General features: G+C 44.9%; 1 protein-coding gene across 1 annotated transcript; it reads right to left on the bottom strand.

Moving 5' to 3' along the window:
* Positions 1–65155: 65155 nt before the first annotated feature.
* Positions 65156–143474, bottom strand: PLPP3 (phospholipid phosphatase 3). Its single transcript, XM_081086668.1, has 6 exons — positions 142593–143474; positions 100228–100385; positions 86229–86509; positions 85769–85826; positions 78273–78449; positions 65156–65669 (listed from the first exon to the last, which is right to left on the bottom strand). Exons 1-6 carry the CDS (start codon positions 142729–142731, stop codon positions 65547–65549), a joined length of 936 nt encoding a protein of 311 aa, XP_080942794.1. The 5' UTR covers positions 142732–143474; the 3' UTR covers positions 65156–65546.
* Between the last annotated feature and the right edge of the window lie 705 nt (positions 143475–144179).

The raw sequence follows: 144179 nt of genomic DNA, 5'->3' as shown, positions 1-144179 counted from the left end.
GAGAGAGGACCTCTGGAACAGACTGGAATTTGTTCGTGTAAACAAGTAAATGGGGTGGGGACTCAGCCACTGTGATCTGGGCCCGGATGAACATGCCGAGGGGGGCAGGGAGAAGTCAGGTGTGGGTCAGAGGAACGTTTTATTCCTTTTGTTCATCTGACCAGCAAGCCCCTTCCTGTCTCAGGCCCTCTACCTACCTACACTGCTGTTTCCTCTGCCTGGCCAACCAGTTACTCTACTTTGTGACCAACCTTTGTCTTAATCCTCTGCAGAGTGTTTATCAATAACTGATTTGATTTACTTGTGTGTTTATTTTTCTGTTTCCTCCTCCAATATGTAAGTTCCAAGAGAGCAGAGACCTTGGCCATCTGGCTCACCAGTACATCTCTCATATCCAGAATCCCGCCCCGCGCCCCACCCCCCGCCCCCCATAAACACACATGAAATCAGTAAACAGTGGCCTTGCTCCCTCAGGGACCCACCCCCTTAAAGAGCTGGCTCGGTCCCATCTTCGAGGTGTCATTCACCTGTGACCCCATCGTGGAGAGTAAATCTCCTGCCCAACCACTTTTTTTTTGTTGTTAAATATATTTTATTGATTTTTTACAGCGAGGAAGGGAGAGAGATAGTCAGAAACATCGATGAGAGAGAAACATCGATCAGCTGCCTCCTGCACATCTCCTACTAGGGACGTGCCCGCAACCCAGGTACACGCCCCTGACCCGAATCGAACCTGGGGACTTTCAGTCCGCAGGCCGACACTCTATCCACTGAGCCAAACCGGTTTCGGCAACCAACCACTTTCTTAAAAGTCTCTCTGCATCTTTGTGCTACAGCCAGGCCTCTGGCTTATGCTTTTTTCCTCTGCAGCCCTGATCACAATATAAAACGAGCTCATGTAATGTGTGTCGGCTTGCTGGTTATCTGTTTTCTCAAAGGAAGATAAACCCTCTGTCATTCCCTGTGGAGCCTCCAAAGAAGAGATCCCTTCTGGACATTAAGCAGGTGCTCCTTAAGCCTTTATGGGAGGACTGAAGGAACGAGGGAGGGGCTGAGAAGGGAATCTCCAGGGCTCTGGAACCAGTGACCACGAGGAGATAAAAGCGGGCGGAATCAAGGTTGATGTCAGCGTCGCTTTGTGAGGTGAACAGGGTGGGTTCTGCTACATGAGAAGATGAGGTCAGCCGTGCTGTAAGTTTCTCAAAGCGGCCTGGCCTGCCTGCTGAAGCTGAAACTCTAACCCAGGTCTCTCTGATTCATTTTCCAGTTTCCTCGCTACTGAATCACAGAGGTTTCCTGTTGAAAATCCATCACATATACGCTTCAAGGATCCACACTTTCCCCTGTCCCCATCAGTCCAGATTCTCATGCGGTGGAAACTGGCTGTTTGAGAAACCATAACTAAACCTCTTGGTTTGTTTGTCTTCGCAATGCTTCCATTAAACCACCTTAATGAGGCCCCAGTAGGCAATACCAGCCTGATATTTTAAAAGTCTCTCCGCGTCTTTGTGCCACAGCCAGGCTTCTGGCTTCTCTCTCTCTCAATTATTACCTTAACCGTGCCCCGGAGACCTCGGGAGCCAGTTTATTTTGACTGGGAGACTGTTAAACGGCAGGAGGCAAACCTGAGACACTGCCAGGCTGTGATTGCCACTGCTCCACATGGCCCAGGGCGCTGAGAATAGCCCGGCCGCTTCCTGCTGGAGGAGGAAATGGCGGTTTCCTCAGCTCCCGGAAACATTACTTCCTCTCCAGTGCCTAGCTCCGTGTCAACCAATTAGACCGCCTCTTCCCACCTCGAGCCCCCAGAGACCTGGCTCAGCCTGGAGAAGACATCCTGTTTCCCCTGCAGAAGTGGCCGGCTTGAAGGAACCTAGGGTATTGGAGTGAGGGTGAGTAGGTGGCAGGGCAGGAAGGGATGATCAGCAGGAATGATAATAGTGTTGTCCAGCGTCAGCTAAGTACTGTGCCCCCACCCGCACCCCCTTGTCCGGACACTCAGAGGCCTAAGTAAACTTGACCTCAACGCTTAATGGCCTTTGATAGCCCAGAGTCACCCAAGACAGAAAAGTCAGCTCTTTTCTTGTTTCTACAAAAAATACGCACACACCACACATTCCAGGAGCTTAGAAACATTGCAGAGGATGTGAGTGGTCACAGAGCACCGGCATAGTTCCTGGAAAGTAGCCTCCTGGAGATGGCTCTGGGGCCTAGCTTCCTGGGTTCAAGTCCTCCCTGTCCCCTGTCATTGCGCAGGTCAAGTTCTCAGGCCTCCATTGTCCCTCTCTTTCCCTCTCTCTAGGGCAGTGGTTCTCAACCTTGGCTGCACATTAGAATCACCTGGGAATCTTTTTAAAATCCTGATTTCTGGGCCTCATCCTCCGGAAATTCTGTTTCTTTGTTACTAATATTGTGGCCCCACCCCATAACAAAGAAACAGAATTTCCGGAGGATGAGGCCCAGAAATCAGGATTTTAAAAAGATTCCCAGCCCTAACCTGTTTGGCTCAGTGGCTAGAGCATCAGCCTGCGGACTGAAGGGTCCTAGGTTCGATTCCGGTCAAGGACATGTGCCTTGGTTGCGGGCACATACCCAGTAGGGAGTGTGCAGGAGGCAGCTGATGGATGTTTTTCTCATCGATGTTTCTAACTCTCTATCCCTCTCCTTTCCTCTCTGTAAGAAATCAATAAAATATATATTTTTTAAAAAAAGATTCCCAGGTGATTCTAATGTGAAGCCAAGGTTGAGAACCACTGCTCTAGGGCAGTGGTCGGCAAACTCACTATTCACCAGAGCCAAATATCAACAGTACAACAATTGAAATTTCTTTTGAGAGCCAAATTTTTTAAACTTAAACTAGATAGGTAGGTGCATTGTTATTAACTTATTTAGGGTACTCATAAGGCTTAGGAAGAGCCACACTCAAGGGGCCAAAGAGCTGCATGTGGCTCTCAAGCCGCAGTTTGCCGACCACGGCTCTAGGGGAACGGTGGTACCTACCTCATCAAGATTCAATGAGATTCAGCACTTAGAACAGATAGAGAGGTCAGCAAATAGTTCAGTACTCAATAAATGTCCATTATTGTTTTATTCTGCTTCTTCCTCCTGCACAGAAAGAAAAAGAAAACGTGTCTTATCTCATGAAGAATAACGATACCGCCCCTATGAAACCCTGGCACCTGCCAGCACCCATGGCCTTGGAATTCCCACATCGACAGGAACAGGCCTTCTCGGGGCATTACTCTGAGTCCTTGTCTCCTTGTAAACCATTTGAGTGAATAAACTTTCTCAAACTCATTATCATTTATTACCATTTAATAGCAACCACTCACCAAATGATTTTTTACATTATTCCATTTTAAAAAAACTTCATATTCCAGAATAGTTCTAGCTTTACAGAAACATTGCAAAGAGAGTACAGAGTTCCCACGCATATCATACTCAGATCACCAATTATTTACCTTGTACATGAATGTGATACATGTGTTCTAATTAATGAGGCAACGTGGACACACTATTGTAAGTTGAAGTCCACATTTATTTAGGTATCTTGAATTTTTACCTAATATCCTCTTTCTGTTCCAGAACCCCACCAAGATAACACATTTACTTGTAGTGTCTCCTCAACTCCTCTTGGCTGTGACAGTTTCTCAGATATTCTTTATTTTTGACGACCTTGACAGTTTTAAGGAGTACTGATCAGGTATCTTGTAGACTGTCCTTCAATTAGGCTTTGTCTGATGTTTTTTCTCATGAGTATATAGACCAGGGGTTGGGAAGGAAGACCACAGAGCCAAAGGGCCATTTCGATCACATCAGGTCAAAGATACAGATCACCAACCTGACTTATCATTGTTGGTGCTGACCTTGATCACCTGGCTGACGCAGTGTTTGTTCAATTTTTCCACCGTGAAGTTACTTATTTTTATCTTTTCCATTCAGCACTCTTGGGAAGGAAATCCCTGTGTGGGGAGATATGCTTTACCTCCCTAAAGGCAGACCATCTACATAAAATATCTGGAATTCTGCTATATAGAAAATGTGTATATTCTCCCCCTTGATTTATTTATTTAATCATATGTTTATATCAGTGTAGACTCATGGATATTTATTTTTACATTTTGTATTATCCAGTATTAGCTTATTTATTTTGTTGCTCAAACTGTTCCAGCTTTGGCCATAGGGAGCGCCTTTGATGGGTTCCTGCATCCCTTTGGCATTCCCCACATTGTCTTGTTTGTTGAGCAGTTCCTTACTTTCTGGTACTATGAGATGCTCTCGGCTCATCTCACAGACTTCCTGCCCAGTCTCAGATCCTCTAAGGAGAACTGGTTCCTTCTATTGTTGAATGGTCCTGGGTGTGCTCCTTGTGACTGGAGTATCATTGCTTTAGGCTCTCTTAGCTGACAGAACAAGGTTATATATGTGTGTGTATACTCGAGGGTAATCTATGTATTTTTACATATATAAATATTTCTATATATAACCATCTGTATCTATATTAAGCTAAACATGTTTCCTACTGATGTCTCCAACTCTAATGCATTCCCACCTGGATCATTCTACCTTCCTCCTCTGGCTCAACTCTGCATTTTCACTCCAGTATTAAGAAAGCTGGCTCCCACCATCCATGTATGTATTGTTCCATTCCAGTGTCCTTCTATAGCAGTACCAGAATAGTTAACCATAGCCCCATGGGAAACAATTTTTCAACTAGAGTACAGTGCTGTATACAATTTCTTTTGCCTTTAGTTTCATGAATTCCACTCATTTCCAAAATTACTTAGGTCAGCGCCTTTTTTCCTCCAGCTCCATCACCGAAGTTGTCCCATACATTTGTAATACAATTAGATTGTTTTGTCACATTCTGCATCCCGTCCTGGAATTCCTGACCTCGTAAATGATTTTTCAATTGCATACATGGCAGTTCACTCTGCTGTAAAGTCCTATGTGTTTTGATAAATGCATAATGTCATGTAGCCATACTTACAGTATTATGCAGAATAGCTTTACCACCACCACCACCCCCCCCCAAAAAAAATCCTCTACACTTCACCAGTTCCACACTCTCCCCAATCCCCTGGCAACTACAGATCTTTTCATCCCCACTGTAGTTTACCTTTTCTAGGATGGCACATAATTGGAATCATGGAATATGCAGAGTTTTCAGACAACCTCCCTTCACTTAGCAATAGGCATTTAAGACGCGTGCATATCTTTTCATGGCTTAATAGCTCTTTATTTTTCTGCTGTGAAATAATATGACACAGTGTATCCACCTATTGAGGAACATCTTGGGTGTGTGGGGAGAGGGGTCCAATTTAAGGCAATTATGAATAAAGTTTCTATAAACACTAGGTTTTTGTTTGGACATTAGATTTCAAATCAGTTGGAGAAATAGCTAGGACTACAATTGCTGGATGATGCTGAGGCTATTTTTAGATTTCTAAGAAACTGCCAAACTGTCTTCTACAGTGGCTGTGCCATTTGCATTCCCACCAGCAATGAGAGTCCTCTTGCTCCCCATCCTCGCCAGCATCTGGTGTTGTCAGTGCTTTGAATTTGGGTCATTTTAATAGGTGTGTAGTGACACCTCGTTGTTGCTTTCACTTGCAGTTCCCTAATAGCAAATGATCATTTTTTTTTTCATGTGATTTTTTACCTTCTTTGTATGTCCTTTGGTGAGGTGCCTGTTTAGAACTTTTCTCCATTTTCTTATTGTTAAGTTTTAAATATTCTTGTATGTTTTGAAAACAAGTCCTTTATCAGACACGTTTCTGCAAATATTTTCTCCCATTCTGTGGCTTCTCTTTGGACTATCTTAATAGTGTTCTTCACAGAGCGGTAGTTTTTAATTTTAATAAAGTCTAAGTTACCAGCCTTTTCTTTCATGTGTTGTGCCTTCAGTGTGATATCAAAAAACTCATCAGAAATCCTCAAATGATTTTAAATGTGTTCTCTTATGTGACCGTGACACCACGGCTCTTTAGCAAGGGTGTTACATCCATTTTATAGGAGAAATGGCTTCCTATCAATTTGTCTCTGAAGTATCTTTAAACAGGCAAAAAACAAGAAAAGGAGAAAATGTGTAAGCACTAAGAGAGAATGCGTAGACAAAACAGGCCGAGACAAATATTAAACATCTTCAAAGTTCCCTGTGCAGCCTTCAGTCATGAACATAAGACTATCTCCTTCACTACCTAGCTAATCCTATATAATAAAGAGGTAATATGCAAATTAACCCTCACGCCCTCACAAGATGGCTGCTTATGACCAGGCTGGCAGGGGGGTTAGTGAGGGACGACCAAACGACTAAACAGCAGGCTGCATGAGGAGACCAGGCCAGCAGGGGGGTGACCAGGCCATCAGGGGGGGCAGTTGGGGGCAACCAAGCTGATGGGGGGGTGCAGTTGGGGGCAATTAGGTTAGCAGGGGGGCAGTGAGGGCTGACTAGGCCAGTGGGGGGGGGGGCAGTTAGGGGCAACCAGGCCAGCAGGGGGTGCAGTAAGGGGTGACCAGGCCAGCAGAGAGAGAGGGGGCAGTTAGGAGCGGCCAGGCCAGCAGGAAGTGGGCAGTTGGGGGCAACCAGGCCAGCAGGGGGGGGCAGTTAGAGGTGATCAGGCCAGCACACAGAGGCAGTGAGGGGCGATCAGGTCAGCAGGGGGAGGGCAGTTAGGGGGCAATCAGGCAGGCAGGCAGGTGAGCAATTAGGAGCAATTTGGATCGGGCCTAAACCGACAGTCGGGCATCCCCCAAGGGGTCCCAGATTGGAGAGGGTGCAGGCTGGTCTGAGGGGAACCCCCCCCCCCCGCACAAATGTCGTGCACCAGGCCCCTAGTATTTAATAGAAATATTATATTCTTGTTGCTGGATTGTCCACACACATGTGCACACATACACATATGCATACATGCACACACATGCACATACTGCCAGTGTTTTGATAACAGCAGGTGCCTTGTTAGGCAATTACTTGCTTACAAACTGGGTGGCTTTGCATCCCCAGCATAGTGACACTATCCTTCTAGGAAGTTTGCACCTCCGTTTGGGGAGCAAACTGGACTAAAGGAAGGAGCAAAGCTAGGTAATTTGTCCCATATCACACAGATAGCAAGGGACAGGTCCAGGATTTGAGTTCTGAACAAGCAGACCCCTAAGCTGATGCTCCTGGGACCTGCAGGGTACCACACATGTGTGCCAGGGTCCTCAGCCACAGATGCCTTGTCTCAAGTTGCTATGTCATCTCTATGTCAAGGAGGCACCCTCCTCCCTTCCCTGTTGACCTGGTCTTTCCTGGCCTCCACAGCCTCTAGAATCAACCAATATCACTTCAGCTTCCCTGACCTCCAAAACATAAACTAGACAGAGGGAGAAAGCAGCCCCAGAATGCGCTTACCACTGATGCACGTGAGCATGGGGGAGAACCAATTATCAGGGAATGGTTCAAAATTTTGTTAAATTACCATTTTTTGTCAATAATAAAAAACTTTCTAGACCCAAACATTTTTTGCTGAAACAACAATGCACATAATAAAACGTGCTGAGGAATCATATAATTATGCCAAATTAAACTGCATGGCAGCATCTCTCTGGCCGTGAGAACCATTTATTTGTTGGTGCAGCTGCACTCCACGGCTGGGGCTGGGGTAGGCACAGTTCTGAAAGGGGCAGCTTCATGAGAGAAAGAGGTCATTCTCTCAGCAAGATGGCCTTTGCCCTCCAGAGCTGACTGGCTCCTCTGGAAAGAGTAGGAGCTGCTGGCATCTCTCTGTGAGGCCCTGTTTCCAGAGCCAGCACCGGGCACGGGACCCTCTTCCCTCCCCTCCCCTCTCATCTGGATTTTAGTCACCCAGCAAACATGACTATGCATATAGGCACAGCCCCCAACTCCAAGCTCCTCCTCAGGATTCGGTGGCCCGAGAACTTCCCTAGAAGTGTCCCCCTTTCCCCACAGGCTGTCCTGGAGTCAGCGACATGTTGGTCCTCAGCCAGAGATGCCTTGGCTCGACCTGAATTTAAGTCTCTGCTGCACCAACGACCAACTCTGTGACCCCGCTTGACCTCTCAGCGCCACTTTTCTCTCGTCTGCGAAGCAGGAGTAATGGGGCTCAGGGTGGGACTGGGCGGGATATGCGTGTGGTTTGGAGGAGACAGCCGATTCTAGCAGAACACCTGACGAGGAGGTGACCATAGCGTCGAGACTCGCCTGAAAGCTGGCTGCAAAACCTTAAACCCTGTTGGTAACATGTGCTTCCTCTCAGACGTATGTAAAGCATTCAGCAAAGTGTGCTAACTCAGCCAGCCTCGGCGTCCTTTCCTTCCCTTTTCTTGCAGCACTTCAAAGAGCACCCACCCACTTCTACACGCCTCACTGCCTGGGACAAGGCAGCTCTGCCTCACACCCCTGCACTGCAATGACCTTCAAGGAAAACTTCAGGGCCAACACTGCCATTCAGGTTTCATATGGGGCTCCAAGCCCCATCCCCAACAGCGTGACTGAGAGATGGAGCTGGAACAGGGCTTGGGGAAGATTAGCCAGCTCTCCCTCTGAGAGGCCAGGCAACCTGTGTTACCAAATCCTCCTACTGGATTAAGCCTGAGCCTGCAGATCACCCACAACCTTGAACAGATGTGACACGATGGGACACTTTCTGGGCCTGGGTCCAATGAAGGAGCTAAGAGTGGACGGCCCATGGCACATGGCACTTGTCACTCTCTCCCCGGTGTTTGTAGAGGCAGCAAGGTGTCTTGAAAAGAACATGAGCCCAAAGTGCTGGGTTTGCCTTCAGCTGTACCCCTCGCCAGTGGTGGGGTCTTAGTGGGTGACTTCACTTCTCTGGGTCTCAGGTCCTTCCATAGATAAGCGGAGCTAGTTGTATGGATTTCACAGAGTCTCTGAAGGATTCTGAGATAACACATCAAAAATGCATTTCCTCAGAGAGCATGGGCAGGACCCCTGAATGTGACTGCCCCTGGCTGGGAGGCAGGCCAGGCTCTGATATCCTCTCACCTCTGTGGCTCTTCCCCCCCTCCCCTCCCCGCCCCCGCCTGCGCCCTTTCCTCATGCATTGTGATTCTAGAACAGGCTTCCATCTTAACTGGGGCTTCTCAGAAACAGAGGTTCTGGGATATTTATCTCTGATTTTCCACACCTGGACACACCTGGATCCCTAGACATGCATGTCAAACCAAAAACACTTTGTAATTGATGCCCCCTCTGGAATCATGAAGTAGGATATCCATCAATATGTCCTCTCCCCTCCTAGACTATGGATGCTCTGAGGGGAATGACCAGATCTGATTCAACCATGTATCCACCATGACACCAAACTGGACACTGGTCATGGGGAGACCTAAGGGGTTTCAGGGAACCAAGAAGAAGAGACAGTCATAGGCAAATTGCCTAAGGAAGGCAAGAGTGTTGATTGGGTTTTAAAGAGCTAACTGGGACAGGAAAAGAATCAGGTGAAAGGGAAACCACGAGGTCTGCGGTGGAGTGGACGGCATTGTCCACCCCTCGTAAAGCAGCTGCAAAGAGCTCTTAAAGCAGGGGAGAGGTCAACTCCTCGCAAGAGAACAAACACCAAACCTGTGGCCCCTTGACCTCCTTCCTGAACTCCCATCACTGCCTGTGCTGGTTTCCTCCCCTGGAAAATGGGAAGGTGATCTCCGCCCTGCCAGGCTGCCTGGGCTGTGTGCAGGAGCTCGCAGGGGTTTTGCAGACTGAACTACAGGCAACCCTGATGAGGAAGGTCGTTTCTGTCTCCTTACCTCTGCCAGACAGGCCTCCCCACCCCCACGCTGCACGTCCGGCACTGCCTTTGTGCCTTCCTTCAGGTTCCCCTCACCTAAAGCGCTCCCTTCTTCCTTCCACTTTCCAATCCTCCTCATTCTTGACAACCGTATTTCCAGGAAGCCCCTTCTGATATTCTCAACAGGTCTTCAAACTGAACCACACCATGAGAGTCAATCTCTTTCTTCCATTCTTTTCTATTTTGCTGTATTCGCGCCTCATCAGACAAAGGCCATCTGATATCCCACTTCTCCTACATCGTCACTCTCAGAGGGCCCTCCCTCTGCATTCCTCTGCCCATTCCAAGCCTAGCCTCGCCTCGCCTTCATTCCCCGGCCAAAGCCACTTATCTGTGCTGTGTGCCATGACGATTTCCATTCCCTGGATGTGCCATGCCCTGCTCAGCTTCCCCACCTTTATCCTTCAGGCGTCGGTTTAGATGTCACCCCCTTTGGAAGCCTTCTTTTGATGCTTGCCTCCAACCCCACGCAAATGAGGTATGAGTCCCTTTTGCATCCTGGTTCCCCCATTACTCCTCTTACCAGGGCTGAAATGAACTAGAGTGTGCCTTTCCCCCTCTGACAATAAACTATGAGAGCCAGAGCTATGTCTCCCGTTCTTCAGAGTTACAGTCTCAGCACCTAGCATAGTATCTACCCAGGGCAGGTGCATGAATGACCTACTATGAATTACCTTACTCTCCACTGATTGCACTGAACTCATACAGATGCATACCCAACGTCATCATTGATCCATTCAGCCCACAAACATTTATCCAGTGCCTACTCTGTGCCAGGCACTGGACTAGGTCCCAGAATAGAATGATAAATAAGACCGTCCTTGCTCTCAAGAAGATCCAGACTAGAGGAAGCAAGGGATCACTGCAGTGTAAGAGGATGAAGCCATGGGTAGAGATGCAACCCCATTTTTGCAGAAGTACAGGGAAGAAAGTCAAAACTTCATTAGGGAGAGTCAGGGAAGGCTTCTCAGAGGAGGTGGCAGTTGAAGAGGTGAGTGGAGGCAACTAAGCTTGAGATGAAGGCAGAGCCCAACTGGGAAGGGCCTTGTATGCAATACAATTGAGCCCTGATCCTGCAGGCAGTGGGAAGCCATGGAGACAGTTGAGCATGTTAATCATGTGTCCAAGTCTGAGTTTTAGGAAGATGACTATGAGCACAGCATAGTCACATTCCCTACCCTCCCTTCTCCCAAACTCTCACTCACCCATCCATCCTTCTTTCCTTCTTTCCATAATTCTCAAAGAGTGGCCCTAAACCAGTAGTATCATGTCAACTGGAAACTTGTTCAAAATGAAAATTCTGTGTACCCACCAGTCACCCATGGAATCAGAAGCAATGGGGGTGGGGCAGCAACCTGTGCTTTAACAAGCCCCCCAGGTGACTCTATAGCACACTCAAGTTCAAGGGCCCATGCTCCAGACAATCTTCTAAGAGGGGAAAGGGTGAAATAGCGATAATCTTCCTTTAGCTTCAGAGTTCCCCAGGGACCTACCAACGTGAAGGTCCCCATCACAGTGTACTTATTCTTTCCTCCAACAAACATCTCAGCACACCTAAGTGCATCTGGGGAGGGAAGGCAGGAGGGTTCATCCCTTGTTCGTTCTAATTGATCTCACAGATACAGATTGAGCACGTGCTATGTATGTTTCCAGCTTGAACTCAGACATATCTGAGTGTGAGTCCCAGCTCCACCGTTCATTGTCAGGAGTGGAACATGATGGGGCAGGGACTCCAGTGAGCGCAGGGAGCTCAGGGAGCTCAGGACCTGACTGCCTGCAGGAGGGGGCAGTTCTAAGGCTCTATGCCCCCATCCCTTGTGCAGGGTCCTGCAGAAGGGGCTCCCAGCTGTGCAGGGAAGGGCACGGGTGGGGCACTCTAGCAAACACCAATGACACATGTTTCATATTATGTGCAACATTCTTTGTGGGAGCCCCAGTGAAAAACACACGTAGTCAACCATCCCTTTCTCAGAAGGAGGGGCCCAGGAAAGGGGGTTTTGGCTGCTGGCTTTATCAAGAGTTAGAAACAAAGTGAAGGCTCTGAGCTTGTTAGGAAAACAAACTGTTTGTGCTTGGGCTTTTCATGTGAAGGATCAGGAGATGGGTCTGGATATCTGTGGAGATGTGAGGAGCCCACCTGGGTCTCTAGACAATGGTGCTAAGTACATGGGATTTGGCATCTACCCTGCCCCCCCCCCGCCCCCCCCCCCCCCCCACACACACACACACACACTTCCTTGCTGTGTGGCACTGCCTGGTGGGGATCCGCTGCCTGGCTGAGCTTCTATTTCCTCATCTCCAATATGAGACTAATAACCCTTCACCTCAAAGGGGAGCCACTATGAAGACCCATGACTTGGCATTTGCAAGAGTGCTTTGTAAAACATGTTACATAAAAGGGAATCTTTCTATCACTATTATAGAAATAGAAATTTTTTCAGGCAAAAATATTGTCCAAAAGTTTAACTGGCAGCACTACAGAGTGAACGAAATGTAGATTTAAAGACACACAGAACTGCATATAAATCTCACCTTTATCACTTACTGGCTGTGTAGCCTCAGGCAAGTTACTTCACATCTCTGACCCTCAGCTTTCTCCTGTGTAAAATAGCAGAAGTACTCCCCACCAGTAGGGTTGCTGCAAGGACTAACTCATACTTTCTGAGTGTCCCTGGACTATAAAGATGCCCCATACAGGTGAGTACAGCAGCCCAAGGATGCCCAAAGCAGCACTGCCCACTACCCGTGACTCCCAAGAGGCAGCTGTGCTCTGCCAGCCCCTCACTTGAGGGATGGAGGCTGCCTCCTCCCCCTGACACTCCTCAGAAAAGCTATTCTTTACCCTCACAGCTCTGGCAGCCTCTCCTCCAGCCTGGATCAAGTTACAGGCCCAGCTGTTTTCCCTTACAAAGCGCTGCAGTCTGCGAGCTCCTCCCCCTTCTCCTGCCTGGTGAGCTGGGCCAAGAGTTCAGCTCGAGGAGCAAAGCCCCAGCACTTCTATGAAGCACACAGAAAATGTCACAGCTGGCCCCGTGTTCATTCCCTTGTCTGTGTCTTCATCAATTTCCTGGCTTCTGGAAGCAGTTCCCAGCGTCCACTCCTTTTCAGCTGAACTCCCTGATGGGAAGGGGGAGTTTGGTAAACCAACTCAAACCCAGCAGGTGTTGGTGAAGGGTCCGATCCAAAGCAGAGGGGTCGGGAACTAACGCTGGCCCACCATCTCCTGGTCCCAGGCTCTTTTGATGAATGTCAAATTTCAACAAAAGCATCACTTTTCTGTGGGTCTCTCTCCTAATCCCCCTTATACCCCCAAAACTCGGTGAAGTTCTTTAGCAATGTGCATTTCTTCTTGCAGGATTCAGTATGTGTTACATGTCTTTCTTCCCTGGTAAGCTTCAACCTGAGCAAGATCAAGTCTATCTCATTCTCCAGTGTTTTTTTAGCATCTACCATAGTGCCTGGCACACAGTGGGTGTTCAACAGATATCTCTTCAGTGAATGAATAAAACCTCATGGCAATGCTGTAGGGTAAATAGTATCATTTTCCTGATTTTGCCAAGAGGCAACTGAGACTCAGGGAGGTGAAATGTCTTACCCAGGCTGACACAGGCAGTGAATGTCTGAGCTAAGATTCAAAACCAGCTTTTCTCCAGGCATCGTACATTTGATTTATATTTAAAGATCAGGCTAAAAATGTTAACAAAGGCAATTTTTTTTAAATAAAGAAGCTGAAACTATTTGCCCAGAATTTCCTCTCCACCCCCAACACAGCATGATTTGTAGCGAGGGCGAGGATGCTGAGAGCTTTGTGCAACCCACGCAAGGCGCAAGGCAGAGGACAGCAGACAGGGGCGGCCCTTGTCCCTCAGCCGCCAGGGACTGGGTCCTCCCAGGGAGCCCCTCCCAGCTTGTCCCCACCAGGGCAGGACTGGGATAGAAAGTGTCAGGAGAACAAAGCCCACATTTTCCCCTGTGAAGCAGAGAGGCCAGTGCTGGGGAAACAATGGCCTCGCTGGGATCAAAGAGAGCTGGGCCCAAATTGGGGACAAAAGCTGAATCCCAGCTGGACAGCTCTCCTCCTCCTTTTACAAAGGTCTCCAGAGAGCATGCATGCAGGGCCCTTAGAGGCCCACCCCACCTTCCCACCTGACCCCACTAGCAACTCCTCTCCCCTCCCTCAACACAGCCCCTGAACGCAGCCTAATGGCTCCTCTCCAGGGCAGCCATGTTCTCTTACAGTCCAGGCCAGCGGTTCTCAACCTGTGGGTCGCGACCCCATTGGCGGTCGAATGACCCTTTCACAGGGGTCGCCTAAAACCATCCTGCATATCAGATATTTACATGACGATTCATAACAGTAGCAACATTACAGTTATGAAGTAGCAACGAAAATAATTTTATAGTTGGGTCACAACATGAGGAACTGTATTTAAAAGGCCAGAAGGTTGAGAACCACTGGTATAGGCCTTTGCTAAGAACATGCCCCTTCCCTCTGTTCCTCTTACGTGCACCAAGGCTTCAGCATTTCAGCTCAAAGTCTGCTTCCTCTCTGCCCTCCCTGACCCTTTGATTCCTGTGTCAACTGCACCCCGCTGTGGGCTTGCCCAGAACCCAGGTCCTGCCTCCAGTTATAGTGCCAATCACATGGAATCATCACCCCCAATGTCAGTGCCTGCCTCCCCCTCCAGACTGTGACCACACGGAAGCTGAGACAATTTCTTAACAATTTGCCTAGCACAGGAGGGGATGGATGGGTAAGCGTTTGTTGAATGAATACGAAAGCAATGCATGGTGTAGAGTGAGCCCCTCTAAGATCTGGAAATTCTCATGGATACCATGTCTTTTGGATAAATTCAGTATCTCTGACTTCTTAATCTTTTTAATTTAATTTTATTCAACTAATATTCTTTTTTTTTTTTTTAAAGATCCTCCTCTCTTTGAGGTGCTGCAGGATGCTGAGAATGGAATGGTCAGCAAAATGAAGTCCCCACCCTCACGGAGTTGTAGTGCAGTGGCCAGGGAGGGGGAGACAGGCAGTCAGTTGCATAATTTACAATGATGACAAATGCTGTGAAGGGAAAGCACAGGATGGGGCAATAAAATAGACTATTAATTTGTGCATCCATATTTGTTGAGAGCCCACCATAAGCGAGGCAGAAACACCTCAGGGAATTGTGCATCTGTTTTGGAGCTAACCTAGCTTATAAAAGGGGAAACTGGTCCAGGCTGGGAAGGCTTCCCTGAGGAAGTGACAGCAAAACCAAGATCTAAGGAAGAGATGAGCAAGCATTAGGAGGCAAAAGGCAGACGGCGAAAAGACTAAAAGTTTGCTATGATTGCCAATGGGATTTGGTTGCTTACAGGGAAATATAAGTGCCTACGTGCTAAAATATCTACAAAGAATTTGGCAGCGGATGTTGGCAGAGCAACCCAGAATGTGTGAAGGTCAGACTCAAATGCCAAGACCGGCTTTGGGCTTCATCCAAGGTCACCCCATGCCTTTGGCAGATGGACAGAAATGGAGCCCATGAAACCTGGTTCCAAGTCTACTGCCTCACGGTGCTCTGTGACCGTGAGACAGACTGGGAAGACCCCTCTCCAAGCCCAAAGATGGGCCTCTGGGATTGAATAACCAAAGCATCCCCAGGATATGCCCCTCTGGAAGGCCAAGCTCAACCTGGATTTGCCTCTAAGGAGACTGCCACTTACCATAGCAGAGATATGAAGGGATGCCTTAGGACGCTGGGCTCATTCAACAGCCACTTGCAGTTTGCAACGCACTTTCACATGACTGGTCCCACTTTTGTTAAGACCTATGGTCAAGCCTTAGGTTGCACTGACACTGCCTCCTAATCAAGTCTTCTTATTGACTGTGATTTTGGACAAGTCATTTCACCACTCTGAGCCTGCATTTCCTCATTTGTCACTTGGGACCAATGCTCCCTAGTGGCAGGGCTATATTTCAGATGGTGTATTATCAGTCTGCTTGGGCTGCCATAACAAAGCACCACAGACTGGGTGGCTTAAAGAACAGAAACTTATTTTCTCACAGTTCTGAAGCCTAGAAGTCCAAGATCAAAGTATCAGCAGGGTTGGTTTCTCCTGAGGCCTCTTTCCTGGGCTTGCAGTTTACTGTCCTCTCCCTTCCGTGTTTTCCCTCTGTGTCCTGATTTCTTCTTCTCATAAGGATGTCAGTCCCATGGGATCAGAGCCCACCCTAATGACATCACTTTAATTTAATTACCCATTGAAAGGTGGTGTCTCCAGGCATAGTCACATTCTGAAGTGCTGGGGGTTAGGATTTCAATATATGAATTTGGGGGAAACACAATTCAGCCCATAACAAATGGAATGATGTTTCTAAATTTCTGCAAGATACCTGGCACACATCTGTGGCATCGGTGTCATGGAGAGGAAAGATGGGGTTAACGACACCAGTTCTCCCGTATGTGCTATAATGGACAAATGAGGGCTGTGAGGTGCCCTGGGTTCTAATCCTCCCTTGCTGCCTGGATGACCTTGGCCAGACCTTGGCGCCTTCCCCTCCATAACAACAAAGGGGATACACCCGCTAAGGTCTACATTTCTCTCCTTCTCACATAGTTCCATTGTATAAATGAAGAAAAATAAAATCCTCAGCACCAGCCACTCCAATAGCAGGACAGGAAGGAGGCTAAGCTTCTGCCATTTTCGGAAATAAACACCCCAACGCTCACAGAGGGCTCAGCTTCCTGCTGCTGCTCTGAACATGTAGTTGAAACAACTCCAGAGACACTTTCTTCCTTACCTTTCCCCTCATGCCCTCTGGAAAGGGGGAGATCACAGTTTTTTCTAGAGGCCATTAGTTACAATATTATCAGGCACAGAAGACATAACTTAGGAAGCTGTCCCGCTACAACTCAGCTGTCCCCAGGTCACCAGCTGGTATCTTGGACCAAATTCATTCACCCAGTAACCTGCCCTACCCTCTCCTGCCCTGGCATGCCCGGGACAGCTAACCCTCCAGGAGCAGGTGGCAGGGCCAAAATATCACCTTTCAGGTAACTTTCCCATCGAGGCTGTTTGTTTTGTGAGATGCTAAAGAGGTTGTTGACTTTTGGGTTGTTTTTTTAAGACTATATCAGCACATCCTATTTGCAACAGGAGCCTGGGCAGTTCCTAAAGACTGGCTTTAGCCTATTGTGTTTGCTTCCTCTTTGAACCCAGAAGATCAAGATAGTGGTGCCAAGAGAGATGAGTGAGCAGAGGAGAGATGCTGAACTGGCACTTTGACACAACAGGGGGTAAAAAGGGGTTTTGAAAAGGCGTTAATTGATCTTTTGGCCAGTGAGGCCCTATTTGGGGATAGTTCTTTGTGCTCCATTCTGAGCTCCATCTTTTGTATTGATTTTCAAAATGAACTGTGATCATTGGAGAAAATTTGGAAAACAGAAAAAATGTAAAGAAACACACACACACACACACACACAATTCATAAGTCTTAAGATTATAGTTGGGATAATTGCTATTAGTGTTTGGGATGTATTTTATTCCATTCTTATTTCTTGTGGAGTTGATATCATGCTAGAGATAAAATTTTATATCTTGCTTGTGTGTGTGTGTGTGTGTGTGTAGCTTTATTAAGGTATAATGGACATATCTTGCCTGTTTTAATTAGCATTTGATCATAGGCAAATTTTGAAGAAAAACTTTAATGTTTAAATAATATTCTAATAAATTGATGTTCCACTAAAACTTAGCCATTCTCCTCTTGTAAATGTGTAAGTTAATACTGGTTTTTATTATGGATGGCTTTACTTTCTTAATAAATTTTATTTTTTATAAAGAAAAAATGTGGGCCGAAACCAGTTTGGCTCAGTGGATAGAGCGTCGGCCTGCGGACTGACGGGTCCCAGGTTCAATTCCGGTCAGGGGCATGTGCCTGGGTTGCGGGGGGCATCCCCAGTGGGGGATGTGCAGGAGGCAGCTGATCGATGTTTCTCTCTCATTGATGTTTCTGGCTCTCTGTCTCTCTCCCTTCCTCTCTGTGGAGAATCAATAAAATATATTTAAAAAAAAAAAAAAGGAACAAATGTGGGGGGGTTTTTTTAGTTTTAGGGAGAGAGATAAACATTGATCGGCTGCCTCCTGTACTTGCCCCAACTGGGGATTGAACTCACAACCTGGGTATATACCCTGACCTGGGATCTAACCCACAACCTTCATCCTTGGTATATCAGGACTGGCCACACCAACCAACTGAGCCACACCAGCCAAGGCCGGATGGCTTTACTTTTATCGGTTGGGCTGTTATAAATAATGCTATCTTGGACATCCATTTACTTTTACCCCCTTTTTCTGAGGAAATATCACATCCTTAATTTCATATTCTGTATTTTTGAAACAACCCTCAGAATTAAATAGTTTTCGCGTGGAATAGATGAGGGACCCCAGAACCCAAATAATGAAACACAGCTGAATCCAGAAACTGGAGATGATTCCTGTTCAGTCTAAGGAGAAAGTGTGGTACTGTGGGATGAACTTGAGTTTGAATTCCTGCTTCATCACTTACTGGTTGTGTGACCTTGGGCAAGTCATGTGTGGTCTACGAATCTCAGTTCCCACAAATTTAAACCAGGTAGGATCGATCTGAGGATCAGAGGTCATGTGCATTTAGTATACGATTTGGTGCATACCGGGGGCTCAAAAAAGGGTCACTACTATTTTTAAACCTGGATGATGGTTGTCTTGCCCTGGAATCCTCCACGGTGGATGTTCAACCAGAGTTGGGACACGCATCTGTCCAATATGTGGCGGAGGCAGCCAGAGGTTGAACCTGGCCATCTCTAAGTCACTTTGTAGGAAAAATGTGAGCCAGAGTTAGCCCTGGACACAGACCTGGCTCCATTACTTAACAGCTGAGGCATAAGGACAAATGACTTATCCTTTCTGGGCCTCAGTCACCTTGTTTGGAAAAGTGGGGATGATAACAATGCCCTCCTCACTGGGAGAGGAAAAGAGACTATGGTAGTGCAAGCACTCAGTATAACTCCAAAACTTCCCCCCAAGTCCATGAATTTTATGATTGTCATTCCAACTCGACGATGCAATGACTCTCTGGGGTTGCATGGAGAAAATAAACTATGGTTGTTGTTGTTGTTTTAAATTGCTGCCTTTCACCCTCCACCACCCTTCACAGCAATCACTATATTTTATAACATTGCTTAAAGAGAGAGCCAGCCAGGATGACCAGCGCACGCCTGGAGTTCAGAGGGGCTTAGGTGCTGCCTGTGAAACTGTCTTTCATCTCCCGGGAATGTCTTTGGTATTTATAGGGCCGGGGTCAGAGACTGTGAGGACACTTCCCCAGGCCCCTCACCTCTGGGTGTGGGGCACTCACAGGTTTTAGACAGCTGACCCTTTGGTCTGGAATGCAGTGAGCTTGGCCTGACACATCTTCCATCAATTTCCTTGGGAAAGAAATATCCCAGAGGCAGCCTGCATTCATTCATCTGATCTCAGCCATCCCAGTTCGGTGTCTTGGGATTTTATCTCTTCATTGATCATAGCAACCAACTGGTGCCCTTCACTCAAATGCCCCTTAATGAGGCCAGACATTCCTGGTCCAAACGTCAGTTAGGAATGGACAGGAATTGCACTCAGAGGAAGAGATGGTCATAGCAGCTTCTTCCCATAAATTCTGATAAGGTGTTTTCATAACCAACATAACCTTTCCTCTATTGCAGACCAGAGATTTATATCAATCCTCCAGTCTGCTTAAAGCAGAGTTTGTCCATTGAAATCTTTGAAGACAGGTATATCTGTTGATAAATACCAGTTCTGGCATTTACTTGAGGCATAAGGCAAGCTGTTATGTAGATTAAATGCATTAGTGCAGGGGTCCTCAAACTATGGCCCGCGGGCCACATGCAAATACAAATATTGTATTTGTTCCCGTTTTGGTTTTTTACTTCAAAATAAGATATGTGCAGTGTGCATAGGAATTTGTTCATAGTTCTTTTTTAAACTATAGTCCAGCCCTCCAACGGTCTGAAGCACAGTGAACTGGCCCCCTGTTTAAAAAGTTTGAGGACCCCTGCATTAGTGTATGTTAAACTCTAGCCTGGGCCTTAGTGAAAACTCTAAAAGTTGGTTGTTACTTAGCTGTTGTACTGGCTGCATAATTTTGGGCCATACACGCAGCATTTTCTGAGCTTCATTTTCCTCATCCAGAAAAATAGATTATCTGGAAAAGGTGTTAAGAAGGAAGCAATAGATTTCACACTGAGCAGGCTAGTTCATTACCTACTTCTTTCGCTTTGTAAACTGTTTCATTGTCATGTTGTTTAAAGGAACCTCTAAACTTCAGGTGCCTTTTCTATAAAGTACAGAAAATGATACTCATTTGTAAGGGTTGCTGGGAGAATTAGAGATTTCTGAAGAGTTTTGGGCATGAAGAGCGACTATGATACAATTTCTGATGGGTGATTCGCGGGATGATTGCCACTTTAATTTTGAATGGCAGCCATTTAAATTTGGTGTTTGAAGCCATTGCCTTCTTCAAAGGGTGGAACAGTGTGATCACCAGCCCACATCGCAGCCATGGGACACTGAGGTAGATGCTGTGGGTGCAGCTGATGGGCCACAGAAATTAAATGAGAACTAGGCTCAAATTATACAGGCAGCCACTAAGGGCCTGCCATCTGTCCATCCCAACCTCCTCTGCTCTGATTCTAGAATGGAGTGTTCCCCTGGACCTGAATTCATGAAATAGCCAAAATGATATAGACTCCTGGCCTCTGGACTTCATCCCATCTCCAACCCCCACAGTTACCCTAGTCATCCATCACCTGAAAGCAGCTTTATCACATGACTCCCAGCACAAAGACCTTTAGTGTATCCTTAATATCTCCCAAACGAAGTTCAAATTTAAAGCATAAAATTCAGGTCTTCTAGAACTTTCCAACCCTTATCCTGAGGAGACCTCATTGTGTGGTAGATATGTGTGTGTATGGGCCGGGGGCGGGGGGGGGGGGGGGTGTTCCTTGCCATGTAGTGCCTAAGCTATGTGGAGCATAGTTCCTGGGAGACATGAATGAATATTATTCCTCACATACTACAGAATAAAAGCTGGTGCTAGGCACTTCCATGTGTTATATCAGTCAATTCTCACAATAACCACTGTGAGGTAAAGATAATTAATTGTCTCCATTTCACAGATGTAGGAACAGAGCCCAGGACCAAGCAACACAGGCAGAGTCTCTGAGCTCACTTCCTTGTGTTAAAATGGGACCCTAGGAATGCCTCCCCATGGGAAGTATGAGGACCCCTCAAATACAGTGAGGTGCAGAGCTTTTGCTAACATCATTTCAGCTTGAGCATTGGTACTATTTTTGGCTTTATGACCCTTTCTTCTAGATCTAGATCTAAGGTATAGAGACCAGCATGGTGTCTGTAACTAGTATGGATTTAATCAAAATCTGCAAATATTTTTTGGAGCCTGGACTCATTACCAGGTTCTCATCATAAAGTAAGAAACAGACAACTCCCACCAGCTCGACTAGAGCAGGCCTGTCTGTTATGCATTCTCAAAGTTCCACTGCATGTACCTTATAGCTCTTATAACTATACTCACTGGGAACAGGGAGACTGCAGAGTTCATGACGGTAAGAATTATGTCTAATGTGCTCATCGCCATATCCTCAGTGTAGCTGATTTATGCATATGAATGACTAGGTAAATGAATAGAACTGTTTTTCCTGGCACCACTGTGTGTGCAGTATGAACTGTAACAGGAAGGAGCAGTTGATAAAAGTTCTGTAGGTTCACACTGATGCAACCCAGAAACTGCTGGCCATGGTTGGTTAAGTCCTAACAGTGATAAAGAGACAAAGGTGCCCTAACCGGTTTGGCTCAGTGGATAGAGCGTCAGCCTGCAGACTCAAGGGTCCCAGGTTCGATTCCGATCAAGGGCATGTACCTTGGTTGCGGGCACATCCCCAGTAGGGAGTGTGCAGGAGGCAGCTGATCGATGCTTCTCTCTCATCGATATTTCTAACTCTCTATCCCTCTCCCTTCCTCTCTGTAAAAAATCGATAAAATATATAGAAAAAAACCCTGAAATTCTTAAAAAGAGAGAGAGAGAGAGAGAGAGAGAGAGAGAGAGAGAGAGAGAGAGAGAGAGAAAGGTAAAGGTTAGTTATAACCTATAACAAGACAAAGGGTTGAGGGGAAAAATTGTCATTGATTCTACTCACTCCCTCCCCTCCAAGAGAGGAAAGGTTTAGCCTCAAGGACTTGAGCTCAAGTTCCACCTCTGCCTGAACTCACATCGCATGACCTTGGGAGGTACCTGGTCCTTCCTGGATGGTGTCTTCCTCACCTGAGAAGTGAGATGGGATCAGGAGAGCTCACCAAATGCCTCCAAGTCTGATAGCCGCATTTTTCCACTGGCTAATTCCTCTTGCTCCAGCTTTTATGGACATTTTGAAAATAGCTAAAATTGTGCTCTGAATATCAGGATATTAGAAGAAGCTACCGAATATTAAACACATGCTGACCAAACTCTCACCTCAGAACTGTGCCAAGATTTAGGATATAGATCATTCAAAAGGAAAGAAAATGCCCAAAGCCTAGTGAAACCAGAAGGAATTCTTAAGCCTCTCCCAGTCTCTCTCTCATTTTCTGTCTCTCTTTCTTTCTATCTATACTAGAGGCCCAGTGCATGAAATTCATGCATGGGAGGGGGGGGCCCTCAGCCTAGCCTGCACCCTCTCCAATCTGGGACCCCTCAGGGGATGTCTGACTGCTGGTTTAGGCTTGGCCCCACAGGGACACCCCTCTCACAATCTGGGACCACTGGCTCTTAACTGCTCACCTGCCTGCCTGCCTGATGGCCCCTAACCACTCTGCATGCCTGTCTGATCACCTCTAACCACCTCTGCCTGCCTGCATGATCACCCCTAACCACCTCTGCCTGCCTGCCTGATGCACCTAACCACTTTCCCCTGCTGGCCTGATCACCCCTATCCCCTCTGCCTCAGCCCCCACTACCATGGCTTTGTCTGGAAGGACATCCAGGACAGTCTATCTGTTCTAATTAGCATATTACCCTTTTATTAGTATAGATTTCTATCTATCTATCTGTCTCTACTGTCTTACACACACATACACACACACACAGACAAAGAGTTGGGAGAAGGAATAGCCACTTATTCTGCTCACTCCCGCCTCTCCAGGATTTCCTTTGTGCAAAGCTTAGTGCAATGGAGCCCTGAGCACCACCTCACCAAAATCACCCGGAGTGGGGATTGCAAGTCTGTTCACATGCAGATTTCCAGGCCCCACAAAGACCTCCGAATCAGATCTTTTTCACATACTCCTCACTCCCCCGCTTCTTACGCTTACTAAGTGTTGAGGCTCACCGTGTAAATGTTTAGCCCAATTTGAGGACTATTCGGATGTGCCAGGCACTTTACACAGTAGCTTGAAGCAAAAAATTGCCAATGTTTTACCATCTGTGACCTCGAAAAGGGACAATGTCATGTGGTTTAACCGAAGCCCTTGGTGTATTTGCTTTAAACCTCTGCACACCTTCAGGTGGGCGTCGTTGTTCCTATTTGACAACAAAGAACATGGGGGTGTTCTTTGGGGGGGAGGGCGAGGTTGCATGTCCTGCTGAAGGACACACCTTTGGCAGAAGCAAGAGGCGGGACTCCCGCGCGGGTCTGTCTGCCTCCACAGCCCTCTGTTCCTGCACTTCCCACCACCGCTTCTCGGGACAACTGAGGAGCCGTGGACGTAGGAGAAGGGGAAACTGAGACACCAGACAGATGTGCAGTGTCTCGGTCAGTGTCCTAGGCTGGCGCCACCTCTGGTGCAGAACAGGGCCGTGAGCCTGTCCCTCGAGACCTGGGGCTACGAGCGCAAGTTTTCAGAAAGCTTTGTTTCTTGTCAAAAATTAAACTGATGTTTTTCCTGGAATGGCTTTTGGAAGGGAGCATGATTGCTGATTAAATATGAAGTGGTTTGAAACCCAAGTGTCTCTCTGAATAACGTCATGTTTACTCCTGAGCGGAACGGGTGCCAAGGGGCTGTCTCCCGGGGTGATTTACGTGTCCTGCTCTCCTACGCCCACTCTGCGAGCTGCTGCTGTGACCCTCTCTGGGTGTGATGCCGCCCCTGGGGATTGTGTCCTGAAGTGGCCTGAGGACTGGGAAGGAGAATGGCCGTCCCCAGAGCCATCAGCTCTGCTGGCTGAACCCCACATCTGCCCAAACACTGACTGCTTGGCTGTTCTGGGAGGAGGAGGCAGAGGCTTACACATGCTCTTCTGCCATCTTAGTTTGGGACCACGAATCCTGGGACCAGAAACCTTAGCCGGGAGGCTGGGGATGGAGTCCTGGCAGAGGGTGGAAGCAATGAGGTCTAGAAAGGCCTCCTGTGAATTCCTCAAAGACCCCTCCGTAGTGTCATTCTCATTGCCATTTTACAGATAAAATTAAAAAACTAAGCACAGGAAAGTTAATACTTTCCCCAAGTTCACACAGGATTTGAACCCAGGACTGTCTGATTCCAAAGCCCCTGTTTATTCTAGGAAGGAAAGAGAAGGAAGAGGGCAAGGGGAGTTATTTTATCCCAAGCACTGTGCTAGGCAGCTTGTTCTCCTCATCTTCTCCCACTCCTTCAAGGGAGATATCATCAAGCCCATTTTACAGGTAAGGAAACAGAGGTTCAAATATCAGAGTGTTTGCCCACAGTCACAGGCAGGTAATAAATGGTAGAAGCAGGTTACAGCCCAGGCTGGTTCTCACTTCCCACTCCCTCATGCCCCGTGTGGAGTCCCAAAGTCAGGACCTCTTCCTAACTTTGCCAGTAATTGGTATGTGATTTGGAACAAATCACTTGCCTCTCTCAACCTCAGTTTCCCCTTCCGTATCTTGAAAACGCCTCAAGAGTCTCCCAGGTTTATAAACGCAGGACAAGGGAAGCCCAACAGGACAGTCTTCACTTGTCGGAAAGATGACCTGGCTCCTGGCTGGGCTATAAACAAAGACTGTTTAAGAAGCTGGCCCGTGAGCTGTCTTTGTAGAGGAAAATATCCCAGAAGACACCAAAGAGTTCATGTTGGTCACTAGAGAGGTTAGAGGGGAACTGGAGTGTGGAGTGTTTGGGAGAAGCAAGGAACTTCAAGAAATCCTTGGAAAGTCCCTGAATTAGCTTTTATGGCCGTCTCACCCAAGCAGCGCTGGAATAGTGCACGTGATCTGAGACGGTGTGTGAAGTGATTCTGAACTTTCTTAGAAGGAGGGTGGTATTTTCTGCCCACCTGCCTGTAGCAAACAGACCCCCAGATTATCATCCCCAATTGCTTCACCCTTTTCCACACCTCCAGCATCTGCAAGAGTCAGGGCTTCATGAGCCCCTTCCAAGCATTCAGTTGTGGGGCCACCACTTATTGTAGAGGCTCCCATAGACATACCCCTGGGAGGGAAAGGAAGTACTTGTTTGCAGTATAAGTGTATAGCAGGCAGATATTTAATAATAAAAGTAGCCAATACCACACTGTATCTTTTGCATAATAATTAGAAATAATACCAATACAAAGGAGAATAAAGACAATAAGAACAACAACCAACACTTATGGAGCTCTTTGTGCTAAGGTTTCAGACCCTTTGCATGTACTATGCTAATCCTCACAACAACACTATGAAGTATTTAGTACTATTACTGTGCCCATTTCACCATCACTGCTTCCTGAGACTCCGAGAGGCTGAGTAACTCATACAAAATCGCACAGAAGGCAGCTGAACCCTGGTTAGTTTGACCTGAACATTTTGGCGGCTCTTCATTAAACCAGGAGGCCTCCTGGAGGCACTGCACCAACTCCCCCCCTTCCCTCCTATGAACTGTGTCACCTCGGTCAAGGTACCCAACCCCTCTGAACCTCAGTTTCCTTGTCTGTAAAATGGACTAATGTGGAGACCAACAAGATTAGATCCATTCACATATGTAGTTGTGATTCCACAACCATTTGTTGGGCTTCGCTCGTGTATCAAGTGCTGAGCTGGATCTGAGGTCTGGAGCTTCGTGAGAATCTCCACGGACAAGGTACAAAAGGCACAGGTGTTGCAACTCCTTCAGAAGGCAGCTTGCTATGCGTTGTTAGAGAACTGTTTGCACACCTGGAAGCACTGGGTAGATGGTCGGTGTTTTCACAAGTCTTACATGCCAGTAAATTATTATTGCTATTGATTGCTACTATCAAAGGGCCCTTGCCCTTCTGCATTGCACTTCCTGGGGTTCTCCCTTCAGATCCCGCAGCCTTGGTTTCAGAACTTTCGACACATTAAACTTTTTTTCTTTGTAACCGTCCTGGAGCCTACAGCCTGGAAAACCCCAAAGGTGACTCAGAGACTTTCAGGCAAAGTGACAAAGTAGATGCCTCTAAAGCCCCTGGATTCTACCAACTCGGCAGCCACCCCTCGCCCGGAGCAGAACTGGCTGAGCTGAATCACACAGACCTGCTCACTCTGGGCAGCTGAGGGGGAGGGCATCCAGCTGGGGGGCGAGGGGAAAAGGGGGGCTCAATACCCAGGTTTACCGTGCCCCTTAGTGCTGTGTCGGTTGTGGATCCCTGGGTAAGTCCCTCCAAGCTCAGTGTCCTCTCCATAAAGTGGGGATAGAGTATCAGCCCTCTCTTCCTCCCAAGACTCCTGTTAAAACTAAATGGGGTTAGGGGGTAATGTGGGGATAAGGCCACATATGTAATATCTTAATCAATAAAAAATAAATAAAAAAATAAACCTAAATGGGAAAATCCAGTATTATGCAATGATATTTCTGTAAGAGAGAATCCATTCATTCTCTATTTATTGAGCATACACTTGGAATCACAAACTGACCATAATATCTAACATTTACTGGGCACTATTTCATATATCAACTTAGTCATAATTCATAATTCCATGTATTAACTTCCATATATTAACTAAGTTAATATATGTAAAGGTACTGCATACTAGTTAATATTAACATAGTTTTACATATATGAAGTTAATTAATATATGGAAATTACTATATGGAATTATTAAAAATACATAGTTTTACATATACTTATTTAATTCTCATAACAGCCCTACAGGTAGCTATTTTATCCATCCCCATTTTACAGATGGGGTTACATTCCTATAGACTAAGTGACTTGCTTAAGTCTACATAGACACAACTAAAGAGCTGAAATATGAACCCCAAATCTATGCTCATAGCTCTCTACTTTACTGCCTTACTCTCTGTGAGCAAGATATGGTTTCTGCCTTTGGGGGGTTCAGTCTGGAAGGAAAGAAAGACAAGTAAGCAGAATATATATATATACACACAAATATATGCCTATATGCAAATTGTCCCCACAGGAGTTTGACTGGGAGACCGATCGCTCTCTATGATATGTGCTGACCACCAGGGGGTGGCACGGAATGAAAGGAGGCCCCGACCGGCAGCTGGATGGCCCTGACTGGCAGCTGGAAGGCCCCAATCAGCCCTGATTGCCAGCCAGGCCTAGGGACCCTGCCCGTGCATGAATTTCATGCACTGGGCCTCTAGTTACGGTATAATATGATATACACTGTGACGGGGGAGATACAAGAGGACCCTGGAGCCAGAGAAGGGGCTCCGACTGAGCCTGGGCCTATTAAGTAAGGCTTCTTGGAGGAGGTGTGTAGGGAGTAACAGAATTATCTTGGCCAAAGCACCAGGTGTGGGAAAGCTCTGAGGTGAGAAATGGGCTGGTGCATGTGAATAATGGGGAGAAGTGGGATCACAGGACGCAGGGGAGAGATCCGCTGGGGGAGAGCATACAGGTCCTTGTATGCTGAATCAAGCTCAATCTCAGCAGGAAAGGGGTGGCATTCTCACCTGAATGATTCAAGAGAAGCTTAAGAAGGAAACTTTACCCAAAGTGTGGGCAGGGAGTAGAGGAAGTCATAATGGATGCTGCAGTATTGCAGGCTAGTCACCATCACCTTCCTGAAGCCTGAGGGACTGGAGGAGGGCGGAGTTTAGGAAAAACTGTGGAGAGCTGTGACCTTTGAGAGATGGGGACAGCCCTCCCAGGGAACCTGGCAGGAGGGAAGCAGGAATTAAATGCTCTGACGCTCTCCTTCTCATGGGGCCAATCAGCCATCCTTGCTCAGGAAATTATTCTTTATTCCAAGGACCCCAGGGAGACATTATACTGACACTATCACATCTTCATTTTAGAAGAATGGCTTTCATCACAATGTGGAGGCAAATGAAAGCAGTGCATTAGACTGGAGGCAGGGAGACTAGTTATGAGGCTGTGGCAGACGTGCCCATGGGATGGGTGTGGGCTTGGACCATGGCAGTGGGTTTTAGGTTAAAGAGACTGTGACAGGTCATTAGGTAAGTCCTTCCTTCTCAAACCTCAGGAAAGTGCAAACTTTTCCTCTTCCCCCTCCTCCACCTCCACTGTAACACACCCTTACACCGTTGCACATGCAAATGCACAGGCACTACCACCACCACCACCGCCAATGCACGTGACCTGGTGCAGTCACAGGCTGCATCCTCCATTCTCCTGATTCAGATTCAAGACGCACTTAGGGAGCAATCCCAGTATAGCTGACACTGTGCCACTGAGCTGTTTTACTCATATGCTCCACAGCACGGTGATCTGTGACCTGGGCACTCTGCTCACATCTCACAGAGGAGCAACATAACTTGTTCAGAGCTCTCACAGCAAGTAAGCAGCATAGCCAGGACTTGAGCCTCAGTTGGCCTAGCTGCCTAATCTGGCTCATCCTGCTTTGACTGTAAATGGAGCAAACCACCTCCTCTTTCCTTCATTGGTCCCCCCCTGTCCTGCCATGAGGCCTTTGAGTCTTACACCTTGACCCCACAGGGTTTCCTTGACAAGAGGAAACTGAGTGAAGCAGACTGAGTTTAGCATTATTTCCCCACTGCCACAGGAAGCCTGGTGCATCACTGCAGCTTTGCAGGCCTGTGGTCCCAACAGCAGCAGGTCTATTCCTCCCACCTTCTTAATCAGAGGGTGACAATCACAATAATGAGCTGGGAAATACTTAAAGGGCTTTCCAATTAATGGCCACAAAACTCCATGTGGTGTGTCTTAAGAGTATCCCCATTTTACAGATGAGAAAACTGCGGCAGAGGGTTTAAATTAATTACCTAAGGGCACAAAGAGCGTGAGCAGCAAGACTGAATCAGAACTCAAGCGGGGTGGTTCTAACATCTGTTTACTTAATCTCTGCATATTTTTTTTGTCTAAGCTGGAAAGCCCCAAAGTTCATTCAATACCACCCCTCATTTTGAAAATGAAGAAAAGGAGGCCCAGAGGGAGGGAGTGACTTGCCCAGGTCAGTGACAGCACACAGACTAGAACCCCTGACTCCCAGTCCAGTACTCCTCACACCTCCCAGCACTGCACCTCCGCCCTGCCGAAGCTCTGTGCGCCCCTAGGTGGCCATAGGCTGAGGTTCTCACCAACAGCTCCATGATACTGGGGTGAGCACTCCTCTCCAGAAAGCCAGTTTACTGGACATTAAAGTCTCTTGCTAATGACCTATATTCCTCACATCCAAACTGGAGCGTGGCCAGGTACTCCAAGCAACTCCTTGACGGAGTCAAGAAGCTTTTGGCTGGGAATTACCCAAAGTCAAATATTTCCAGAGCAGGAAAACCCCTAGGGTCCCATTCCTCAGCTCCTCCTCAGCTCAGGAAGTTGCTCTGCAGCCAATGGGAGATGTTTTTCTTTCATCCCGAGACTCTCAACAAATGGCACCTGGTTAGTCTGAGGTTACCATCACCTCCTAATCACCTTCACCCCATAAGCAGACTATACTAGTAGGTGGAAAACTTTGAGGTGAGAAATGTCTTTCTCCAATGTTGAACCAATGGGGAATCTAAGTCACACAGTAGGGCCAGCAGAGGCCAGAGGCAGGCTGAAAACCCAATCAACCACTCAGAATTCTACTTTTTCCCACCACACTTTGTTGCATCTTCCAAGCAATTTGTTTGACCAGAGCAAACATTGGCTAAAAGTGTTTTTATTATTCTTAAAACTCTAAACAGTTATAGATGTCCTTTCAAAAACATATTCGTAGAAATAAAGAAAAATTGTTCAGGGAGTGACTTTTCTCCCTCTTCTCTTACTTCATCTGTTTACCCCAGGATTACTGGGTTACCAGGCTGTCCCCTTCCCTCCCCTTAGGGGCTTGATGGAGGTAAACTTAGGACATATCAGTGAGTCCAATGGACTAATGTTTGAGAAGTACTTCAGTGTACACAGTGTTTTCATGTTACATTTACACCAGCCTTGTGAGGTAAACACATGCCTCTTGGGAGAGGCCCTGTGTCCTGGCCATGTCCCTGCTGCACAATGGAGTGAGGCCAGTCTAGGGCTGGATCCCAGCCCCAACACACACAGGCTGCGTGAGCTCAGCCCAGTTATTTATCTTCTCGAAGCCTCCAATTTTCTCATTTATAAAACAGGCATCATACGTACTTCGAAGATTTGTTGGGAAGATAGAATGAGGTAAGGCACCCAGCACATTGTAGCACTTAGTGAATGTTAGTGTTGGTTATCTTTGTGCTGTCCTCTGCCAGGGACCACATTACCAAAAAGGTAGTTAACCCTGGGGTTTGTTATCCCAATACAGGCAGAAAATATAAATAAGCATTAGCAGGGTTTGATAGGTTCCAGATGACAAATCCATAGTGGGAGCTAGATAGGGTCAGGATTGGCAAAGTGCTCTGGTTAATCTAATCAGAGGGATCCAGATCTTGTGTGGGAGCTACGAGGAAGATGTGCTATTTTTTTTTTTTTTTCTGGTGGATGTGAACACAGCAAATGCAGGCCCAGAGGTGCTGGCTGATATCTTGCCACCATGTGGAAACTGAGAGCAAAGCCAGCATGAAAGAGGCCTGAGCCCAGCCAGCATGGCTCAGTGGTTGAACATCGACCTTTAAACCAGGAGGTCACAGTTTGATTCCTGGTCAGGGCACATGCCTGGGTTGTGGGCTCAATCCCCTGTGGGGTGTGCAGGAAGCACTAGATCAATGATCTCATCATTGGTGTTTCTATCTCTCCATTTCTTTTCCTCTCTGAAAATTAATAAAATATACATTAAAAAAAAAAAGAGGCCTAAGAAAGAGAGATGGGGTCCTGCTGACATCATTTGAGCTTCCCCCCTCAGCAATATCCCACTCAAATTGCTTGAACCAATGTGTGATTTTTTGGATAGGGAAGGGTATCTCTCACTTGTGAATGAAAGAGTCCTACAGATTCACCCACTGGCTTTGAGGGTTGTTGAAAGATCAAGAGAGATGTTGCCCTGCTGAGTGAGAAGGGTTGGATGATGCCATCAGATTGAGATACACAGGGCACATCATGGAATTTGGAAATGTTGTACTTCTTAAACTGGATTGTGGGAACATTGGTGTGTCTTGTGCAATCCTTTGTGCTTTGCATGTATGAAATATCTCAAAATATATTTTTAAATTCTACGTAAAGAAGTAGAGCTTGGAACAGTTTTTTTAGAGACATTTTGGCAATATTTATCAATTACAATGCACAAATTGATTTATCAATTTAATTATTTAGATGACCGATTTAAAATGCACAAAGCTTCTAGCCCTAAAATTCCTCCTCTTATCCTAAGAAATTATTAAAATATGCAGAAAGATTTATGTTCCACAGTTTATAATTTTCAAAATGAAAAGTACTTATGACTTTTATCAAGAAGGAATTGAGTTAACTTATGGTAAATTCTTACAATGGAATATTTATGTAGTCGTGCAAAAGAAGAGAGTAGATTTTTTTATACATTGACAGGGAAAATAATCTTTAATATGAAGTTAAGTGTGGGGTGGGGGCTAGCAATTTCTATCATTTTGAAATTGCACCCAGGTACCAGTAACAGAAGACCTCAGCACAGTGGCCTTAAGTCATGGAATTATTCCCCAATGTCCAAGCAGGACTGAAGAAAGGCAATCAGGCCGGCGTGGCTCTTCTTTAAGTTATTAAGGATGCAGATACCCCTCTTTTGGTCTGCAATGTGTGGCTCGCATCCTTATATCCTACAATGATGATGGCTGGACCTTTACCTTCACATCTGTTCGGTCAGTGAGAAGGAGACAGACAAAAGGCTGAAAAGACACACCTCCCGTGTGAATTAGCCTCTTGTAGGCATCTTTCTCGGTGCATTACAGCCTGCCTGCGAACATGTTATTGGCCAGAACTTAGCCACTAGCACCCAAGCCACAGGAATGGAGGCTGGGGAATGTAGTCTTTATTCCAGACACCAATGTGTGGAGCCAAATATTGAGATTCTTCACCAAGGCGTCGCGCGCGCGCGGGGTGTGTGTGTGTGTGTGTGTGTGTGTGTGTGTGTGTGTGTGTGTAATGCAACATATACATTTATGTGAATACAGAATCAAGTCTGGAAACATATACAACATAACAAAAAATGATGATGTCTGGGAAACCAAATTAGAGAGTATACTTTCACTTGCTACTTCATATCATCCTGAATTAATAAAATTATTTTCAAACAAGTTATGTTATTTTTAGAATATATTTAAACTATATACCAGGGTTTAGTATATGCATTTATACTCATGCAGTAACCAAGCATTCTTCCAGCCTTCAGAATGGAGCAGACATTGAATACGGGGAAGGCCCAACACAGGAGACAGGGAACTTCTCTTCTAATCTAAAGAAATTCGAATCTACTGATGATATTCTTGTGGCAACTCAATGAAGACTTCCTTTTACAAACATTTCCTCTCCCTATGAGGTTCATTCAATGAACATGAAATGGCTGCCTAGCCATCCCTGGGCAACGCATCAGGTCCTTTCCACCTTCTCTCATGTAATCTTTAACAAAAGCTGTCAGGCAGATACTATCATCCCATTTTATAGATGAGGAAACTAAGCCTCAGAGCAATGAAATAAGTCACTTGCCCAAATGTAGCTCAGCACTAGGTCTGATTTCAAAGCTCATCCTTCTCTGCTCCACTGGGGGGTGCCTCCAAGCTGAATCACCCCCAGCCGCTCCTCTGGAGTCCAGTGGATGATGACTGACAAGTAATCCTCACCGGGTTCCTTGTCTTGGACCCTAGGAGCCTCCGAGTCTGAGGCTTTCTAAAATTAGGTCCATGGCTTCCTTCCTTACCTCCAGCCAGCTTTAAATAAAGGCTCTCCTATCCATCTTCCTCACTCACGGATGTTTCCTCTGCACTTCATGGACCATCAAACCCCAGCAGTATTTTTCCTATTGCCCTCTTAATTTCCTGTGGGAGTCTGATTTGTTACTCATTTTGGACCCAGTGACTTGTGAACTTAATGGTCCTCCTCACCTGTCAGCTCTGACACAGGTCAGGAAAAGCCCCGGTGGCTAGTCACCCCGTAGGGACAGGGCGGTGGGTGTCCTGCAGCCCCTTCTATAGAACCTTGAGTGAATTTCCTGGAGGCAGTGGGTGGGATGGAGAGAACATGGGCTTTAGAGCCATGCAGACTTGGGTTTGAATCTTAGCTGGGTGATATTTCTGACTCCTGGTTTCCTTATTTCTAAAATTCGGGTGCTAATACATCTTTTCCAGGCTGCATGTGAGGATTTATTGAAATAATAGAAGTATTTTATCACCCAGCACCTGGGGATTAATAATTTTATTTCTTTTTCTTCCAGTTTTCTTGATGGAAAATGCCCCAAATGCTCACTTTATGGCTACAGACTATTAACATCTATGATAATTATGCCAACAACTACATAACATAATAGTTAAAAGCAAGGCTCTTGATACGATGCCTGAATCTGAATCTCAGCTCCACAACTTGGCGGCTATGTGACCTTGGGCATTTACTTCAACCTCCTGAACCTCCGCTTTCTCAACTACCAAATGAGTTTTATGATCACATCTACCCCATGGGGTTAAATCATTTAAAGGAGCGGTTTTCAACCTGTGGGTCGAGACCCCTTTGGTGTCGAACAGCCCTTTCACAGAGGTCGCCTAAGACCATCCTGCATATCAGATATTTACATTACGATTCATAACAGTAGCAACATTACAGTTATGAAGTAGCAACGAAAATAATTTTATGGTTGGGTCACAGCATGAGGAACTGTATTTAAAGGGCCAGAAGGTTAAGAACCACTGATTTAGAAAAATGCCTGCCTAGTGCAAGCACTCTATTTCTATAAGCTATTATCATTGTCACTATGCGCTGAGCTCTTGCAAAATGCCAGGCTCTCTATTAAACTCTCACCCATTCTCATTTTCACAATGACATGGATCCTATTACCCCCACCTTTGGGCTGGGGAAACTGAGTTTCACCGTGGGAGAGTGACTTGCCCCATTCCCACAGCTAGTAAGTGGCAGAGGATGGATCATGTCAGGTGGCCCTTTTCACTCCACGATTAGGTTATCTCCCTCTGACTTCCACCTCATTCTCCAAGGAGCCCCCTTGGCTCCTTCGCAACTTCCTATCCTGATATCTGAGGGACATTTCCACATTAATCTTGGTTTCCTTGGCTATTTATGTTCTGTTACCTTGCCCATGCTGTATCCCAGAGGTTGATTAATCAGAAGTTGTGATGACCCTAAAGGAAATGTTCCAGAACTCTCTCATCAGCCCCTCCCTGATCTCAGCTCATGAATGATGAGCTGCTTATCGGAGGGCAGAAGGCGGCCTATTGTTGGGATGGAAAGGGAAGATGACCAGGTTAGAGGGCCTGCTCCAAGACGTGGGCCTCTGCTCCTGAATAAGCTGGTGTGCACGTGGCCCTTGGTAAACAGGATGGTGTCGGCCCAAATTGCTGACAATCAATTGGGCCGCTGCGCACTGAGTCATCCCGAGTCATCCCGGAGCAGGGCCGCATCACCAGAGAGACAGTCATGTGTCCACCTAACAACCAGTAGCTAGTAATATCCTAGCGGTTACCTCTGACTGAGTGCCCCCCATGTGCTAAGGAGGAGGTACACATACACACATACCTCTGGGTGTCAGGTCTCACTCCTCCCTGGCTTGCTTTAGAAGCTGAGAAAATACCAAAGAATCCAGAGGCGCCCCCTCCCCCCCCCCACAGGGGCACCATGCTAATTCTTGCCTTTATGCTTTTATCCATTCAAACTTTCATTCAACAAATGCATTCTGACTACCAACTATACATCTTTTACAAGTTGAATTGCATCCCCTCACCCCAACTCTTATCTTGAAGTCCTAATACCTCGTGTCTCAGAATGTAATCTTGCTTGGAAATAGGTTCGTTGCATGTAATTAGTTGAGGTGAGGTCATCCTGGCTGTTGACGTGGACCATGTTCTAGGCCACGATTCAACTGGCCTGAATGGTTGAAGTAGCTGGCTGGGCTGTCACTAGTTAGACCCAAGTTCCTTGGACGTGCTTAGCATTTTACAAATTACACTTTGACATTTCCATTTGATCCTTACGACAGCCTGAAAGTACGCAAACAGGATACTTGTTTTCATTTGACAGATAGGAAAATCTTGCTTCTGGGAAGTTAATTGAATGGCCTGGAATCTCACAGTTGGTGAGAAGAGCAAGGACTCCTGAGCCACTGCTTTTTCCATTCATGGTGCTGGCTCCATCACTAACTGACCCTCAGAACCATATCTCAGAGTCTCGGACCTGAGAGGACCTTCCACTTCCTCTCGTCCAAACTCTTACAGACAAGGAAGAAGTGGCTCGGGGTTGGCGACTCCATGCCCAGCATCCTCACCCCCAGGCTGGCCTCAGTTCACGTGCTCCAAAGAAACACCAGAGAGAGGCTGCTCCGTCCAAAGACAACAGGAAACACCTGCCCTTTAAAACAAAATAAACTAAAAGCAAACCAACAAAGGAAGAAAAAAGAAAACCGTTATCTAGACATAGCCCTTAAATCCATTTTTCCGAAGAACTGTACTTTCTCCTTCAAAGCCCCCTCATTTTAATAGCATCAGCTTTCCTAGAGGGCTGAGCTGAAGGAGGACAGAGTGATGATAAATCCACCAACCACAGCAGCCCCTTCCATCTTTAATGAGAAACAGATGGAGGTAGATGGGAATGACGGCAAGGATGGACAGAATTCAAGGCCCTACATAACCCTTTCTGGCGTGGATGGTGGGTTGTTGTGTATCTGACAGGCCGGCATTGCTAGTGGGAAATGTCAGAGAGCAGCAGTCCCGCCGAAGCCAGCAGACCGTGGGCCGGCAAAGGTTACAAAGGCCTCCTCTCCACGTGAGAATTGCTGTCCGCGTTGCAAAACCACCCTCTGTTCTGTCCCTACTTCCCAAGTCAAGATATGGATTCAACCTAGAGAGATTCAGGAGCTGCAATCAGGCCCAGTCCCCCATGTGAAAAAATCTTTCAAGCTTACAAAACATTTTGGGGTAAAGTGTCTCAAAACTGATCTAAAAGAGAAGGCTCTTGTTCGACCCCTTCCCCAAAGCCTACTTCCACTCCTGTGTTCTCAATAAACACCAATACTCACCTATCATTCAGCTAGAAAAACAAAAAACCAAAAACCCGTATCTTAATTTTATCTCTATATTATCATTCCTATATTCAAATGATGAGTAAGGGCAGCTGAGTCTACTTGAAAAATGTCTCCCCACTTTCACTTCCTCTCCCTTCCTGGAGCACCTGCCCTAGGTCAGGCCTCATTGCCTCTCTCTTGGCCTTCTTGTTACAGCAATCCCACCCACCCCCTCTCCATCCTCCCCGCCAACCCACCCTACCTCTTGGTGGGATCTTCCTGCACAATTAACCAGGTCAATCCTCTGCTCTAACTGTTGCATTCACATTTCCCTTGAGATACATCAAAACTCTTTATCAGAAACATGAGGTCCTGCCCAGGCAGCATGGCTCAGTGGTTGAAACCTCGACCTATGAACCAGGAGGTCAAGATTCGATTTCCATCAGAACACATGCCAGGTTGTGGGCTCAATCCCCAGTGTGGGGTGTGCAGGAGGAGCTGATCAATGATTCTCTCTCATTATTGATGTTTCTATCTCTCTCACCCTCTCCCTTCCTCTCTGAAATCAATAAAAATATTTTTTTAAAAAGAAAACATGAGGTTCTGCATAACCCAACCACATCCCCTCATCTACCACTTCTGTCTTCCACTTTTCTTTCAGCAGCTTGAACTGATTGTAGTTATAACATTATACCATTTATCATCTCCATTTATTTCCTCATGTTAGTCCCTTCTCCTGGAATGCTTCCCCTTCCCTCACCACCTCCCACCCCCAACCCCCATTGCCCTGCCTAATTGCTACTCATTCTTTGATGTGAGCACAGGCATCATCTTCTCCAGGAAAATTGGCCATATCTCCCTTGCCCCATCATAGCACTAACCCTGGGGTATGTGCCTTCTTCACACTCCCACAGCAGGCTCTTACTACATTATGTGTCCACAGTGATAGACATATGTTCATGTGCCTTTCTTCTCAATTGACTGTGAGTTAGCTACTCAAGGGCCATTTATCTCTACATTACCAAAGCCCTGTTCTATTTATCTCTACATTACCAAAGTCCTGGCAAAAAGTAAGAACTACATAAATGTCGAATGAATGAATGAATGAATGGTTGATAGACTTGATGTGACTTACGAAGGAAAATAGGGAGTCTAGGATATAATGAGTGGCTAGATATTGATACTTTTCATAAGCATAGTAAATACAGAATAAATGAAGGGTTAGGGAGCAGAGACTAGAGACTTCCACTAGGTAGTTGGATCTATGTACACATCTGGAGTTCAGGAAAGAATTTATATGGGTGAGACATTACTTGGAGAACCACTGCATTGGGAAGATTCCTCACAGAAGGGTCTAGAGCAGTGGTTCTCAACCTTCCTAATGCCGTGACCCTTTAATACAGTTCCTCATGTTGTGGAGACCCCCAATTTCATTGTTACAAATTGAACATAATTAAAGCATAGTGATTAATCACAAAAACAATATGTAATGATATATGTGTTTTCCAATTGTCTTAGGTGAACCCTGTGAAAGGGTCGTTTGACCCCCAAAGGGGTCACGACCCACAGGTTGAGAACCGCTGGTCTAGAGTGATTAAAAACTGTAGAGGGAACACTGAAGAACATAGGCATTAGAGGGTGGGCAAAGACAATCCCATGCAAATGGCAGATGGGTAGTGACCAGAGAGGTAGGCCCTGCTCCATCAGAGTGTGATTTCACACAAACCAAGGGAGGAGTGCATTCCAAGGAGGGTGACCAGTGCTTCCAAATGCAGCAGCTATGGCCATACTTCTTAAATGATGGGCAAGGTCTCATTTATAATCTGCCCTTGCCTGTATTCCCTACCTTAACCTCTTGCACTGTCAGTTCCAGTCTGTCTGCATAGCTTAGAGTTCCCTGAATATTTCATGCCATTTTACCCTCCCACACCTTTGCTCAGTCATTCCCCTACCTGTCAGATCCATATCCACCCACCGCATCATTAATCAAATGCCATCTTGAGCTTTTCCTCCTGCAAAACCTTCCCAACCTGGCCCCCTCCCAAGTGGAATGAGTTGGCCACTCCCTTCTCCAGGCCTCCACGCTTCTGTAAACGTGGCTCATCACCTGGAATACTATATTTTTGTCACCATGCCTATTTTCTCTACAAGATTGAGTTGTCTGGGAGCGCAGGCTATTTTATTTGTGTCTATAATGCCAATACCAGACACAGGGTCTGGTGTAAAGTCAGAAGTATATTTTATTGAATGAGAAAGAGTAAATGCAGGACTTGGCACATCAGCATCACCAGAGAACAAATCATTAAAAGTGCAAAAATAAAAATCTGATTAATTGAAGATTTTTCTTTGTTGGGTTTTGGTTAACTGAGATTCTCCTAGAAATGCCTGGGTTAATGTTACACAAGATACATTAAGTGAGTTTTGCCCTGGTCTGTGTGGTTCCTGAACATAGTTGTAAATGAAATAACCTGGGTTGGAGGCAGCACCTTTGTGGGGTTAAATAGAAACAACCTTTTGTGCTGAGGCTACTAAACTGCCTTTCGGTCACCTCTACTGCACTGAGGATGTCTCATAAACGTTAAATAATCATAATGACCATGCTCAAGGGAGTATAAGTGGCCATAAAAACTAGCTTTTATGGATGCTTCCCTGAGTCTCCTGGTGGGCGGTTAGAAATTGAGCAAGCCTTATGGCCAGAGGTCTCCACACAAGCTGCATTTGAGAGACCAGGCTGCCCAGCCATTGATTGATTGTAGAAGGCCACCCACACTGAGCCTTCTGGAATCCATTGGTGAGTCATGAGCCAAAGGATTATGTCTTCAATATGGGCCATTGGGCCTGATACCAAGGCATTTCCTGCTTACAGCTCAGGGGAGCCATCCTTAATGAGGGTGATGACCTGTAGATCCAAGAAATAACCAGATGAGGAAAAAAAAAAACAACACCTATTCTTATTTATACCTTGTAGGACATGGTTTCCTAAGCCTTTTCTGTTTGATTCTATGTTCTCCAGAAGACATCAGTTTATATTCATTCCATCATTTATCCTTTGTATTTACTCATTCCATGGACATTAATTGAACACCTTTGCCCAGAGACAGTAAATGATCTATCAAAAGTCATCCTGAAATTTGGGTCAGAACCAAGATTCAGGACAAAATGGAAATATTCTTCATCCCAACCCAAGTTTGATAAAGTTACCAAGTTTGACTTCAACTCCTTCCAAGACACTGTAAACTCCCTGGCTCAAGTTTCAGAGGGAAAAAAAAAGGAAGTAGGAGGCAAAACCAGCATCTTATTAAGAAGTATAATGTTGGTAAAGGAGCCTGCCTGCAGATCTTCTCCCATGCCTTCTAGCCACTGTGCCTCCACTCTGCTGGTTCCCAAAGGCAGAGCAGGAAGTTGACCAGATCTGCAGATCTAGAACCATTGCGACCATCCACCTGATATTTCTTTGGAATATGAAAATTTCAAAACCTTTAATTTCCTCATAAGTAAATTAAATCTATGGATATATTCAAGTCACTTTAGATATAATCAAAATATTCCCAGGACATCCATCCAGGCACCCAAGGGAAAATCCAAGTGTGGTTCTAGCTACTCCCTCTCTGTCTCTCTCATTCCAGTCCTGAAGCATACTCCTCTATCCATCCTCACTGACTGACTTCAGAGCCACACCCTTTGTTTCCTGGGCTATTGCATTAGTTGTCTAACTAGTCCTCCTCCTCCCCATCTATCTTTCTTCTCTGTGCTGCTACCGGGATGGTTTTGACAAACCAGGGACATTCCCACTACTATCAGATAAAACCCAATCTCTTTCTGGTAGCATACCACACCTTGTGTGATGTTTCCCCAACCACTTATTATTGCTCATCTCTACCTTCATATTGAAAGCGCACAAGTATTATTCATAGTTCTACAGATCTAGTGCATTGTCTAAAGTCTCTACCCCTTTGTTTGGGCTATTTCCTTTGCCTGGAATGCTTCCCATCCTCAAATCCATCAGCCTTAGACATCCCTCGTATATTGGTCTGCTCAGACTACCATACAAATACCACAGACTGGGTGGCTTAAACAACAAACATTTATTTTCTGACAGTTCTGGAGGCTCGAAGTTCAAGTTCAAGGTGTCAGTGAGAGTTTTAGTTTCTGGTGAGAGCTCTCCTTCTGGCTTAGAAACAGCTGCCTTCTCCCTGTGTCCTCACGTGGCCTTTCTTTCCTTTGTGTGGGCATGGTGGGTAAACTTTTCTGGTATCTCTTCCTCTTTTTATAAGGACACCTATAGTATTAGAATTCGATCCTTATGACCTCATATAACCTTAATTACCTTCCTAAAGGTGTCTACTCCTATATCTCCAAATACAGCCACATTGAAGGCTAGGGCTTCAACTATGAATTGGGGGGAAGGGGACACAATTCAGGCCATAACACCTCCATTATAGCTCTCATCTCTGTGTATTACTATGATGTTTCCATGTCTGTCTCCTCCACTGGCTTCTGAGTTCTTGAATCTTATATCAGTGAGAACTGGTCCACGTTTTGCAAGGCCCAAGGCTTATAAAATGTGGTAAGATTACTGAGAAAAGGATTAAAAATTAGGTATGAAGTGAATTTAGAAAGGGCTTTATAGCTTCACAGTTTATCTGCTTCTGGGCTCATAATAAAAAGTCTTATTCTTAAAAATATATATATTAAAAAAAATAAAAAGTCTTATTCTTGTGGACCCTGAGAAGGAAGATTCATTTGGTATGAACCTCAACAAGGAATTTATCTGAGGAGATGGGTTCCCATTGTCAACCAAGGGCTCAATTTTTAGAAATAATAAGAGTCTAGCAGCCATTTGCTGACAGGGGCTCCTCATCTACTCTGTATCCTGGGAACAGCCTCAGACTGAGCTCTTGGCTTCACACACTATGGCCTGCTTGGTTACACTGAATCAACCACTGCAGGGAAGCCTTGGTTTTATCTTTTGACCAATGGACTAAGTCTTGCCCTGTCCAATCAGAACTGCACAATGATATCCTCATTTGCATCTATACCAAGAAGAACTGTTCTGTAACAACCAATCAGAACCTATGATACCAACCAATCAACAGCACAATTCAGACCAATCAGACATATGTGCATTTGGAAACCTCATTTGCATAAATGGGGCAGGAGCTTGCTCTATAAAAGGTGGGCTCCCCTTTGTCTTGCTGGTGTGTACTTTCAGCTTCTGCCAGAGGCTTGGTTTCTCTGGTTTGCAAACTATTTCATCTGAATAACGACTTTCCCCTTTTCTGCACCTCTTTAGGAATTGTGGTTTACATAAGGTACTAGAAAGATCACAGGCTGGGTTGCATTCCAACTTTTCATCTCACTTTGGACAGATACTGTCACTTTCTGGAGCTCAGTATTTCTGTGTGTGTAAAATGGGTTTATAATACCTGCCCTGTGAGGTTGTTTTGAAGATATACTTAGATAACCAGAAAATATGTTAAATTTTTGTTTACTTGCTAATTGTCTGTTTCCAACTATAATGTAAATTCCATGAAGAAAGAGACTTGGCTTTAGTTACTGCTGAATCCCCAAAGTTCCATGATTATGCCTGGAAACTGTTGGATGCTCAATAAATATTTATTGATTGAAAGAATGTAGTACCTTGTAGTATCTGAAAGAATGGTGCCTGGTATTCATCAATAAGTAAGTTCTCCCAATTGTAACTATTGCTATTATTAATGAATCTTAGTTAACTAAATAAGGAATAGACAGAAAATAGCAATTAACAGAAGACATAAAATTGCTGTTAACTAGACTCTGAAAAGCATGATAATTCAAAATTTCTTGTCTTAAATGTGTTTAAACCTAGAATAATAAAGTATGTAGAAGGAAGGGAGAGAAGGAGGGGAAAGGAGGAAAGAAGAAAAAAAGGAAGGAAGGAAGGAAGGAAGGAAGGAAGGAAAGAAGGAAAAGAGAGTGAGAGACCGAAGAAAGAAAGACAGACAGAAAGAAAGAAAGAAAGAAAGAAAGAAAGAAAGAAAGAAAGAAAGAAAGAAAGAAAGGAGGGAGGGAGGGAGGGAGGGAGGGAGGGAGGGAGGGAGGGAGGGAGGGAGGGAGGAAGGGAAGGAAGGAAGGAAGGAAGGAAAGAAAGAACACCAAAACCCTCTAGGTAACAGAACAAGTTAAAATAGGAAAGCCCCAGAAATTTGCCATTATTTCTTTGGTGACCAAGACAACGTATTTATTTATTATGCCAGGGAGTAGAGAGTATTCTTGGGTTCTGAATGCTCTCCAGTCAGCTGTTTAAGAGGAGGCAGGAATAGCAATCATCAGATAATCTCAAATCATGTCAGGCCCCAGTCTCTTCTAGCCCAGACTGAAAAGCCAATCCTCCAACTTAGCTCTGAACTCTTCACCCCAATCAATTAAGAGAAATCCCATTAAAATCCCAAATAAGTGTGCTTGGCCTGACCTTGAGGATTCCAGTTAAAGAGATATCACTCCTCCTGGAAGAATCTATCATTTTTAAGCACCTCACCCTGATGGTTGAGAAATTTGTGGAGAGTTAGACTGAGTCCAAGCACTTGAGAGCCAAGAGGGACCTCGGCCCTCACAGAGGGCACCCTTCATTACAGAAGGGGAAACTGAGGCTCAGACACACGGAATGACCTTTTTGAGGTCATATAGCTTTGCTACTATATTTGTTAAAAGAAGTCTCTTAGATTGATCTAGCTTTCTACATGGTCCATTTAATTCTCACACTTGACCATGTCAGTAACTCTGACTCATGGTTCAAGAACAAGTGTGGCCTCAGCTTCACAGCCTTATTTCAGTTTCTCATTCTGTTCCGTATTCACTGTGGGAACTTGGACAAGTGATTTCACTCTCTGGGCCTCACTTTTAACCTCTGCAGGACAGGATATAGCATTTATCTCACACGCATGTTTTCTAGATTAAGTGAGATAGGATTTACCTAAAAGCTGGTACTTTTAGTGCTGAGTAAATGCTGATTGCCCACCTTCTCCTCACTCCCTCTTTCCCATCCTTCTTTTCTTTCTCCTTTCCTCTGATTCTTTCTCTCTCTTTATTCTTAATAGGTACTATGACGAATGCAAAGAAGTATAACAGAGGCTCAAAGGACATTTGTCTCCAATCAGGCTTAGGTTTTCACATCCATAAAATAAATGTAAAGGTGAGAAGAGATGGTTTCTGGAGACTCATGCTCCCCTGACCTATTTCTACATCGTCACATAAGTTGATATGTATTCAGCCCTGACTGCTGACCACTCCTCATGGCCAGGTCCTGGGCTACACTGCAGAGATACACAAAGGTATATTCTCTGTCCTCGAGGAGCACATAGAAAACTGGAGCCAAAGACAAGGGGAGAAAACCCCACAGTATGCATAAAAGCACATAAACATTTTCAAGAGTTCAGAAGTCATGTAGAAGAAGGGAAATAGTCATGTCAGGGTCCAGTGATATGGTCAGAGGGGGAAACCCGAGAAGTACTGTAGTTCTCCTATAAGTCAAAAAATAGCAAGCAAACATAATTGTCAAAAGGAAGTAGAAGTTCACCAGTCAGGGCGAACTCTTTCTGGGAACCCCATATTCTGAGGAGAATATAGTGGAAACCAACTACTACATTTATTCAGTCCTCAGGGTCTTGTGATTATTAAGGGTGAGAAAATATATAAAATCATGTGACACTGGGGGGAAAAAAGAGAGAAAGTAAATGAAAGGAGAAGAGGAAAAAAGGAGGAAGAAAAGAAGGAATACCTTTGGTTTATACTTCTCTGTACTAAATTCCATGCCAGGTCCCTTCATTTATTCATTCCAGGAGTGAAAGAAAAGGGGCGGAGGGAGAAGGAATAAAATGTAGGGGTGGGGAGAAGGAAAAGGAAGGGAGAAAAGGAGATATAGGAGGTGAAGGGAGAAGGAGGACAAAGAGGAGGAGGAGGGAGGGAAGAAGAGAATTCAGAGGAAGGATGGAAGAGAAAAAGAAACCTCTGAGAAAGATGTTATCTTCTTTTTAAACAGAGGAAACTAAAGCCAAGAGAGGGTGTGCCTTGCCCAAGGCATCTCAGTAATAAGAAGCAAAACTAAGATTGAAAGCCAGCCAAAGCTCATACTCCTTTCAGGATATCCTGATCCTCAGGGAAAAGTCTACTTTATCCCCAGTGATGGCGTAGGTGGTAGGTGTAGTCTGAAGAGCCAGGGCATCATGGGAGTAGGACAAGAGCCCCTCCAAAGAATTCTACCACTCCTGTGATTATCTACATAAGGTTAACTTCTCCTTTGCTACTGACTGGGTTCACTCCGAGCAAGTCACCTAACTTCTCTGGGCTCCCAATTGCCTTATTTCTAGAACAGGTCCATAATATCTTTATCATTTGAGGAAACAGACTGTATTAGTTCAACTCATGAGCTCCCTTCTAACTGGAAATCCTTAGATTCTAATCCCTTCACAGAATTTCATACCCAGAAAGAACTATAGAAATTAGTGTTCCTCAAACTTGAGAAATGATTAGACATGTAGAGATTTCCATTTGGTCCCTTCATCTGTTCTCTTCTTTTGCATAGTAGTAGAAGTTTTAGTTTGTCATAAGATGGCCAGCTAAAAACATTTCTTGGCCTCCCTTGCAGCTATGTGTGGCCATATGACCAACTTACCTGTAGTGTAATATGTGCAACGTTTTGCCCTTAAAATGAAATGGCAGATTCTCTCCCTTTCCTCCTTTCCTTCCATCTTCCTTTCCTCCTTCCTGGGGGATGAATGCAGACTTGCTGGCAGAAACAGGGGCTCCATCCAGGATCTCAAACTGGAAGGCCCATGTGGAGGACTACAGAGCAACATGACAGAAGGAGTGGGGTCCTGATGCTTGTGGAGCCATTATTCTAGGCCTGGACCACCTACCTGGATTTTATATATGATAAAGAAATTTATCTTGCTCATACCACTGACTTCTAACAAATACATCCCTTTAAAAAAAAATTAAAGATTTTCTAATTTTGAAAACACACTGCATGGAATGGGAAGTGGGAAATATTTTAAATTGTTTTATGGTGCAACCACAATCATAAATACAAATTCAAATGGGGGCACTGAAATCTTATGTCTATCCAAGGAAATCGGGGGTGGGAGGGAGCCATCTAGATTATGTTATATTGAATAGAGAGAGCATTAGATCATCATTTCAATGTAAACACAAAACTTGTAAAAATATCATAGAACTTTTCAATTGTCTTCATCCCTAACCTGAGCCCAGGGGCTACAGCAGTGCAATGAGAAAGAAAAGGGGAAAAAAGCTAATCTAATCATTTCAACGTGAATTCCACTATGACTCCAGGGCTATCATTAGTAGTGGCAGAAATCCTGAGAGGGTGAGGCAAGACAAAGTGGAGTAGAAATAAGCAGAACTCCAGGCCCCAACCTTTGCCTCAACTACAGCACCACTGCTTTTACCTGGTTTATACACAGGGGTTCTTTAGAAGAATTTAAGAGTTGTGTTGTTCAAGCTTGAAAAAATTCAACTTCCTGGTTAATAGAGGAAGAAACTAGTCCAGTAAGGCTCAGTGACTTGCCCACAACCACACCATGCGGCCGAGGACACCTTCCCAGGCCTAGGAACAGCCTATCTCACCTGAATCAGACTACTGATCAGGCTAACAGCTTCTAACCTGGGGACAACCTGACAGGCCTCCTGGAATCCCTCAGCCCACTTTACCCCAGAGACAGAGTTTCCGTTTTGTTAATAATTTTAGGTGATTCTGTCGTCTTCATTGGTATTTTAACCAGAGGAGAAAAAGCCTTGACCACAACAGGTACCACAGCCTAAGGAGGAGCCGGTGAAAACCTATACAGGCCTCAGGAAATCACAGGCCATCCAGCCTGCTCAGCTCACCTGTCGAGTAAGACTCCCTCCACGTTCTGCGTGGAGTAGGGTTCGGTATCTGAAAGAGGAGCCACACAACAAATGAGAGAAAAAGACACGAGATAATTTTGCAATATTGGGGGACCAGGCGGGCAAGTCCCGAAGGACTCCCACCCATGCTCAGGCTGCTCCAATCTTTTATTGATCTGGAGTAGCCCTTAGGGTAAGGAGGTTTCAATGACACACAGATCAGCAGACAATTTCCAGGAATAGACAAAGTATCTGATTAGCTCATCAATAGATTTCCGGGAGTATCTGATTAACAATAATTAACAAGGATCTACATAAGTATCTAAGGAATTAAGTGAACTAAGGTGGGGATGCTTCAACTATTATTACCTAAATTAACTGGGTGGCTCCTAGATTAACTGGGTGGTGCGCAGTCCTGACCTTTGCTAGGACTTCAAAGGTTACTAGCTTTGGGGGGTCTCTGTCTAAACTCAGCTAGTGAAGACAATGAATGGACTCCAGCATCACCCAAGAAGGAATGGATTTCTTTGCTGGTCAGGATGGGCCTTGACAGCGGGACAAGGGTGTGCATCACAGTTCCTGTATCGTGTGATCATAAGCAAAGGTGTACAACTTAGTGGTTCCACAATCATATACGTCACCAGAAGTTCCCAGTTCTTAAAGGGGTTTTACACACACACTATCTCATTGTGGTGTTGCATGATGCTAAGTGGGGCAGTAATCAGTATTCCCTCTGAATACCTTACCAGACACTGCAGGCCCATCAGGAGCTCACGAGGATGTAAATTCCTTAAGGGCAGGAGATTTTATCAACTTTGTTTACTATTATTTCTCTAGTGTGTACAGCACTAAACTTGGTATAAATATTTGCTTAATGAGTAAATAATAAACACCCTCTGTCAATCTTCCCAACCTCATCTCTCTTCAGTTCCCCCAATTCCTCCTCACTCCAGTCACACTGAACCAAGAGCAAGTCCCCGAGTGAAAGAAACTCTTTCCCAAGCCTGCAGGTCTTGTACATGCTCATTCCTCAGACTGAAATGGAGTCTTTGACCTTTGCCTTCCATTAGACCTTTACATCTCAATCTCAACCTTCAGGGCAGCTGTGTCCAAATATACAGGTTGTTCACAAGGCAAAAATGTCTAGCTCAGGGGCCAACTGGAGGCACAAATATCTGCTTGGGACCTACTTCCCAGCTGTGCATCTTAATGTGATGCTGTGTCTGCTCAGAAAAAGAGGTGCCTTTTTCAACTTTTCACAAAGATTCCAAAAGGGCTAACAGTGATCCTGTTAACATCGTTATCCCAGGAGGCCTTTGCCCATACCCCAGGGTAATTTAGAATCTACTCACAATTTCTGTCCTCATCTACTTCCCCCTCAAGGCTGTATATTCTTCCACTGCAGGACCTGTCTACTTAGAAATTGTCTCATCCATTAAGACTGTGATCTACGCCCACAGTATGGGTTCAGAATTTTTTTTTCCAGAGGAGAAAGGTAGTAGTTTATTATAGGATTGACCAATTTAGAGGACATATCAGCTCACTCCCTGAAAGACCCAACACCCCCAACGGCATGTAGGTTACAGATTATATATAAGGCAAAATCAAAAGACACCATGGGTTAACGGTCTGGGGTCTTATAGGAGGTGATTGTGTCACCGCATTGGTTTTGAGCAGGGGGCAAGCCTTACCTTACCACAGTCCGGGACCTCCAGGCTCTTGACTCACACAGGAAAGAATTCAAGGACAAGTCCACGTGAGCTCAAAAACAAGTTTTACTGGTAGTAATGCAAACCCCCTGCAGAAGACAGGCAGAGAGATTCTAGTCTTCCAATTCTGCTCTTGGAAACAGATCTTAGCTCAAGAAAACAAGAGATTCTTCAAGAAAATCAATCATTCTGAAGAGGAAAATGTTGTTTTGTTTCAGCTCCAGGCCCAGAAAAGCAGGAAAACCAGAGGAACAGCACCATGGCTTACTTCAGGACCAGCTGCCTTGACTAATGACCCCCTGCCCTGGTGCGGACCAATCAGTGGAGACCAGGACCCTCAAAGCATGTACCTGGAAAGCTGATGAATATTCTATTGAGATCCTCCCCTGGGACCTCCCCTAAAATCCCCACCCTTAAAAGCCCCTAGGCCAGGTCCTCCCAGCCGAACCTCTCCACCTCTCTCCCTGGAGTGTGCCTGCACCTTTCCCCTCCCGCTCTGACTCCCCCTGGGCCTGTTACCTTTACCTTTTTCGCTCCTAAGCACCAGGGCCATCCTTTTGCCTCTGCAACTTGTTTCCTGAGACCATTTCTCCTACACCTCACTTCTGTTACCTCTTCTACCGTTGTGACTTTCTAAATAAACTTTCTCTTGTAGTTTGAAAAAAAAAAAAAAAAGGTAACGTTTTATTTAGGTAGAGAAAGAGGCCAGGATGCAGTTGCTGGATATGCCTGTTGCTGCCCTGGCTGCTAGTCTCCCAGGTGTGGCTCCAACGCTGGCTCCACCATACTATCACTCTGTGACCTTTGGCAAATCACCGAACATCTCTGAGCGTCAGTCTCCGAATCTGAATAAAAGGGATAAAACTTTCCACATTGAAAGGGTTTTGTTCGTTGCACTTTTCTTTCCATATCTACTTATTAGTACAGCCGGGTAGGAAAGAGCAAGGCTCTAGGCTCCCACTTGCTGTGTCATCTTGGGAAAGTTACTTCTCTTAGTCTCAATTTCCTCCTTTGTGAAATACTGTCTACCTCGTGGAGTTGTCACAAGGACTACAGTGGTCGGCAAACTCATTAGTCAACAGAGCCAAATATCAACAGTACAACGACTGAAATTTCTTTTGAGAGCCAAATTTTTAAAACTTAAACTATATAGGTAGGTACATTGTTATTAACTTAATTAGGGTACTCCTAAGGCTTAGGAAGACCCACACTCAAGGGGCCAAAGAGCCACATGTGGCTCGAGAGCTGCAGTTCGACGACCAAGAGACTAACAGAAACGAAAGTATATAAAGTGCTTGTTTAGTAAGTGCTAAACAAGTGTGAACTCCTCTTACATTACATCTGACCACAAGTTATTAAGAAGACAGCCCAGCAGGTATTGATCAATGGTTGAGGTCATAGATTGATTCCCAGTCAGAGCACCTGCGTGGGCTCAGCCTCCAATAGGGAGCATGCAGGAGGCAGCCAATCAATGTTTCTCTCTCATCAATGTTTAAACCTCTCTATCCCTCTGCCCTTCTCTCTCTTTCTCTCTCTCTCTTAAAAATAAAAAAATCGATTTAAAAAATCCTATTTAGCCCTGACCGGTTTGGCTCAGTGGATAGAGCGTCGGCCTGTGGACTCAAGGGTCCCGGGTTCGATTCCAGTCTAGGGCATGTACCTTGGTTGCAGGCACATCCCCAGTGGGGGGTGTGCAGGAGGCAGCTGATCGATGTTTCTCTCTCATTGATGTTCCTAACTCTCTATCTCTTTCCCTTCCTCTCTGTAAAAAATCAATAAAATATATATATTTTTAAAATTCCTATTTAAAAAGAAGAAGACAGACCACAGATTACAGGATAGAACACCTGGATTCCAGGCCCAGATCTGTCACTCTCTTGTTTCGTGATCTGAAATACCATCTCTGGGCCTCCATTTGTTTCCTCAGTAAAAGGAAGGGGTGGAGGCTCCCTAAGGGCCTTGCAGTTCTTACACTCTGTGGGTCCTAGAATCTCTGCCCCTGTGAACCTCCTGCTCCCGGGATATGAACCGTCCATCTCTGCCTGTGGAACTTCCTGCTCATCCTGTGTGATGGGTTAAATTTAATTTCCTCTGGGATACCTTCCTGAATAGCACAGAACAAGCAAACAAAAACAAACATGGACATTTTCCCTGGCCTTTAGGATTCAGCGCTGACGGCTTTACTATGGTTAGTTTCTCTTGTTCTCTCCTCACCCAGCAAACCAGGTACCCTGGAGGGCACGATTGGGGTAGTGTAATAAAAAGTGCCTGGCCTTTGAAGGCAGATAGAGGCCAAACCCGAATTCTGTCCCTGCTAAGTAGGTGATGTTGGGTAACACTTCCCTAAGTCTCAATTGCCTTATCTTTTAAAAACGGGAGATGTACATCACAGGGTTGTGACGGGTCAATGCAAAAACCGCCAAGTCCTGGGACAGGAGAATCAGCAGCAGTCACTGGACAGGGCTGGAAGTTGCCTTGCTTTCAGGAAACATTCCCAGGGTGTGGCACAAAGGAAGCAAGAAATAAAGTGAAGGTGGGACGAACGAACGATGTGCATAGAACTGCTTAGAATTCGAAATCCTGCAGCCACCAGGCCTCCCCGCGAGTAAACTACCGCCACAAAGGGTTAATGTTCAACAACCCTCCTGACCGCTAACTTTCAAAAAAAAAAAAAAAAGACTGGCTGGACGTCCCGGGCTGCTCCTTTGGGCCCGAGCCTGCCCCGCCCTTCCATCCGATTTGGTCTCTGGCGGGGGATGGGTGGGGGAGTCTGACAAAACCCTTTTGCTGTGACCTCACCGCACTCGCCCAGACAAACCAAAGGTGCAGCGCTCGACTGGGAGTGAACAGGGGGTTCGGAGCCAGGCGTCCCGTGGAGCTCGGAACCTCCCCGCCCCCCAGCAACCTCGTCCCGGGACCCCCCTCTCGCAGCCGCCTGACGCTCAGGAGGGGACTGAGGAGTCGTAGCCACCGGGAAAGGACCAGCCTCTCTCTCCTCTCAGTCCTCCTCCCCTAGTCCATGATAGGCCCCGCCCATAAACGCGGGACTTCCAATCAGCGCTTCCTTCTCTCCTGCAACCTGATTGGACATCCGGGGCAACAGGGGCGGGAGGAAAGCCCGGGACCAAAACAAATTGAACCTGGACTTCCCAGGAAACCAACCGAGCGGCCACTGAAAGAAACCGCAACTGACTTCCTCCAAAAAGTGAGAAGGTAGTCCGCCCGTGCAAACGACGGCAGGGGCTATTAAGACAGAGGAGAGCCGAAGAGCCAGAGTGCTTTTGGAGGGGAAAAAAATTATATGTATATAGTTTTAAAAAGAAAAATTAATACTCCAAACGCAGCAATTGGTTAACTCACTGATATATAATAGCCCATCGAACCCACCACCCAGCCCCGCGCCATCCCTTCTCTCCTTCCGCAGCTTCAAGTCCAGGCTCCATCATATTTTTACTAGGTCTCCACTCCCTAGCCATTCTCGCCTGTCCGTGTTCACACCTGTCAAACCCCGAGCTGGCTAAAGCCAGCTCTGCCGTCCGCCCTCACCTGCGCCCACCCGGAGCAGCACACTGCCGTGCTGACTGGTCTCAGTAAGTTCCTGACACCTGCTAAATTTCCCCAGTAGACTCTCTCCCGCTCTTATAAACATCTATTTTACATCCTCTTCTCTCTTGTCAGCCTCAACTCCTCCTCCCCAGCCTTACTCACAGCTGCGAATCTTTGCTTTGGTTTTATTGAGGAAATAGGAGCAATCAGACCAGAACTTTTTGTGCCCTCACCCTCCCGCCCTCCGTGCCTACATCCGCGCCTGCCCTGGGCCCATCCTCGCTGCCCTCCCTCCTGGGGGTTGCAGGGTGGCCTGTTCCTTCTTAGATCTCAGCTCTGCTAGTACTCCATGCCCATGCCCTCCACCGCCCCAGCAACCCTCGCTGCTCGCCTGCGCCATCACTTTTCCCCTCTTGACTAAGCCATTGTCCTCGGCACACAAGTATCTGTCATTTCTCTCATTTTTAAGCAGCAGCAAACTAAAACCAAACCAAAAATCTGTTAGTTCCATATCTTCCTCTAACTACCTACTCATTTCTCGGCTTCCCTTTACAGCACAAGCCAGTGGTTTTCAAACTTGTTTGGTTAACCTACCCCCAAAAAATTTTTTGAAAAATATGTTCTCTAACACACATGTTTAAGCCGATATCTAAACTTGCTCATTAAATAATTGTAAGGAAGGTAATTTATGGCAATTTCTAAATATTACTACATTTTTTAAATAAAGTTACTAAGTCACTCCTTTAAATGTATCTAGTTGAATTTAAGTATGATAGCATTCTTAAATACTTAAAAATATATGAAAGAGCTCTTAACAATCAGAAATTTTATATAGTTACTTTTATCCTCATATCTTCATTCCATTTACCTCCCCTCCAGAACCTTAACCTAATGCAGATTATATGATTTAAATTCTTTTATTGAGCCCTAGCTGGGTTTGCCCAGTGGATAGAGCATAGGCCTGCGGACTGATCCCATTAGGGCAGTAAGGGGTGTGCAGGAGCCGCCATTCAATGATTCTCTCTCATCATTGATGTTTCTCTCTCTCTCTCTCCCTCTCCCTTCCTCTCTGAAATAAACAAAAATGTAAAATGTTTTGTTTCCCGCAACCATATAGTTCTAAGTGTTAAAAAATTCCATCTGAGCTGACTTATTATAATTATCAATACTACACAATTGATCAAAATAAATATATTATAAATTTTAAAAAATAATTCTTAAACTTATAAAGTACAATTTTAGAGGAAATTCATCTCATAATGAGATATATGAAGATTTTTAAATCAGTTTATGCATCCATAAACTTATTTATTGCTAGAATGACACAGGATTAAATACCAAATTTATTCCCTTTTTTCATATTTAACAGATGCCAGCACTGAGAGACCTTATTCTCAAAAGTAAGTACGTAGGGAAAGAGTTTTGTTATAGGAATGTGACTTATTCTTTGAACCCCATCTAAGCTGTATTCCAAAAACCACATAGTGAACTATCATCAAAAATTATTTTGAAGAGTATAGCATCTTATAGCTAATAAATCAGGAGCTCGGTGTAGGGCATGCTAATTGTGAGGTGCCTCTCAGACATTCAAGCAGAGCTACAAGGGACTGCTTCTTCTATCTCCTCGGGCAGGCGGTGCCCGGCAGGAGCAGGAGGTGAGAGGTGGCTGCAGAGGCTGACCCTGACTGCCAGTGGAACGGGAAGAGTGACGCACTGGAGTCAAAAGACTTGAGTTCTAGTCACAGGACAACCCTGCTGGCAGGTGACCTTGAAGCTCTGATTCTCAGTTTCCTCTTCTGCCTTCATGCAGGCCGGCAGAATCTGAAGGCAGGAGGAACTCTGACTGGGAACCCACACTTTTTGAGTTCTCTAACTTCTTAGGATAACAAAATAACACAGATCCAGGTGCGGCTGAATCACCAGTCACACACTCTGATTTTTATTATAATACATGTATGTAGTAAAATACTATACTTATGTGGTAAAATACTACATAAGATGGCAACATACGATTACCATCTTAACCATTTTTTAATGTACAGTTCAGCACATAAGTATATTCACATTGTTGTACAACCAAGTGTCAGAACTTTGTCATCTTACAAAACTGAAACCTATACCCATTAATAACAACTTTCATTTTCTCTTCCCCTCAGCCCTCAGCCCCTGGCAACCACCATTCCACTTTCTGTTGCTATTGCTTTGACTACTCTAGATACCTCATACAAGTGAAATTATACAGCATTTGTCTTTCTCTGACCAGCTTATTTCATTTAACATAATGCCCTCAAGGTTCTTCCGTGTTGTAGCATGTGTCAGAATGCCTTTCATGTTAAGGCGGAGTAATATTCCATTGTAAGTATATACCAACTCTACATTTTATTCCACTCGGAGGTGAGGTTTTTGTTATTCAAAAACTGTTGACTGAACACTTACTATGTTTGTGTATATACATTTATATAGGATGTACAATGTGTGCCAAACCGATATAAAGTTTAGAGTCTAGTATAGATTGAAAGTGAACTCATTCTCTTATCCCATCTTTTCATCTATCAATCAAGCGTCCAGGTCATGATATCAAATTGGCACCACAATCTCAATATTCCAGTTTGGAACCTGAGACTACCTAGTTTCATTCTCTACAAAGACAGTCCACCTCCAGATTCTTCTTCACACCCATCCGAACCTCTGCCCACCTGTATTCACTCCCCTTTAATGGTTGCATGGGGCCTGTATCTCTCAGGAGAAGGTACACCTATTGGCAGATAAGAAGCAGATAAGATTTAATTCAGTATCCCTGGCATTTTGACAAGATATTGGGCTCATAGAAATCTTCAATAATTGTTTTCTAATATTTACTCCTAAATCTGGGAAGTCGTTTCTCTATTTACTCAAAATTATTCAAAATAATTTAAAAATTACTGCCTGCCTACTTGTGCCAGGCTCTGATCTGGGACTATTACAAAGAACAAGACAAGATTGATCCATACTCTCATAACAAATTCTGGTCGGGACGGGGGAGAAACAACAATGAGTAAAACACCAGGCAGTGAGCAGATAGGGGGCTAGAGTAGCAGGGCCTGGCTTTATGCTGATTTCTCCTGGAAGGTCAGGGGGGTCCTCTCTGCAGGAGTGTTAGTTGAGCAGAGACCTGAAAGACAAGGAGCCAAGTAGGGGAAGGTTAGAGGGAAAGTAGGAACAGGGAGTGCGGAGGCCCTGAAATAGGGAAGTTATATTGATGCAAGTTAAAATCATACTATGCCTATTTTTAGAAATAAGACAACCAAATCTAAGAGAGGCAGTGATTTGTCCACCTCTCACAGAAGTGGTAGCTAGATTAGGAGTTGCATACAGTCAGAAAGTAATAATATCTAAGGGATTTGCAAACACTTGTCAAAGCAGTTCTATCCTCTAAGCCAGTGGCTCTCAACCTGTGGGTCGCGACCCCTTTGGCGGTTGAACGACCCTTTCACAGGGGTCGCCTAAGACCATCCTGCATATCAGATACTTACATTACGATTCATAACAGTAGCAACATTACAGTTATGAAGTAGCAACGAAAATAATTTTATGGTTGGGTCACAACATGAGGAACTGTATTTAAAGGGCCAGAAGGTTGAGAACCACTGCATGATAGAAAAAGACTAGCCTGGCTGAACTTGATCCATTACACTCCCCGACTGGCCATCTGTCTCATCCACTGCTCATGGCTTTCTTCACCTTCACCATGTCCAGGTGGTTGACTCCTAAAAGTATATCTTCAGCCCAGGTGTCTATTCTGAGGTTAGAGATTCTAGCCTGCATGAAAATACAAGCTCACCCTGGCTGGTTTGGCTCAGTGGATAGAGCGTCGGCCTGCAGACTCAAGGGTCCTGGGTTCGATTCCGGTCGGGGGCATGTGCCTTGGTTGCGGCCACATCCCCATGTGGGGGTGCAGGAGGCAGCTGATCGATGCTTCTCTCTCATCGATGTTTCTCTCTATCTCTCTCCCTTCCTCTCTGTAAAAAATCAATAAAATATTTTAAAAAAATAAAAAGAAAATACAAGCTCTACTTTATTTTGTACATTATTGTGTGTTCAAAACCAAAGCATTGGCACATAGTAGGTACTCAATAAATATTTGTTGAATGAATAAATGAATGAGTGAATGAATGAATGAACTACTGGCCTATTTATCCAAGTACTTATACAACTGGATGTGTTTATCTCAACATCCCACAAGCACCTGAAGTTCAACATATCCAACTCAGAACTCCTGGTCTCCCAACTGCCCTTTCCCTGTTTTCTCTCTCTGAGATCAGTATACACTCCACCTAATTGCCCAAGTCAGAAAACTGGGCATCACATCTGATTTCTTACCTCTATTTTTATCCATATCTAATAGGCCATGAATGCTTCCCAATTCTAACTCTTTATATTTCTAGAATCATCTCTGGGTATGCCTTGTCTACAAATCTTATTACTTCTCTCCTGGATTATTAATAATAATCAACTAATTGTCTCATTTCTTTCTGTGTACCTTAGTTAACCTCTATTCTGTACAATGTCTGTAAGAGTGATCATTTCAAAACCGTTTTTATGAGACTGACGCACTATCTACTGCGCTAACGAGGCACCTCAAAACCGTTTTTAAATGATAAAATCTGCATATTCATTTTAAAGATATGGAAAGTGCAGAAAAACTTAAAAAAGAGACAGAAATCACTGGTAACCTCACTATGCAGAGATAACTATAGTGTTTTGTTTTGTTTTGTTTTATTTTGTGTACAATTTCTTTCAATAGTTTTGTTGCACTTTATTTATTTACAGCCCAAATCAGAATAAATGTATTTTAGGTTTAAACTTAAAAAATGCAATTCTTATCACATTAGTCTCAGTTCATTAATACACGAGATCTTTGGATATGGTCATGTTTTTTTCCTAGAACATCCTTTTTTTCATTTAGCCAACTCCTAGTTGTTGCTTCAAAATATAGCATTAAATGTCATCTATATAAGATTAAATAAAATATCTTCCATTTAAATGCTGCAGCGTGGCGGGCTGGCACAACCATGGCATACTCAGCCCCACATTGGGTGCCTTATGTGCCAAGCCAGCTCAGCCAGGTGCAGTGAGCCTGAGAGGAGGTGGTGAAGGACTGAGAAAAGACAGACAAGAGAATAAAAGCTGGGTCTGGGTGGGACGCTGTCCTCTCTGATGGAGACATAGCGACAGCGCCACAGACTACAAGCCGTGTCTTTATTTTCTAGCCAGATTCCATGAGGCAAAGTAAGGGCGTGGTCGAGATGTCTACAGCATTCTCGTGGGTTTCAATCCTACTCAATTATATGCACCTGAACTCTATCAAGCCCACATCACTCAGGCATGTGGGGCCATGTGTTCAGACCATAGGTTCAAGCTTACAGCTGTAGCTGTTGGCTATAATTGTGCTGGGAGGGCTCTGCCCTCCAAGCTGGGACTTGCACGTGGCCATGAGAGGACTGTGCCCTCTCCTTAGTCCGAGGCTTGGTCCTGTCCAAACACTGTAGCCGCTCCCCACACTGCAGTAAGTCAGACTCTATGCTAAAAACTCATTTCATTTAATCATCACAACCATTTTGCATAGATATGCTATCTCCAATGTCCAACTAAACAAATGGAGGCTCAATTAGTGAATGGCTAATGTAGGTAAGTAGCAGAGTGGAAATTTAAACCCAGTCTGTCTGATTGTAAGCCCATGTTCTTTATCAGTGTGTCTTTAATTTTCTTTCCCTCTGATCTCCCTGTCATTTAGACCTCTGGGTTTCCGTAGTATGCAGGGCTCACCTTTGTCTTTCTGTTCATCCAAATATCAGTCTCCCTTGTTCGACTGTAAATTCCTTGAGGGCAGGAACTATGTCTGATTCACAGTTTCAGAGCGCAGGGAACATTCACTGAATAGATGAGGAATGGGTATACAAAAAATGGTTGTAGTATTCTAACTCTGACCTCGGTTTCCCTTAATTTCCTTTGCTTTCACTAATGATGACTTTGTGAGCTTCTTGCGGGGTGTGGGGGGAGGGGGAGGATCACCACTCATTTCCTCTGTCTTGATTCATGCTGGGGTCCTCCAACTGAGCCGTGGTGACATCATGGTCGGAGAACCATGCCAGTAAAGGTGGACCCCAGACAGCAGCCCCTGAATCAAGCAGAGGAGAAAGATGTCAAGAGGGAAAACTGGTAAACAGTTTCTGTTTGCCCACAAGTGCCAGAGTAATGAGGGGAAAGGAAACATAGAAATAGAGGGCAGAAGCTTAACAGGATGGAAAGAAGCCCTGTATAAGGCAGGAACTGGTCTCAACAGATTAAAATGAAAAAAGTAAAAACTTGGCATATAAGCTTCAATTTAAATTAGAGAGATTGGGTCCACAGGAACCATTGTTGTCCATCAAAACTGTCCCGTCAGTGTCAACACTTCCTCACAACACCTTGAACCCAAAAGCAGTGTGCTGTTAACTTAGGTGGAATGGACTCCACACCCCATGTTAGGCACCTTCCAGAGGGAGAGTTTCTGAGAGCTGCTTGGACCACATATTCCACAATTTGGTAACCAAAGTGGCAATTATCCTTTACTTCTCCTCTCCACTGTCACCGCAAACATCATAGCATCTCCACAAATGCTACCTAAGGGTTTGTGTCACCCACTCAGAAGAAGCAGTGAAAATATGCATATAACATGCCTATTACATGAACACACACACACACACACAAACTTGCATGCATATCCAGAGATACACAATTATGTATTTGCAAATACATATATATACTTGTATATACACACACACATTTCTTCATATGTAAGCTAAAGAATGGACTGTCTAGGCATCTATTTAATAAAAAAAAAATATCAAGTACCACCCTAGCTTGTTTGGCTCAGTGGATAGAGCGTCGGCCTGCAACTGAAGGGTCCCAGGTTTGATTCCAGTCAAGGGCACATGCCCGGGTTGCGGGCTTGATCCCCAGTAGGAGGTGTGCAGGAGGCAGCTGATCAATGATTCACTCTCATCATTGATGTTTCTATCTCTCTCTCTTCTCCCTTCCTTTCTCTGAAATCAATAATATATATTATATATATATAAAAATTATACATATATGTATATGTATATGTATATGTATATGTATATATATATATATATATATATATATATATATATATACACACACACACATATATATATATATCAAGTGCCTACTCTGTGCTTGCCACTGTGCTCCATCCTAAGGAAAAAATGAAGGATAAGACATTGTGATTCCCTCAAGGAGTTCACAGTCCACAGCTGAGATAGACAGGCATAGTCGATCACAGAGCAAGAAGATAGTGGAAGGCGAGCAATGCCATCCAACCCAACCTTGGAGCTCAGAGTTTTCCCAGCAAAGGTGGAAGCAGCTCTGATCCTTGAAGAGGCCTAGGAAGAAGTAGCTACTTATACAATAGCAAAGTGGTATGAGATTGGGGGAATTGCAAGCAGTGCAGCATGGCTGGATTTCAGGGGATAAGGAGAAAGGGAGATGCAGCATAAGAAATAGGGGTAGAGAGATAGGCAAGGCCCAGATCAGGAAAGAAATCCCATGTTGAAATTCCAAATCTAGCAACACGGCTGACTTAACTAATATATAACTACCTTCCACAGAAAAAAGAAAAAAAATAAGAAAAGAAAAAAAAACAAACACGGAATATTACATAAAATTTAATAGCTCCCCCCATTGAATAAAGTGTAACATTTCTCTTTGCCCATTATACAAGACTAGACCAAAAGAAGTTCCATATATCAGAATTGAAAGGAGAGTATAAAACCAAGGTAACACCTCAGGTTGAAGTTGAAGTTGGAGAGGTATGTAGAGGGCAAATCATAGTCTTGCATATCTATCTAAGAAGTCTGAACTATGCTCTGAAATCCTTCTTTAAAAGGTTTAAAAAGAGAAGACCATGATTAGATTAGCATAGTTCAGAGCCTATGAAGGACCTTTATGATTCTCTCCTAGCCTACATAAACCTCTGGAAGCCAGTACCCCATAGTGGATAACTGTGTTATCCATTATCCTATCTCATGTGTCTACCAGTGCATGGTACATAGTAGCTAATAAATACTAGTTAACAAGTAATTCAAATGCTTTGGATCTGAATCCCAGAGCTAACCCATTGTCTGGCATGGTTTCATTGTTACTGAAGTATTTCTTTTTAGACTAGTTTAGACTAAAAAGACAGGAAGAGCCCTTGCCGGTTTGGCTCAGCAGATAGAGCCCCGGCCTGTGGACTGAAGGGTCCTGGGTTCGATTCCAGTCAAGGGCACATACCTCAGTTGCAGGCTCCTCCCTGGTCTGGGCCCTGGTCGGGGCTCGTGCAAGAGACAACTAATCGATGTGTTTTTCTCACATGGATATTTCTCTCTGTCTTTCTCTCTCTCTTCCACTCTAAAAATCAATGGAAAAATATCCTCAGGTGAGGATTAAAAAAGAAAAAAAAGACTGGAAGACTAGTAGTAAGGGGAGTCTTGGGGTTTGGTCTCACCAGTTTCTCCACTAACTTGCTGTGTGCCCCTCTTCTCCCACCAACAAGTTATTTTGTCTATCTGGACCTATGTTCCCCTAGATTTCAAGGGGAAATTTTGGACTCTGGCCTTCAGTGTCTCCCTAGTTGTATCATGGGGCCCAAAGTTACATTTCCACTTACAGCAGAATACTGAGAAAGTGTTGAGCTAGTGCAGGGGCCTACATGGGGCTAGTCTAGCAGCAAAAAGCAGCTGAGCTTGGTGGCAGTAAAGGAAGCCACAAGCCACATGGGTTTATTCTCCAGGCCCTGAAACCAAACAGACTTTGCCTGTGAACTTTGAAATTGTCTGGGACCAATGACTCTTTCTTTTTTTCCATTTTCTCTTTTGAACAAGAATATCTGTAACTGTTATTCTATGCCTGTCCCATCATTAAACTTTTGAGAGCAGATAACTTGTCCCTTGAGCTTCACAGGTTCATAGATGGATAACAATTGTGTCTTGGGATGAATTAAACTCAGAACCTTATCTTTACCTGATTTAGATAATGTAGTTTGGATGGTGAGATTTGGGACTTTGGAGTAGAATGAACATTTTGGATTTAGAATTGATGCTGTAATGTGTTGAGATTTGGGGTAATGTTGCCATATTTTGCACATGGACCAGAGGCTGTACAATGGTAGGCAGAATAATGACCCCCTCAAAGAAGTCCAGGTCCTCATCCCTGGCACCTGTTAATATATTATGTGACATGGCAAAGGGGAATTAAGACGGCAGATGGAATTCAGGCTGCTGATCAGTTTACCTTTCCATAGATGGGCTATCCTGGATTATCCGAATGGGCCCCATGCAATCACCAGGGCCCTGAATGTGTAGGGGTGGTAGAAGGGGAGAAGGGGAACCAGAGAGAGGGCAGAGTGAGGACTGGCCCAGTGTTGCTTGGCTTTGAGTTGGAGGAAGAAGGCCAGAAACCAAGGGATGCAGACGGCCTCTACAAACCGGAAAAGGCCAGGAAACAGCTTCTCCCTGGAGCCTCCAGATCAGCAAGATAGTAAATTTGTGTCCGTTTAACCACCAAGCTTGCGGTGATTCGTTAGCACAGAAGTAGAAAATGAATACAAGTCCTGGCTTGCAGTTTACTCTTCGAATATCTTAGACAAGTTGTTTCATCTCTGCATTCCTTAGTACTCCTTATTTCTAAAATCAATAATGATAACTGCTATAAGGATCAAAAGTGTCAAAGTGCCAGGCACACAGGTGGCTCAATAAATTTGAATTTCCAGGTCGCCCCCTCCACTCCTTCCAGGTTGAGGAAAGATGGGGAAGGAAATGAGGGGCCACAGACCATTCTCAACAGTGCACCTCCTTTCTTTAAGGTTGTCTGTGTGAAAGTCGCCCTCCTGAGCTCCCAAACACACCTTATCTAGCAATGCTCCTTATCTGCCTTTGGGGACCCACAGCTCCCCCCTTCCTGGTGAAACCCCTCTTAGAACAAAACTGCCCTTTAGAGGAGCCTGAGGTCTGACCTTTTCAGAGTGCAGTCAAGATGTGGAATAGGTGGAAGCTGCATTCACCTCTTCCCATGACCACATAGAAATTACAACTGAATTATACAATGATCAACCTCGATAACCATCTGCAGACTAGCTGAACAAGTCCTATAACTAAGGATATGAGAAGCCACTCTGAGACTGGTGAGAGAGGCAGAGATGTGCATGGGGTGACCCTGCACCCATGTGTAGTGGTTGAAAATTGGAAGGGATCTCAGCTGCAGAGGTCCCCAAGGAGCAAGGGGTCTCAGCACCACACCAGAACACCCATGCGAGGCAAAGGGGCCCACATAACATCTGGCTATGAAAAAGCAGGGATTCTGTCTGTCTGGATGAGAGGGAAGGCTGCTGGAAACCCAGGCACCCTCTTAAAGGGCCAGCACACCAACTCTCACTCCCAGGCATTCACCTTGGGTTCCATAGGAGAGTCAGAGGCTTGAGGGGCACCACAGACATACAGGGAGAAACCGAGTTGTTTGGCTTTGAGGCGAGGTCCGGCAGGGCAGGCACCACTGACCCTGGGTAAGCCCTCTTCACCGCACAACGGATCATTAACCTGCGTTAGCCCAGTGAACTTCACTAGCTCCACTTAATGGTTCAGAGGCCCCGCCCTACCCAACTCAACTTCTGATGCCTTACCTAGCTCAGGTGAAAAGGGAGACTGGGCTTCTGGGCTCCACAGGCCACCTACCACATAGGGCCACCCTAACAAGACTGGGAGTCAGCAGATCTACCTAAAACACAGAAACACACAGAGAGGCAACCAAAATGAGGAGACAAAGAAACATGCTCCAAATGAGAGAACAGGAGAAATCTCCAGAAAAAGAGCTAAATGTAATGGAGGCAAGCAATCTACCAGATACAAAGGTCAAAATAATGGTTATAAGACTGCTCAAGGAACTTAGGGGAAGAATAGATCAACTCATTGAGAACTTCAACATAGATAGTAAGCATGAAGTAGACATAAAAATAACCAGTCAGAAATGAAGACTATAGTAACTGAAATGAATGAATCAACAGCACATTAGATGAAACAGAGGATCGAATGAGTGATTTGGGAAACAGGGTAGCAGAAGACACCCAATCAGAAAAGCAAAAAGAAAAAAATATTTTAAAAAATATGAGGATAGTTTAAGGGATCTCTGGGATAATAGCAAGCATAACATTGCATCCTGGGGGTACCAAAAGGAGAAAAGAGCAAGGGTTACTTATAACAGCCAAGATATGGAAGCAATCCAAGTGCCCACCAATAGATGAATGGGTAATGTAGTACATATATATAACTGAATATTACTTGGCCATAAAAAAGAATGAGAGCTTTTCATTTGCAACAACATGGTTGGACTTAGAGGGTAGTATGCTAAGTCAGACATAGACAAAAACTATATGATTTCACTTATGTGGAATCTAAAGAACAAAATAAAAACAAACAAAACAGAAAGACTTGCAGATATGGAGAACAGCTTGAGGGTTGCCAATTTGGGGGCTGAGGAAAAGGTATTAAGTACAAGTGGTAGTGATAAAACAGTCATGGGGATGTAAAGTACAACATAGGGCATATATTCAATACTATTGTAATAACTGTATGGTGCCAGGTTATACTTGAATTATTGCAGGGATCACTTTGTAAATTGTGTAATTGTCTATTCACTATGCTGTACACCTGAAACTAATCCTATATAATAAAAGCCTAATATGCAAATGGACCGAATGGCCGAACCAGCGGAAAGACCTGTCACTATGATGCACACTGACCACCAAGGGGCAGACGCTCAATGCAGGAGCTGCCCCCAGCCCACAGGCCCAGACCAGTGGCAGCGGTGGGGGTGGGGCCAGCAAGTGGGTGGCACCAAGCCAGCCAAGGTGGGTGCCAGCGCCCCCCACCCCCCAGATTGCCCCACTGGTGGCCCCACAGATAGGCCCTGATCACCGGCCAGGCCTAGGGACCCTACCAGTGCACGAATTTCATGCACCGGGCCTCTAGTAATAAATAATACTGAATGACAACTGTAATTGAAAAAATAAAAAGAGTCTGAGATGAAAGCTTGGCAAACAGGCTTTCAGGGATAAAGAACAGCTTTGACATCTGTACCCATATGATGTCCATCATATTTCCCACTGAAAGAACCAGGAGTTGGTGCCTTGAGTTAAGACAAGCCCATTCACAGAGATGGGCCTGCTATTCCCCCTCCTCTCACCCACATACCCAAGGCAAACATCCCTAAAACATGCCAGGCTTCCAACTCCTTAATTAGTTGTGTTATGAGCTTTTATTTAAAAAGCACATTTAATACAAGTATAGTTTCGCAGATACAAGTTTTCACTTTGTATTCTACAAAAGTCTTTGAATATTATTCTCTTTACAAAATGGAACCTTACAAAAATACTGACAATTTAATGTTTTTATACAGTTTTCTCTAGTTGCAGTTATTTCTTTTATTGTAAAACAATGTCTACCACAGAACTACAATATTTTAGTTGATATTAAAAAAAATTAACTCAATGCTTTTTTAAGCAGCTAATGAAATAACACAGGTCGAGACACAGTTTATAATCATAGTGGATATAGCTAAAATTGTTTCAGAAATAATATTTTACATAGTTAACTTTTAATGTTTTATACATTATTTATATAATATTTATATATAAAAATCATAGCTTGCTATATGTTGAAATGACAGGACGGCTTCTGTGGTAAAGATGTGCTTGTGGTTGATCCTTGTGGTTACATTTAGCCCGGTGTGCATCTGAGATCTGAAAGCATTTCTTCCTTCCTCCTTTCCTCAAAGGTTCAGTAGAAGGGGTCCTGCCTACTGCTTAGAGTGGACCTCACCTGGGAGGACGGATACAGGATGAAAACTCTCTACGGAGATTTAACCCATGTGTTCTGCCCAGCAGAACCTACCAAGATCTGCCCTAGAGATCAACCCCAAGACAGTAGTGCTTTACACAACTTAGCAAGAGCGACTCCCTCAGAGACCCTCATCAGCTCTGTTATCTGGAAGGGCAACCTCTCAGGCATGAGACCGTCTGCTTCTCTGGCTCATCCTGACTTTGAGTAGCCAAAAGGTTGGTTCATTTTTCATTCTTGCCCCTTCACTCCCCCATCTCATGTACGGAAGGCTGCTTTCCATCAGCCGGCTGCAGACCACGCCTTGGCTCGTCTCCCGACCCTCGCAGGAAATCCCGATGGGCACAGAGCAAGGATTTCAAGGGGGAAAGCAGTAACCAAAGCTAGCCATTACTAAGAGCGTGCAAGTGCCCGGGTGATTGATATACGTCAGCATCCTGCAATCCATGTTTCAACAACACAGGATGATGTGTCCAAAGAAGACAAATGAGGGCCTGGACCCTCGATCTCTTCTGAAATTGTGCTATTTGTGAAATTCACTCATCCACAAAGAGTCTCCTAATCACTAATGTGAGGGACTGTGGTGTTGGCCAATGGACCAGGAAGTGGGTGATAAGGCTTTAGGTCTAGGAATCTGGATTCAGGATCTGATCATTTGACGAAGCATTTGCTCTTTCTCTGTATTAAACAACAACAACACTTAAAAACAACAACATCCTGAACCAAAGTCACAGTAAAAGATAGAGTGGTGTGGACAGAGAGACGCAAGAGGGGAGTCTCCCCCCCAAATGGCTATTTTCTTTCTTCAGTGCTATTTCTGGCATCATGTGCTACAATGTGAATTTGAGCTTTTCTCACAAGCCTGGGACACATCTCAGGTCACAAAGGTGACCGGCAGACTCTACTCAAAACCTTTTAGTGTTTGTTCCAGAACAAGCCCGTGTTCACTAGAACATGAACACTTCAACCAACTGCACATCCAGGATTCTGGCACTTGGTGTTAGTTTGCTGTTGTCTCCACATAGGTGAACACTACCTATTTTGGAAGGCCACAAAGTAAGACTTTTTTTTTTCCTTTGTAAAATCAGTCGGGTAAAAAGTTTTTCCCTACATTCTACTGTCTGATGAGATTGGAGAGCAGCAAGACCTTGCTGTCAGCAGTCATTTTACAAGAACAGCTCCGGAGGCGGGCGGCGCCTACACCATGTTGTGGTGATTGTTCCTGTCGATAATGTCCACAGGTGAGAGGATCTCCTTCCTGATGGGGGGAGACAGGGAGAGTGCCGTCTTGGTCTTGAAGAGGTCGGACACGAAGAAAACCTAGAAGGACACATCAGAGATCCAAGTCAGAAATTGACACCTGGGGTCTGGGGACAACAAAGGGAAGGTGACAAGAGCATGGACTTCAGGAAAAAGGGGGTCCCAACCCATAGATCTTTGAATAGGGAAGGACCCTAAAGGGCATGCAGTCCAACTCTTACTGTACAGACAGGGAAACCGAGGCTCAGGGAAGGGCCATGACGTCCCCCAGGTTGCACAGACACGGTAGGAATAGAGCTCAGTTCTGTGGACTCCCAGGCCACTGCTCTGCGTCTTCAACCCCCACTCCCTTATTTCTCAAGGCAAAAGAACAGCAATGAAAAATAAGTTCCTAAACAAAGGAAGCGGGTCCAAATGGGTCAGTCATTAATCCGTGATCATTTCTCTTGCCTCACAAAGGACTTGAGGGTGTAACCGAAGAGATTGGCCACTAGGAATTCCTATCAGCAAGAGCTGGAGTAAGGAAGTCACTGTGACTACTTTTCCTGGAAGCCCAGTGATAGCAAAAGTTTGACAGGGGTCAAGAAGCTAGGGTTTGTTGCTGAGGGAGACGGCAACTAACCCAGAGGAAAGGTCAATGAAAACCCGCCTATCGTTCCACCCAGGTCCTTCCTCCCTCTGAGCTTCGAACTCACTGGGTCTCTGTGGAGTCACTGAGGAACATTTACTGAACACCCACCAGCAAGGAGGTCAGGATGGCGCAGGTGTAGTTCCTGTCTCAATTAGCTTCCGATGAAAGATTCAAGAATTTGGTGAGTTACCAAAGTAAGAAAAATTTATGCTTTGTATTAGATGGCAAAGTAAACACAGACATCAATTTGAGCCATTTAGCAACAGGAGTTTGTATTAAGTCACCATAAGCGGCACCTATCGGTCATGCCATTTAATAGGAAACACATGGCTGGGCTTCAAAACGGGGAATGAAACACTTTCACAGTTCCTCTGTCTAATGGCTTTCTGGATGGAAAAGTCTTTGTCCTGCAGAGGGTAATGTTCTCACGATTAATGATGGCACTGTGACTCATTCCGGACACATTCTGGGCAAGAAAATAAAGTTCTTCATAAAACTTCACCAACGTCACGGCTCTCGCAGCCAGCGACTGGCCATACTAAGGACTTGGGTCATTTGTGGAGCCAATTGCCACAATGTCCCTTCTGTAGTAACGCGACAATTAGCAAAGTGCTACAAAAATCACAGCAAGAAACTGGTGACGCTGACTACTCCAGGAGGACTGGGTGACTAGAAGACAGACTTACCCGTCACCACAAAACCCTTTACCTCCTTTGAATTTTGGACCCATGACACCAGTTTTTCCCATATATTTGTAAAAAGAAAGAAGGCCAGGCTAATTCTATGCTACTATAAGAAGGTAAAATAGCCTAAAAATGTAAGATTTTAATACACTGACAGCCTAGTGCTCTGGAATGTACCACTGTACCAAGGAAAACATTCGGCTTTGTGTCCCTGTCCTTTCTAAGGAGGTATGGCCAGGGAGAACTGTGACCCAGAAAGGTTTGTCCCCTAGCCAGAGCCACACCTGGGAAGCAAGAATGAAAAGATCAGTTCAGCCCTAACCAGTCTGGCTCAGTGGATAGAGCATCGGCCTGTGGACTCAAGGGTCCCAGGTTCGATTCCGGTCAAGGGCATGTACTTTGGTTGTGGGCACATCCCCAGTGGGGGTTGTGCAGGAGGCAGCTGATCGATGTTTCTCTCTCATCGATGTTTCTAACTCTCTATCCCTCTCCCTTCTTCTCTGTGAAAAATCAATAAAATATATATATTTTTTTTTAAAAAAAGAAAAGATCAGCTCAGCCAGGAGGCTCTCTAGACCAGCGGTTCTCAACCTTGGCTGCACCTTAGGATCACCTGAGAATCTTTTTAAAATCCTGATTTCTGGGCCTCATCCTCCGGAAATTCCGTTTCTTTGTTATAATGCTGTGGCCCCACCCCATAACAAAGAAACAGAATTTCTGGAGGATAAGGCCCAGAAATCAGGATTTTAAAAAGATTCCCAGGTGATTCTAATGTGCAGCCAAGGTTGAGAACCACTGCTCTAGACTCCTGTTCAGGAACCTGCACAAGTGTTCAGATGGAGAAGGAGTTTTCACCTGCTCACATAAGGAAACACTAGCATGATTTAAGTTAAAAGTGGAGATACACTTTCCAACTGATAGGTAGAGCCCATGTCCTCACCTCTGCCTGAAAATCGCCTTCCCCTCCCTCCTTCACTGTGTCCAGAGGAAGGTTTTGATCCACTTCTCCATCGCTGGCTTCCAACTCCACTTCTTCCAGCCTAGCAGCTAGCTCTACCCAATAAGGCTCTGTCCCCGCCCATTTCTTAGAGGTCTCTCCCCAGCCTCCATCCCGTCTGCTGAGGGCAAATACAGCAGGGAACAGTCTCTCCACCCCCCAACATAACACCCCTTCCCCCTTCAAGATCCTGACACCACCTTAAGCTACTGGCTTATTTCCCAATTTAATTTTCTCAGCACATATCCACTGCCTACTAAGGCTTCCGTTTCCTAACTGCAAGATAGGGATAACATGAAGGTTAAGGACAACATTGTGCTGAGAAGACCTAGACCTAGGCCTGGTACAGAGTTCAATCAAAGGCGCTCCTTTCTGTAATTCCCAAAGTAATGACTGAGCCAAAACTTTGCCAATCAGCCTTTCTTCCTAGCTGGGAGGCTTCTTGAGGATGGAGCCTTGGACCTAATCACCCTGTATCACCTACAGCGCTCAGCATTAAGCCTTGCACACAGCAGGGGCTCGACAAATGTTTGTTGTTAAATTTCTAAACTCCTCTCTACTGAAGCAAACACTCCGGCCTTGGATCCTATCAGCACACAAAACGCCTACGGACTTCAGGGGACTCACATTCTCACACGCTGCATGCACACAGCCAAGCGGCGAGATGAAGAGCGGGGTCTGGTCCAGCAGAATCCCGACCCCCCACCCCCCTGAAGCAGTATTTCACGTTCAGCCTGGCTTGAGGTTACACAAACACTTTTTTGGGACTCTGAAACATGATCCTGTCAAGACTCAAATAGGGCTCAGTCTTCCTAATGCTTGGACAGCAGAACACAAAAAGGACCTGTAAGAGCGAAAGTGTCTCGGCTTGGAGAAGTTCCATTTCCTGCAGAAGACCATCTCCACCCAGAAAGAAAACTCAGAGGCCCAGGCTGGGGAGGTTCTACATAAAGTAGGCAGCTCTCTTAGGTCTCCCAGCCCCAGTCCCACTCCACAGATCTCCCCTGGAAGAAAGAGCACATCAGACAACACACACAGTCTCAGCAAAATATAAAATCTATATCCGAAGCACCAAGAAGAGTTCTAAGTTAACCTGCTCTGACAGATGCTTTCAATTCCATCCCTCCTTTGGTTTGCATTTTATAAATTGCTTTCTTGCAAAATGCAATCAGTAAACACTTACTGAACATTCACTCTGTGCCAAGTCCTGAGATTATAAGATTAAATATACATAAGGCAGTGTCCTTTGCCCTCCGAGAGCTCACAGGGCAATGAGGGAGAGATCTAGGTAAACAGACCCCTACGATTGCGTTGTTGTAAGGATTATGATAGGGGGAAGCCAGGGTGTTAGAGAAGCATGGAGAATGTGGCATCTAACCCGGGCTGAAGGGGAGGTGAGGGCCTTAGGAGACTTTCCCCGCAGGAGGTATAGTTGAGCTTAGCTTTGAAGGATAAGTAGGAGTTAGCCAGGTGGTGACTGACAGGAATGTTGTTCTAGGCACAGGGAGCAGTGTGTGCAGAGGCTCGGCAGCGAGTACGGCACGTTCGGGAGCTGCGGGAAGCTCAGCATGGCCAGCGTCAAGCAGTCGACTAGGCTGGAGAGACAGCCAGGTCTTCAGAAGCCTCCTAGGACAATGAGGGAACTCTGGCCGTATCCTCTTGGCCTTTGGAGCCATTGTCAAGGCTGAATCAGGAGATCAGCGTGTTGGGACGACTTGCACTAAAATCATGATGGTATCTAAGATGGAGAAGGAGTTAGAGAGCATGAAGGGAGAGGCACCAGCCCGGACATTATTGCAGAATCTAGGAGAGGATGAGTCCTGAACTACAACCATGCAGTACAGACAAAGAGGAAGAGATGTGTGGTGTGTTTTTTGTTTGTTTTGTTTTGTTTTTTAAATATATTTTTAGTGATTTCAGAGAGGAAGGGAGAGAGAGAGAGACAGAGAGAGAGAGACAGAGAGAGAGAGAGAGAGAAACATCAATGATAAGAGAGAATCATTGATTGGTTGCCTCCTGCACATCCTCTACTGGGGATCGAGCCTGCAACCTGGGCATGTGGCCTGACCAGGAACGGAACCGTGACCTTCGGGTTCATAGGTTGATGCTCTATCCCCTGAGCCTCACCGCCTGGGCAAGAGATGGTTTTTGAAATGCTGAGACAGAGCTGCAGTGGGTAGAGGGGTGTGCTTGTATGCTGATGCTTTTCTCTCCACTTCTGTTTCCACCTCTAGAAATCTTTGCACTTGTTCCCATCAAAACTCTTAAAGGTTGGGTAACTATGCTAGTGTAAGAAGATTCTAGCTCTGCTTCTCTCTGCCTTCTAATATTTCAGCTCCTTCTGATACTGGCTTGGGAAAGTGGTTCCGCCCTCCTCCTGGGTCGGAACAGCAGGCTGTTCTGAGATCAGATTTACTTAGGCACCAGGACAATGCAGCCCTTCCACCAACAGCAAGACCACACAGACAAGGACACTGTGGGCCGGAGGGTCCGGTTCACTGTGATGAGCTGGGAAATGGAGTGCCCTTGCCAATGACGACTATCGGTATGATACCATCAGTCACTGCCTCCCACTCCCCACCCAACACGCACAGCCCTGCTCAAAGCTTTGCCCTATGGAGTGGGACAGACTTGTCTTCCAATCCAGGTTCTGCCACGTTCAGCAAAACGCCTAAATGAGGGATACATTCCCTACCTCAGAGGTTTACTCTAAGGATTACATGACATAATAGGCACAAGGGTGGTATACGTAGTGCCTGGTGCCTAGTTAAAGGTTAATAAAAGGGAGCCATTGTATGAGGCCTGTGTGTTCAGCACCTACCTGTATAAAGTCACTTTTCTTCCCTTCTCCTAAGTGTGGAAAGAGGAGAAAGGAGAGAAAGAACTAGAAAGAAGAAAAAGGAGAAAATAGGAATGATTGAGAATATGAATGAACACATGAAAGCCTGTACAGATTGAAGCCGGCCATGAAAATCACCTGCAGATGGGCGTTTTCCATAGGACAGAGAGGACTCGCTCTCAAAGGCCTATCATTTCTGGGGCCATTCTGGAGAATGAGTCAGCACAGTCAAAAAGGAAGAAGCTCCGATGTCTTGTTGCCACATTCACCCACTGTGACGATGCCAGCCTCCCGGGGCGCTCACAGCCCAGCCCTGCCAGGGTGCTGCTGGCTGGAGCTCACCAAGGACCAAGCTGCCAGAAACAAGAAGTCCATGGTAGCCCGGTTTCCATGCCCATTGCTGCGAACGGCCACGTCAGCAATTTCTGAGGGTCATTTTAAGGGCAGATTATGACAATAAAATGGTCCTTGAAATGTCTCTGGAGTCCCTGAGTGTCTCAATGCCTGAGAGTGTGTACGTGAACTCCCCGAAGAAATTGTGTCTTTATTCCTCGGGATGTTCACACGCTCCTGTGGGGCTTAGGTGCCAGCACAGAGCAGAGAAGTATAAAAGCAGAATTTTGGAATCTTAGAACCAGGAGAAAACGAAGAGTTGTCTAGTCCGGTGTTTCTCAAAGTGTTGTCCTCAGACCATCTATTTCAGAATCAGCTGGGTGCTTCCTGGAAAACCAGGTTCCTGGGTCCACCCTGGACCTACTGGAAGGTGGCCTGGAACCTGAATTTAATAAACGCTACCGGTGTTTGTTATACACACGAAAGTCAGGCAAACCACTAGTGGACAGTTTATAAAATTGACTAGATTGGCTCATATCCTAGATCTGCCATTTCATGGATGCGTGTCTTAGATATATATATATCTTGTTATCTTTTTGAGAGCAGCTCCTTTATCTGTAGACTGAGCTTCATTAAACCTTCCTGGAGCCACCCGTATCTTCTCTCGTTGGCACCCACACTGAACTTCTAATGACCTCTGTCTTAGCTTGAGGCATAGGCTTTCATGCAGAATGCCTTAAATGCCATGCTAGGTTTCCCCTTTCGACTGTGAGCTACTCCAGGGGACGAACTGTGCTCAGAGCCCCGCAATTGTAGCCCCTGGTAAATCTAGCCCCTTCTCCCCTCATGTGGGGACAGACACCACACGCTGCTCCTTGTGCACATCCCACATCTTTGCTCTGGGATTTCCTTTTGCGTCCCACTCTAAAGTAATAAGCAATCTATAGATTAAGGAATAATTTTCTTTGTAGGAGAAAGTCTTAGGACCTGGCTCACCTCACGCTCTAAGTATAGTAAATGTCTAAAGAAAAGCCATCTTTGGCAGGCAGCCCTATATTTTTACAAAATGGGAGTTGAAAGCAATCATTTTTTTGTTTTTTAACCTCAGTAAAGTGCTTTCAGTGGCCTTGGGCCCTGGGAATTTATAAGGAAGCATGAGGGGTAGAAAGAGTGTCCCACTAGTAGTGAGGATCTAGTCCCCAAACTGCTACGGCTGTGTGACCCAGGCTAAGTCACACTCTTGTCTCGGCTTGAATTTATACAAAATGAAGAGGTTCATGACTTCAGCTGATGAAACTGCACTGTATTTTGTGCAAATGTTACTTAAAAATCTACCTTCCCATAGTTACTGTAAGGCTGAAAGAGAAAAATTTATGTGAAAACACTCCTAAAGGTCTATTCAAATCCTATTTCGGGTACCATCGTTTATGATCATCTTGCTACTGAGGGACATGAAGGAGGAGGTTAATATGAAGGACAGCTTGGAGCAGCAGAGGAGAGAGAATTGCGGGCAATTCTGAAGGTCAAGAGGGAGCTATGTCCTGCCAAGGAGACTTAGAGAGGCACTTCTAGGCTGTCATGATGAAAAGTTTCTGGTAAGAAGGACCCGAGGGCTGACAGCTCTGTTGATGGGATTTTAGATTCAGCAGGAGCCAGAGTTCAAGAATGTGGTAACCAAGGATGACAGGGGCTGGCCCAAGGCAGGGACCCCCACTCCCAGAAACCATACACTGTACAGCTGAAAGGGTGAAAGGGACCATGATTTACTGAGCCCCCTTCTCCCATTATCCTACAAGTTCCATCATTTTGAATTGCTGAGGGTTACAAGACATACCATACTCTCATCCATCTCCAAGTCTATGTAATTCCTTCAGTATAAAATGCCCTTCCTTATTGTTTGCATCTCATAGAAAATGTCCACACATTTTTCAAGAATTTTTTCTAGCCTTCTAACAGCCTCAAGGAGAATGAACTAACCCCTCTCTTGAGCCCCCACTGTCCCCAGTAGAGGGTCCCTCCTTGAAGCTGAGACCTTCAATTGCATGTCTGTCTGCCCTAGATCAGTGTTTTTCAAACTGCATGTCATAAATCATTAGTGAGTTATAATATCAATATACTGGGTGGTCACCACCAGCATTTTAAAAAAATAAATTAAAAATATTACAGTGTAAAAAAAATTATAGTGTATCACACACGATAGCTAAGTATTAGTTTGTGAAATATTTTAGTTATGTGCGGGTATCTCCATTGGGTTATGATGTAAAAACGTATTTATTGTGAATTGTGGTCAAGTTTTGGAAAGCTACTATATTCTAACGAAGCTCTTCAAGGACCAACTCTTTGTAGTGCAAATCCTTAAACCTAGTACTTAACACATAATACACATACTATCAATGTGTTGCATGTGCCAAGCACGGTACATCTCTCATTTACTGAATTCTCAATCCAAAGATCGTGTAAGGTTATTACCATCCGTATTTCATAGAATGGGAAAAGGTGGATGAGAGGAAGTGACTTGCCCAACCAGCAAGTGGCAAGAATAACACTCCCCTTTCTGAGTCTCTGCCTCATCACCCATCTCATCCATCTCAGCAGGGGAATGCAAAGGAGACTTTAAAAGGATGCTGCAAACCGTGGAATACTCCAAAGACACTTCATCCTCTCCTGGGGGTCAATGTTTATCTATGCTTTTGCTTCCTTCTCTCTCCCACATCCACATTCCTGGCACCCCTGCCCACCTGGGAGTGGGGCCTGGGGTGGCAAAGAGCTAGGCGTTTGCAGGGCCAGAAAAGATCTGGGAGGCCATTTCATCCATGCCCCTGTGCCTAGGTAGAGTAGAATAAATCCAAGGGGAATAGGTGGTGATATCTCCTGTTGGAGAAGAAAGAGATCTCACAAATTCATGGCATAGACCAGTGGTCGGCAAACCACAGCTCAGCAAACCGCAGCCCGCGAGCCACGTGCGGCTCTTTGGCCCCTTTAGTGTGGCTCTTCCACAAAATACCGACTTCCGCGCATGGGCCACGAAGTTTCAATCGCACTGTAAGTGCACGCCGGCACGTGGTATTTTGTGGAAGAGCCACACTGAAGGGGCCAAAGAGCCGCATGTGGCTCGCGAGCCACGTTTTGCTGACCACGGGCATAGACCAAGCATGCTTTTGGCGCTTACTATTCTAGCCCTTTGAGATAGAAGCAAAACCCTGGGATCTGGTTCTACTCTGCCACAGTGCGTCCCCGGGCATGCCACACACTCTCCTCCTGAACCCCAGCTTCCGCTTGAACTCTTTTTCACAGTCACATCTCTTTACTTCACAGGGGCAAAGACAAAGAATGCCCTCGCCCTTCCCTACATCCTGGAGGAAGACAGCAGCACACAAAAGAGCGGCCAGAGCAGAGCCCCACCCCCCGGGAGAGGAAAACCAGGAAAGACTCTGCTGGGTGTTTATGAAATTCACCAGCAGCTGCTTCCTCTACTGAACCCGCAGCCACGATGGCCTGGCCCTGCCCCGACCCCTCCCAGGGCCCCATAATTTGCCATCTGTTAGGGGGTCAAAGGAGGAGGTGACCAGAAAGGAAATGAACTGATGTCTGTCCCCTCATCCCAGTCCCTGGAGTGGATATGGTGAGTCCAGCTGAAGGGATCACACCTTGACAGGGTAACTGTGTGTGTGTGTGTGTGTGTGTGTGTGTGTGTGTGTGTGTAGGTGGCAGGGGGACTGAGAATGTCAGCATGTGCCTGTGTTTACATGGACCCGTCTGCGTGTGTCTGTGGTTCTGAGCGCAGGTGAGACATGGAGAGGATGGATGTCTGTGGGTCTGAGTATGACTGGATCTGCCCTCTGGGTCTCTCTGGGCACTGGCTAACATCATCCTGTGTACCTCTGCCCTCACGCGTGAATGTGTACATCAGTGTGTGGGCCCATCTGACCCTACATGCCCATATCTTCATATTGAGTCCATGACGCCGGGTAGGTTTTCTGTCTGTGTTGGGTACTGTTGTCTTCTCTCTCTGAAAAGGATTCAACTAGTGAGCAGGGGGAAGAAGCCGAACCCACTCCTGTCTGGCATGTGATTGTTGTCTAGACACGCCTGCTTGCTGTGACAGGGCTTACTCCCCAGACCCGTGTAAAAGTGCTTGGCTGTCACGGCCTGTTGCTGAGGCTCCACAGTGACTAAGCCAACATCCTAGGGTGATGCACTGCACTCACGGGGGCTCAGAGACATGTCATGACCCCCAGTAGAGGCCATCTTCCTGGGCATTTCAGAGATTTGGTAACATCTGAGAGAGCAAGTCCAGCTTAGTTACTACAGAGTCAGCGAGGCCACAGACTGTGGGAGAAGGTCACAGAGCTACAGGGAAACTTGGCTCAGAGGGGAAGTGTCTTGCCTGAGGTCACAAGCTAATTCCTCACTCATTCTTTAACCGATGCTTACCAAGCACCTATTGTGTGTCAACCACTGCGCTAGGTGCTGAAAATGAATAATCAGAAAGTTAAGCCATGGAGTCTGCTATTAAGACATCTGCAATTATATTGGGGAGACAGACATCTGAGCAGACACTTATGATAGAACCAGGCTGAATACCACATGCAAAGGGCCACCTGGGGGCACAAGATGTGGCAGACCAAACAATGGCCCCCAAAGATGTCCTGTCCTAATCCCCAGAACCCATGACTATGTTATCTGACGTGGCAAAGTAGACTTTGCAGATGTGATTAAGATAAAGATCTTGAGATGGGAGAGATTACCCTGGATTATCCAGGTGAGTCCAATGTAATCATGAGTCCTCGTAAGAGAGGCAGGAAAGTCAGAATCACAGGAGATGTGACGATGGAAGCAGGGGCCAGAGAGAGCGAGAGAGAGACTTGACGATGCTACGCTGCCGGTTTTGAGGATGGAGGAAGGGACCACAGCCAAAGCATGCAGGCTGGCTCTAGATCAGCGGTTCTCAACCTGGGGGTTGAACGACCCTTTGACAGGGGTCGCCTAAGACCATCGGAAAACACATATATCATTACATATTGTTTTTCTGATTAATCACTATGCTTTAATTATGTTCAATTTGTAACAATGAAATTGGGGGTCACCACAACATGAGGAACTGTATTAAAGCGTTGTGGCATTAGGAAGGTTGAGAACCACTGCTCTAAGGTGCTGAGAAAGTCAAGAAAACGGATCCTCCCCGGTGCCTCCAGAAGGAACGCAGTCCTGCCAACACCTTGATGTTAGCTCAGTGAGTCCCATTTTGAAATATCAAACTCGAGAACTCTAAGACAGTGGATTTGTGTTGTTTTATAGCACTACATTTGTGGTAATTTGTTACAGCAGCAACATGGGAAACTAACACAGAAGGTTTCATCAGAGATGAGGGAAAACTGGGACTGTAACACCAACGGGGATGACTGTGTAAGAGCTCAGGGAGCTGGAGAGTATTGACAAGTTCCGTGTGCCTGGAGAGGAGTAGGAGATGAGGCCCTGAGAAGAAGCTGGGGTCTGACAGCACTGGCTCTGTGTGGACCCCCCTCCTGGCTTCTCTACTTACTAGTGCCCACACCCATGCCCCACTGTCATGTCACATGGAAGGATCGAGCACGGAGCCTCCAGAACAAGCTGGTCAGTGACAGCCACTCCCATCAACAGCTGCTCTCCCAATTTCCCTCCCCCTAGCCTTGACTGGAAAAAAGAAAGGAATGAACAAAACCACCAAAACATCCAGTCCCTGAGGTTAGAGTTCCCGTGCCAGGCTGGCACGCAGCTCAGAGGCCACTTTCGTTGCGGTGCCCACTTGGATCGCCCCAACTCCCCACCCCTGTTCTTGCACACTGCACTGAGTCCGGCCCTTGCCTGCCCATTGAAGTGCCTTGCCCCGGTCTCCATTGCAGCCCCACACGGGACTGTCACTCCCGTGCTTGGCCTGACTTGGAAGCGACTAGACTGGGATTTCCTTGGGAGCAAGGCCTGTGTCTTATCCATCCTCTGTCTTTAAGAGAATGTCCTTAGAGTGTTCTCAGGAAAGGGAACATCCACTCATTGAGTCTAGCTTCTTGCTGCAAGGCATGCATTTATCTACTCTGAGCTAGGATCCCTGAGAGGCCTTGGTGAGACAGGGAGAATTATATATTATACATGGGCCTGCCCCCAAGGAACACACATTCTAAAAGGAGGAACACTAACAATTTCAACACAGATAAATGCTCTCACAGGAGGGTGAGAGGTTATTGTAGGGGGACATGGGGCTGCAGGCAGGCTTAGAAATTAGGAAAGGACAGGGGCTGGCCCCTATCGCTCCATTGTTCATGATTCCTTCCGTGAATGAGCAAGGGTTATACTAACAGCAGTACAACCTATACACGCATGGTGCTTAAACATCCAGCCATTACTGGATTCCTGCTGGGCTAGGGGGAGCCCCCCTGAGAAGGGCCCAGAAGGCACAATATCAGAATAGCTGCTAGTTCATGTTTGCTGAATACACCCCTCAAAACTTTTAGCAGGCAGGAAAAGCAGATTCCCAAGGAGAGCGAGTCTCAGAGAGGGGGAGTACCGTAACCCACCCTCACTAGGATCAGCATGTGGAAAGGGCAACCCATTCACTTGGGGCAAATGAGAATGTGGCCCATCCCAAGGCCATTCTCTAGGGAGCTCTGTGACAGGATGGGTAAGGCCCTCAGGCTGGGGGAGGCCTTAGCCTTCACCAAACTCCCTCTTCTCCAGCCAACACTGAGGCTAAGGTCTGACCAAAGGTCACGGCGGGGCAGACAGAAGTTCTCCCAGAAGCTGAGTTCTACTAAACAGTAAGTGTCCACCAAAGCAGCATTTGAGTACCCTGAGTCAGGACTTAGAGTTGGCATGTGACCTGGGGCAAGTTTCTTCCCCTCTCAACCCGAAATGCCCTCAGAGATAAAGTGAGTTGAACATATTCTATACAACCTCTTCCAGTTGTGACATTCTGCCATTATTTACGGAGCAGAGGATGTGCAGACCCTGTCGGATGAAAATGCACAGGCTTGAAAGAGGCGGTCATGATTCTCATTTTGCTGGAGTGGCCCCGGGGTGGGTGACTCCTCGGATACCAAACAGAGAAGAGGACCGAGAGCTCCCTGGCTGTGGTCCCTGAGCCGGAAATACTTACAAAGCAGCAGCCCAGGGCTTGCTTGCATACTGAGGACGAGATGCTACTTACTATGCAGCAGGCGACCAGGGCTCCTTGAGCAAATCCTGCCAGGACGTCGCTGGGATGGTGCTTGTGGTCAGAGACGCGGGACAGTCCTGTGTAAAAGGCCATCATGATCAGGGTGAACTGCAGGAGGGGCCGGAGCAGACGAGCACCTCGCCAAGTGAAGCGGGCCTGAAGGTACAGCTGGAGGCGGGAGAGAAAAGGAACAGACACTAAGTCACTCACTGTTGAGGGCATTATAGCGCCTGGCCGACACACGCTGCATCTGGACCTTGGCGTTGGCATCTTGTAGAAAGAGCATTCGACTTGGATGTGACCTCAAGCCAGTTTTTTAAGCCCTGATCCTATACTAAAAAAATAAGAAAAAGGGAGTTTTCCGAGGGAGATCAGCTAGAGCGAGCTGAGGAAGACAATACGTGACAGTGGCCTTAGCATATGACTGGCACATACTAGACACCTAATAAATGTTTCATTTCCTTTTCTTTACTTCTTGATTAAAACTAATTAAATAGTAACCAGGGTTACTAGAGGTTACTTTTCAACAAATGATAACTCCTTGAGCGCATCTGTGCGGTTTCCTGGAGCCTGTGGCTATGCAATCCCTGCAGGCCTGCCTCTCAGCACAGAGATGCATGATGATAAGCAGGTTATCTGACAGTCACGGGAGATGCCGGAGCGTCAGAAGAAAGCACCTTATCAGAGGGCAGGTTCCTAAGTCATGGCTTGTGCCAGTGGATGTCGAATTAGAAAATAAGGACACACAAATCATCCAGACAGTGCCAGAGGACTTGCAGAGAGAGGCTGACAGACACTGGGCTGGGTGGGGCAGGAGAGTAACCTGAAGGAAAATTAAAGAAAAAAAACCACCTCTGGCCGAAGCAAAAAAGCTGAAATGACGTCAGCTGGGCATTGTCCCCCATAGTTATCTTGCTGCAGTTTCCGTTCTAACCTCTGGGCACAACCCACTTTCCAGGTTCCTGTGGGAACTTGGGAAACGTGGGGGGGGAGAAGCAAGGGGACAAGGGGAACTTCCGACGACGAATCAAAGCAAAGCCCTGGGAAAGGCCAGGAAAAAGGGGAAGAGGGCCGAGGGGAGGGGGCTGGCGGCCTAAAGATAGGCCTCTGCCCTTCCTGAGACAAATGGACACTTTCCTTTTGGTGGTCAGGAAAGACCACGCCAGCAGCCGGGCCTGAGAAGACCGAGGGTGGAAGATTCTGGAGTCACTCTTGCTTGTGCAGGAAGAGGGCCTAGCACTGAATCCTCAACTATGTTGAAGACTATTCCCTAAACAAGGGATGAAAATCAATGTGTGGTTTTTTTTTACATATAAAAAATAACCAGTTAAAGATCTAAAAGAGGTAAAATCATCATAATAACAAAGATGATTAAATAAGTAGTAATTATCTTACAAAACCTACATAGCTTTTATGAAATAAGGAACATAAAGGACAATTTAAATGGAGAGCTAGAATTTTATTTCTAAGAACACTTCACTTACAAAATTGAGTAAATTGGCATGTAAATTCAATCAGATTCCCATGGATGATATCCTGTAAAAATTTGGAGGGGGAAAAACCTGGAAAAAAATATTCTAAAACTAACCTATGGGGCCCAACCTATGGAACTAGGGAGAAAAAAAAAATTAAATTAAAAAAAACAAAACAAGCATTATGATACACGTGCTAAGGATACAAAATGAGAAGTTATAATTCCTGCCCTATGCATTATATAGTTGGGGGCAAGGGGAGCTACATGAAAACAAAAACAAGTATACTTAGGTGTTTTATAGGAACTATGAAAGAAGTTGGAGTGAGTTACCAAGTGCAAGGGATATTTGACTTGAATCCTCAAGATGAATAGGTGTTTGCTAGGAGTTAAGGGGACAGTAGTGAGGGGCGTGTATTTCAGGCAGCTGGATGACTTAGAAGCTAGCAATCAGAGCTCCACGGCACTTCGAGTGGCTCAGTGCAGCTGAAGAGGGTGTTGGGGGCTGGTGAGAAACAGAGGCTAGAGGCAAGCAGAGGCTGCTCATGAAGGGCATTGGGTGTCAACCGAGGAATTTGTCTTTATTTAGGAGGTCAGTCTTTCCTAAGCCATGCTGCATGGACTTTTAGGGGTCTTTTTAAAAAACGAATGATAAATGCTCTATACTAAATCTGTTTTCATCATTTATAATAATTAACTTTACAGGACATCTTCCTATTGAATCCCTATTGATAAATGTTGCTGTAAGCAATGGTGAAAAATTAAATGGTTCTAAGCAAGGCATGAGGTACCATAAAAAAAAACTACCATAAAAAATAATCTGCACATCAAAGGCTAGTCCCTCATTTCTGCTGAAATGACGCAACAGCAGATTCTACAACTATGAATCAAAGGCTCCCTTCCTTTGGGAACTTGTGATGGGGATGATGTTGGTGTAACTCCAATTCAACGCGAGTCTTAAGGACAATGGCAAGTTCAGGGAACAAGGAATTTGTATTGAGCCCATGATGGTCTGATCTCCCACCAGCAAGTCTTGTCAGGGGATGGGGTGAGATGGATTACAGAAAGAGCACAGGTTTTCATCAGAAAAACCTCAATGAGCCTGGCTGGTGTGGTTCAGTGGTTGAGCATCAACCTATGAACCAGGAGGTCACTGTTCGACTCCCGGTCAGGGCACAAGCCAGGTTGTGGGCTCTATCCCCAGCAGGGGGCGTGCAGGCGGCAGCCAATCAATGATTCTCTCTTATCACTGATGTTTCTATCTCTCCCTCTCTGAAATCAATTAAAAAAAACATATTTTTTTAATGTAAGAAAAACCTCACTGAGCCTCAGCTTTCTCACATGTATGATGTGTGATAACCACTTTCTTACAGATTGCAGTCCGGATCGGTGGTCATGCAGATCAAGCACCCAGCACCATATGCTGCTCAATCAACAGGTACCTTACTCTCTAACCATTTTCTTAACTTGAACCTAAGATTTTCTAATTTCCCTCAACTGAAAAATCAGCAGGTCTTCAGAAAAGGCTAATTCAAAATTCTCCAAAACTCCCTCCCCCCGCCCCCTCCATGTAGACTTAAGGTCATAGGCCTGGAAATCAGGGTGGGGCAGAGGAAGGGTGGGTTTCCCAACCGGACAAGGCACACATCTCCCCTTCCCCTGACTCACATACTTAAGGCTGGAGCTTAATGAAAGAAAAAAATGAGAGGAACTTGAGGAGAGAGGGAGAGAGACCAGTCATCAGCAGCAGGAAAAGAATGCTTATGAATGAGCAAGGAGCAGGGGCCATGGGGAAAGACTCGCCTTGGGAAGCAGTAAGACATGGAATTACAGTGGGAGGCGGGGGGAGGGTGGACGCACGGAAGGTTGTCCCCATCCTACACATTTATGGAGAAATGTCTTGAGATCTTTGGACTGATCCTGGTGTCTGCAGCTGGAGTTTCAGGGGGAAGCGCAGTGGTAGTAAAGTGAGTTTGGGGGTGACAGCCCTGATTCCGGTCCTGGCTCTCCCACTCACTGTGTGATCACTTCTCTAAGCCTCCTCACCTTGGCAGAACAGCAAGCCTCTCCCTCTCAGGGTTGCCAGGACTCAATGAGACAATACGGGATCCTGCCTGGCATGAGATGGGTAGGCAAAGCACTCTCTCAGAAATCCACACCACCCTTTTGCCTTGGTAAATGAGATTTACTCAATGCCTGCGCTTGATTTCAGCAAAACAAGTCAATTGCTAAACAAAGATTACACAATGACCTTCTACCCAGTGGCAACTTCTGATCTGAGAAGTAAGCTGGCAGCAACAGGCTGTGAGGTTGATCGAAGGACCTGATGACTCCCTCCATCCCACAGCTACCAAACTGCTAATTAGTAGTCGGCAAACTCATTAGTCAACAGAGCCAAATATCAACAGTACGACTGAAATTTCTTTTGAGAGCCACATTTTTAAAACTTACACTACATAGGTAGGTACATTGTTATTAACTTAATTAAGGTACTCCTAAGGCTTAGGAAGAGCCACACTCAAGGGACCAAAGAGCCGCATTTGGCTCGCGAGCCGCAGTTTGCCGACCACGGTGCTAAGTGAACTGAATTTTACTGGTTCATAGCCCAGTTCGCAGGAACCAATCCAGGCCAGAGGCGTAGACCTCGCTGCGACCAGTAAGGACTTTCTGGAGCACCCTGCTCCCTTGGAAACCTGAGCCTGGGAAACTATGTGGGTCAGCAGGCTCCATTCACTCCCACTCCACAAGGGCAGGTACCCCTAAGGCAGGAGAGGACATCAAACCTCCTGACCACGAGGATGTAATTGGACCGAACAGCAAGGGGACGTTCCCAGAATCCGAATTCCTACAGGAGCTTCATCACAGTCCTAGGCACCCTGAAATGGCGGGAGCAGAGCTGGAGAGAAACCCAGAAAGCCTAAATCACCCTGACCTCTCAAGCTGCTCAGCAGCTCCGAGGGCCTGTCTGATCCACCTTCACATCCCTGTGTGTGGGAAGGTGTCTGGGCTGGAAGAATCCACTCCCTAACCATCAGTCTGATGTTGAAAAAGCAAATAGTGTTTGACTTGCAATCAGAGCAACTAGGTTTGAATCTTTTCTGTGCTTCGTACTAGCTGTCTGAGCACGGACAAGTCACAGTGCTTCTCTGAATGTCTGCTTTCTCATGTGTAACATGCAGAGCTTTGTTCACTAAAAAGAAAACACACCCACATATTGTGAGCATCTATTCTATTCAAAACTCTGCAAAAGACACAGACATGAATAAAATTAGTTCCTTCATGAGAAAAGAATATAATTTTAAAGCTCTTTTCTTGTACTAACAGTTTCTTGCCAATTGCTAACACTGCTATTGTAGAGATGACGAAGATGACATCCTACCTACAATATGTGTTGGGTCGCCCCCCTCACCCATCATGTGTGTGGAAGTTCCTGGCACAGAGACCTCATCCCATGAATGGAGTTCTCTTCTTCCTGGCCTTCGCTTCAAAATCGGGGTCCTGTGGAATTCTAACAAAACCTCCTTAGAAAGCTCTGGCTGGACTCGATCTGGCTCCCCGGGTCTTTACTAGCAGAGTTAGATGTGGGGTGAGTCACCCTGCGTTTTTGCTAAGTCATTTGTGTTTCATTATGTGATGATTTGCATACTGGTGAAACAGGTCTGCACTGTCCTCTTGCTTCATTTCCATCACTCCGGGGACAGCTCTGCTGAGAGTGAAAAGGAGGCTTTTGTCCTTCCTTCTGTCCCTGCCTGCTCTCTTCCTGGAAGTTTGTCCAGATCGCTGACACCCACAGGGTAAAACTTTCTCCCTTCTCTCATCTCCTCAAGTGGTTCACACTTGGCTCTGGCTCATGTGCCTGGTGACTCGTCTACATGGTGCAGAACTTGGATTTCTCTGTAGGAAGTTATTCAACTACTTTCAGGGCAAAAAAGAAATTTTTAGTTGACTTTTCTTTTTCTTCAGAAGGGAGTCAGCCCGGCTAATGTGGCTCAGTGGTTGAGTGTCGACCTATGAACTAGGAGGTCAGGGTTTGATTCCAGGTCAGGGCACATGTCCAGGTTTCAGGCTCAATCCCCAGTAGGGGCTATGCAGGAGGCAGCCGATCAGTGATTTTCTCTCATCATTGATGTTTCTATCTTTCCCTCTCTCTTCCTCTCTGAAATCAATAAAAATATTTTTTAAAAAAAGGGGGAGTCAGATCTTGTTTTCTGTCCCTATCAGGGGTAGAAAAAGAAACTACCATTTTGGTGAGCACTGTTTTAGATACTGTGCTAGGTGCTTTAAATGACATAACCAGCATTGTTACAGCATTCTCTTAGGTTTGACACCATTGTGCCCATTTTGCAAATAAAAAGAACAAGTCCAAAAAAGGTCATGTCACTTGTTCAAGGTAACAAAGAGCCATGTTTTATACGGAGTAAGATTTGTTTCTTTCTAAGTCCATACTCCTAATCACAGAACTACCTGGCTTCCTTAGGTAATTAGTACTTCGCACACCAAGTATTGGGATCTTACGTATTGAACTTCTGCCTTTGGAGAAAAGAGGGGACTACATAGCTGTCCTGAACTAAAGGCCAATCTGCATGGGACATTTGGAACTTCAGGCTCCTCCCATTTCACACTTGCATAACAACTAGGTCTGAAACACAAGTGCACAGCCTTTGTAAGCGTTATATAGAATCTCTGACCCGCTCGTAAGCTAAAGGCACCTCACAGCAGAGTTAACGGCCCTTTCTTCTGTGCTCTAACCCTTCAGTCTACCCTGGATCAGAGAACTTATCCAGTTGTTTTGCAGCCATGTACTTTTCAGGCTTCACACACAAAATGGCGCTCTTTCGATGTCCCCAGGTGCTCACAAGGTCTAATTATAGGTCACTAACACAAGGAGGATGGAAGGATGGATGGAAGGAGGAAGGGAAGGAGGGAGGGAGGGGGAGAGCAAGGGATGAAAGGATGGGTGTATTGGTGGATGGGTAGATGGATGGATGGATGATGTAGAGAAAAAACATCTGGCATAGTGGTGGATTCCACTTGCAAACAGCAATCTTGTTCCTACAAAGTTTCAGCAGATACCCCCAAAATCTGTGGATATGCCTCGTGGGTACACCAGACCTCACTGCTCCAGGATTCTAAACATGCTGAACAAAACCTCAATGACTAACAACCACAGGCCAAAACACACGGCTGTTGAGCCACTTCCCTGTTTCCTTGGTACCCGGCATACCCTCTGACACATAAACAGTTCTCACGAGCACCACAGTAAAGAGTCATTCATTCGGTAAACAGTTCAGTGAAGACGCAGCAAAGGTCTCCTTTACACCACGCAGGCCCCTCGTGATCTATTAAGTCAGTGATGAGGAGACAAAGTTCTGATTGCAACGGGAAGAAGCTTACAGTTTCTCTGGTGGATATATACAAAGAAGTGAATGGCGAGAAACTGGGATGAGAAACTTCCTTACACTCCCCAACTAAGGATCAAACCCACAACCCAGATATGTGCCCTGACTAGGAATAGAACCCGTTAACATTTTAGTTCACAGGAAGATGCTCAAACGACTGAGCCACTCCGGCTGGGCTGGTTTCTATAAATTTTGGAAATTACTTGAATTCTCGGAGCCTTACTTGGTAATCCTTCCCCACAACAGAAATGATGTTACTTATGAGATAAGACTCCTGTAACAATCAACTGAGTTAATGGATTTTCAGAAAACAGTGCTTATTAATAAATTTATACAAAGTGTTTTCATCACTTTATAATTTCAAAATGGGTACTCAATGCTTATCAAGCAGATATGCTATTATTTTTATTTGAAAAATGGAGAAAATCCTGGAAAGTAAAATAACTTCTGCTAAGGCAATGGCTGAGCTCAGAATAGAACTTATTTTTTCTAGCTAATCTCCTTTTCAAGGATTTCACTGTAAATCTGTCCCTAGCCAATCGGGGGGGTTTCATGTACAGAAGGGATGTAAGCTGGGGCTGGATGCTGGACATTGGAATCAGAGGGCAGATACTTACCACCAAATACAGCATGGTGTACATGGAGAAGGAGGCGTGGCCAGAGAAGAAGGACTTCCTGCAAGAGGAAGAGAGGGCCATGAGAGCCGTATTCACATTCCCGTACACATTTGACGCCTGTCTTCTCTGCCTAGATTGTCACCTTGAGAGCAGCACTATTTGTTTATTTTTGCATCCTTGATGGTACTTTGGATGAGTTGTCTGGAACCTTGCAGGCACCCAATGAATGAATGATCAAACGAATGAATGAATGAATGAACTTACCTATACTATATCATACTTGTTTATTTGCATATCTATAATCATTTGTGAGTTCCTCAAGAACAGGGACTCTGTCATACTTGCCCATCAAACCCAGAGCACAGCGCTGGGCCTGGCACCTAGGAGATGCTTTGTATATGCTCACTGAATTGCCTGCATCAAACGGGTGTACATAGTGGTCACGGGAGTGGGGCCTCACCTGGCTTCCTGGACTTTGCTGGCATCGCCTCTGCATTTGTAGTTTTGAACGTAGCCCTCGGAGCAGTTGATGAGGCTGAAGTCAGGGTTGCAGACGCTCAAGAAATGAGGACGCAGACGTCCTATGGAGACTTTGGCAATGTCTGTGAAGGACTGGCTGATGGCACAGCCAAAGAGGAAGCAACCCACTTGCTTATAGAGGGCTGCCACATAGGGATTCCGAATCGTGGACCGGGACTTCTCCTTCAGGTAATAGATCCGGTAGAATTCCCCTGTGATGATCTAAAAGGAAAGCAAAAGGGGAATTAGGCAGGATCAAGACCCATTATCAAAACTGATGCTGTAAAGGGTATTTAACAATGTAAGAGAATGTTCAGTACATAACTGCAAGTTATATTCTAGGAAACCCCAAGTTCTATTTAAAAGCATAAAAATACAAATATGCACGGGAGGAAAGTTCTAAGTGCTAACATGGATGTCATTTCCCCTGTTCAAGGAAGTCCTGCATAGCCATATAGTACCTTCATAATGAAAACGTACACTCAAATATTGTCATGCAAATACACATTTCAACATAAGAAAGAGATAAATAAGAACTTAGCTACATAAAATACATCTACATGAAGAAGCAAGAACAGTTAAGATGTCAGAGGATTGAAGCAAATGTGAGGACTCTGGGATTGGGGTAAAGGATCACCAACAACAATCTAACTCTACAAAGGGCCTCAGCCTTGTGCCAACACTGAGCCACGGTGGGGGTTTCTGTAGTAAAGGGTGAACGCCCCAAGGCCAAGTCCTGAGTTTGAGTCTGAACTCTGCCACCTACCTGGTGTCCTTAACCTCTCCAGGCTTCAGTCCCCTCCCTCCAAGAAAGGAGGCTACACACCTTTGCAGAGTTTTTGGCTTAAATGTGATAAATAAACTGGGTCATGGAAAGTGATTATTCCATCTTCTTTTTTAGAAGCACAGTACGATGAAATGAACACTGGTTTACAAACCAGGAACTTTTCATACAATGCCCTTCAGTGTTTGTGAATTTTCTCAAGTCTGGTTTGCATTGTCCCTTCGATCCTGAAGGACAGCGAGTCTTGATTTTCGTACCCTTCCTTCATCCCTCAATGTCTACTTCTTGACACTCAGGGGACATTTATCACTATTAAAAAAAAAACACACACACAAAAGAGAGAGCTACCGATCACTGAATCCCTACTTCATACCAGGCATTGCTTTTATATACTTGATTTTGTGAAATCCTCACAACAACCACGATAGATACAATTGAGGCTCAGAGCGGGGATGCACTTCAACTGAAGCTGCCTGGTTTTATAGTAAGAATGTGGGTGGGGCCAGCGGATTCCCTGTACGATAAATGCCTATGTTGCCTACGCAGCAGAGGACCGATTCTGCTCTGGTGATGCACCAAACCACACAGCCTGCTGCCCTTCTCTTAACTCCGAAGCACAGCCCTGGCCACTTCCTGGTTGTAACCACAGTCCAGGGGGAGCGATATTCAACTCATCACTCACCACAAAGGCCCTTTCACTCTTCCTCACAGGGCAGGAAGATGAGCCACACTTGCCCTTTCAGGGAGCAGAGAGCATGTTCACAACCACAAGGGAAGCAATAGGCTGACACGTCGGGCACTCCTTTCCAAAGTCTCCTGTTATTCTTCCACAGCGGGGTCTGATCCAAGTCCTCCAGGGCTCCAGAGGCTGGGGATAGGATGGCCATGAATAAAGGGGCATGCCAGCTGGGCCAAGGGGCCGACAGTGCAACAGTGAGAAGAGCTACTTCTACAGCTAACATTCATACGGCGATTCTGTGTTTATAAGTGCTTGCCATTTATTTATTTTTTTAATGTGTTTAATTGACTTCAGAGAGAGGAAGGAAGAGAGAAAAACATCGATGAGAGAGAAACGTAGATCGATTCGATTGGCAGCCTCCTACAAGCCCCCTACTGGGGATTTAGCCTACAACCTGGGCATGTGTCCTGACTGGGAATTGAATCAGCAACCTCCTGGTACATGGGACAATGCTCAACCAATGGATCCACAGTCGCCGGGCACTACTTATTTCTAAGTACTACATTTTGGTTTCCCAGATCAGATTGAGTGTGATTCTATATTAGAGGGAGACAATCAAAGGCCAGTCCAGCCAGTCTCCTGGCTTAGCCACCCCCTGAGTGAGCAGGACAGTAGTCTTCACAAATGCCTTATTGCAAAATTGGAAATATCCTCTAAACATTACCAAGAGTCCTTTGATAACACATTGCACAGATTAAAATCTGAGAAGCATAGCAAGTCAGAAATGAAAGGGTCCATTATATACACAAGAAACTGAGGTCCAAGCTAACTCACATTTTAAAGATTAGACCCAGGTGTTCCGAGTCCCCACCCAGCATTCTTTCCTACCATTCATGGCCTAATTCCCCTTTTGAACCTGTTTACACTTTTACCCTATGTAACCTTACAGGCTAACAAGTTCCAGATGTTTATAACCGCCATCATGTACTCTAACTCTTTCTTATTCTTCTTTATTTATAAGTCATGCTCACGTAACTTTAGACACAGAGGGAAGAACACCAAAGTAAGAGTCAAGGTGCCAGGGTTCAAAAGTCCCTACTCATTGAGTGAATTTGGAATAAGTTAGGTTTTACATTTGCAAAATGAGGACGCTGGGCTCCATGATTCATTACCTCCTAATTGCAATGACATGTATTCTCAGCTCTCCTGTGCCACCTCCACCACTACCTCCCAACCCAGCAAAGGTAATAAGCAGTAGGAAGACAACGTGCTTCCTAGGAGATGACCGAAGGCAAGGAGTGGAAGCAAGGCCCTGTGCAGGATCCCTGCCCTTGGACTGCTCCTGAGGTACTTGAACCATATCACTGTCACAGATTACGAAGCTGTTTCTAATTGGCTCAGCTTCAGTGTGATTTCCTATTTGATGCTGAGGAAGAACATGTGGGTTTCCACTGCAAATTGGTATCTTTTACGTGAATTAACTAATGCATCTCAGGTGAGATGCCTCCCTGCACCAGTCAGCTTAGACTCGCAGTGGTTCTCAACCTTGGCTGCACATTAGAATCACCTGGGAATCATTTTGAAATCCTGATTTCTGGGCCTCATCCTCCGGAAATTCTGTTTCTTTGTTATGGGCTGAGGCCACAACATTAGTAACAAAGAAACAAAATTTCCAAAGGATGAGGCCCAGAAATCAGGTTTAAAAAAGATTCCCAAGTGATCCTAATGTGCAGCCAAGGTTGAGAACCACTGGCTTAGAGAGAAAGGGCTTGATTACAACTCAAAGATTCCTTTCAGGTCTGACATGCTTCATTATAAAACTTCAGTTTTCCGTGCCCCAGTCTTGCAAACAGCAAATGGCTAATTAAAAGGCTTCCTCTAATCATGGGGAGATAAAGAGAACATTTTATGGTACATCAAATTCCTAATAACAATGTTAATCATAGCACCAATCATCCTCATTTCTTTTGTACTTTATAGTTTCATTTAATCTGCAACTCTGTGGAGAAGATATACCCATTTTAAAGATGGTAATATTGAGGCTCTGAGAGCTACTGATTTATCTGCAGGATTAAAAGGCGAGCTCAGATATTCTGACTCTCAAGTTCCAAGACCCACGGCTGACTACATTGAGAAAATTTTATTATTTCTACTGTTATGAAAAACAGTTTCCACTGTACTATAGCAATTGCATATTTTCAAGGATTGGACCAGGCTGAAGCCATTTAGCAGACACATGACTCCAGGACCACATGGCTTCTGGGCCAGCCCTGACAGATCTTGGAGTTAATGAGCAACAAATTATGTATTTTCTCTCTCCCCTTGAACAGAAGGGTCGGGGAGTCGACAACACAGCCATAAATCATCATTATGAACCAGCCGGACTTGGCTTCTTGTAATCCTAACCCTTAAAAGGCCATTTAATGAAATTTGGGCTGTGAATGACGGCCCGCATACCTCACCTCTGCACAAGAGGCGAAGGCTTAAATTGTTCCCTGACACGTTACACACCTAACTCCGGAGTCCCAGATTTACTGCTTTCGGACTTTATTCATTACTCACAATGTTTTTATTCCTGGTTAATAAAATAAACTCTTCTCTTCCCCTCCCTCTCCCCCTACAAAGGCTGTGTCCCCACCCCCAGACTCAGGCCCCTGGAGCCCTCAATTCTGCTTCAGTCAGCAAGGTTGTGATATGTAAATTTCACTGCCTTCAATGAGACAAATGCCTTCAATGTTGATCCCTTCTGAAGCAGCAAGCAACAGATTCTGGGGGGATGGCCGGCTGCCAGACGAGCAGAGAACTCTCCCCTACCTGCCTCTTAAAACACTTGGCACAGAATCTGGAAACTAATAAACTGGAAAGCACTGCAATTAAGCTACGAGGGGACAGAAAGGGATCAGTCCTTCCCTGAGAACGGCTGCAGTTGTGGGGGGAGGTTGTCTCCAACTCTGTGAGGGCCACTCTTCCTGTCTTTCCTGGTGAAAAAGAGCTCAACTTGCCCACCTATTCACAAATATTGAACTGTTCTGGGGAGGAAATTTGGAGAAACATTGGGATAGACTTTCTGGATAGGAGAGAGCCTAGGATGGTTAGATAGCACTGACTCTGGAGCCAGCAGAGCCTTGGTCTGAATCTCATCTCTTAACCTTAGGCAAGTGACTTCATCGCTCAGGGTTTGATAGCATCTACCTGGCAGGATGGCAAAGGGGACTCAGGCAGGCGGTATGTCAAATGGCCAGCATGTAGCTGAGGAGCCCTCTGAAAGTTAATTTTCTTCTCCCATTGGAGAAGGGGAAACAGAAAACTAGCAAAATACTCATAGAGAATATCTTTTCCCAGATACTTCCACGGGCTCCTTGGAAGAGAACATTCCAGGAAGTAGTTTAGAAGTCCCACCCCTCCGGACACATGTGTATAGATGACGTGGGTTTTGACCATTTTATCTAAGATGACTTTTTCAAGGGAACAAACTGGAAGGCAAGTCTAAACCCAAAGCGGAAAGAGCACACAGTATCGTCTGTTATTATTTTTTTTTTTAACATTCCACTCTATTTTAAATTACATCAAGGAAAGATATTTGCAGTGTCTCAAGGATCCCTCTTTTTAGAGATGCAGAACTCATCTCCTTTCCCTACTGAGTTCGAAGGACCAACTTCCCTATGTTCTGATCTGCTTGAATAATATTTGCATAGCACTTTACAGCTTACAAAACATTTCCCCGTCTACTGTGCTATTTGCTTCTCACAACAGCCTGTGAATTACTAAGTTATTGCTGACACTTGATAAGTGAGTCCGGTGAAGGGCAGAGGGGCCAGTAAGTCAGGCCAGTGAATCACTCTGGGTCAGAAATTAGGAGGTCTGGACCTCCTTGTTCTAGTTTCTACCCGCTGTCTGCTGGCCTCAAGCTGGCTTTCTCGCAGAAGCCCTAGCAGGCAGCAGCATTATGTCTCCGGTGAGACAGACATCGCACCTGGTGAGGACACGTAATCGTCAGGCACCTGGACGTCCAAGCCCCAGATCAACACAGAGCACCGGGTTGTCCTTTCACCTCTCGGCTGTGTGCATCAAAGAACCTCTTTCAGTCCAGAAGAGATTCATTCAACAAGCATTTGATGAGGGAGAATAATAAAGGGAGAATCATTTTTCTCAGTCCCAAGGGAAAGGAAACATAATGTATCCAAGTCCTGCTTCTAAGGATGGAGAGACAAGTGTAGCGGTATTTTCTCTGAAGCTGAATGTTCAATCCACGGTAAGGAATCGCGGTATCTTTGTGACTACAAACGCTTGATGAAAATTTCCATTTTTTATTTGCATAGCAAATCAACCTCTTTGGCCGGAGATCAGCACTTCATAGACTCTGAAAGGCGATGAGGACATAGATCTATCCAAGGCCACCAGTGGGCTCTATGGGTAAGTTAAAACCCCAATATCTAAAACATGGACAGCAAAGAGGCAAGATAGAGGCCACAGAAGCTACTCATAGTTGAAATCAGCAGCGGCAGCCCTATGCTCACTAGTCATATGAAGAAGGCAGTCTGAAGCATAAAGCCTCATTCTTTTCCCAGAAGTCAAAGACTCAACGAAGCCATGGGTCTCCTAGATGCCTAGCTCTGCCTGTCCATGCAAGTCTCCTGGCTGCTCTTTCCCAGCATTGCCTACTGCCCATCTCTTACTCCTTTGTGACATTGACTTTTCTAAGCTTCCTTGAGATAGCACCACTGTTCTTTACTTCCTATTTCTCAAACACCATCTTCCTTTTTTCAGTGGCTCCACTTCTGAGTTCTACCAGATAAATGTGGATCTTCCCTAAGGTTGTCTTCTTGCCTGTCTGCTGTGATCTCAGCTGTTTCAATTATACTTTTGTGAAGAAGACCTCCATTAGGGGGTCTCTCTCTCTCTCTCTCTCTCTCTCTCTCTCTCTCTCTCTCTCTCGTTACAGATTACACCTTACCCCTTTCCAATCATCAGTAAATCTCCCAACTGGCTATCAAATCAATGTCATTAGCACATCATCCTAATTATTCCACTCATTCCCACTTCTGCCCCAAACTTCACTTTCCTCCATTTCTGCTCAAGGTGCCATAAAACATACAACTTCAAAGACATAAAGCCCGGCCTAGACTCTTCCATCTCCCTTATCCCACTGTCATCCAATTCTGCTCATCCTGCTTTTGCAAGGCGACTCACACACCATGTTTTTCTCTCTCTTCTCCTTGCATTGCCTGTGATTCAGGTCTCGAGTTTATCTGGGTTGGAAAATTGACCAAACTAGCTTTAAATACTTTTCATCAATCTCTAGCCAATTAATTGCAGGAAAAACTCCTCAGCATTCAAGGAATTTCACAATCTTGCTGTCATCTTTTCCTATCTTATCTTTGCCTACTCCCTCATAGGTTATTTCTCCAGCCAAGCAGGTCTATTGTTTAGTCTCTACCATCCTTGACGCAATCCTCTGCCTGGAATGTCAGGATCTCTGATGAAAGTTCCGACCATCTTTCAAAGTAGAGCTCAAGTGCCAGTTGGTATACAAGGTTATAGTTCTGGCTATTTTACATAAGGGTCTTGCACAACTGAGCTGAGAAGTCTCAGTTTCCTTATGTGTAAAAACAGGCATGATGCGGTACCAACAACTCAAGGGCTGTTGTGATAATTAAATGGGTGAAGTACTCAATGAATCATGATGCTGATGAAGTCCTCGCCAATGAAAATAACCTCCAGCCATCTTCCTCTGAACTCTTGTAGCGCCGTATTTATCTCTCAGACCATTTATAGCATTTGGCCTATTTTGTCCTTGAAGCTCTCACTTCTCTGAGGCCCAGCACCCTGCACTGTCCTGAGTCTCTTCTTATTATCTGAACAATTCTTTATCTCCTCGGGAGTCAAACAGTATAGTCAGTCTTGTACTTGCCCTGCTTCTCTTTTAGACCATAAGCTCTGAGGACAGTATTGTCTTACACATCAGCTTCTAGCGAAGCTGCCTATCACATGCCTGCTTGTTCCAGGGGAGGTCTCACCAAGTATGTACCTATCATCTCATGCACAAACCACTTCCTACAAATCACTATCGCACGCTGTCAATCTTAGACAGCCACCCGCCCGGTGGTCTCGATGTTTTGTCTTCCTCCATACACTGGGCTCTCCAAAATCTAAAAGCTTTGCCAGCTCACTAAATAACGAGTACTCTGCATAGCACCCAGCACTGACAGGGCCTTCTAAACATCAGTGCAAGTGCTGGGCTTTGGAGTCAGACAGGTCTGGGTTTTAATTCCCCCACTCAACTAAGCAGAGAAACCTTACACTGGTCACGTCACCCTTGAAAGCGTCAGCACACTCCCTCCCTCATTGTACGCGGGGTAAATAATACCTATCTCAGGCAGCTGTTGAAGAGGATTTAAGATAAGGCATCTTAGTTTCTGGCCCATTATAGAGCTGGCCAATGTTATCCAACTCTCTACCCCACCCCCTAACACACCCTGACTCACAGGAACAGACTTTTCAGCCGCTTAAGCATTATCACTTAAAATGAAGAAAATTGTCACCTTCATAGTAGATACCTTTTCAAATAGTCATTAACCTCTCAGACCTCTGCATAACCAAGGAAGAACTAACTGCACAGCTCTCCCTTCTTCCAAGGCAGGAGTGGGGCGGTGGGAAAGGGGACAAATTACAGTAAATCCTAATCTCCATGCCTGTGTTTTGTTAAATCGCAAATAGATGCCCCCACCCGCCACCCCTCCAGGGATAAGAAGGCCTCAGAAGAACGCCAGAGCCATCTGACCAGGGGATGACACAGTTGAAGGATTAATGTGGCCGCTCTCTGTTGGTGGTCTTGGTAATTGCACAGATGCAGTGGATTGTAAACTGGGGGACGGGGTCTCCCACTAAGGCAGCGCCGGGCCAGCACGGCTTCACTTTTTTTTTCAGAGTTGAAAACACGACTAACCTTTAATGAGGAGGCAATCCTGGGGAACCTTGTTTTCTTGGCAGCGCTTTCTCAGATAAAGGGAGATGGGGGTGGGGAGGAAGTAATGAAGTCCAGATGTAGGCACACTGCAGCCTGATCCTGAACAAACAAGTCTTGGAGGAATTAAGCTCTTCTTCATGTCTTTCCAGCAAGAAATGTTCATGTGGCACAGAGCATGTTTCGTGTGCACTGTGGGCCATACAGGGAAGCAAACAGGCCACTTCTCCCTGCTGAAGACATCTTCTGACATCTTTTGACCCAATAGTTTTTGATTTTCTGCCCCAAATGCATGGTTTCCTGTGATTTTTACAAATATATATTGACCATCAGAGTCTGTGCCTTGTGCTAGCAATACACAATCAAACCAGACTGGTCTATATCCTGATGCAGATACCAGGGCACACAGGAACCAGACAAGTCAATAGACGTGACACTTCAACACCATAACACTAAAGACAGAGGTGGGCCCAGGGGCCTGGTGGACCTTTGGAAGGTGGGAGAAGACAGCCAAGGAATGGTTGCTGAAGAAGGAAATGTCTGCGTGGTGTTTGTTTAGTACCGACCGTGTGCAAGAGGAAAAGGCACCTATTCCTCTGCCTCCCAGGAACCTATTATCTAGCTGGGGAGACAAGACACAGACACACATCACATTACAAGGCAATGTGTATTGAAGAGGCTATTTGTCTGCTTCAGGTGGGGCAGCTTGTAGCAGTTTAATGATGAGAGAAAACACCCAGCTGGTTGGGATAAGGTTCATCACTATGTCCCAGCACCTGCTACACCATGGGTGTTTGATAAGTAAGGCGGGCAGGCTTTAGGAGGCAGCCACGGGGTCGTTATTTCTACAAAAAGCCTTGGTCTTAGCGTCAGAGAACTCCTGTTCTGACGCTGCCACTAACCAGTTATGGGAAAGCCACTTCCTATCCTTGGGCCTCAGTTGCCTAAGCCATAAGAATCAACCTCCCAAGAGGACTGCCAGGTACGCACGAGAGAATGTGCACACAAAGGCCACTTTGTACACTATCCGGCACTACAGACATGAAAAGAACGATTCTCACTGAGGACACACATGTCACTTGACTTGACCCCCCAAACAAGCCATGGAGTTGGTGAACTTCTGTCAACAACTTACAGAAAAGGAAGGCTTAGCTCTTTTCCAAGGGAGTCAATGGCTTTGCCTGAAGTTGAAGGATAAGTCGCAGAGTAAGTAAGCACAGGGGTTGGGACATGGACCTAAGTGAGGTGATGACCAAGTCTGAGCTTTTTCTCCAGTTAGGAAGATTATCACAGAGGATTAGATTCACTGGGATGTAAGAGGAAAGCAGCTGTTTTATGGCTGGGGAGACAAGGGTGCATCAACTCCTAGATATTAAGGATCTATCTAAACCCCTTGCAGGGCTTGACCAAGGCAATCCCTGATCCCATGTTTATTTAAAAAAAATACTGAGCATTTTTTTCCATATTAAAACCTTTGCCCACAATACTCTTCACAGCACAGCGCCAGGCAACATGACAGGAGGCTGATAGGAGATGATGTTTTACTCTTTGCTCCTAATCTCACTGCTGCTAGAGCCATTATGCCTTTATATGGCAGGGATAGAATCCACTGCTTTGTGTATTTGGAAGGAATTCCCATCATGCTAATTCCAGAACCTGAGGTACATCTGAAAAAGAGGTCAATGTGACTCGATTTTTCCCTCACTCCTGCCACAGAAGGGTGTCTGCTTTCTCTATAACTTCTGCCGATCTCCACCACCGCCATTCCATTGGTTATGGGGACATTCAAACTGAAGCAAGGGCACCCCATCAGCCAAGGCTTCCCTTGTTATTTGACACAAACCTAACATTTGGCAGAGTAGGAGGATTAGGTTTCCAGCTCTGAATGCCCAGCTGCCACCCTGACAGTCACCTGTGCCCTCTGACCAGAAGCAGATTCTGGATGGAGCCAGCCGGCCTCCAGGACTGGCCATAAAGGGAAAGTGGGAAACAGGTTATTGTTGTTGTTTAATGTAAGCTGCATAGCTTTTCCAGAAATGAGTCTATTAAAGTGAATGATTCGCTTTTCTTTATTTGTATTTATTTTTTCCCCATACCCTCTTCCACCTCCACCCACTCGCCTCTCCACCCCACTGTGGTCCACGTTGATTCACTTTTCCTCTGAGGCCTTTGCTTTGACTTTTTTCCACACGGACTCTGGCACTTAATAGCAGGTAAACAGGCAAGCAGCCCCACTTAGGAGCCCACATCTCCCCCCACCCGCAGCTGACATGCAAGGGCAGCTGGGTCAGGAGGGAAAGGTCCTTTTGCAAAGAGCAGAGGAGCAACAGTCATGAGACCTGAGTTCTAGTTCATTAGCTACAAGGAAAGAGCAGGAAATCAGAGTCCAAAGGCTGGTATTTCTTTCCTGAATCTATTTCCGCCAGATATAGGGTCTTGGCTAAGTCACTTCACCATTCTTTGAATCTGTTTACTCATTCATAATAAAAATAATTGACACTTATTGAATATGTGGTAGGTGCCGGGCACTGAATTACTTTACATACATTAGCTCCTTTAATTCTAAAAACCTGAATAAGTAGGCGTATAATCTCCATTTAAGAGATGAGCCTGCTGAGACTCAATGAGGCTCAACTTGCTGCTGTTCCACAGCAGGGGAGCTCAGATGTGCACCAGAGCTTATGCCTTTAACCACATCCTAAACTAAGAACCATAAGAATACCTAGCTATCGGTGACTCTGTGAGGAGGATGAAATGCTTGAACAGAGGCCACAGGTTTCATGGCAGACAGCAGGACCTGACGAAAGATCATTTTTGCAGTATTTGCTTGCCTGGTCTTTCTCAGAACCACAGGAAAGCACTATCCAAACCTATTTGCTCATGTTGCATGGGATGGGGCGGCAATGATATTGCTTATCCTACAACCAAGACCACAGCACATGACTATTTCAAGGAAACCGGGGCAGCCAGGGAGCATTTATAATTTAAACATTGACATGACATGAAGAGACAGGCCAGTCACAATGAAGCTCTTAAAAGCGGAGTGTTCATGGAAATGCTAGCATCTGTAAGGTGGAAGGGACGGTTTTGGCAAACAGCAGGAAAGAGCTGCTGCCCAGGAGATTTGCTGGAGGAAGCGTGGATCTTGCAGAAGCTGCTTTAGCTCCCTGTGTTCACCTGGCCTGCTGCTACAAAGCGCATGCCCACGAATGACAGCATTTGATTCTTAGGGAAATCCACGCGAGGGAATTCAAACACCACTCTCATTTTACAGATGAAGAAAAAGGGGGCTAGGGAAACCAGAGATTCGCCTCATTCACATAGTCAGTGGGTGCCGGGGCCTCTGAAGATCTCTTTCCACCGCGCTGTGTCCAGGAGCATCTCACTAGGCAAGCCAGTCATAATCACATGGAAGGAGAACCAAGAGCACCGGAGGACAGCCCTGACCCTGCGCTATTCTTATCGTAACCACTTCCTGGTTACAGTCAGCCTCCTAAAAGCATTCAATTAACTGATCCTCCAAGAGTCAAAAACACCTGTTCAAGCCTTGATACAATTATTTGCCTCCTATGACAAACATCTTTTCTAGGAAAAGCCATTTTTCCTTGAGAACTCAACCCCACAGTCAATTATGAACAAATAGTAAAATCAGATTTTTAAATTCTTCATTTTCTGAACACAAAGATCCTTAAGTCCACCTTTTAAGAAACTACTGCAGTTGCCAAATGGACTGTTTTTCTTTTAAAGGTTGGAAAGAATCCTACTAGCCTCCCTTCCCCCTCCCCAATTTCAAACTGTTGATTGTGTGTCTGGTTTACGATGTTATTAAAAAACAAAGAGGGGTCTCAAAGTTTACAACCAACCCCCAGAGTAGGGAAGTCAAAAGAAAAACTTTATGAAATGTGGTTCATGTACCATCAGCAGCTTACATTGGATCCCAAGTAGGCAAGATTAGCCAACTGCCTATCCCCTTGAGCAGTTCATCTGGAATAAACAACCTCCATTCCGAAATCAAGTCTGCAAGATGGAAAGAGGGCTTTGAAATAAGCCAGGGATAGGTATAAACCCCAACTTGTATGAGCTGTAGACTTTGAGCTCATCATTAGACTTTCTGATTTTCCATTTGTATAATGGGGATAATAGCACTTATTCCACATGGGGTATTCTTAATATTAACTTCCTTTTCCTTGGCTTGCTCAAACAGGCCAAAGATAAGCTTCCAGGCTATGGCTAAGGCACAGATGACTCAAGGATCTGTGAGAAAGAATTTATGATCTTGGCGGACATGATGTTTATTTATGTGTTTCATCCACATGGCTAAGGTTCAGGAGCAAAGAACAAACTTAGAGGAATACTGGAGATGTGGAATGGACAGCTGTGAAAAATGTATGACTCACAAATTATAAGACTGGATCACCATCAATTACTCTTTCCCTCCCCTGCCCCAACTGGAGAGATCTAAAACTCGGTGGTCACCTTCCAAGTAGAGCCCAAATAGGCCATACCCCAAATTCCATGAAGCTACCATTGCTCAAGATAATTGTTAAATCTTGTTCAAGTCTGATGGCACATCTCTGCATCCTCAATGAGAACTTTGTCCTCCACGGGACAATCCAGATGTAAGTCTGGACTTTACACCTGCCTATGTGTAACCCGTTCAGCAGTTAAGAGTTTGCAAAGTGTTTCAATATTCATGATCTCTTTTACCCCTCCATGTTATGCTATGAAGCAAGATACTCATCCTTGGTTTTAAAGATGTAGCTCATGGGTAGAGGGCCAGGTCTAGAACTGAGGTCTCTAGATTCCAAGTCTTATTTTATTTTCACTCTGATACCACAGACACTGGATGAGAGAACTGAACAATATGTCAGAGAATGCCAGCGGCATTGTCACTGTGATGATACGGAAGGAACCCAGAAAATGCCCGTGTTATCCCACAAGGTATTTCCCCCTCCCCTGAGAATCAGAGCTCAGATTCTGGGGTAAGGGACAATTAGGTTAAAATCCCAACCCTAACACTTATTAATCAAGTGATCTTGGGCAAATCACTTTTACTCTGTGGACCTCAGTTTCTTAATATATAGGAGAAAGATAAGAACAATATCTAGACTTCATTGGATTATTGTGAGGATGCTGAATGCAAAGTATTTTAGCAGGGTGTTTTATAATACTTTTAGTATACAGTAAGTCCTCACCATAGGCTCTGTGATTTTGAGCAAAATGACATATAACAAATTTTACCACTGGCTCATTGATGTAAACAAGAATTAATTCCTATGGCATCTCAGCAATGCTATAATGAAAAGACACTGAATGAAATTGTTATTGGAAGAGCTGCTGCATATGTATGTGTGTATGTATTTAGTATTTTAAAATACCTTTAATAATGGCATTAACTGAATTAAAGAAACAGTGTTAATCAAGTGAAATTCTGATTGATCTGCCAAGTCTCTGCTGACGCAGATATTCTACAGGGAAGTAAAGACGGTGAGCACAGCAGTCTGGGCACTTACCGCGAGGATGGCGATGACGATCCCCACGGCGCAGAGCACAGCATCATTTATTGTCTCGCCAGTTTTCAGGGGATACTTGATGCTGTCATCACTGCAGTAGAACCCTCGGTGGTAAGGCTTGATGGTGCTGGTCTCAATGATCAGGAAGGGCAAGCCAGCTGGTCAGGATGGAACCATCGCACATACCAGAAAAAAACAAAACAAAACGAGGGGAAAACATCAGTGCAATGTGGTTAAAGAATGACTACAGCAGCCCTAGCCGGTTTGGCCCGAGCATCGCCCTGCAGACTGAAGGGTTCCGTGTTCTATTGCAGTCAAGGCTATATGCCGGGTTGCGGACTCAATCCCCAGTAGGTGGCGTGCAGGAGGCAGCCGATTAATGATTCTCTCTCATCATTGATGTTTCTCTCTTTCTCTCCCTCTCTCTTCCTCTTTGAAATCAATACAAATATCAGAAAAAAAGAATGACTACATCAAAGACCACCCCAAATGACAACACTGACAGTGATATTAACTCCTTGAGAACTTCCACGCCACACATCCCCTCTCCTCCTTTCCTTACCCCTCGTGTCTAAGGGCACAGGGGAAGGCAGTGGGAGAGCCAGAGCAGCGTGTCCCCACTGCTCGACAGCATCCTGCTAACAGTTAACCCCAATCTGTAATAATGACTAACACAGCCCCACATCTAATGATGTGTCATTATGCCTTCAAGTACATTCTTCTCTCATCTTAACCATTCCCCTGTGAGAGGTGCATCCTAAGGTTGTGGGGCATGGAGTGGTGAAGGCCTGGGGTCAGATACCTTGAATTTGAATCCGAGACCCACCACTTCCCAGCAGTAGGACTTCTGGTTCTCACGCTACCTTCCTGGGCCTCAGTCTGCCCATAAGTCAAAGGCCTGTGGCGATGACTAAGGGAGAAAAAAGCACAGGGAATTGCTAGCACCGTGCCTGGCACACGGTCGCTGTTCAATGAATACCATTTTCTGTCTTTTTCTTTCAAAGAGTCACTGAGAAGCTGGAGCAGAGTTGAGCTGGCCCCACTGCCTGCGGACCTGGAGCAGCGCCCAAGGGCACCTGAGAGCGCCAAGCTGCTAGTGCAGCTGCTGCGGGTTTAATCAGTGGCCAGCTCAGATGCCATTCTCTTAAAGGTCATAGCAAATGGATGCCATCACCTGCCAGGAAAAAAGTTCCGAATAGCCCTAAAGTAAAGGGTGAAAGGTCACAATATTTCTTGCCTCAACACAGCAACAGCCTCTAAATCAGTCTCCTGGCCTTCACTGCCTCTTACACATAGCCACCAGTTTACTTCCTGACCATGACATTGCCTTGCTAAAGCCTCTTCAGAGGTTCCTCATTGCACAGGATGAGATAAAGTATGGCCTGCAGTTACCCATGACCTGAGCCTCCCTCTCCAGACTTAGGGTCTCCAGCCCCACTCCTATCCTACAAGGAAACTATACTCAGAGACTCTTATCCTGGTGCAGGCTCTTTTCTGAGACCCAAAGACCTATTTCTCCCCTAGCACCCAAGTTCAACACCCAGCACCAATGCCACCCCACGATGTAAAAGGTAAGTCACTGAATGTCAGGACTAGGGAAGATTATGAAAAACAGCGGGTTAATGGCCACAGACACCGCTGATGTGCACCTACAATGTGTAAGGTACTTTACATCCATTTTTGCATCGAATCTTTCAACAACCCTGAGAGGTCATTTTAAAGCATCATTTAAGCATGACTATCGCTCATTTTCAAGTGGGAAAGAAGAGATTCAGAGAGACTATTTAGCTCACTCAGAGTCTCTTAGCCCATCCCCAAATGCCTAAATCCGAATTTTACTTTGCAAATTGGATTTATCCCAATGTGAATTTCATTAGCTAAAAAAAAAAAAAAAAAAAATCCCAAGATAAGCTGTTGTTAAAAAGATAAAATTCCATTTTAATGTTTTTCAAGAAGAATAAAATTCATGTCATGCTGCCCAAAGGCCTAGACCACCTCTTCAAAAAAAGAAAAAAATGTACCATGAACTCCACAATTTTTCAATTACTTCGGTCCAGACCGGCAGCGATAAAAATGCTCACTTTCTAAAAAGTGTATTTATGTATCACTGTGCATACACGCATGGATTTATTTGGTTTTATTCTTTGGATTTATTTGAATTCTACGGCTATTTATTTTGTGACCCCTAACTGCTTCCTGCTAGAACAACAATTTACTTTATCAAATTCATACTAGTGCTTTGAAAAGAAAGAACAGCAACACACCACAGCATTGTGCCTGACCTTCTCAAAGTCAACACAGCGGGGCCCTGAAGGCAATAACCATCAGCCCTTGAAACTCGGTCTGGGCAAAGCAGTAAAGGGGGCAAGGGAGGCGGCAGATAAACGTGCTGGCTTAGAAATGGCAACAGCAATTAGCTGATCTTTTGGGGTTGGGGGCCTGGGAGGGAAAGCTATCACATGGGCTTGAGCCATCTTCATTCCACTGCCTAAACATTTTGAAATGTGACCAACTTGGCTATGAAAAGTCGCTGAGAAGCCAGCGGTATGATATTAATAGTCCACGTTTAAGTCCCACCGATCGTGATAAAATCATCCAGCTTGGTGTCTGTGCACAGCTGCAGCCTCTGTGGTGCCTGGGAGCCCAAATGTTGCTAATAAACTCAGGTAGGGAACAGACCCTGAGTTCCCTAAGTGTGTGCTGCCCCCTCAGGCCTCCAACTTCTATTTTTAATGGCGTTCACATGATAGGCCTGTAAAACATATGTTTCTAAGGACAATAAAACACATATAAAAGGGCTGTGGAGTGAGACAGAATGGGGTTAATGATCTCAACTCTGCTGCCTTCTACTTGAACAAGCTAGTTCACATCTCCAAAAGCCCTGCTCATCTGTTCAATGGGAGAATGAAATCTAGCTTTGGGATAGCTGGGATGATGACCACAATAATGTAGTCATTCATTCATTCATTTATACAAATATTTATTGAGTCTTTACTATATACGCTAACTACAGGGAATACAAAGATGATACAAGCCCTGCCCTCAGGGAGCTTACGATCCAGAAAGGGAAGGCACATCTGCCCAGTTAAAATCAGAATGGGATGTTGCTTCAGTTGGAAGGCGCCAGGCCACAGCATTGGTAATGTGAGCACAGTCTGGCACATGCTATGGACCCTCAGTAAATGTTAAAAGGAAGAAGGGGAAACGTCCCACAGAGAAGGTTAGGAAAGAAAATGTCTGGTCAGTGCCTTTGCCCTTCCAACCTGGGAGCAATCCAAACCCTTTCTTCCTCCCTTGTTCAAGGCTTGGGAGGGTTTCCGGTTCTGATTATGTAGAGGATGACCACAAACAGACAAGAAGTTGGATCTGAATATGTTCTGTTTGTATTCTTGAAAGGCATTGAAATAGCACTGAGAAAACCCAATGGCTTTTTTTTGTCTCCCCTACCAACTGTGGTCTGAGTGGGGGGTGATGCCAGTCAAATCTTTGTTCCAGGAAGAGAGTACCCTCAGATTTCTTCAGTGGATAGGAAAAGCATAAACACTGTTCCCAATGGGGCAGCTAGTTCTCAAGAGATGTATCACCCTGCCTTCCCTCTCCAGGTCACAGAGAAAAGGCTAGTTTTTTTTCCCCCAAAGCAGGGTCTCCATTTCCAACTTGGCACCACCTTTGCTACCAGCCACTACAGTGACTGATCATTTCATTTCAAGAAAATTCCCATTACTAGCCACTAGGAATCTAAAGGTGACTACATCACAGGACTTGTCCTCAAGAGGTTCATGGTATTGTAAGAAAGACACAAAAACAAGTGCACTAAAATATTCCTAACGTGTGACTGACATGTAGACTACAGCGAGGACACAAAAGACTACTCTGTTATGGATACTAAAGATGGCCCATGGCTGACGGGAGGCTTGAGTTGACCTTATTTGAGCAAGAGATTTCTGGGGTCCAGAGGCTAAGTGCACTCGTGAGAACTCAGTGTAGTTTAGGGATTCCAATAAGGCAATCAAGAAAACTGATGGCCATCATGAAAATACAATTTTAAATTTGGCTACAGAGCTGGAAGAGATACATAAGTAAACACTGAAAGGAAGAAAGGGAAAAATAGCATGGAGAACAGTAATAATAGCTAACAGTGAATAAACTACTATTTATTACGTGACCTCACTGTGCTGAGGACCCCACATGAACACTGCAGTCTGACAAACCTGGCTGCCTATAATGTTCAAGGTACTGATGGGGCTGCTGAGATGAAGGAATTTACATCCCTGCTGTCAGGTAGACCATGAGCTAATGGGAGAAAGAGTTATGAAAACGAAGACATTAGGGCCCTGGCTGGGTAGTTCAGTTGGTTCGATAGAGCACTGTCCCGATAAGCCAAGGTTGTGGGTTTGATCCCCAGTCAGGGCAGATACAAGAATCAACCAATGAATGCATAAATAAGCGGAACAACAAATCTCTTCCTCTCTCTCTCAAAACAAAAACAAACAAACAAACAAATGGTAGTAGTCATCTCCAAATGGTAAATCACGGATACTTTTGCTTTCTATTGTTCCTGTTGGATGTATTTTCTAAATGTTTTATAATCAATGCACATTTGCTTTAAAGTAAAAAAGTTATTTCTAAAGAAAAAACAAAACTAACACGTTAAGTCACCTTAAGGTTCGAAGGGATTCAAGTGACTTACCAGCCACTGTGCAAGTACATAGTGGGGTTGGACAGGGCTCAAACGATCTGACTCCTAATTGCTTTCTAAAGCAAGTGAGTCACTTAAAACAGAAGGAAGCACCTATGAGTATTAATAAGTTAAATAAAACTCAGCAAACCTTCTGACCTTTGAAGAAAAATAATGGTTTGTTTGGAACAGTCAAGGCCACAGCACTGGATACTGTCCACTGAACATTCACCATGTACCCCATGTGCTCAAGATCTAATTTAATTGAAACTCTGGAGCCAATATCCAAGAACTTAGATTTATCTATAATGAAAGGTAGATTACCAGCTTTTTGGAAAGCAGAACCAGAAGTGTGTATACACACACACACACACACACACACACACACACACACACACCCCATCTGGTGACTCCAGACCCAGACTCAAGTATTTCTCCTTCTTTTAATCAAGGATCAATTAACTTCCTATACCTCCAGGGACCTCTTGGGATGTGTAAGCTGCAGAGGAGGCGAAATACGAACTCACTGACAAACACTTAATGGGCAGAAAATCAAAGCATGAAGAAAGGCCCCTGTGTTGGGTTCGGGCCTTTGAAACTTCTTGGGCTTTGAAAAACTAACACTCGGGTAGGTTGGGTGGTTGGGAGTGGAGTGTAAAAAAACAGAGGATAAGTTTTCGTGGCCCACCCATTGATAAAGTCATGTGGGAAGTGTTACCAAAGTGACCCAGCCCGTGAGCCCTGCTCCCCTCAGCCACAGCTTCAAGTTTGCACAAAATTAAACACAGCCTCTTGCTCCCAGTGCTTGTTAGAAAGCTCTGGGTGTGGGTAGGGAAAGAGTGGGGGTCGGACACGGAATGAGAAATCTTCGCACTTTTGCATGACCCAAATCAAAGCATTAGGGAGGGGCTTCCCATCTCTCCTATAGTCCCAGTCCTTCAAGTGCCTTTTCCAGAGTTGTCCAACTTTCCACTTCTCCTGATCTGTACTCACCTTAAAATAAGCCAAGTCCAGGATCTGTGAGAGTAATAATTAAACTCACATCTGCAGAAAGCCCACACTCCTTCCTACCCATAAAATAACAGCAAATGCAGAATATGTGCATAAGTATCAGAGTAAGTTGCTCTAATCAGGCAGCTAGTAGGACTCTGTGACAGGAATTTACCCATCTTACCTACACCATAGAGTTCTGCTCATTTTACAAATGAAAAATGGAGGATTAGAAAGGTTAAACAGCTCATCTGAAGTGCAAAGCTAGCAAATGGCATCAATTTGGACCAGATGTTAGAAATATAGAAGGAAGATGCTGGGCTTCTGATTTTAAGGAGTTTAGATTCTACTTAAGAATTAATGTATGTATTCTAATCTCCACTATCACTGAAAAATTATAGGTCATTATTTTCATTTGTACCCAACAGAAAACTAATGCCAGAAGTTTTATAACTTGTCCAAGCGTCCCAAGGAAGTCACGTGGTCATGGGATTTGAGCCCAGGTCCTTCTTTCTTTTGGGTCATGTTTTCTTACTCCATGACCTGACTCTCCCCTTCTTTATAAATGTATTCCCTGTAAAAATATGACCAACTGATTTTCTTTTTCAATCACTTAAAGCCAGAATGGTCAACCCAACTACTACTTAGAGGTTCAAAATACAAATATTTATGTTGCTTGTAAGTGACAGGGTTTCTATTTAAAGTAATTAATTGCTACTTGTCTTAGAAGTGTGCAAACTTTCTCTGGTTTACAATATTTGTCCAGATTTTCAGACTGGATACAATCCAGATGAGACAAAATTAATGTACTATGAAGGTGTTTCCCACCTTTGAAAGGGGCTGCCATGAAAAACACTTGCTGTTGGCTGGGGTGAGCATGCAATCCTCTGGGTCTAGAGGTTCTCTTTGATACATGCTCAGTTCTTCAGGATTGGAAAGTTCAGGGCCTTTCTTCACAAAAAGATTGGCAGAACCAAAAGTACCTACATTAAGCATGTCAAACTCACAGCCCACAGGCCACATACGGCCCACAACAAATATTTTTGCAGCCCAGCCAATATAACAGTTGTAAGAAATGTTTTAATAAAAATTTTGTAACTTAATTTTTACAATATCCTGTCATACATAATTATTAATAACGAACTACAACGTTTGCTAATAACTGATTACTATAATTGTGTTGCATTCATTTACCTTACGCACCTTACACGCAGGCGCACCATTTCTCTCCACTAATACTAGCAGTGAATGACTTGTTTGGTGTATGCAACAGGAAATATTTCACTTTTGGAGAACAAGAAAAATAGGTTTATTTGCATTACGCTTATTAAATTGTGCAGTTACTCAGTGTCTGGTATGCTCAAGAAAAAATATAAATTTTTATTAAAATGTTCTATTATTTTATGTTAATGATTACTCATTTATTTCAGCCCTTTGTATTGAGCATGTCTCTATTGAAATAAACCTATGTTTCTATGAAAATTGAAGCTTTTGTTTTTTTGCGGCCCACGTAAACTTAAACCTTGTTTATTTGGCCCGTGTTAGCCTTTGAGTTTGACATGTTTGCCCTACATGGTAGATGTGAAGAAACTAACAGCAGGTCTAGTCCGGTCCCTAGGTTTCCTGACCTCAGATCCAAGGTGTTTAGACTAAACTGAGTACTGGGAACTGTTAGGTGCTGGGGCCATAACTGCACTATTTTTGTCTTTTCAATTTCTTTCTTTCTTCTTTCTTTCTTTCTTTCTTTCTTTCTTTCTTTCTTTCTTTCTTTCTTTCTTTTTTTCTTTTTTCATCACCCTCTGCACTATTTTTGAGTTCCTCAACTTAGGAAAGTTTCAGGTTCCATGACAAAGAGACACCTGTCTTTAGTTTAATCGTGACTATGAGAAAGAAATTGGATGGCCTTTCTTATTTGAAAATGCTTAAAGTGAAAACACTTTCTTCCTTAAAATAATTAATATCCGTTGCCTTAATACCCCCAGCTCTGGCTGTTTTGGCCTTTTTAGCTGTTTTTTTAAAGGGCTGCCATATCCACCAGGAACTGAAAACAAACTGATCAACAGCCATGGCTCATGCCTTTCCCTGAGACAGATCCAGACATCTTTTGTAGCTATTACATATTTCCCAAATGGAATATTTTATTTCTAGTGCAAATACACTGCTCCCAGAGCCAACAGGACTTGTGATTCCTATACCCCAGGTAAACCTGGGTCATCTCCCAGACTTCCTTCCTCTCTGTTGATTCTGCTTTTAAATAAGGATGATAGTAAATCTACATTCATTGAGCACCTGTTATATGCCAGGAGTTTTGGATACATCAGTTGGCTTAACTCACAAAATAATCCCAGAAATTAACTAGCACACAGCCCCAAACCTGAGGACCAAAGAGATTCAAATTTGCCTCCGTGTCCACTCTGCTAAGGGCCATAACCAGTATATGTAATAGCTACTCTGACTCTAAAGTTCACTCAGAGATGTGGCCAACTAGTCTTTCTTGCTAAGTACACATGAACTGTGTCCATGCAGATATTAGCAAAGCTACAAAGCTTGGGAAAGTATATATTGACCTTGAACAAGGATAAAAAACAAGTTCCTCCTAAGATGTTGAGATGGATTTCTGCAGACCCAGCCACACTCTGCCTCAGTTTCCCTTATGACCTAAATGAGTTCATTTGCAATAGGGTTGTGCAGAGTGAGGGCACCGCAAGAATCACACTTGTGCACAGGGCTTTATAGCTCTTACATAAAGAATCACAATTGATCTTCCTACCAACTCTGTGAAGTAATGTTTTTAACATCTGGACTAAAGTACCACTGACAAACTCCTATTCATCCTTTAAGACTAATTATCTTTGCTCAGTTATTTATTTCCAATTTACCCATGAACTTTGAAGTCAAGCAGACAGGATTTCACTTTCCACTTCGATCAGCTGTCATAGTCACTGTGTGACCTTACGCAAGTCACTTTACCTCCTAAACTTCATTTTCATCGCTGCACAATAATTTCCAACATGCAGAACTCATTATGAAGACTAGCTGAGACACAGTTAACATATCCAGTAATCGCCTGGTTCCCTATATGTTTGTTCTTGCTCCCGTCAATGACAGAAAGCTCTTGAAAACTTTTAGAGCAGAGATAAGATGCAAAGTTCTGTCAAAATCTCACCGAAGTCGCCCTAACCGGTTTGGCTCAGTGGATAGAGCGTCAGCCTGTGGACTCAAAGGTCCCAGGTTCGATTCTGGTCAAGGGCATGTACCTTGGTTGCGGGCACATCCCCGGTGGGGAGTGTGCGGGAGGCAGCTGAATCGATGTTTCTCTCTCATTGAAGTTTCTAACTCTCTGTCCCTCTCCCTTCCTCTCTGTAAAAAATCAATAAAATATATTTTTTTAAAAAAAATCTCACCGAAGTGGCCACAGGCCTGCTAGTCACTCCCCAAAAGCAATGTGATCCCAAGGGAAAAGCATGTTCATAAAATCCTATAATTCCAGGGACTTGGGGAGGATTGTATAAACAGAAGGGGTTTCAACAGTGGTTAGCAGGACCTGGCACCCTGACTCGGAGAAGAAATGTCATGGCAGGAACTCTGCCATCATTCTCAAAGATCACAGGAGGCCGAATGGGAGGTAAAGCTCTAATAAGGGTGGAAAGAAACATTTCTTTTTATTTTTCCAACAGTTAAACATACGTTCGTCAGTATGCATGCCCCCATCCAAGCTATGCTGCCCAGGTGTACACAAAACACCAAGTTCACATGGAGGTAAAATAAACATCATGTGGACTGGCAGGACATCAGACACTGGGGAAGGTCAAAGTTTGAGATAGTCAAAGGCAGAACTGGAGCCAGATGCAATGCCAAAAACGAAGAGTGGACGCTTTATTGGAGGCGCTGCGAGAACATCGGGCTGGTCGACCCTCGAGGGCCATCGGGGCATTCCAAGTTCTTCATCAAAGGTCACAAACTGGCAGCCCATGGCCAAATCTGGCCCGCAGAGATGTTCTGATTGGCCCACCCAGGGTTTAAAATTCTTCAAATTAGTTGTTAACGTTTACTAACGGGAAGTCTCACAACATCCAGCTTCTTCAACCAGCTTTCATGCTACGCGGCAATGCAGGCAGTGGTAATCCTGGCTGCACGCATTCCCCACCCCAGGGTGCTGACATTGCCTACTGTCTCCACCACAGTAAGGCTGCATGTCAGTTGCCATTCTTACTGAGTTTTTTTCCTGTACCTGGTCTACACCAATCATTTATGTTAAACTGCCTGGCCCCTGTAGACATTTGGCTTTTCCATCCATCCCTGCTCTAAAGAATATGGAAGTCCTTGCATAAACCCATAAAAATAGAAATAATGCCTAGCCTGCATGGCTCAGTGGTTGAGTGTCATCCTATGAACCAGGAGGTCATAGTTCGATTACTGGTGAGGGCACATGCCCGAGGCAGCCAATCAATGATTCATCATTGATGTTTTTATCTCGCTCTCCCTCTCCCTTCCTCTCTGAAATCAATAAAAATATATTTAAAATAAAAGAAAATGAAAATAGAAATAACTAACTATTGATTCAACTGTGTCCTCCATGGTACATAATGGCCACATTGGACATGTGTGTATAGATATGTGCATATGTTTATGTATATGTCTTTGGGGGGGTTTCTTTTATGAATTTAAAAAAGTATTTTTTTATTTTTGAATTATAGTTGACACACAGATACAACATAGTGATTAGACATTTATATAACTTATAAAGTGGTAAATCTACTACCCATTATGTATATGTCTTCATCTTAACCTAAGACTGAGTCCATCTATGTTTTCCATTATAAATCCAAGGACTGTGGCAAGTCACCACTGCAAAGCAGTTAAGAATATCTGCATTTTAGATATGGGCAAACTGAATTCAGAAGTGAAGTGACTTGCCAAAGGTCTTAGTTAGTAAAAAGGATGAGGGTTAGAAGCCACAGCTTAACTACAAAGCCCATACCTTAGCAAGTTTACCCCATGTGGCTGGCGGTGGGTGGAGTTATCAGAGAGTTCTACTTTTAAGTCAACAGCTATTTAAAATAAAAACAAAACTGCCTCCTTCTGATAGAAGCTCATGAATTCTAAAGAGTAAAAGCCAAGTGACTAAAGCCCATCAGATATTTATTGGTATTACACTCTAAATGGAGCGAGGCAGTAATATGCTGATCAAGTTTTGGAACCACAAGAGATCTCAGATGCCATTTCCCTCCATATAATAGGCGGGAAGACTGAGACCCACCACACTCTGGCATCCTAATTATTCCCTCCCCGTACGTCTCCTTCACCAGCTGAGAGTCTTTTCAGAAAAGGGTCCATATATTTTATTTGTCTGTACCTCCGGCACAGAGAATAATTCCTGGCACTTGGTGGGAGCTCAGCAAATGTGTTTTGAATAAAGATAGAGGAAACAAACTAAAATGTAGAATATCTGACTCCACCCCCAATGCACTCGATGACCTGTGGAATCTTTTTTCCCTTTCTAAATTCTGAACTCCCCCTATCTAATCTCTCTCAGACCTCAAATCCTGTTTTTTTAAGACAATCCCCAAAGCAACACAATGCCACATATTCTCATGAAGGAATAATTTATGGGGAACTCCATCAGCTTCAAAGTCTCAGATGGGTGGTTGAGTTGGATGATCTCAATTGTCAGCTTCTAGGCCTTTTTCACGGAGTGAAACTACCAGACAATAGTTGGTAGGGCAGCCCCAGGTAAGCTGAGGAGGCCACTGGTCAGTGACTCAGCAATCACACTCCACCCTGCCCAGCGGCCCCAGGACCAGAAGGGATCCTTATCAGCCCACCCTCTAAGCCATTTGCTGGGATCCTCTCCAGAATCTCTGCCCTGAAGAAAGCGCTAAGTCAAAGAGCACCAATCTCAACAAAGCAAACTCAGAGCTGGGTTTGAAAACCAGTTTTGCCACTTGTGATCTATGCAATCTTCCGCAGGCTGCTGAGCTTCCCTGAAGCCCAGTTGTAAAGAGGGTGCCAACAGCCATTCACGTGGTAGGCATTAAGGCTGTGACATCTCTGGCCTCCCAATCCAGAAAATCTACACCCAGCTGTTTACAGGATGCCAATCAACCGGCTTGACTGGTTTCCTCAAGAAAGAGGCTGAACGAACCTGGACAGAGCTGTGTCAGCTCAGAGCAGAGGACTGCCACTCAAGTGAGGAGACTGGAGCCGGTCCAGGGGGCTGCGAAGTAGACAACCCTCACCCCAGGAGCACGCCTCCCGTTCCCAGCCCTATCAATGTTCCTTTTGTAAAACACTGAAACCTTCTTCAACTATGACAGCTGCCACCTGCACAAATAATTCAGGGATGTAATTTTGTAACTGAATACAAGCCCTGAAAGCTGAAAAGTTTGAAGTCCAAAATAATCCCTTTGACCTTCTGCTTAAACACTCACTAATCACTTTTTAATTTGTAGTTTATTTCCTCTCTCTGTGCTGTCCTCATAGGCTCCATTTTCACTTTAGAAGTATCCAGGGAGTGAATGGTATTACAAAACACCTGATTAAAGTACAAGTCAAACTTCTTTCCCAGACATCTGAGGCTCGGTCCGTGCCCGGCAGAGTTTTACACATTGCACTGGGTGGCAAGAAAGTGAAGGAGAAGAAGGCTGCTTTGAACGAGGGAACTCCTCCCTGAGAGAATTATGGGCTACAGAAACTAATAAGACGTGGTCCCCGCCCTGGAGGAATGCATACTGGTGGGGAGGTGGGGGTGCGGGGGACGACGACAACAACCCATGATGCAACATGACAGGAACTCCCATAGGGGCATTTCTGAGATGTTCAGGGAGGACGTGCTCGGCACATGACCTGCAGGTGGCAGGGATGCAATACCAGTTTATCAACTTGCCCGGTGAATGCATTTCAAACATTCTTTGTTATCTTTGAATGGCAATAATGCATTTAAGGCTACACTACAAGAAAAAAAAATCCAGAATGGGAAAGCCCCGCCCCCCCCCAAAAGTTAACAAAATTGTTGTGTTCCACCATCATCCCCTACCTACCTTTAAAAAAAAAAAATTATTGATTTCAGGGAAGAAGGGAGAGGGAGAGAGAGATAGACACATCAATGATGAGAGAGAATCATTGATCGGCTGCCTCTTGCACGCCCTACACTGGGGATCAAACCTGCAACCCAGGCATGTGCCCTGACCGGGAATCAAACCCTGACCTCCATGTTCATAAGTCGACGCTCAACCACTAAGCCATGCTGGCTGACTCCTTACCCAACTTTTAACCTTCAGGACAAAGGATAAAAGTAGTTTGAAGGAGCCCATCTGATTCTGACAACATAGATGCTGAAAGCATGAGAAAAAGAAAAACTGGTAGTTAAAAATGTTGTTCAATCCAGAAGACAGTTCTTAATTGGGGGAAAAGGTTTCTGGTTTAATCATTACTAGGACTACTATAAATTAAAGTAAATTGATGCCAAATAAAGATATAGGGGTCATTCTGTGCTGTCTAGCAAATTAGCCAGCCTTTCACCTATGGAGTGATAGTCTCATACAGTCTGAGCTGGGTCAGCTCAGCCAGCATCCTGGAAAGGAAAATCATTTCAACCCCAGTTTTTGGTTCAGCCAACACATGCCTGATATCGATAAGATAACCCAGGTGACTTTGGGGGTATCAGTTAAGTTTCTTTTGCCAAGGCAACCTTAAAAAACAAGTACTAGGCAACAATGATTGATAACTTGCATTCCTCAGTGCTCATCCTGCTGCTAACTATAATCACACCACAACTCTCTCAGACTCCATGTCTTCATGTACAAGAAAAAAGAGGTGGTGTTACCAGGTGTCTTGTGGATCTTTCTAAGTTGAGGAGTTTTCACCTTTATCCAAGGAGTGCTGGGCGTTTTATAAACATTTCTACAGCATTGCTACAGAGTAGATGCGCATCACTTTGCCCACTACCCTGGCTACTGAGGAGCACGCTATTTTATGTTTGTAAAGGTCAACTGACCAAGCAGAGCCCTCTGAAGTTCAAAGATGCTCACTTATAATGAACAATTCCCGAAAACATTCCCCAATCTGCAAACTTTCAGGTACAAAGGACATTAATGACTGGCAGCTCTTGGCTCTGCCAAAGGAGTGGGTATCAGCAAAAATGTGGCGTGGGTTGGAAGCAGGTGGGAATGAGCATTAGCTATAGCTGCAAACAGGATGCTACTATTCTTGGTGCTTTACAGCCGGGACTCATTTATTCGCCCCCAGGAACCCTTTCCAGGTAGGCAGTCCCAGCTCGATTTGGGACACACCAGAACTGAAGATCAGAAACAGGGTCTCAGAGCCACACAGCGGGCGTGGCGCTGGGTCAGGGGGACTCGCCACAGCTCTGCACAGCCATCCTTTTTCCCGTGCTTAGGTGCTGTGACTGGACCCGAGAAGGGGTGCATCTCAAACTGGCCGGCCCTCTGTAGACAGAAACCCGTGACTTGGGCACCCTCAGTTGCTTAGGCAGCCCTGCCCCTTCCCCCACCAGGATTCGGACAACAAAGTGTGGGGGCATCCAGATCCTCGTGGGAGAACCAGCTGCAGTAAAGACTCCTAGGTGGTTGGCCACAGGAACCCTATTGTTCCAGAGGGAAGTTCTTTTGCCAAAACTCTCCAGGAAGCCACTGCTCTGTGATGCATTTTTCAGCTGGTGAGAGAAAAGAGTAGCTCCTGGGATGTTTCTTCAATGGATCTGGAAGCCAGGCCCTTAATCCCTGCAAAGCAGCGAGGAGCCAGCCTCTCGCAGAGGGACAGAATGTCTAGTGTCCTTCCTCCAAATGAAAGTACAAAAACTGCCCAACTACCCCTTTACAAAGGCCCCAAATGTGTGCATCAGGCCGAGAGGGAGAGGAGGGTCGGGAAGCCCCAGCGGGGTTCAGGCCTCCTCGGCACCCTGCCTCCCTCCCCTCATGACCCTGCCCACCTGACCTCTCTACTGCAGTAGATTACAAAGCCCCGCTATCCTCTCTGCCCGTCCTGCCCCCCACCCACCTACCCCCCATCATCACCACATACACTTTTTTACAGAGCAAAATGCCAAATAACAGTATTCCCCTTCACCATGGTATTGCCACGAGAACTACCTCGTCTGTTTGCCTGAAAAATGGAAGGTTTTCATGGAAATCTTGGCCTCCCCTCTAGCTCTCTCTTTGTGGAAATAGGCTTGGATAGAAATGGAAGGATCCCCAGCTGGAACCTAACTGGGTGGGGAAGAGCAGAGAGCGGGGCCCCTGGAATTGCTCAAAAACCCAAGGAATTCTGCTGCCTCCTGGAACAGACCCCTGTGCACCCTCACAAAGCCACTGTCTCCGGCCCCTCTCTCATGCCTCTGGGCTTCTGTACCAGGTGGCTCTCTGGAATGGGTGGCCTCACCCCAGCATAGGGGACCCTATTATATAGTCTGAGGAGGGAGGGGAGCATAGACAGTCCCTAGATTACCCACAATGAAAACAGTGTTCCTGCGTGCCGTGGAAATTGCAGGAAACGTTTCACCGCCCGTATGAATCAACTGAGCAGCCAGAAAAATCAAGAAGGGTTTTCCGAGTTTGGTTTGGTGTGGTGACAGTTTGTAATTAGCAGGCCTAGGAGAGACCCCCTCTCTCTGCCAGGTTGTGACCCTGGATTAGTGAGTTCTCAGGACCTCTGAGTCCTCATTGGCGAAACAGGTCATGTAGTCTGGAAGGGCTACTGGGAGGATTTCCTGAGATGGGGTGTTAAACAGTCGGGCACGGAGCAGAATCACTCTAATGCTCTAATGCTTCTTTCTCCCCACCAAATGCACAGAGGGGAGGGGGCCGGATTCCGGAGGATCCAACAAGATCGTGAGAAATAATCTCTCCTATCATGCTCCAAGCTCCGCAGAGAGCACAACCGCCGTGCGGGCTCCGCATGTCCATCAAGCTGACAGAATGGGTTTGGGGGAATTAATTATTCAACAAACTCGCCCTTCACAAATCCCGTCCAAAGGAATGGTTTGATGCCTTTCAGCACACTGACTATAGAAAATACTGAAAGACCAGTGCACTTCAAAAGCCTCACAAAAACCCAGGCCTGGGTTTGGCAGGAGTTCCTCAGCCACTGGGTTTTTCTGTGTGTGGTTTGTAATAACATGCAAACCCGATGCCAAGTCCTAATCTATTAAGGGACTGCCAATTAGCAGAAGGCTTAGAGCTGCAGGTTTGAGAACCAGGAGCAGGTCTAATTAAGCTTGCAACTCATTTCTCTCCATCGCCCTTCTCAACCTGACGCTGGTACACCAGCCACTTGTTCCGCATATATCCTGTCTGTACATATTCCTATGCACACGTTGGTTTGTTTGTTGTTCCTTTGTTTGAAGGTTGCAGGCCTGAAGCCTGGTGCCTATTTTCACATCTGTCTTTGAGGGTAAAATTGGGGATTGAACCAATAGGAACAACTGAATAACCTGGACAGTGATTCTCAGCTTCGGCCAATCATCAAAATCATCAGGGTTGCTTATTACAAAACACATTCTAGGCACTACCCAGACCTACTCAAGTATTCGATCGGAATTTCTGGGGCAAGGGCCTGAGAATTCTCGCTCTTAAACAAGACTTTGAGATGATTCTGCCCAAGGTGATTTGGTAGTCACTGCTCAAAAAGGAAAAACAATTTCATTGTTTACTTCCAGGGCTTAAAAAAAATAGATGTATAATATACATAAGATGCAATTTATCTATGCATATACCAAACGCCAAACATTGACTGAAGGTGTTTACTCAGCCTATTGTGTGCAAGGGATGAAAAAACACTGAGATGGTAAGGCAGGGTTTCTGTCCTCAAAGAGCTCCCTGGTTAGTAACATCCCAATTGAAAAACCTGTCTTGCCTTCATAGGGAACTTGTAAGAATTCAAACCTGCAATTCTCCTCCCACCTCTCTCTGACGCCTGTCAATCTAGCCTTTCCAATATCTTTGCCAGGCTGACTGCAAAAAAGAAACAGAATGATTTCAGACACCAAACAGCAGAGGCCAATCTTAGAAGGGGAGAAAAGGCCTGAGAAGCATATGGTTTCAAGATACAGAAGGAAAAAAAAACGTGCCTTTGTCTGAAGGAAGAAACAGAGTGGGGAGTAAAATGACGAGGGCCCTGGGCAGCAGAAAAAGCCCTGGGCTGGGTCTTGGAGCCCAGGTTGGAGTCTTTTGCGATTTAGGTCCCCTTTCCTCACTGAGCCTCCTTATCTGCTAAAGAGAGGTTGGATCGGTTGGTCATATCCCAAAGCATATCTGACATGAACCTTTCTTCCTGGAGCCTTCAACCAAGTTTACTGTTGAGCTTCAACAGGGAGATATTCCACCTAGAAGAACCAGTGATCCAGAACACTCCCTGAGAAAATGTGGCCTAAACAGGAGCCTTTTGACGTCTAACCGGCTCTAAAAACATGTTTTGTGTGCATGGCTTTCAAACAGGACTGATTTTCTAGCCATCAGGGACATTTTTATTTGTCCTCTACAGTGACAGATACACAGTGGAGGCTCCGAGACAGTGGCGTGGCCAGGCTGTGTTAGAAAGCTCACTCTGGTGGCACGTGGAGGATGGATGGGAGCAGGGGGCCTTTGTAGCTAAAGCTCCCTGCTCAGTGAGGTGTGACCAACCACCTTCCCAAGGAAAAGCCTTCTGCACCCTTCAGACACATCCCCACAAACTCTGAATAAGGTCTATTAAGGCCTCGCCCCATCGTGATGCAAGCCAGGTCCTAGACAGCACAGCTCAAATACTGCCTGCCCTCCAGGGGTGCTGGGACTGTGTCCCTCTTTGATTCCAACACCTCACTGAACGGATGGCCAATCTCCCTCTTCAGGGTATCGTCACACAGCGCTATTTAGGAGCATACTTAGGTGCAGATTAGAACTAAACAGGTAACGAGGGCAATCCCCCTGTGGGAAACTGAAGAACAAGGGCAAAGAGTAGCACAGTGCAGCTCTAAGCACAAGGGTTTTGGACATAGATACTCCTGGGTCCTGTCTCCACCTTAACTAAATCAGTGAACCTCTCACGGTGATGAAATAGGAAAAAGATATTTTAAATTTTTTTATTGATTGATTGATTTTAGAGAGATAGAGGAAAGGGGGGAGAGAGACAGAGACAGAAAGAAACATCAATTTGTTGTGCCACCTATTTATGCACGCATTGGTTGCTTGTGTGTGTGCCCTGACCAGGATCAAACCCAGAACCTTGGCATATCAAGAGGATTCTAAGCAACTGAGCTACCCGTCCAGGGGAGAGGAATAAGATATTGTATGCAAAGTGCTTCATATAATGCCTGGCAACCGAAATGCTCAAAAATGTTAGCATATGAATATGAGATGGGATGTCTCCTATAAGGAGAGGCCAGTGTTATTTTGGCCCATTAAAAAAAATCCATTATTCACTTCACATAGAGTGACAAAATATGCACTCCAAAAGCCACCACCTTTGGCTTTGGGTGATTGACAATACCAATGTTCAGAAAAAGCACAGGCTTTGGGGTCACATAGATCTGCATTTGGAGCTTGGGATCTGCTCTTTTTACTCCTGTGACATTGGGCAAGCTGTAAGCGCTTTGGGCCATCTGTAGAATGGGGCTAGCACAGCCGGCCTTGAGGGCTCATGTGAAATGTAGAGATACAGTACCATATGTGGTGCACTCAGGCCATGGAAGCTGTTGTTACTGCTCATGGTCCTTCCTCCAAACACATTGGAATGAATAGCCTCTGGTAGCCCTTTGTCTCCACGTGGGAGCTCCTCCTTTCCTTTAAAGGTAGCAAGGGCAACAGGGTATGGAGAGTATGTAAAATATCAATGTCTTTTCGACGTCTGATTATTCCCAGCTAAAGCAAATAACTAGGAATTTTTTTAGTACTTCATGCTGGTTTGAATGGTATGACCCTGTCTTCCTTGGAACTTTCAAATAAGAATGGAACAATCTATGCAACAGGCTTAACAAATGCTTTAGCACAATGCAAAAGTTTTAACTTAAGCACAGTGTGCTGTACTTAACCGTGTTTGCACATAACATGATTATAAGGTTTTGATTGGCCACACTCAGTTAAATGTAGCAGTTAATAACCATCAAACATAGTCTCACCCTAATCAAACTCAGATCAAGGAAGACGTTTTCTTTGTTCACGGTATTGTTACTTCGTGGGTAGAAAACAGGATGTGATGAAAGCACACCATTTCAGCCACATAGGCCTAAATTCAACTCTCAAACTACTTCGCTCGGGCCTCAATTTCCTCACATATACATGGGAGTGGGGGGGCAGTTATAGGTCTGATCTTGTCCCCCTCTCCAAAACAATTTCTTATGTTGAAGTTCTAACCCGAGGACCTCAGAGTGTGACCTTATTTGGAGACAGGGCCTTTACAGAGGTAATCTATCTACAATGATGTCATTAGGGTGGGTCCTTATCCAACATGACTGGCCACCTGATAAAAAGGAGATATTTGGACAGAGATGTGCATATGGGGAGAGTGACATGAAGATAGATATCTACAAGCCCAGGAGAGAGGCCTGGAACAGACCCTTCTCTCATATCCCTCAGAAGGAATCACCTTACATTTTGGACTTCTAAACTCCAGAGATTGGGGACGATACATCTCTGAGGTTTAAGCCACCCAGTTTGTGGCACTTGGTTACAGCAGCCCTAGAAAATAGGGAGCAATGTACCTACCCCAGAGACTTGTGGTCTGGGGGAGTGAGGCAAAGCAAAGCAAAGCAAAAAAGAATAAACGATGCTTAATTCTGAATGATATAGTCAGGGGTCATTTGGTCAAATAAAAATAAAGTAACTATTAGCAACATAGAAAATCATATGAGGATGTACCTAAATAACCAACAGGAAATCAAATAAAAATTACTAAAAGGAAATATGCCCAAATGGTGTTTGCGTCAGGCAGTGGATTATGGGTGATTTTCCACTTTTCTCAAATTTGTGGTGATGTAGTTTAAGACAGCAATAATGGAAAGCAAATTTACCTTTTAGAAAAAGGCTAAAAGTTTTATGCTAGTGTCAAAAATGGCCTGGGTCTTTCAATTTTGTTCAATTTTCACTAAACAGTTTATATACACCAGGCCCCAAGTAAGGCACTAGGAATATGGAAGAAAAAAGTTGAGGTCCTTGTTTCAGATTTCATTGTCAGGGTTCTTATAAACTCATACTTATTGTCTATACCTCTCCAAATATGCATAGAAATACAGTATTTTCACTGGATTTTAGTCAACCACACAAACACACTAAAGAGAAAAGTTGTGTGTGTAGCCTAGGTATCTTTAAACACATCAGAAACTTTTCTTCTAAATGTTCTTACTCAATAAATCAGCCAGTGTGACTTCTCTGATTAGGTCCAGCTGTTAAAAACTGTACCAGCAGTGCCCAGCTGGCATAGCTCAGTGATTGAGTGTTGACCTATGAACCAGGAGGTCACAGGTTAGATTCCCAGTCAGGGCACATGCCCGGGTTGCAGGCTCGAACCCCAGTGTGGGGTGTGCAGGAGGCAGCCCATCAATGATTCTCTGTCATCATTGATATTTCTATCTCTCTCGTCCTCTTCCTTCCTCTCTAAGATCAATAAATATAATTGCAGTGCAAATTCAAAGAGAGGGGAAAGCCATCCTTACATCTCATGACGACATCTGACTAATGTTAGGGTAGCTGTCTGCAGGTTCCTGGCACCTGTGAACTCAAGTATGTTTGTATTTGCCTCACCAAGGTTATCTGTTGGTCAATTTGCTGCTCTTTAGAATATTTTGGAAGATGAGTACTAGAAGTTTCACTTCAGGGAAAGTCAAATTTAAAACTGCTGTGTAGGAACAATATAGTGAACTGCCACATACATAACACTACAAGACAGACTGAATAAACTTAGATTCCTGACACACAGAAGGCACATAGCACACCACGGGTTACAGGACTGAGGCACATTTGGGGCACAAAGCAAGCATTTAATATCACTAATTCATGAGAAGATGTCCCTTCCTGTCTCGCATCTCTGAGCCCTATCTGTTCCAGAAGAATCAGTTTTCCAAATGTGTGACCCAAAGTCACTGCTCATTCTCTGTGGGGATGGGGTTCCGTCCACCCAGGTCCTCACAGTGTAAGTTCTCTTGTGGATGGTTCTTTTCCTCCTGTTGTTCCTATTGTTGCATTGCCCCCTCAATCTTACCAAGTGGTTGACAGAAAGTGGGTCTTTTCTAGTCATGAACTAGTGCTTAATAGGTAAAGTTTAGATGTACAAAAATAAAAATCGGGGGGGGGGGAATGAAAACTGGGACCCACCGGACTATAAGTTGTTTCCTCTTCCTGGAGTTACATCATGTTCCTAGCCCTTGTCTAAGTGAGCCGTCCCTGCTGGACTCCTCTGTGGGTGAGTGTGCCGCTGTTTAGAATACTTCAGAAGATGAGTACTAGAAATATCACTTCAGGGAAAGTCAAATTTAAAAACCTGGTTGGGTGCTGAGAAGAGCGCCGTGTGCATGTGAACACCGTGAGCAGTACTTATTAGGAAAGACCATCTCCTTCACTTCAAATCTTCAAGTTTTGGTCAACTAGATTTTGAGCTCCTTGAACTGTATCTTTTTAACTTCATAGCCACATCAACCAATAGTTCTTAATACACGGGTGATTAAGGACTATTGCATGCTTAAGTGGGCGAATGAATGAATTCATGAAGGCAGTTGCTTTAGGTCTTGAAGGAAAAGCATTGGTCTTCCAGTCCGACAACCTGGCTGGAATGGAAACTTCTACACACACCTTTGCAGATAATTTTCCTTTTGTATTCAAAGACAAACTGTGGTTAGGTCCACATTTTAGAGGCACGCTGATTAAGCCGACAGGAGAAAGATAGCGCATCTGAAACCAACTTTCGAGGGTTTAGAAATAAACTCTCACTGTATGGAGAAACTTTATACTTCCTCCATCCATCGATCTCCTAGTCCCTCTTCAACTCAGCAAGTCCCAGGGCGCATTTCCAACCCCACATTGCTCTGTGCTGAAGCCAAAGCCCAGTTTCCTGCCTCAAAGGCCCTTTGTTTGGGCTCTCTTTCCAAATCAGCGTATCCTGAGCTTGAACCCTCTTGCTTTTGAGAACTCCGATGCCTTGGCAGCAGAAGGCTTTGCCAGAAGGTTTGTGGTCCTAACAGCTTTCAAAAACCTCAATGTGAGGGCATGTCTCTAGCTAAGAAACTCTTTTCATGGGGGGAGGGGGGTAGAGTATTATTTTAAGAGTTGCAAAAACAACTTCAAATTGACTCTTTAGTCGTTAATTGCTACCAGAAGACTGAGAACTTCTTGTTCTCTTGTATTTAATTAAGATGATAGTTTTAATCAACTGTAAATGATATTGGTTAATATGCTCTGCTCAATCTCTGGCAAGTTTTGCCTCAGAACACTGGAATGCACTAAAGACAAATACTCAACATGTTCTCTCCCAACTGGAAAACACCTTCCTAAAGCAAGTGCAGATGGAAAGGCGGTTATCGTGCAGGTGCCATATGGTGCTCTGGAAGGATTCCAAAGCTACTTTTCAAAGATCAGATAAACTGCACCTAATCCACACTGTCTATTACAGATACTATAAATCCAGGTAGCACTCTTTTATACACTTGTTTGTTCTGAAGCTTGCTAATTATCTATGACAGATAACAGTTCCCAAACAAAAAGTTTTTAGGATGCAGGATAGATTAATGTGGAAGAACCTGCTCCCTGCCACACATCTTCTAATCTTGGGACAACCAGTAAGACAGGAATTATTGTCCCCATTTCACAGATGAGGAAACTGAAGGTCAGGGAGGATCCAACCCTTGCCTCAGATTGGAAAGCTAGCCAATAGTGGGGCCAAGATTTGAGCCCAGAACCACCTGACCCCTAAACAAAATCCTCTTTCTATTGAGCCACGCTGCCTCTTAAATAAGTTTAACACTTTACAACTCCGAGTTTAAAACTGATGGCGAATATCTTCAAGTCGCCTCTCATGTCACAACCCTGCGACAGGACTCAACAATGCAACGTGGTCAAGACCCCCCACTGTCCTAGGTGCAGTCTTTTTCATTTGATGGCCTCAGCGGACCTTAAAACCATCTAATTCTGCCCCATTCTTTAGATAAGGAAAAGTTGGGCCAACAGAGTATAAGTGATTTGTTTAAGGTCGCTAACTAGTGCCAGAACTGGCAATGACTTTGAAATGAGGGGGAAGTATTCCAAAGGTGAAGTAGTGAGGAAGTGGGGTGAGCAGAAACCAGCCTTAATCAGGAGTACCCTTTCCCATAGGCAGAGAAGAAGGGGAGGGTGCTTTGAAGGGAACAGACATGATCAAAAGCCAGAAGGCAGACACCTGTGGGGTGGGTCTAGGAAACAATGAGGCCAGAAAGGATGAAGGTGGATGTCAGTGAGAACACCTGTGCACTCAAACTAAGGCTGGCAGGAACTTGGAGGGATGCTGAGAGGGTTGTTCCCTTCTAAAGTAATCCTATTTCTGGAATATTTTCACAAAAAGAATATTTAGGAGTGGGGAAAAATAGGTTTACAGTTGCAAATACGTGAAACACAGCTTATGCTGGTATTATTATTATTATTATTGTATTATGTTCCATAGGCACAATTATAAACCTACTTTTGCCCACCCCTGAATTGCTGTGCTTTGGGATATTATGTTAAGGTTTAAGATGCTTGTAGATTACTGACACATGGGGCCAATATCTGATTTGCAGAATAACCAAATTGAGAGTGTAAAGGGATACCTTAAAATATGGAATCTAGTAGATTTAAACTTTAATCTGTACAAGGTAAGAATTTTGTTTCCTCTGGATTTTACCCATTTCCTAAGCCAGTTAACTTCTCCGAGTCCAGTTTTCCCATCTATAAAATGGGAGTGGGCAGGGACCACATCCCATTCATCATTAGGTACCAGGTACACTCAAGGGGCTCAATGAATGTTTGTGGAAATGACGCATCACTACCATGTACTCAGGGGCCTTTAATTATAAGACTGAGTAACATTATTATTAGTGCTGGTAATTATTTATCAACATGAAACTAAACATAGTTGATGCTGAGCTAAAATTATAGGAAGGTAGATTGCATATTAAGATAACCTTTTGAACAATTAGAACTGGCCCCAAGGAATGAACTCGCCATCACTGGAAGATTTAAGCAGAGGCTTCATACGAACCAAGAAAAGATGATTTAGAGGGGTTGTGTGGCCTGGATGGGGGTGAGAGTAGGAGGATTGATTATAGTCTTGAAGCCTGAATTTTGAAATGAGATACACAGTGCTGGGGTTAATTCCTAACACCTAACCTCTCTGTGCCTCACTTTTATCATCTGTAAAACTGGAGTAATATACCCATTCCACAAGGATACTGCAGGGACTGAATAAAGCACATGAATCATCAGGAACACATTGGGTGCGCTATACTGTTAGGTCCTTTCTCTTCTGAATCAGACACTTTGGTATTTCAATGTCAGCCCTCTCAGAACCGAGAAGCAAAAGAAACCCAAATAAATATCTAACAAGGCAAACATACAAACATGCAGTGTGCTAGTACATTAGGGGATTGTTTTAAAGTTTTTCCATAGATAAAAGCAATGATCCAAATACTTTTGAAGTGATAGAATTAAGAACTATGGCAATATGATCAAACAGAAAAAGGTTGAAGGAGAAAATCGTTACCTTCCTCCCTTGAAGTGAGAACTTCACCATATTTTAAGAAATAGGGATTTCAGCGGAAGTACCCCGTTGGGCAAGAGCATTAGGGAATTCTTAATGCTAGAAGATTTCATTGTCCCATGTCACAGATGAGGCAACAGAGCTACAGAGAGGGAAAGTTAGTTGGCCAAGGTGACCCAGTAAGTTAGCAACAAAGTCAGGATGTAAACCCAGATTTCTTGACTCCCAGCTTGGGCGTCTTTTCTCCTCAGGAGGAGGTTTCTACTCTCCCATTCAGAGGCCCTCCTTAAGGCAAAACAGGATGAGAAGAATCACCCATTCTAAATTCAGCCCTTTTAAGGTAAGTTAAACTTTTTTTTTTAATAGAAGCCATCATGGTTAGTACAAATTCAGACTGTTGACCAAGTTCAAAACACTATATGAACGCATAATTGAACTTAAAATACCTAGGTGCTCTTAAGTTACATAGTCCCAATCCTCCCAAGTTAGTTAATACTTCATTATGGGCTGTTACAAACTTTAGCAAGCAAAGGTTTTTTCCATTTCATCATACTGACTTGCAGGAGGTACGTATTAAGCACCCGGTGTTTAGCTTTATAATTATACTTAATAATAATTCAGCTATTTATAGAAAGAGATACTGTGCCTGTGGCTACTTTAGGGTTTCAGTAGTATAGGTAACAAAAATTTTTGCTTCTTGTCTGCATTTTCTAAAATAACTTTTTATTGACATTTTCATCAATAAAAATGTTTGAACACCTATTATATACAAGGAAGTTATAATCTATTAAGATGGAACCATACAAAATTATGAAAACAAACCAAAAATTTACATCAGAAAGGTCAACACAAAGTGCTATAGAAGCCCAAAGAAGGCTTAATTCTGGCCATGGCTAGTGTGACTCACTTGGTTGAGCATCATCCCATGCACTGAAAGGTTACCAGCAGATTCCGGGTCAAGGCACATACCCAGGCTGTGGGCTTGATCCCTGCCGATCAATGTTGTTTTTTTTCTCTCTCTCTCTCTCCCCCTTCTCCTTTCTCTCTCTCTTGAAAGAAAGAAAGAAAGAAAGAAAGAAAGAAAGAAAGAAAGAAAGAAGGAAAGAAAGAAAGAAAAACATATTTTTAAAAAAGACTTAATTCTGCTCAGAGAAAATCAGGAAAGGCTTCACAGAGGAGATGGACTTGAATTGAGTAACAAGAGTAACACATACCAAGCAAAAAGAATGACATGGCAGGAAAGTGCCTGGGCTAGCCACAGACTGGAGCAACTGGCACAAGGTATGGAGGGGGAGTAGAGGGGATGGGGAACAAGGGAATAAACAAGGAGTAGAAAGGGTTGGTGGGGGCCAGATTCTGAAGAGTCTCAAATATACTAAGACGTTTATTCTGTAGTTAACAAGAGCGTCATAAAAGTTCTGTTCTGGAGAGAAGAACCTATATGATCAGAGCTGCTGCCATTTTGAGAAATAACTCCTGTAAACTCACTGCATAAAGGATATACAGAGAATCCCCAGCTGGCGTGGCTCAGTGATTGAGCATCAGCCTATGAACCAGGAGGTCATGGTTTGATTCCCGGTCAGGGCACATGCCCCGGTTTTGGTCTTGATTCCACGTGTGGGGTTTGTAAGAGGCAGCCGATCTCTCAGCATTGATACTTCTCTCTCTCTCTCTCTCTCTCTCTCTCTCTCTCTCTCTCTCTCCCTCTCCCTCTCCCTCTTCCTCTCCCTCTCCCTCTCCCTTCATCTCTAAAATCAATTAAAAATATTTTTTTTAAAAAAGGATATACACAGGAGAAACCATCACCCTAGGAAAAACCTGTAAAGAAATGTTTTCAGCTCTTGGTGTATAATAGCATGTGCCTCAAATAGGTGAGAAATAGATGGAGAGAGCAGAATCAGAGGACAAAAGAAAATTATATCCCTTGCACAAATAGGACTTTACAGTCATATACTTCAGAGCATTTTTCTGTGTATTTGTGATGGGATACCCTTTGGTCTCCACAGCTCCATGAGGGAGGCAGGAAGTGAATCATCGCCCTCACTTTATCATGCCTAAAGTGCCAGTGATTTGCCAAGGGTCACCCAGCTAACGTAGCAAAGCTGGAAACAGCGCCCTGCTCAGCACTTAGCTAGATTTTTTAAACTTTTAAAAAATGTCACTCAATGACCAGCTCAAGACACCTGGCCAAGTTTTCTCCATCTGCGGGTGGTGTGTCTATTTCTTCATCCTCTCACCTGCTCTGTGAATGCAGGAGCCACCTCTGGTGTTTATTGTATCTCTCCCTCAGTGCTTTGTATTTATCTCAATAAATACTGAGGAATAGAAAATTTAGACAACTGAGTCCCAGGAATGTTCTCATCTGTAGTTTCCGACAACAGAGAGTAGTCAAGAGCCCAGGGTCCACTTCCCCACTGGTCTTGTATTTCCCATTCATCACCGGTCCACAGTGGAGGAACAGCCCCTGCTAGGACTCCTATGATCTGAGGTGTCTCTTGCCAGCTGCTCTGCTGCTCTGCATTCTAAGTGGGAAGGCTCTGTACAAACGGGCCTTCTCGGGGTCCTGTTTAAGTTTTCCATTGGTCTGTGTTTGTCAAAGCGTCATGCCAACTCTGTCAGAAAAAGAAATGCCACAAAACTTCTTTTAGAAAAGGGGAAAAAAGACCTACATTATACACTTGCTCTCATGCTAATCACACCACCACCATTCAAATCCCAGCTGAATAGCAGCCCGACAAGAGCCTGGGAAGTACACAGAGCCTTTAACCAAAGACTGGGCTGCTCTGCTCCAAATGCTGGGTTTCCCTGGCTTTTCCACGCCTTTGGAGAAGACTGATAAGAAGAAGAATTAACAATACAATCTGCAGTTCTATCCCTCGGCAGAGAAGTCATTCCATTTCCGTATGGAATTGGCAGAGTATTTTCCTGCCATGGCTTCTGCCCTTTGCTTCTGAGGCCCCACAGAATTGGAGCTGAGCTGGTCACTGACACACTTGCAATAAAAGTGGATCTGAGTGACCAGCACAAAGCCGATTCTAGCAAAGCACTTCCCCTGGAATCTTAACAAGCCATCTCTGCCAGTGACTAACTAGTTGAATTATTAATACAGTGTGCCACCACCCAACCACTCAGAAGAGTAGAGATGGGCATCGCTGACCAGGTTGTGGAAAACTGAAACGAACTCCAACCTCCTCCTCCTTCTTAGAGCTGTTGTGAAATCTATGTAAGTGAACAATGCATGTAATGCCCCCTACACTACTGCCTACCACAGAGTTATTCAGTCAAGTTCACACACCCTTCCTACTCAGAGGTTTTAAGTCTAATTTCTATCCTCTAGGAATTTATAATGAAATAGGCAACACTAACAAATGGCTTTAAAACCCAAATCACAGTTGAACACTTAACAAGACTGGATAATTTCATTTGAAAACTTTCTGGTTTGCCTGCTTTCTTCATATGCTTATTATGGAAAATGGTTGTCAGTGCAAATTCCAATGCCAGCCTTCATTGTTGGAAGAAAGACCATAGATGTTGGTTGGTTCTTATCACAGATGCTCTTCCATTTTCCAGTTGCAGAATTCCCAGCAAGTCCCTTAACCTCTGCAAAGGGCAACTGCCTCATCTGCAAAATCGATTAGAGCAGTATCTCCCCTTCAGGATTGTTCAGTTTTATGAGACACATGAATATGCCTAACTATATAAGTTCAAAAATGCTCCTTTTCCAGCTGACATTTGGAAATAATGATATCCTGGGTGTGGTGGTTTTGATGGTTTGTTTATGTTGGCTTTTCAGGGCTGGAGAGCTGGAGATCTAGAATGAGAAACATCAATGGAAGCAGGAAAAGGATATTTCCATTCAAATCTCAGGTGCATCCATCATCATTTGGTAGAACCGTTCCGTGAAAGAGATTATTCATGAATAATAAATGTTTTAATTTCTCAGCTGAGGCAAGCACAACCTTAAATAACCCGTGTAAGGAAAAATTATAATTATAGGTTCTTCAACCCCATCAATGACTTTAGGAGAATGTTTTAACCCAAGAAGTGTATTTTAATTTCCAGCCAACCCCTGGGAATTCCGCATCTACACGATGCCTGAGATACAGAACCTCCGAAGCAATGGTTCACAAGGGTGAGAGCTGCCCAGATCATTGGAACCTGGCTTTCCAAACAGATTTAAATGAGAAGCCCACTAAACCAAAGACTCAAGAAAATTGGCAACACCTTGGAAATATGTTTAAAACCTCAGCCTGCCAGAAGTTCCTCCCTATGATGATGGTATATGTAGTTGCATCAAAAGGAGACACTATGCAAACTATCTACCAGGGCCAAGATGACAGCAAGACAAATGCAATGATGAGAAATAGTGTATTAGGCCATTCGTCCCTAAAAGCCCACACAAGCTGAATTGACCGAAACAGCTCTATGGGCAAGTGTCTAATGAAACCCATTGTGTGGATGAGAAGCATTCCTTCCCCTTCCTGCCTGTGGTTGCTAACTTGACAACAATGTGGGTCATTTGTGGGGAAGAGGCTACTAGTGGAAGGTCTATTTACTGCATTTAATGAAGGTGTAGCATCTGCAGCCGCTAACCAGAGAAGCTCAAAATTTCTCAATGTGACCCAAAGGTTACACCAAACCACAAGGACAGCTGATCGGTCCCATGGTGACCCATTGCTGCTGCCTAATATGAAGGACAAAGGCCTAGTTCAAACCCCTTCTCCCTTCTGGGAACCTTCCCAGGATCCCATGCTCTTTCTCTCTTCTACATTCACAGAGCTGCTCATCCGTTCTGGGATGTCTCGCCTTTTCACCACCAAAGACCCCTCACAGTTCCTTCTTGAGCCTCTGTCGTGTCTGGAAGACGTCTTTATCTACCAAGTAAACTGTTTAAAATCATTTCTCCACTTAGGTTAATCAAAGTATACAAAGTGCCAGCCCCATCTCCGGGTTCATGAAAATGACCAGCAAGCCTAGAGAGAACTGGAAGGTGCCATTCCAAATTCAACTGACAAGCAGAATGCAGATGCTCTGAGTTAGTCAGAGCAAGCCAATCATTGGGAACCCTACGCTATCCATTATATATCATTAAGGCACTGAAAAGAGCCTAAGATGCCTCATGATTGCCCTAATTGGTCTTTATTAGTCCAAAGAACCCACGGTGAGGATCGCAGGTGTCACTCATTTTGGACAATGCATCGTGTGTTGCTGATGTGAAAGCTAGCACGGGGTTGGGGGAAATTGGGGCTTTAGAGACAGTTGGAAAACATACGCAGAGAAGCCAAGTGGTTAAGATTGGTCTCACGAGACAGACTTCTCAGGCCCCACTCTCCAACTCACTTGCTGCATATTTCGTAGGTTATTTATAACCCCTCTGAACCTCAGTTCTGCAAAATGAAGATAGCAGTAATAAGGACTCATAGGAGGATTAAATAAGAGAATGCACACACACTGCTTAAGCCAGTGGGAGGTACAAAGCTAGCACTAGATAAATGGTAGCAACTGTCATTATTTAGTCAGGCTGGAGTCCAAACACCAGCCCCAACACAATATTAGCTGTGAGCCTGGGCAAATCATTTACCTCTCTGAGTTGCAAAACCAGGTTATTGAAAAGATTAAGTAAGATGTCATCTAAAGCTCCTAGTAATAAAGGTGAATGCCTTTTCCTCACCTCTTGTAATATCTGTGGTTTAATTTTCATGCACTTGTAAGTGCAACTTATAACCTGACGCCCCAACTAATCCCTAAAAGTTTGTGTTTGTGCCTTATGTTCTTTAATATCTCCAAGCATCCAATGCATGAGTCTAAAAGATGCGTGGTGATTTAATTTCTGAGATGATAATTATGTATGGGGGGGTGGGGGGAGTGTGAATTACCAACCTTATCAGAAACTACAGTTCTAGCCGAAACCGGTTTGGCTCAGTGGATAGAGCGTCAGCCTGCGGACTGAAGGGTCCCGGGTTCGATTCCGGTCAAGGGCATATGCCTGGGTTGCGGGCACATCCCCAGTGGGAGATGTGCAGGAGGCAGCTGATTGATGTTTCTCTCTCATCGATGTTTCTAACTCTCTATCTCTCTCCCTTCCTCTCTGTAAAAAATCAATAAAATATATTTTAAAAAAAAAGAAGAAGAAAGAAACTACAGTTCTAGTTCATGGTCTTAAAAACCTTGTAAAGTTGCCCTGGCCAGGTGGCGCAGCTGGTTGGAGTCTTCTTGACTCCAAAAGGTGGAGGGTTCGATTCCTGTCAGGGCACATATCTCGGTTGTGGGTTAGATCCCCAGTCAAGGGGTGTAAGGAGGCAACTGATCAATGTTTCCCTCTCTCTTCCTCCTTCCCTCCCTTCCCTCCTTTCTAAATTCAATGGGAACATATCTTCGGGTGAGGATTAAAAAAAAAAACAAAAACCTCTTGTAAAGCAGATCCTAGGAATAAGTGGGTTTATTAATATTTGTACTTTTAACTATTTTCTAGGAACTCTGAAGATCCAAGGCTTTTGTTCATTTGCTGAGGCAGGAGCCTGCTTGTCACAGCCTGGTCTGTGTAAGTATTTTGCTCAGTGGGTGAGCGGGGTCTGGCTGACCACCCAGCACTCATTCCCCAGTCATCTTAATTGTCCTCTGCTCACTCATCTTAAATCTAGTGACATTACTAAATGATTAAAAACTTTGTTTCTTTGTGAAAAATGCCCTTAAGAACAAAGCAACACTACAGTGGTTTCATGAATATGTTAATTCCAGTCTTTGGTAAAACTTTTCTATTTTTTCCTTACATATTTTAATTAACCCTAATATGTTTCTGAGATGGTACAGCCACTATGGAAAATAATTTGGCAGTTTCGCAAAAAGTTAAACATATTTACCATATGATCCAGCAATTCTACTCCTGAGTATATACACCCAAGAGAATTGAAAACACATGGCTACACAAACATCTGTACATGAATATTCCTAGCAGCACAATGCATAATAGTCAAAAAACGGAAATAACCCAGATGTCCACTGGCCGATAAATGTATAAATTAAATGTGGTACGTCCATACAATGGAATATTATTTGGCAATAAAAGTAAATGCAGTACTGATACATGCTAAACACACACAATACAAGATGGATAAATCTTTACATATGATGCTAAGTGCAAGAAGTCAGTCACAAAAAACGAAAACATATGATTCCACTGATACAAGAAATGTCCAGAATAGGCAAATCTATAGAAAAGAAGGTGGATTGGTGGTTGCCACGGGATGGGGGGATGACAAGGATAGATCAGGAGTGACTAATATGAGTACAGGTTTCTTATTGGAATGATGAAAATGTTCTAAAATTGATAGTGGTGATGATGGCCCAACTCTGAATACTAGTACACTAAAATCTGGCAAACTGTATGCTTAAATGGATGAATTGTATGGTATGATGAATTATCTATATATATAAAAGCCTAATATGCAAATTGTCCCCTTGGGAGTTTGACCAGGAGACCAGGAGTTTGATTGCTCACTATGACGTGCGCTGACCACCAGGGGGTGGTGTGGAATGAAGGAAGGCCCTGGCCAGCAGCCAGAAGGCCCCAATTGGCCCTGATCACTGGCCAGGCCTAGGGGCCCTACCCATGCACGAATTTCATGCAAAGGGCCTCTAGTATCTCAATAAAACTTTTTAAGATGCCACTACTACCCAAGAAAAACCATCTCCATCTCTGTAAACCAAGAGCATTTCTAACAGTCCATTTATGTTAAGGGGCATTTGAGACATTAAAAAACATAACTACAGCCTCCTCTTTCTAATTAAGCTATGATCATAAAGATGCATTGACTAATCCTAGCACATGGATTTTGCAAGTCTTCTATAAACACTGCATTGGAGGTGTCTGTGGAGGGAGCAGCATGGCCACAGTTCAGGAGTTCCCAGCCAGGAGTCAGGAACCACCTGTAATCTCTCTCTTGCCCATCCCCTTCTCCGCTCTCTCCAATGCCTAGGGTCAGCTCTCACCTGCTTCCCAGCTGGTCTCCCTCTTAAATTTTTTTTCACGAATATGTTCATCTAAACATTGTCTGTAAAACCTTTGTATTTTGCTCTACATATTTTAACTAACCTTGTTATTTCTAAAGTGGTGCAGGCAGTATGGAAAAACAGTTTGGCAGTTCCTCAAAAAGTTAAACATGGGGTTCACCCTGTGACCCAGCAATTCCACTCCCCACTTTATATTGTGTTTCATTTCTATATGAAATTTTCCATAATAAAAGAAAAAGGAAAACAAAAATAAAACTTTATTTGCTCTGCTGGTGCTCCTAAATAAAGTTCAAGTTCCTTCGCTGCCTGCCATCTGCAGCCTGCCTTCTAAGCTCGCTCCAACCTCTTCCTCCAGCCTCATCTCCCAGATCCACTCGCCCCACTCAATGCAAATAAATACACCACACTTACCCTCCAATACTCACCCTTCCCAAGTGCATCACCTCATCTCAGCACCTGCTGTTCCTTGGCTACAATACCCTCTCCCCCTTCATGGCTTATGAGCTATTTTCTCTCTTGCAGGACCCAGGTCCATGCCCTTAAGCAAACTTCATCACTCTTCACCAAGCTGTTATACCCCTCCCTTACCACGACAAAGTCAGCATCCGTGTGTGTGTGTGTGTGTGTGTGTGTGTGTGTGTGTGTGTGTGTGAGAGAGAGAGAGAGAGAGAGAGACAGAGAGAGAGAGACAGAGAGAGAGATGCAAAAGTTTCCCATTCACCACCCTGGGATTCTTAAAAGGCAAGGAACCCCCTGGATCTAGCATACAGTAGGTGCTCAAGAAATATCTGCAAAGGATGTACACTTGAAAAGACAGACACAAACATAGACTTCATTAAATAGACTCTCTAGAAATTATATGATTGATACTGCAAACTAATTTGGGGGCTAGATATAAAGAAAGCATCAATGAGAAGGCTTCCTTCGTGTCAGTGTAATCATGTGTATTATGTGTTTTAGGGATACATAAACAGGAACCAAAGCATACTGCTTATTATGACAAGGTGCCTATACTGATTTGCATTTCTCTACAGAACTCTCTAGGCATATAATTTTGTCAATTTGTAACAAACCTCAAAAACACACTTCCCACCAATACTCTGATTGCAATATATACTTTCAAAGCGCACAGAAATCACCAAGTTCCTTTCAAACGCTTCCAACTGGGTCTTATGTGTGTTATTTAGTTTGGTTTGTTTTAAATTTGGGAATTTTAATGCAGATCATAATTTATAATTTAATCGGGACCTAAGGGAAGAATAGTTTCACAAGGATGTTCAAGAACCTGACATGGACTTCTTTTGAAAGACCACCAATTAATGCATGACCTTGAGAAAATTATTTAATCTGAGACTCAGTTTCCCCTTCAGTCAAATGAGAATAATTTCTACCTCAAGAGGTGGTGAAGCTTTTAAAAAAGCAAAAACTTCAAAAACATGGGTTCTCTTTCTTCTCTCCTTGAATACAGGGATGGTCCTGTTTGAGCTCCAATCAGTCAGCAGCTATCTTTGGTAACAAGCACTTTCTAGAACATGCACCAGTTTGAAGAAAAGTAACATCAAAAACAGCCTCGTCCTTCAAATGTGTCCTACGCATCTCTGGCCTCACTCAACTATCTATCACGCACTGATCTGGATCAAAAGTTAAACCTGTTTGTCTTGTTCCTCTTTTAATTGACCCGCAAGAGAAAGAAGAGACTATAGCTCTCTGGACAATGCTGCCTCATAAATGGTATCAAATTTCAAACTGACGAGTAAACACCAGAAAAGCAAAATGGTGGAAAGCCACCACCGTGGTTCTAGGCCCTGCTCTTCCACAATCACTGGACGATTACTCATCAACCAATCCAGGCCTCAGGTTCACTGTACGTGAACACACTGAGTAGGACTCCACGACTGTGATGACAGCAGCTGCCACCTGGTGAGTGTGTGTGCATCGTGCCCTATACCAGGCACATCCTCACAACCACACATGCATACATTATCCCACCTTACAGATGAGGAAACTGAGGCCTCAGAGAAATTCAATAACTTGCCTACGTTTATGTAGCTAATAATGCTAAGTAAACTCGCATCTGTCTGACTCTATAAAGCCTGTGCTTTACCCTTCAGACCTCCCAACCTTCTCCTGTTCAAAGACTGAGATTAAAAAAAAAATGACTTCGCAATTGTTGCTAACGAGATTGATAGCTCCAAGGTGCTTTCAATTTCCATGAATCTGGGCAATGAAGAACTGCCCTGATGATATTTTCTTTATTATGTCCAGAGAGACTCATTCAGCATACTCTAAGCTATTTTGTAATTATTTATGTAAAATTGTCTCCTCCACTGCTCAAAATGATCCTTGAGGTAAGACTCATATCCTGTGTCCTCTATTGAGCCCCATAGAACATAGTGTACATATTCGGACTCAATAACATTGAAATAAATTAAATGGATTGAAATAGAAAAGAGTCTTCCTTGCATTAATTGCATCGAAAAGTGGGAACAAACTAAGCTGACAAGTGCTGGGTGCCCTTGTCCAAGTTACTTAACCTCTCTGAGCTGCAGCTGCCTCATCTATAAAAGGGATCCAATATCTACTCCACATGGCTAGCATGAATAATAAATATGAACAGTTACTTCTTTCTTCAACAAATAAGTGAAGTACCCTGGGTAACAAGCATTTTGATCATTTTCAGTCACAGCTGTTTTACTTAGTTGGGTTTTTCCCTGGGCTGCCAAAAGATACAGGGAAGAGTTGATGCTAAAACAGACCATTTGTCCAAATCCCCTCCCAACCTTCTAAGGTGTATTTGTCTTTCTCCTAAGATGATATGGCCTCTTCCTTTCAAGGGAGGAGGAGGCAACCACCGAAGGCCATTGAGGTTCCTACACTGGAACTTTCCCAGATCAGAAAACCTGCCCTTGCACTTCTTCAGCTAATGGGAAACATTTGTGTTCCCTCTGCCTCGTTTTTTGCTTAGGATTCTCCTACAATTTTTTCTCCTCATATATTTCAGCCAACTCTGTTGCCAAAAATGAAAGAGGACTCCATAGAACCATGGAGGAAGGAAAGGAAATCATTACTATTACTATGAATAATATCAGCAACATAATACCTGATAATGATATCAACTTTTCAAAGTGCTTTCAGATCCATGATCTCATCTGAGTGTCCTCATGCAAGGGTGTCACTAGGTTTGCTTGTTTCTTTCACAGATCAGGAAACTGAAGCGAGGGAAGGTTAAATAATTTTTGCCCATGTCACACCTATCTTAGCTTTAAGTCAAGATGCTAAGATTCATCTGTGTGGGAATCCAAAGCTTGTATTGTTTCTACAATATTTGCCAAGCTAACTGTGATCTTTTAAAGGCTCTGTTGGGGGATCTAATGTATTTCATTCACGTTTCACTCATACACAAACTTCAGTATCTCAAAAGAAAATATTTATAGAGTTAACACCTCATTCATCTAAAGTGGTCAGTTAGTTGGCAACTTTGACTACCTAGAACTCAGTGCAGATCCCGGAAATAAAAACAAATCCCAGCCTCTCAGCACTTAGTCCCTGCACTAAAATCACAGGGGACCTCAGGGTGGCACCCAGAGGTAGTTTTTTCCTTTAGAAAGAACTGTAACAAGCTTGATTGTCTTTACTGAGAAAGACAGGTGGCCACAAATGGGGAAAAAAGTACAGTATGGACAATCTAACAATGTGGAAAGTGCCAGAACATTCAGTGCAGGGACAAAACGCCCTCCTCCTAAGTCACCTGCCCTTAAGACATCAGCTGTTAAACAGCACAATGATTCTCAAAGTGGCTTTAAAAGAGAGTCACCCGAAGCTTTGATAAAATACAGAATCCCAGGCACTGGCCCAAGGCCTACTGAATCTGACTCTCCCAGGAAGGGGTCTGTGAATCTATATTTCACACCAGATGTATCTCTCATCTATAAAAGGGAACCAATATCTCTATGAGCAGGTATCCCCAAAATAGATGATTACTCCTCAAATAATGTATACTGAATGGAGTTGACACACAGGGTAGGGTTTCTCCATAAATATAACTGCCTACACAGGGAAGGACTCTTTGACTACAGTCTCGTTAGCATCATCCTGTGACCAACTGGGCTTGCCAGCCCAAATAACTGCACTGGGAGGGGGAAAGAAAGAATCCGAAATGGACAGGAAATCCAAAGGGCTAAAAGTGGAAAAGGCCACCAACTCTGGCTCTAGCAATCTCTCCCAAAGGCAGCTACACCCCCATGGTATATCTCTTAAGTACACGAGAAAGGGAAGAAGCAGCAAAGAAAAATACTAGCCATTCCAGACAATGAGGAAATGGGAAAGTCAGCTGGGGTTACCTACTAAATGGAGGTTCCTTCGTTATTTCAACCCATGCAGGGTGCTCAGCTAAGTGGTTCACCGGTTGACTAATGAAAATCTGTTTCTATATTCTGTGGTTCTATATTGAGCTATCAAAACCAACTGAGTTATTGAAAACCCATAGTGAATATCCTAACTGAGCAACAGAAAGAAGGAAAGTCACCTGGTTTACTTGTTCGCTTGTGATTACTATACATTTCAGGGGGCACATCCAGCCAAGGAAAAATCTGGCCTGTTTCTCAGCATATTGATTAACCAGGAAAAGGGCGTACTCTCTCTCCAGAATGAACACCAATGTAAGCACATTGTCAGCACCAGTTCTTTGGTAAAAAATAAGAGAAGCAATTACTGGATTTCTACATCACACTACCTACCAGCACAGACCCATACAATTGTTAGCACTAAAGCAGATCAGAGAGGTTATCTAGTCCCTTCCCCTTGTTGCAATGGTAAAGAAACAAAGGCCCAGAAACCTTAAGTGAATTTTCCCAAAGCCACACAGCCATTCAGTGGCAGTACAAGGCCCGATCACAACTTTTCTAGGCTCCTCATTGCTGTGAGGACTCACTGAGGTAATGTACAATGAAGAGCTAAAGAGACAGCATGCATGAGGTGGACAGTCAACAACTGTGAATGTCATTCCTTTCTTCTTGAAATCGGTCACAGAATGTTGCATAGCAGCCTTAGACATTAGACATAATCTTGCCCAAACAGCCATTATACCAATGGAAAATAACTGAGATCCATAGAAAGCCTACTTGTCTATAACCACACAACTAGATGGTGGCATTGGATGGCCTGGAATCTGAAGTTTCTGGTTCCAAATTGCCCATTCTCTTCACTACACAACACTGCCTCCCTCTCACTATTAAAAGTGAATAGTATACTAACACATGATGATTGTATGTATCCCATATTTAGGACGAATGAAGGAATTAGATCTCAACCATGTAATTACAAATTGAGAAATATCCTAAAACATTCTGGAACCAAGAAATTATAAAGCAGGGTCGCTGGCTATCCAAATTCAACATTTCTACCTGTTTGAACCTCTTCCCCTTTGCCGCAGGACACTTTACCCAACAACTTTTGTTTTCTGGTGGGGAATGGAACAGGAGTCAAGACCTTCAGACCAAGCTGACCACCACCTGCTTCCTTAAACATCTCCCATCCCTACCATAAGCTCAGCTAACCTACCTCCTGGTATCAAAAGCCAAATGAAGAACAGTTTTTCTGAACAAAAGAAGTTCCTCTAAAGAGGACTAGATGGTGCCCTAGTTATGTACTGAGTTTCTCCTTCCAATCACTTCTTACTGTTCTTTCTTTGGAACCATTGTCTCATGGGGATAAAAGGTGGCCTCAAAATCTGGGAATCACTAACTACTAGAACTAGCTCTAAATCACAATAATGGATAGCTCATTGGTTAGCGCATCTTCTCTATGCACCAAAGTTGAGAATTTGATCTCTTATCAGGGCACATATAAGAGTCAACCAATGACTGCATAAAGAAGTGGAACAAATTTATCTCTCTCTCTCTCTCTCCCCACATACATACATACATACATAAATATTTCAAGAAGCTACCTTAAAATCTAGGGCTTAAGAATTCTGCTACCATTTAGATCAACAATGAATGGAAAGCATCTGTTCTCAGCTTACTGGGCAAATGTGCCATTCTGCTATTTGAAGTGAATAGTTTATGGTCTTCACTATAATATCATTATTGACAATTTATTTCATGGTCTCATCTACCAATAAGACACAATATATGAAGACAATCACAAAACCTTCATCCAGGGCTCCAGATTATAAATCTCTTGCAACTGTCCAAGTCTCTAGATATGACAAAGTTTCACATCCAGCATTTCTTCTGATCCTCACAGTAACACAGTTAGTGGCCATTCTGATCCCATTTTGCAGATGAGCTACCAGTAAGTGGACTCAGACAATGAAGGGCCTCGAACAAGGTCCACAGGACAAAAAGCTGAATCTGTCTCCAATTGCCTACCCAGCAAAGGGCATGGGTTGGAAGGAGGAACTCAATACATAACTAGGGAGGGAGACAGAGTAGGGGGAAGGAATGACGCAGAAATAGAAGCTCAGCGTAGATTTACCAAATCTCTGCATTGCGCTACAGCCATGTACTTCTTTGTGTTCTTTCTTTGGAACCAGTCTCATGGGGGTAAAAGGTGGCCTCAAAATCTGGGAATCACTTAGTACTAGAACTAGCTCTAAATCACAATAATGCCATGAAGCAACAAGGCCACACCACTGACCAGAACTGAACTGCCTTTATCCATCTGCTTAGGTACAGATGGGTAACTAGAAAATGTGGAGAGGCAGGATTTTCTGCAAACTGAGCTTCAGGATTTGCTGATGATAATCTGAGTTTGGGGATTTTTCAGATAGGACAGGACAGGGGGATGGCCTCCAGTCATGCTCACTGAGAATTAGGGATTAACCCAAATCAACTTCAGTATGAATCTCAGTCTTCCCCTTCTCTGACATTTGAATTTCTCATCTATGAAATGGAGAGAATCTCTTCATGAGGGTTTCAGTGAAAAGTACATACACTAATTTAAATAAAAAAGAGGCAAACAATAGTAGATGCACCTCTCTTCTTGCCCAAGAATATTCTCTGCTGTTCTCATGTAACTTCATACACCAGAACCAATGCACAGAAAACAGGAGGCATAGATATTATTTAATGGCAAAGATAACAAGATCAATTTCAGAAAAACTTCCACGCAAAGATTCATAACTGTATTTAGAAACGCAATTAGTCAGTGAAGGTGAATTTGTCAGCTGTTCAATGGGAAGTAAATTCCCATTGGTGTTCACTGACACCAGATTACTTTCGCCTTCAAATAAAAGAGGACTTTTGTGGGTTTTTCTTCACCAAGAATTTAACATTCCAAAAAGGTATGTGGAACAAGTTAAACTGCTTGTATATTTCCACTTGCATAACACTTTTAGAGCACATGAGCTTTTATTTTTTTTCCAGATACAAGAAGATGAAGCTTGGTATATATTCCTGTGAGAAAATAAACAGAAAACTATGTCTCTTTTAAATATATTAGTGCTCTGTAATCCAGACCATATGATCAAAACTATATAAAAATTAAATCATACTGACAGTCTTGGGCAAAAAGTGAAGCAAGTAGAAACAACTTTTTTTAGGACTGTTGTATAGAATATTAAAATCACATGTTGTGTTATTAATTTTCTTTTGGAAGCCAAATAGAGTTCTCTCACATAAATTTCTCAAGTAAATATTTACCTTACAGTTTTCCCCATGAAAGTTGTTAGAAGCATTTAATTAGTGGTATTGTCATTAGGCCTATGCATAGGGTTGGCATTGATAACAAGTCACTTTGAAATGACTCAGTTGACATGGCTTTAATGGCAAAGTACATGCATTAAGCAGATAGCTACGTGCGTTTTGTAATAAAATACAGGGTCCTGTTAGCATTCCTTTTTTTAGGGTAAACACTTATTCAAACAGGCCAACAGTGAGTAAACATAATAAACAACGAGGCTTAGAATATTAGCTTTTGGGAGTGACACAGGGAGTCCAGGCAGATGGAACATACCGCCCCCTCCTCCCTTCCCCATACCTTCCATGCACAACAGAGCAGCTTGGGGTTTCTGTGTCCCTGCCTACCAGAGAGCTGATAGGTGTGTCTTTTCACAAATTCCTTCACACTCTTTCTCTTTTAATAATAACACACCATCTCTTGGGACTGGAGGAGGAGAGCAGGCAGGCTGCACAAAGGCTGTCCAGCGTGTTCTTGCTGGGCTTTCCTCATCACCAAGTAGGAGGTGGGAGAGGACAGACACTGCACCAGCTGGCAAGAAAGAGCTCACCCCACCACCAACCCAACTCGCTAGTAAACACTGGAAGCTCCAGGCAAGTTTACAGCAAACAGCTTCAATGTGTTTAGTGCTTCCTGACTCTCCCTCAGGCCCAGGGAGGGTCTTTTAAAAATTCAATAGCTTGGCAAAGAAAGGACTAACCTTCCCACTGTGCATGATAATAAGCCAGCCGCCTCAGGAAGGTGGGCCCCCCAGTGACAATTCCTTTACATAGCATCTTAATGTCGAATTTCCATGAAGAGGTGGGAATGGGATTTGCAGTCAGCTTCCTTGCTCTGCACAGAGCACAGTTTTACCCTAAACCTTCTCTCTGCATAGCTACAGGGCGCCAAATCTTACTTTTAAACTCTTTTTAAGAGTCGTATCTTTCTTTGGCTCTCAAAATTTACCATGGACTGGCAAGCCAAGGAGGGACGGACCTCAGGAAGGGCTCTGCTACGGAAAGTCATGAACAGAGGGAATGTGCACAGTCTGCCTGGACAAATCCACTTCCAAGGGGACTGAAGTCTCAGTGCAGGCGTTCTATTTGGAGGGAACTGAATCGGGAACACAGATGTTTCTCAGTTAGCAGAGTTGGCAGAACAGCTCCTGGACCAAATCCGAGTTCTTAATGCAGGAAGGGGCCTTGGAGAGCATCTAGCTGAACCCACTCACTGACATGAGGAGGAAACTGAGGCTCAGGAGGTGGGTAGGCGGCACACCCAACAAGTGGCAGAATGGCAGTGCTCTGATGACAAGTCCTGTGCGCTTTCCATTACACCATGATTCGCTTTAAAAAAATAAAATAAAAATTCTACGCTGACTTCAACCTTGGAACTCCTGTAGATTCGTGTCAATAGCTTTTCCCCTCCCCGCACGGAGTTCATAAATCCTTCCCCTCCCACTCCAATTCCTTTCACTCCCACAGCCCTTCCAACTAGTTTGATAAACAGACGTGGACTATCGCCTGAATGTTCTGGGGTGCATTCCTTATGGTCCCAAAACTTGAACAGTGGCTTGCTTTCCCAGTGCCTCAGTTTCCTCATCGGTGAAATGGGGCTCCTCACCCGAACTGCCAGAGTCAGGGAGAGGGCTGGTTAAAATTACCACCTGGCACACAGTAGGCGCGTGAGAAGTGATGGCAGCATGGGTACCCCCCACCAAGACCCTAGAGACCGCCTTCCAAACCCCTGAGGGGTGTTGAGGAGAGGAGCAAATGGAAAGGCCAGTTTGCAGGTCTGGCGGGGCCGGGGCAGCGACGGCGGAAGGGGTTGGATGTTTACATACAGTCAAGGGAAGGCTGCTCGGCTCCAGGCGGGAGCCCGGCGCTCCAGCAGATCCATTTTACTTGGACGGAAGGCAACCATCTAGGCGCTGATTCTAGGTCATGGTTCAACCAACCGCCCCTATTCTAAAAGGCGGAATCCACCTCTTCCGTGGGAATTCCACCTGGGCTTCCAAGTGGGACGGCTTTTAAGGAGCGGGTTTACAGTTGCCCGTGAAAGCCCAAGCACGCCCAAGCATTCACGTGCAGGCCGGGCCATCGATGGGATCGGGGAGGGAGCGGGCCAGGGGGCCAGAGGGGGAGCGAAGGAGCCCCGAGAAGCAGCGAGGGCCTCCCGGGGCTGACAGCCCGGTGGTGCCCGGAGAGGCGGCGGCCGGCCGGCCCCGAGCCAGCGAGGAAGTGCCGAGCCCCGCGCGCAGGCACCCCGCGGGACTGGGACCCGCGCCGAGGGGCCGCGGGGCAAAGGGGCCAAGGGACAGCGGGGCTGCGCTCACCCAGAAAGAGGCAAAAGAGGTCGAGGCAGATGAGCAGCGCCCGCTTGCTGCCGCCCTTCCTCGGGTTGTTGTTGAGCGCCGGGCTGCCGCCGTTCTTGCTCTCCGGGACGATCGCCTTGTCGTACTTGTAGTTTTGCATGGCGCTGGCTGCGGCGCGATCCTCCCGCCCCGCGAAGACGCCCCGCAACAGCGGACACACACGCAGACGCGGGGCTCGCTTCCTGGCCGAGGCTGCTCGGGAGAGTGGCGGGTCGGCCCGGGTTTGGGGAGTGGAGGGAGGCGAGAGTGCGGCTCCGCTGCCTGCTTCCAACGCAGACGGTGGTGTTTTCTGCTCCCCTTGGCTGCCTCTGCTTTCTTCCTCTCTCAACCCCAAATCGTTCGAAAGTCCAAGAGGAAGAGAGCCAAATCCCGAGCAGAAAGTTGTGCAGAGCTGCGCGGCTCGGGGCGCGCTGGGCTGGCGTGTGCCTGGGAGAGCGAGCGAGCGAGTGGGCAGCGCGGGCGCTCGGCCACCTTCCTCCGCAGCTGGCGACTTAATGAATGGGAGCTGCGCGGGGCCCGGCCACTCCGCAGCGCCAGCCCAGCTCCAACTTTTCCTCCTCCTGCTGCCGCCGCCGCGGCTGCTGTTGTGATCGCCTCGGGTTTGTTTTCTGCACTTTTATTTCACGAGGTCCTTTAAAAAGAGAGAGAGGGAACGAGAGGGACCTCCTCACTTGGCTCTGAAGGGATTCAGCAAGCACAGCCCCTTCCTTAAGCTGCCTAAGACGTAGGATAATTAAGGCCACATTTTCCCCACCCCCTTCAAAAAAAAAATCCTAAAAGGAAAAGTTACTCTCAAACTAGAGAATCAGGGAGCCCCTAGCGTTCAGAAACATCAGGTTGTCACAAACCAAAAAAAAAAAAAAAAAAAAAGAAAGAAAAAAATATATATATATATTTAATAATATATATAAATTAAAAAAGAAACATTTCCTTGCTGGCCTTGGGTCAGGCAAAGTTAAGGCTGTACAGCTAAAATGCACTTCTCACAAGTTTGGGGCTTTCAAGTCCTTTTTTTATCCCCAAGTTTTTATTTTTATTTGAATCGCATTTTTCTGGAAATATTCAAGGAAAACTGTGTCTTTTTCTGAAGATCTTAACACCCAATATGGATTCCTGTGCTAGATTCTGAGGATAGTAACATGACTCCGGAGCTAGACTCAGTGGGTTTGAATCCTGGCTGTGGCTCTGTGCCTCAGTTTCCCGACATGTAAACTGGAAATAACTCTCCCATATAGTGTAATTGTGGAGATTAAATTAATCTACCTTGAAAAGTGCCAGGGGTATAGGAAGTGCTCTATATATGGATTCCATGAGTTTTACTCCTGTTTCTGGTGTGAAGGAGTCTCAAGCCTCCAGCCCCCGTGCCAGGGGTGCCTGTACCACAGTGGGGTGGGGAGAAGCCAGGCCAGCAGGAGTACTTACTCCCTGGAGATACTATCTTTAGCTTGCATTTGGGGGCAATCTAACGCTTTGCCTTAGATTGTCATTATTTTTAAATTATTTTATGTGACTTAATCACTTCCAGATAAACATTCACAAGGAAAGGGC

The sequence above is a fragment of the Myotis nattereri genome (genome assembly GCF_964212035.1).
Source record: "Myotis nattereri genome assembly, chromosome: 3".
Classification (NCBI taxonomy): Eukaryota; Metazoa; Chordata; class Mammalia; order Chiroptera; family Vespertilionidae; genus Myotis; species Myotis nattereri.
The sequence above is the reverse complement of the archived record's forward strand: the minus strand, read 5'-3'. Positions and strand labels throughout refer to the sequence as shown.

Bases quoted from the DNA above. Each gene is read 5' to 3' on its own strand.
- PLPP3 (XM_081086668.1), bottom strand. From the start codon at position 142,731: ATGCAAAACTACAAGTACGACAAGGCGATCGTCCCGGAGAGCAAGAAC. The intron at 85,827-86,228 runs GTGAGGCCCCAC...TTCCTCTTGCAG, and splicing joins AGCAAAGTCCAGGAAGCCAG to GAAGTCCTTCTTCTCTGGCC. The intron at 65,670-78,272 runs GTAAGTAGCATC...GTGTCCTTCTAG, and splicing joins CCCTGGTCGCCTGCTGCATA to GTTTTCTTCGTGTCCGACCT.